We start from the raw sequence: 144,179 nt of genomic DNA, 5'->3' as shown, positions 1-144,179 counted from the left end.
TCCATGAACTTAAACTTACAACACTGCATGTAAACCGATTCTGAGAAATTGGCTCTTGGTCAAACTATTGATATTCCCCTATATAGAATGTTAATTCCTTGTCCTTTGTGTATAGCCAAGAAGTTACACATAGGACCATACTCCAAAGACTACAATACATTGTACATGTAGTACTGGCTACCAGCATTAAACCTGGCCTGTCTGCACCAGATAGGTCTACCCCATATTCTCTTTCCCCGCACGACCAGGCAGTACTTCCTTCCAGCATAGGAGATTAGTACCGAGAGTGATCCATGTGTGCCCTACCACAATCAACCCTGACCAGCCTTTTGGTTTGGGTTTTATCTCTTCCCAAAGTGGATATGAATTCCCTGTGAGAGCCATGCTGAAGGAACGCTGGCACCAAAAGAGGAAGTTTACATAGCTGGAGCTTGCGTTGGGTTTATACTTGAAACAAGGACCAGTAGAACTAAAGCTGAGATATTTTGATGCTTTTGTAAATCCTTTGTTACATAAAGTCTGAAATAGATCACTCAAACGGGTGTATTATAAAGTACATGTATGTCATCCTGGAAAGAGAATACAATGTACAGATAGTGTACATTAGGTACATACATGTACATGTAGGCCTACATTGTATTAATACATGTACGGTAGGCCTACAATACTAGACTCTTGAAAGAAAAGAAATAGATTAGACTTTGCTTCTTGAGCCAATCAACTACCGGTAAATAAATTGATATTAAATGATATCTAAATGTTGTCTTTTTTATTCATTAATAAAAGAATTATTCCTTATTTTCTTCCAAGATGAAATATGAAGAAATGAATGAAATTGAGTGGTGTAATCATGACATCAGATTTGAAATCATTGTAATTAAAAGTATGAAAGATATCTGTACCAAATCTTTGTTTCCCTTGAAAATGGTTTCTCATTGAAACATGTACTACTATGTAGGCACCTGTCTACAAAGACCACCTGCCAAATAAAGACCACTTTTCTAGTCTCCCGTTGGTGGTCTTTATGTAGGTGTAGTTGTAGTTTATGCTCTTGTATTGAAAACTATATATGCATCCGTGATCAAGAAGGCCAGCTTACCAATGACTATTTACATACTAAATGATTTTGTCTTTGTTTGGATTGACAAAAATATGTACTTGGCCTAAATTTATCCTTTTATCCTGTGTACAAATTCAGAGTTCTGTGGCTACATTTACAGTGTATGCATGGCTGTTATTTTTCTTCCAGATCTATATTTCATAGAACTGTGGTATCTAATCTATAGAGGAGTGGTACTCAATATATAGGCCTTCAATAGAATTGATGCGATCATGAATGAGTGCCCTTATAGTTGGGTGTGAGGGAGGAAGGGAGAGAGAAAGAGAGAGGGAGAGGTAAACATCGATTCTGTGTGTGGTCACGTTTTGTGTGGCCCAGCCCACAAACCTGCCTAGTCTGTTGTATGTCAGCCATCAATGGCTAGCTGTTGGTGGTAATGCACGCCACTCATCAATAATCTCATTCTGTCTATAGATACAATGTGGGAGGACAGACCTAAACTGCATTCACGTCACTGATGAATCCCAGTGTTGGTCTCTGCCACTCTTTGTGTATGCAAAGCCAGTGGGTCAAGCCAAGAAACCATACATGTATTTTCTTATGGTGGTGTGGTATGCTCAAGTAATAAAAGAATGTGATTCTCTCATGAATATGGCCGACCAATGCCAATAATAAGACCAATGCCATTAAAAAGGCGGATTCAGGCTTGCAGTCATGCAATGATGCAAGGAAGTTGATAGTTTGGTAGACTGGAATAGACTCCACAGTCTTTTGTGAATGATGTTTGGCAAATTTCAGAGTAAATAGTCTGCACCATTACATTTTCATATGTGGCTGCATTTCCCCTGTCATTGAATTCAAGTTTGTTTCTAATATGAATTAAATTCATCACACTCCAAATAGAGAATAGTTAGTATTTTCATTGGCATGCAAGAAAAACAGTTCAGCATAAAGGGACTTGTATCAAAATATGCTGTCATGCTTTATCAACTAAGCTAGTCTAACTCTAAGTAATAAAAAAAACCCCATGTTTACCGGTCGTGAATACTTGGAAAAGAAATTGAACATAGAAAGGATCAATAGTTTGATTGCTATGGTCAATGTACAATTTACATTTTACTATAATTGTAGGCCTTCATTGTCTCCTTGGGCAGTGAACCAATGCATATTCCTGTCTACTATCATTACCCTGAAATAATTCAAAATTATTTGAACTGCCCTTGCATGTATTATAGTGTACATGTACATGGTAGGCTTATAAATATGTTGGCAGGACTGCATACATGTACAGTACAGTAGCTATGTACTGTAGCCTATTTATAAGTAGAGCCTACATATACTACGCAGTTGCACCTACTTGCAGTGCAGCGTATCGACATAAACATGATGCCTTCATACTATAGTCGTTCCCCATATGGGGGGAAACTCTAGTTTATGGCTTCCATATCAAGTGTGTAGTCAGTGGGCCATATATCTCAGCTGCTGCTGCTGCATTTGCAATTTCCTACCCTGCATCCACCACGGCTCATCTGAGAGCGGCTGAAAATAGCATAATTGGACAGCTCCCCTCCGCTGGCCGGGAGAGAGAGGAGAGAAGTAGGCTTGGGTGCGAACTAAGACACATGTAGGCAGAGAGAGCACTACGTTAGATGAGGCTTATGGGATTAAAGACAAAGGGATGATCGCACATCCAAAGTGTGCATGCAGAGTTGGCTATCCTGCATGTATTTTCAGCAGGGAATATACATGTAGTACATGTAGAATTTGCATTTTATTATTTTAAAGTTGAAATATGCATTCAGTTGTGAATATTGTCAACACCTTTAATTTAGAATTGTTGAGTTTCCGATATATTTCTATTACTAAGAAACATATCACTCTACACAGTTAATGTTATATTGATTTAAGAATGAATTTATTTTCCTTCATTCTGATGATGTAGGCTGTATTCTATTCCATTCCTTTTTGATGAAATTCTCAGAAGTGAATTCTGTAATTTTCCATGAAATCTGGTAACAATTTGCCATGTAGTAACACTACTGCTTCCTCATATTTATAGTGGCACTGATAACACACCGTGAACTATCAAGGACCATCAGGCCTACCCAGTCCCAGTGTTTTCTTTCTTGGACTCTGCCAAGACAATCACAGGTGATAATCAAACAAAAGCATTCATCCCCATGTCCATCAACTAATGAGGATGTTGATAATGTTATTACTTCTACATTATCAGCAGAATAACACTTGGCTAGGTATTAAAGGCAGAGATCCCGAACAAAAGACCCGGCAAGATTTCTTCCTAGAAAACACAGCTTTTACCAGCTACCGCACTTCCTCTCACTCCCCCTTCCTATAGTAATACACTTCCATGCTTTAATCAACAAGCATTTCCTCTTTTAATTTGAAGCCTTGGACAAAATAATGGTCCAGATGAGCGTTGTTGATTACGACTTCCCCCTACCTACCAGTAAATGCTTCTGCTTACAGAGAAATCTTATGCTGGTCAGAGTGGATCATGTTTACAAGTAGTCTTTGAATCTCGGACTTCTTTGTTCTTTGTACATTCATACCCTCAAGTCCAGAGGTACAGTGTATATATATGCTTGTTCAAATTTTAAACTTGGGAATGAATAATGTACACTACTGCAAAATTGTACTGGTAACCGATGTAACCAGAAGACTTACAATATGCTGAACTTTTCACATTACAGCAATTCTATATTTGCGTATAGTGTTGTAATGAAATGGTTTATTCACTTGACTAAAACTCCAGCGGTTGAGGGTCCGAATCCTAGCCCGGCACTTACATCCTTTGGCAGGACATAAAACCCCATTTGCCACTCTCCACCCAGGTGCATATGGGTACATGGCAATTGCTGGTGAAGAAGATATATGATTACATTGTGTATTATTATTATACTGCATATTGTTTGGAATCATGTTATTCAGTAGTACCCACTTCTTTTCTTTGATTTACCTCTGTTCAAACCCATCTTGCTTGTGTCTTTGAACGAGACCATCAGGTTTCCCCCTTGCTCTCTACCTGACCCCCCTCTCCCCAGGAAATCATCAATCTAAGAAGCAGGTCGCAATCAGAGAGCCCCTGCCCTGATGGGCCAGGTCATTGTGTGATGAAAAATACCATGTGTTGAACTACTCTAACATGTGTTCAGCATTATATATGAGTGGGACTACACTCTGCAAAGCGGAGCAAATGCTTTGTGTAGTATAATAGTTTCGAACATTGCATACAGTGTAGTACTAAAGACGGTCTACATTTTAGCAGACTTCCTTCATGCATAAATTACTAGTTCTGTATGTAAATGTCAAGCACTTATTAGAATAATGGTGGTTAAAGTTCCCATCCCTCTCAAAATCCATGAATAGGTCAATAAAGCTAAATCATATTAAATATGAGGGAAATTATGAGCTCCTTTCTGAAAACATTTGTTCTCAAATGCTGCTTTGTAGAGTTGAGATTTGCCTGAATTTTAAACTTATGATTATTCAGTGCGTGCCATATGGATGATGGTGTGTGTATTCTGCTGGCATTGTTTACCAGCAGGCCAATCCTCTTGGTGAGCATGTGCGACACAACCTACCATCCCACACTGTGTGTGTGTGTGTGTGTGGGAGCAAGAGGAGACTGCCAACATCACAGGCAGCTAGGTCCCATGCATGCACAATAATGGGGCACATCTCCATCAATATTCAACATGTCTGTCCTCTTTCGGCTCATCGTCGAAAAAGTGCAAGTGCCTCTGCGTGGCAAGGACAAGAAGACTTTCTATTTCCTCAGGGCTTTCTAGACTCTAGCTATCTCAGCATGAAGGTTGATGGACTGGGTCACTTTCCCATAGCCCCTTTGCTCCCCCTACTAGCTTATGTTACTCCATCGAGAGGGAGGAGTGTCCCCGGATTGGAGGGGCAGAATCTGCTCCAGATTGAAGTTAATCTTATGTTCTGAGCCCCCTCCCTCTTGGTTTGAGTCAGGTCACCTGACTTTGCAAGCTTTGAACCTGGTTCCGATTAATATAGCCTGGCAGTTATTAGACTAATTTTGTTCCATTCAATAACATATTGTCTCAACAGCGTTTGTTCAGGGACTTGGGATACAACTAACAAGTCCCTGGTTTGTTGTTTAATAGAATTGAAGGCAAGTAGGTCTATATGTCTTTCTCTTGCATAGAACTAAAATGTCCTCATTTGTTAATTTTTACCTGTAGATATACTTCATGTACAATGTACAGTTGTTTGTATCTCGATAATGAAATTGTAAGTGACAGATCCACCACTGTTTTAACTAACCAGTGGAAATTGTCAATTTGAATTTCAGTACCCCTTTCCCATCATTTCTCCCACTACACTCAACTCACAAACACAAGACAAATGCCCCCATTTATTATAGTTTCTCCAGCCTACTGGCAATGAGACTCAATTTGCGACATTCTACCGTGTGTGCGTCATAAGGGGGTCCTGCCTCCCCTGCGCCGCACGGAGTCTCTCTGTAAGGTAATCTGTCTTGGTAAAATCTCCTTAGATCTGAAACTTGCCATTGAGGTAGAGTTTCTCAAATTACTGGAGAAGGCATGTGCCCAGTGGCATACACGCACAGGGCCTGCACGATAACCTTTTGCAAAAGTGCATTCACTGTCACGCCCACAAGGTAGATCCCTGCAAGGAGATGCGGTCTTTCTTTGGCTACCTTTCCGTTAACTCCTCCGATCCCTAAAAGGGATTATCAGGATGGGGCATCGGTCGGGCTGTATCGACTAGGGAGGGAGGGGGTTAATGCCATATGTGATGAGATTCACAAGCTTTCCTCTGCATGACTGTGCATGACTTGAAATTCATTCTCTCTGTGTATTTTAAAATTCATGTGCAGTTCCTTGGATTATTTCCGTTCATTCAATCAGCTGTTCTGAAACTTCTCTGGAATATTGATCTCTTTGCCCCAAGCTACCAATCCTACCATGTACCTGTACACCAATAATACATTTGAAATGGTATTTCAGTTACAGTTTTCACATATCATTTTCAAGTATCATTGCATCCATATTTCAGACCCTTCTAATGCTTTTTAAGCTGTACTTTATTCAGAACTGATTTTAGCCCGCAATTTATTACCAATATCTAATGAGAGATATGTTGTGCTGCTCATCGGTTGTATACATTTTGAGACTGGAATTGTCTTTTGGATGTTTAATTTGATATTGCATAATGTATGTACATTGCATATGATATCAAACGTAATTTGTTGATTTCTTTAGGATCCATGCATGGTCCTCCATCTAGAGAAGTGGCAAGCCTACCAGGTTACTTCCTTAAAGGGAAAACGACTCATTTGCTAACCCATGCAATGAATATAGGCCTAAGGCTTTATCAAATATATAACAATCTATTCATAATACAGTGATTGTACATGTACATTGTAAATGTATTTGTAAAATCAATGCAACTTCTCTCTCTCTCTCTTTATATATTTCTTAATGATGAGCTGTGATATACATGTACATGTAAAAGATTGGGTAAAAGAATTGGCCATAAACACTCAGGTTTAGTTCTTTCTTTGAAGGATGTCTACCTCCCTGAGTCTGATGTACCCAGCTGATGGGGTGAGGAAGCTCAGATACATCCAGTACAAATATAGGTCAACCCGATTTACCCAGCAGACAACGGTTTCCTAAATATCACACAAATTCTGACTCGTTTGCCCAAGCTTCATGTACTGTACATTACAGCTTGGTGTTGAAGTTTTATTAGAAGATTCTAGTCAGACGATTCCTTCCTATGTCTCAGATTCTATTAGATTAGGAAAATGCTGATGTCGTTGGAATCATCCAATTTATATGTTGGGATTTTTGAGGTTATGCTTCCTTTCATAGCATAGGTATTGGCTGTAAAATAAGAGGTCTATATTTGTATGTTTATTTGTATGGAGTAGATAGATCTTTTGTTTAAACTCTAGTGTAATTAAATTACAGGATTTTGCACCTTGTTATCTCAAACTGGAAACAGCCTTGATGATGACATCTGTTATTCTTAATGAACAGCTATATAGTGCACTGTCTATGGTCAATGCAGACAGAAACAGAGACACTGAAATATAGGCCTATACATGTGACATACATGTACAATGTTCATGTCCCTAATTATTGTGAATCGTATGCAATTCACATTCTAGACCAGATTTGAATAAGCATAGTATTTTAAACAGTACGCCGTGTGAAACTACAGTCGATGAGCACGTCCTCAATTGAAGCAAACCAGGACAGACACTCTCTCTGGGGTCAATTCATGTACCGGTATGCGTCGGGGTAACATGTGCACCCCTCTCCTACCCTTTGATTCCCCTGTGGGTATCTAAAGTGCCCCCCTTCACTGCAGAACGAGGTTGTGCCCAGTTCCGACTCGGTGATCGAATGTTGCTGCTTCAATACTGTACCTTACCTCTCTCAGTCCCAAAAGTGGAAGGTACATGTACATGTACATGTTAGTGTTACCATGCAGTGTACATGCATGTACACACAAGTGATGTGCTGACTATTTGTCCTTTAAAAAGGATATGTAGGCCTCCACTGTACATTCAGGCATACATTATGCCTATGGAGGACGAATGAAAGTTCAGGCATGCTAGCATCATGATTTTGTAGGGTTTCACATCATTGTTTTCGTATTTAGCAGTTTATTATCCTACTTTGAACTCTTTAAGAAAAAAATCTGTTGTATGGGTGGTCACACCTCTCAGGTTGTACACTGTATGTAGATCTACATTGTAGATGTGTTTCAACAACATGGATAGGGTTTGCACTCTAGGGGGTTGGTAGAGAGATTTTTTTTTGGGGGGGGGGAGGGGGGAGGGGGGGGGGGGGGAGGGGGGGGCACATTTGAGGAATGAAGGAAGCAAAGTCTCCTTCCAAATCTCTGATAGATTCCAGGACTTGTAGAAAGTAATGTTTTCTGTTGTATCATCTCAATGAACTTTGGTGCCATCTTATTCATCACCTAATTAATGACTTCATGATTTTGTCAAAGGAATCGCCCTCCTGCTCCTCCTGCACCTGATCAGTGGGCAGCAGCGGTGATCTTAAGATGCTAATGACTGACTGATTTGGGATGTGTGAAGTCTCGCCTATATGGCCAGAGCTGATTTGTCAACGTCATGAAACACAGATGATGTGATGGCAAGGTGACAAGTGCATCTTGTCAATGTCCCCAACAAAGATAACATTCCAATTTTCTGAAGAATGTTAGGAGTCAATATTAGGAGTCAATAATTTTTCATGCAATACTCAGAGATGCCAGTCTTCAGGCTTTTGTCTGATTTCAGGCCCTGACAATTTCCCGTTTCAGTCTCATCTTCTCAGTACAGGTACGTGCCTGTACAAGCGGTCAGTACTCTAGGCCACAAAACTACATGTAGTTGTCACTTATTATTGCTATTAAAAATTAGCCAAACAAATGTATTGATTTCATTAGTTATTGTTTCCTTTTCTTTGGTAGCAAGTCTTCATGCCAACTTTTCTTGAAGATAAATGTGGTTGAGACTTGGTCCAACTAGAAATCAATGTCTTTTTCTTGAGAGCTTTAAGAGCCAGGTTTTAGCATGGAGATACTATACTGATGGTAGTATCTACTATGGTTTGAGCCTTGAACCATACAAGGAAAGACGGCATGGGGGCAGACAGATAGAGCAAGAGAGGCACAGAGAGAGAGAGAGAGATAGAGAGTGAGAGAGAGAGAGAGAGAGGAACCTCGGAGTATGGCAAGAACATGAAGACATCACATCAACGAGAGGAAATTGTCTATGACACGCCTGGTGTTCCTCGGGTACAACATGAAACATGGATTTCATACCTTATGGGAGGGACCAAGGAGAGCAGAAAAAACTACCGCTACTGGCGCTAGTATCATAATTCATAAACCACGTTCTCTTCTTCCCCTTTATCTCTCTCTTCAGGCTCTAACCTTACATGTTTAAAAGTATTATATTCTGTGCAGTGTGCACTAAACAATTCATAATTTCATTGTGATTATATAGTCTGATTTTGTTTGATCAGGATTTAGCAGTCTACTCTTTCTAGGTGATATCTCACACTTTCCTTAGTTTTCCTGGTTTTGAATAAACGGCCCCTGTCCCCTCCCAAATACACACACACTCACACTCGCAGTATGAGACTCTCTGTACTGTAAATGTATTTATGTGGCTTTAACCTTTGAAGATAAATACAGCATGATAGTCCATTATAGCCTAGTCCATTATTTGTAGAAATGTATGCTTAGCTTTGGTTTTAGCTGAAGTGAATTCAGTGCTCTGAGTATGTTATTTTTTGTGGAAGGTCTAGAACGGACCTGGAAGGAAACTAAGATAGAGATCAACCAAGAGTTTATCATACATACATGTGACCATGCTCAAAGCTGGGTACAGTTTGCTAAGCCTACCACCCGTCAGACATCCGTGGTTCTCTCCAGTTCTTTCTCTTTGGTTTTAGTGGCTAAACAGCACTGTTGAAATTGATATCATGAATATATCAATCCGAAAGTGGACAGGTCGTATTGCATTGAGTTTCGATAAGTCTTGAACAATGGGTGAAATGATTTAGTCACTTTAGAATCATTCATTATGTGAAATTATAATCTCTCCACAAAAATGGAAAATTATAGCCATGGAATGACTTGTCTGGATCAGGTATCCAGAAATTGGTGAAGAGGGGGCGGGGGCTGATACCCCTCCAGAAGAGCTCTGGGGAAACATTCTGTTTCAACCCCCTGTAAATTGGACTCTCTGCAAGATTCTTATTCTGTCTTCTTATTTTGAAACAAGAGAATACGCTGGCTCCATTATATTCTTGATACGCCACTCTCATCCTGCCAGTTTTGTAGAGTGTTTTTTTAAGTGTAGAGGGGAAAAGGATAACTTATGAAATAGTAAATTTGTAGCAGAATTTTGTAACTGCACTGAATTGTCTTTTGAGCTTTCCTTTGGTGTACATTGTAAACTTTGTAGAACCCAGCGGACTCATTGAATTATCAATGAAGAGAGACATTTTAATGGGCAGTCCAGAATCAACCTTTAGAACTGTCAAACTGTGGTATTTTTAGACAGAATAGATCATGCTGAGAAGGTCTGAATCATTAGAGAAATACTTTACTTTTCATTTCCGTCTGTTTCACAGAGCAAAAGAAAGAAATAAAGGAAGATACTGAAACTGAAAGACATTCTGAGAAGATTTACTGTCTTAGAATGACTGGGAACTGACAATGGTCCCCCAGATCTATGCTGCCAGTAAAAATCCAAACTAAGCTCCTACCCATTCTCTACTGCACACTATACAGCTCTTTATTGAGCTATGGCTTTTTGTTAGTATGCCTGCATCTATCGAATCCTGTGGTTTTCTCGATCTTCTGTCAGGTTTGTTTCCATTTGTCCCCTACCACTGAACGTCTTAGAAACGACCGACCACTACCCACACCTGGGGGCTAAACCTATCAGTCCTCACCCCCTCAATCTCCCCACTCCCCGCTAAACCTGAATGGCCCCAGTCAAACAGGGGGCATTGTCGGCAGGCTGGCAAGGGGTTTACTCCGCATACACAGAAAGCTCCAGTGAGCAGTTGCCTATGGATGGAGTGCCACGCTGTTGTGCATCGATAATCAATCGGAATTAACAGTGTTTTTGTGTGGGGCCTCTCTCTACAGTGTCCCCCAACCTGACAGAAATCCTCTCTCCTGTCTTGAAAAAGCCTCACATGAATCAAGCATTCATTATCCCTACATTCTATTATAGGCTCTAACCAAGAGGATTTGGTTTTATATGAATAAAGAACTAGCCATTGGGTTCTATACAGATTTTCTGAGTTTTAACTGTTCCATCGAATCCAGACCACATTGTACAATTGTGGTCTAGTGCTAGAGGGTATATGGTTAGCGACTTGTTTATTGCAGCCAGTATCTGTATTGAAAATGGATGCCGATTCGAAAGCAGCTGGCATTCCGATACAGTAGACCTCTAGGCCTTCGTGATAATCTGGATATATCAATGGTTCACCCGTAATATTACAACAGGTTTTCAATTTCTAATCCGGTACATGTACACCATGTACTATTTTGTGAAATATTTGATATTCAGATGTGAAGAAAAGTTAATTAACTCCAGGTCTATCAAAAAAGAGACATGTTCAAGTGCTTCTACATGTACTGTACATGTACATGCTACATGTTTGGAGCTATACTTACTTAATAACAGAGAGGTAGTGCCTTTCTGGCATTGAAGTTTGAACATAGGATATGTAAATGAAGCCCCCCCCCCCCCCAACACTCTTTGAGATAGTCATAACATCAGCCAATTAATTTCCCAATTATTCTTGGGAACTGGCTACATGTAATTTGAATGAAAAGCATGAAAAGAGAAGCATTACCCTACATGAAAATGTCTTCAATTTTATGAATAAAGCATGTCAAATATCAACCTCTATGTATTCTGATATATATATGTTGCATAAGCGTGGACAAATGCACACTCTTGTCATATCACGTGATCTCATGTCCACCGCAGACAGCCAATCAGAAGTCAACATGCTGCTCTTGCTGATTGAGGGCCCTATACGTATGTACGTACCCCATGCATGTACCATCTGACTCTACTTCAATATTTCTCAACAAACAAACGGCAAGTGTGTCCTGGGATGGAGCAAGCTGTAGCATCATCGTCATTCCACCACATGGACCCTTTCATTCTCTATGTTTCCTTCTATTTTTTCTGTTTACACCCAGTCCAGAGACCCCAGACAATAGACATCATTGGTCCCTAATTTTTCATCAGGTTTCACATGTTTTTGTTTGATTGCTTATTTGAGCAAGTATATAGCCTACATGTAAGTCTTAATTAATTTTTCTTTGGAGCTGTTTGATTTAGAAACAGGACTTTCTCTCATATTGTTTAGAAAGCTGTAATGGAATATTTGTATATATTCTTCTGAGAGATCAATGAGCTTTTAGGCTTTGGAAAGCTCTGGGAAATATCAGAAAGGGCTTTGCCAAGCAATAAAATACATAAGTATTGCTCGTCATCGATCAGCAGATCTAAAAAGAGCTCCTAGCTATGAGCAAAAAAAAGGGAAACTTTTGACTGCTTTTTAAGCATCTAAAGAAAATGCTGCCCCTGTAGATGGATAGATTTGAATTGTACTCAATGTATAGAATTGACCTTGAAATTTGACTTGTAATATAAGTCCACGAAAGAGTCTCAAAATTGGCCAAGCAGTGGATTAGTCTTGAAAGCCCAGGCTTTTTATGGCATAATGCATCATCCTCGCCTGAGCATCTGTGACTCGAGGCATTGGAACGCATTATACGTGACCTGTAGCTGAACCCTAAATATGAAGCAAATTGCAACTTGCCACATGCTGATTGTGGCCTAGATTTATGAAGGCCGCTGTCCCAAATTAGGTCCACATGTACAAGCTTGTTAGACCAGGACTACATGTACATGCATATAGTCCTGCACTTGAATTAGACCTGTGAGGTCATCAACGCCAGTATATTATATGCATGTGATAAGTGAAGATAGCTCTGTTTCAGTTGCAAAAACTGCAGTAGGGTAACAGAGACATTGGGTGCTTTGGACTTTGGTTTCCCAATCAGCTTTTGGTGATCAGTGACAGTAGATTGCTCAGACTTCACATGAAAATGAAATAAAAATGTGTGGCCATTTTGTGACCTTTGTTAGATCTACGTCACAAATGCCTGACGAGAGTTTAGGTGGTCACTGGCACTCTTGCAACTTATAATATCAAGCTTTTCAATAGGAACAGTCTTTTCTGGAAGGCTGGAAAGCAGAAGTTTGTGCAGAATTTGCTGTACTTGAAAACTGATTCACCTCCAAGTTTTGTACAACTGGAGTGTACAGCATATACTGGTACATGTAACACAATTAAGGGCTATTCAGACTTGCGATGTATTGAGAGCTGATCCTTATTGCCCTTTAATCGTAATGAATAGACCACAAATTGAAAGAGTCTTTCCCACATTTGTACATTTACATTCATTCATGTACATCCTGTTTGCCAGGTGCACGTTCATCAAAACCGAGCCTTGCGGAGGGCTCGAGGTTAGGATATTATCTGTGGTATAAGTATAATACTATGATGATACACTGTACATGTAAGTGTGTCCTCTAAATTTTGCTTTATAAAATGGCTCTTTATTTCTGTAAAATATCCAATCTTTCTGCTGAAATACATGTACTGTGTATGCCTATAATTAGAGTCTGTAATTTCTTTCCTGAACTGTACTATTGTGAGTTTTGCAGTGATTTCCTCCATGCATAAACAGTGTGGTATAGGAACAAATGATTTTCAAAGAAGTCAACTAATCTGTTGATATTTTAACAATCAAAAGTACCTTGCCTGATGGTATTATATTTCATTTTCATTTATAGTCCATATATACATATTGATTTTGAATCGAGAATCATCTCTTTCATTGGATTCAAATGAAAGAAAGATGAAACATTAATGATCATATGACAGTTATATGTACATCCTGTGCCATACAGCTTGTTTAGATTAAATAAGTGGTGGATTATTTTAATATTGGCAGATATATATTTCTGGTCAGTTATCTAAATACAAACATATACATTTGTATTCAGTACATATAGCTGCATATAGACCATCATTGACATTGGCTAGCCTCGCGGTTGGCTCTCTGCCTAGAAATATCTATATTACTAATACCACTAATCGCCGCGGGGGGTCCAAACGGGTACAAAACGGTTCCTCAAAAACGTCTTTCCCCGACCCCGCCCGCCTCCGCCGTGGCGCGGGGAGGGCGGCACAATTCCACGAGGCCTGTCTCCCGCAACCCGCGTGCCACGTCGACCCCGCGATCGACGTCCACGCCGTTAAACGCGCTTTCGGGGTGCCGGGGAGGACGGGCGGGCGAGAGCACGGCGGGCGTCGCGGATTGCGAGGAGGCGACGAACCCGCGAGAGCGAGTCGGCAAGGCGTGCACCCGCCCTCTGTCTAATTATCAAAGAGAGACGAAGAGACACACGATGGACGAGAATCCACTCGCGTCAACGGGTGTAGCAAGTCTCATTGAAAAAGCTGCGGCGTATCCCGAGTAAGACCTCTTGCTATATAGGGTTCGCTTTGTAGCATGTAAGAGAAATACACATCAACAGACGACTCACCCGGGTGAGGGGATGTAGCCAATATGTATCCTCAACGGGTTGAGCTTACCCGTGCTATGCGTCTTTCTATAGGATATGCTTTGTAGACCAGGCGGACCTGCTTTGTGTACGAACGTACGTGTATAATGTTTGCGATGATTCTACGCTCACCGTCACACGCACAGCTCAGTCGGTTCGACTCTGATTCTATGATGATTGCCGTGATTTGTATATAGTTTACGTGAATAGAGGTATGCAAGCAGGGTTACTTTGGTATTAATCTGTCCATGTTTACTGAATTTTGAAAATCATTCTTCAAAGTAAAGTTTTCACAAGAAATTCATTGTATCGTAACTGACAGTTCAGTTGCAAGCTAGCTGCCGTGAGGCACGGGCAGTGCAGTGCGCCACTGCTGTCGAGCACTGTCGGAACTGTGACTGTGGGTGAGGTGATCTGAGCTGAGCTGAGCTATAGAGTAGACTCGACAACATTTTGAAATTGCTCTTATTGCCCCTATTGCCCCTATTTCAATATAGTTTCGTGACTATAGAGGTATGAAACCTGAGCTTAGATTGTGATTATTCTGTCCATGTATAGTTGTATGCTGAATTTCGATAATCATTTTTCAAAGTAAAGTTTCCACAGTGTATTGCCAACGCAGCTGAGCGCTGCTGTCGGAGCTGAGTGTGTGAGCATGGAGTAGCGGTGACCAGAGTAGCCAGGCCTGTCCGTGGTGTGAGGAGAGTCTAAACAACACTTTGAAATTGCTATTATTGCCCCGATTTCAATATAGTTTCGTGAATAGATGTATGAAACCTGGGCTTAGATTGTGATTATTCTGGCCATGTATAGTTGTATACTGAATTTCGATAATCATTTTTCAAAGTAAAGTTTTCACAAGCAAAGTAAAGTTTTCACAAGAAAATCAGACGGTCGTCATGGTCGTTTAAAACATGATAATACTTTTAGTATGATACAGTTCTTGCATCAAATCAATTTTTAAAGTATGGGGGGGGGGTCAGGTAACTCAAAGCGATTTGAGTGCAGGCGTGGTGTCCACGGGTACAAAGGGCTGAACCCCCGAAAGCTCGGGGGTTTTGGGCATTTAATTACGGTCAGATGAGCATATTTTTAATACCTTATTTGTGACACTGGCGTAGGGTCCATAGTAGAGTTGCGTACCAACTACGCTGAGCTGAGAGTACGCTGGCCTACGTTACCATACCATGAGGAACGCAAAAAAGTACGCAAGATGGACGCAAACAATTTAATATGTTTAACAAAATTCGCGTACTTTCGGCGTAGAAACTTGACGCAGAAAGTACGCCTTTTTTTACGTAACACTACGCTACTAAACTAAACAAACTGCATCTTTAAATGAATTAATGAAAAATTAGCCCAAGAAAAATGAGCCCCCGAAAGATAAAAAAGTAGCCCCCCCCCCCCCAAAATTTTCCCCAAATTTGATATAGATCGAGTCCCCCCAAAAAAAATCTTTCACTGGATTCTACGCTCACAGTCCCACTCACAGTCCCACACACAGTCCAGTCAATTTGTGCACAAACCGTCCGATTTTTCGCGTAAAATCTTTACTTTGAAAATAATTGTACACATTTTGTGAACAATGCCAACATAATCATAATCCAAGCCTCTGCATATGTAGTCTTTTCATGAAACTACATTGAAATCACAACATTAATAATGCAAATAAATCGTAATTATCGAGATCCTATCTGACATAGTTTGTTTTACGATGCGCCATTTATGGTCAAACAGCATATATTATAAAAATTCTCTATATAAAGATAATCTAAATTTTTTGTTGGATAGCACATAGGCCTCTATCTATCTATCTATTTGGCCCCCTCCCCTAGAATCCCGTGGATTTTCCACGGGTCCTGCTAGTATCACTACTAATATGACTACAACCTCGTTGCATTCTGCTCCAGAAATTCGGCATGTATAAACCTACACGTTTTCAAGCACGTTGATTGAATTATCAAAAATTGCCTATGAATTCGTAATGATGTGTGTCAGCGTCAGTTTTGTATTAATTCCTTCCCAACACATGACAAACTGTGTATTGAAAGGATTTGTGTCGATATATTTGTACCTCTGTGCTCTTTGCTGTACGTTGCTCACAGTCTGTGTTCTGTGTTGGAAGCGTAAGAAAGAGTTGGGACGATCAAAGCTCGCGCTCTGAGCTTTTGGGATCACCGTAATCCGACTTTTCCTGGATAAGTTGAGCCAGAGATTGAATCAAATTAGGCTAGGTTCGGATTAAAATGTGCATGCACAAACGTTTTATACAAGTGCATGCACAAACGTTTCATACAAGTACATGCAGTGTACATATATATATATATATATATATATATATATACGTGTCTGATATTTATATATATGTGTCGAAGTGTAGAAATGAAATGTTGGTCATCTTATGCTATTTTGTTGGAGAGCATTTTGGCCGTTGCTTTAATAAAGCAGGGTTATGGTTGGGTGTAGGTTTCATTGGAAATATAGTTTGAAACACACTCAAGAGATGATCATTTGCATGTGAAGTATAATGTAGGCCTTGATTTGTATGTTTAAAGCATAGAAATTAGAAGCCTCATTCTCTTGAATTTATGTCTTCTGACCATACATAATGTTTTGATAAGAGAGAGGCTAAATTTGACTTTTACAAATTCATGTGTCTTTAGACTTTAGCCTACACATGTTCATGTTTTACATGCATCATCCATTTTTTGTACAGGATGGGGGAAAGGATGATTATTTGAAAAAAATTCACACAATGTAAAAGCATACAAGCCCTGACTTTGTTTTGATTTGTGACTGTGTTATCATTAGACCATGTCTTGCAATGAGACATGTGTAAATAGAGTAGTCTGTAATCCAGACTCTGTATGTGTATTTCCTTCATGTTTTCTATTCCCAAGAGAAATTATACTCCAGCAGAGAGCTAACTATAAAGAAAGACACCATTCTTTCTTGTCATGTAAATTGTTGTGTAGTCTTGTTTACTCGAGACTGCATTTTGACGTAAAGTTGTTGGATAGATTTCCCTGGAGATGATTGAAAAGGGTTTGTTTTCCTGGACTAACATACTTCTAGGAAAGGCATGTCTGCAGTCTAGACTGATAGCAATGACCCCAACTGAGGTGACCTCCTTCTGGTGACCTTCTAGAGAGTGTGTGTTGTGCTCCACCCATCTCCCATGAGAATGATATCCCTTCTCATCTCTCATCTATGAGCCACCCAATACATTACATTACAAATGAATTTCCTTTGAATGATATATTTCATTCTTCTCACTTTAATTAATTATTTGCTCTCTATGATGCATGATCGCTTCAGATTATTATGTCTTCTCACATACATATAAGTGAAAAGCTCACACTCTGCCTACGATTAATATTTTGGATTGATTATTATGATTAGTAGTAAAAGCATTGGTTGTATAACAGTGAAAGTCATTGGTAATAATACTTTGTGTACTTGTACATCTTTTGTTGTTGGCATGACTCAAAGCACCTTGATTTCACACATACGGATACTGCGTAACAATGACAGGGTTAAATAATAATCAATTAACCATGTTCCTTTGTTAAGTTACTCTCAATCAGAGTTGAATCTTTGTTAGTGATTGCATGGTTGTCTAATTCCATTCCTGTAATGACTATAGACACTTTACATTTCTTTCTTGGTTTATATTTTTATAAGCAAAACAAAATTGTACAACTGAAATACGGCGTATAGCAACTGGAAACAATTGGCAAAAATGATAGGAATAGAATAGAGCTCAGTCAAACTGCAGAAGATAAGATTTTGAGCATAATATCCAAGTAAAAGGTTCAAATGTTGTTGTTCAAATGAGTCAGATAAATAAAATTAAAACCAATTCTCTGAAAGAAATGCAAGCTCAAAATATATGCATGTGAATTAAAGAAAAGACAGCACCCCAAAAGCCTGGTGAAAAGGCAAAGATATGTATATAAGTATGCTCTATGTACGCATTGCATATATTCTATTACAACACATCCGTCCTAATCTACAACACGAAGGCCCATTTCTATATGTGGAGGCAGGCAACCCTAGCTAGCTATACATATGGCATGCAAATGTATGAGCAATCAATCTTTCGCTATCTGACAAATTGATAGCTTGTATTCTGCCGGCTGCCATATGTAGAGAGTGATAACACGCAGGGGGAATTGTGTTTGTATAACCAGCCGAGGAGCAGCCCTCAGCAAGCCGGGGTCGGCCCTGCGAGGGAGGCAGGGATCGCTGTCGCCAGCCAGCCAGAACGCTGGCTGCACGTAGGCTCCGGCTCGCACTGCTTGTTTTGCATTATCTCTCCCTGACCCCATCCATACACAAACTCAATAAAACAGCCAGCATCTATTCTCTCCCTCTCTTTTCTTCCTTTCCGCTAAGCTCATATATTCTTGGTCTTGTATTGATGTGTTGTTTCTTTCGTGAATACTCATCAACTCAAGGCATTTTGTTTTTAATGACGTCCTCCATGTTATATACAGTAGATCTTCTTTGTACCTGTGCCTATAGCATACTTTTAACAAATTTGTTTAAGTGTGATTCAGTTCATTTGCTTGATTATTCTATCATCTAAAAATAGTTGTTACAGAACATCTGTATGATTATAACCTATTTGCCAATATCTTGCATTTCCTTTTCCGGCTGTCATTAAGCATTTCATTCCCCCTAAGTATTATCTCTCTCTCTCTCTTTCTCCCTCTCTCTCTTTCTCCCTCTACCTCTGCCTCCTTCTTTCTTTTTCGCCCTCCTCTCTTTCCATCTCTTTCATATCTCAAGGCTCCTCCCAGCATGCAATCTGTCATGCATATACACGTACCAAGCCTGCCTGCCCCGATCACAAACGTGCTGCTAGTTACACAGCCAGCATATTTCCCCCTGCCTTTTATCAGCATCAGAAATGAAAATAATGGTTAATCTTATAAATGGAGCCCCCAACTGAAACGATGTGTGTGCACACAGCCAGCCACTCTGTGCGGCTATGCAGGCATGGAGTGCTTGCTTGCTTGCTTTCAGCTTGATAATGCCTGCTAATAAAATTGGTTCCACCAGAATCAATAAGCACGGAGCCATAGTTTGCTTGTGCTCTGGAAGCAACATAATTTGTCCCCTCTATATTCTTCTCTCTAGCGTGCTGTGTGGTGGCTCTGTTTTTTATCTGCCTTGTGGTATGTGTATTTTCTCACCAAACACTGTGTAGCCTTCTGTGACAGGCTGTTTCCCAATCACTTTATTAGATAAAACCACAAAGACAGTTCATATTAGAGCTCGAAATTAATTTGGATAAACCATGTGTGTTCAATAACTTCTGATTATTAATATGTAGCAATCGAAATAGGAAAGTTTGTCATAACAGAAATTTAACCAAATATTTTTTTTGGCAATAAGTTCTGAGTTAATTTGTTAATTTAGTGTGTTGCTTTCTAATTGTTCTAGAATGTTTATTGTCATTATTACAATTTTGCCTTTATACTCGCTGGTTTCACTAGTTTACTGTGTTCAACCTATTTCATTAATGCGGCTGTGTGCTCTCTTTCTTCCATTGAAATGAAATTGCAAGACTGTAATTCATATTTTGTGATGATTTCACTTGATATTTGCACACACACTCTCTCTCTTTCTTTCTCTCTCTTTCTCTCTCTTTCTCTTTCTTTCTCTCTCTCTCTCTCTCTCTCTCTCTTTCTCTCTCTTTCTTTCTCTTTCTCTCTCATCGATTACAAATCATCCACTGGATGATTTGATAACCTCTGCATGCTCTTCGAATCATGTCAAATCATGAGAGAATGATGAGGGGTATGTTCCACACACAGGGTTTGAGTCTGACCATCCCTGCGTGAACAGTTCCTTTTCCAATGTCAGCCAGAGAGAGAGTTGGACGAGTGTGAATCATTATTCTCCCCGACCTTGGCGATTCATCTCTTCATAATTTGATTTCATCCTGACCCTCTCTCCGTCTTTGTGCCTTATCGGCTATCATCACACACCGCTGGTTCCTTGCCTTGCCGCTCCTCCAGAAATCGCCACGTTATTCCCTCATCTCCGCTCAACAAAGTCGGAGACAGCCTCTCGCTCGCCGGATTGGGTTTGGGAGACCTTCTGACCTTGGCAGAGGCACAATCTTCTGACTCCTGCTCACAATACACTTTTGTGGAGTACGTACGTACGGAGGAGGGCAGATAATCTAGTTAGAGTCGAGTATGACTTTCATCTTCAAAGATATGAGATCTTGATGTATTGTGACCATAGCAGAGATAGTGGGTTCAAGATGAGATTTTATAAGCATCTGCCCCTGCATGAATGGGGATTATGATTCACAGAACGCATTATAATGCGAGTGGCAAGAATCAAAGATGAATCAGATATTGGTATTCACGTATTTGTTGCTTTATGATTGATTGATAATCAAATCATGATCTGCATGTAACTTTAATGATATTATGTTTGACAATAAAAGATGTATTTTGTTTTCCAAGGTTTCACATGTACATGTGCATGTATGCAGGTTTTGTTGATCTTTTTAGGTAGAACATGATCCTTCTATACTTTTGGGTAACCACCATTTTCTAGTCTGTTAATTATAGATTTAATAGATTTCATGTAGTATTATGGAGATACATGTAGATTTAATTAATGCATTTTTTCATGACATTTAGCATGGAATTTTGTAATGGGAAAATATGAAATTCCTGTAAATGCAGGTATCCTGTAACGTCACATATCTATAACGTATCTTTGTATCGTCACAGGCCGATATTTTTATTGATAGGCCTACATTATTAAAAGGGGTGTGTGTGTCACCAGACAGCTGAATATGGGTTGCTGTTGGGCCAAGGCTGTCTATGATTATGTCATCTATTATTAGACAGGCTTGTCGATTGGTCAGTTTTATAGGTCACATGATCTTTGTTCTCATATTTGCTATAGTTTTGAATCACTTACAGGTGGTATGCTCTCGATTTTTCATGCTATTTCCCCCTGAGATTGAGATTAAACAGTGTATTTTTACGGTATTATATTGTGATAGAAATGGTTCTTCTTCGTGCTCATTGTATATAAGCTACTTTTTTAGCCTTTGGTGTGAAAATAGATGTAACGTTTAACGAAGTGGAACAATGATTTAATTTCATATTATAAATACTATCTGCTGCATGGACAGTCTTTGAACATGTAGATAACTAAATGTGTAGGCATACTTCAAGAATTTTAAACCAAACATTCTAAGGAGATGTCTTGAGGCAGTCTGGGAAAATATGATATTCCCTGAATGACTAACATGGAATGCAAGCAATGCTGCTACACCATGTACAAAGCTCCACTCTACAAGTTCTACAAATTCTCCTTGACTTGAATTTGAACCAAAATATTATTTTGGGTTTGGGGCTCTCAGTCAATGTTTTACTATGATTTATAGGAATTGCTGTGAACATTTTCAAGCATAGATTAATGTACAGGATGTGCCAGTTCCCACAAAGATCATGGACTTACTGCCCCTCTTTCAGACTTCTGTGTAGGTTAAACAATAGCAAGTAGCAAGTATCCATGATTCAAGAGAAGGGCTTTTCTTGATCCTGAATGGGCCTATCCCACACAAGGAAGGGCCATCCCAGTCTTATCAAACTGAAACTATTTCTCCAGTTTGAAAGATGCACCCTAAAGAAAATAAGCTGTCTTGTGTACAGAGAGCTGCCCAGCATACATGGAGAGGTTTATTTTCTTGGTCCATAACACAAAGAAAGGTTGTGGTCTAACTGTTTCTCAGGTCTTAGGGTTTATCTACCCCTATCTTTTGTTGACAGCTTAGGCTAGGGAACACTTAACTGTTCACCTTCCAAACAACCCTGTTGACAATGGGCCAACCAGATGACAATAAACGATTGTGTTTAACATGGAATGTGCCTATTATTATAGCTGTGGATACAATAAACTGAATGCCCTGCTTAGATTGAGTCACTGCTCATGAATATTCATGAGGGGGGTTACTGAAGCAAGGATGCTGGTCATTGATTAGTGGATTAATGACTTGTGCTGTATGGATGAGACAATCATCGTCATAAAGGCTCAGAGGTGAGATAGGCAGGTGGGCTTAGATCGATCTATTCTCTACCCCTGCCCCCTCCTTCTCTGTCTTCCTATCCCTTTCAACACTCACCTTTGCCCTCCATTCATTCCTTGTACACCTTGTTCTCGTGCCTCCCCTCACCCATTCACCCTTTACCCTGTTTCCCTGTCTTTCTTTTCAAATCAATATATATGCCTGTAAAGGTATAGTATCTCCTGTCCTCTTTCTGCACCACACAAGAATTACACAACACCTCCAAGTTTACAATTCTAGGTGTTCCTTCCTGTAGTGTAGAGAATACATGTATCAATAGTGCTCTTGACACTGCATGTATACACAATAGCCCCAAATTTCTGTTTTTTATATTAAAATTGGATGCCCATTATACTTTCCCAATACATTTCCTGTTGACTGATGAGGTACATGTAATCCTGATTTATTGGGTGTCATGGCGTGTTCATAAAAGACCTGTTGACCAAAGATGTTGAATAAATTTTTACATGAAAATAGGAAATATGATTGTACATGGCCTACTTTTCAATGTAAGCAATTGGTTTTCGGCTTATCGTCTTAAATTGATTGTTTAATAAAGGTTTTTATAATATTTTGTATTACATTTCATGTGTCATATTAAATAGTGCAGGAGTACTACATTAAAGGGCTGGAAGTTTCATCGCGTGTAGTTATCAAAAGATTTGTTCAGATAAGTGCTCTACCCTCCTTCAAAGCAGACCCTTATGGAAATTGGTGCAAGCTTGCCGCGAGCTTGCAGCAAGCTTGATCTGCGAGCTTGTTTCAAGCTCGCGTGCGAGCTTGTTTCAAGCTCGTTACTAGCTTGCAGGGTTCCAAAAATGCAAATGAGTTATATCTGTCAGCCAATCAAAACAGAGGAAATATATTTTCAGGTCTAACAATCTGCAAGCTTGCAAGCTTGCCTGCGAGCTTGTTGCAAGCTTGCTGCGAGCTTGCATGTAAGCTTGCAGCAAGCTTGTTGTGAGCTTGCAAGCTTGCAGATTGTTAGATCTGAAAATATATTTCCTCTGTTTTGATTGGCTGACAGATAAACTCATTTGCATTTTTGGAACCCTGCAAGCTAGTAACGAGCTTGAAACAAGCTCGCGGCAAGCTTGAAACAAGCTCACACAGCAAGCTTGCAGATATTGAATTATATTTGCAGGTCTAAAAATCTGCAAGCTTGCGCAAGCTCCCAAGCTTACCTGCGAGCTTGTTGCAAGCTTGCTGCGAGCTTGCATGTAAGCTTGCAGCAAGCTTGTTGCGAGCTTGCAAGCTTGCAGATTGTAAGATCTGAAAATATATTTCCTCTGTTTTGATTGGCTGACAGATAAACTCATTTGCATTTTTGGAACCCCGCAAGCTAGTTACGAGCTTGAAACAAGCTCGCGGCAAGCTTGAAACAAGCTCACACAGCAAGCTTGCAGATATTGAATTATATAAAAATCTGCAAGCTTGCGCAAGCTCCCAAGCTGCTAAAAAAAGAGAAGCGTGCAATCTTGCAGCGAGCTTGCATGCTTTTGCAAGCTTGCGTGGTAAAAAAATCCAAATGGTACCCTCAGCCAATTACAAAATATGCAAGCTTGATGTTAGCTCGTCGCAAGCTTGCCGCAAGCTTGCTACAAATTAAATGGAATAATAGTAACAGTAGAGTAAAGTACCCGGTTTTCGGCCACTTAAGACAAAATCCTATTTATTGGACTCTTTACTTCCTATTTATTATCATTTCTTGTTCAAATCATGAAGCAAATATTATTATTATTTAAACAAAAAAAGAATCCCCAAAAAAAATCACGAATTGCCATGACAATATTCATTTCAATTTTCACTGTTTTGGAGCCGGTTATCGGCCGAGCGTTTCAGTTTACGGCCGCATGTACAAAGTCAATAGGAAGCGCTCGCGCGCGCCGTGCGTTTCCGCGCTGATGTATAGCACAAGCGGGCGGAGCAGGTATCCCACGCCGGAGCTCCCGGGTGCTCGCCTGACCGAATACAGGCACAGCGGTGATCGGAAGTTGGAATCTGAATTAGACGGACATATCGTGTGTGCGTCGCGGTGTGCGGCTGCATTGATTTAATACATGCGATGAGATACTTTTGAGCTTGCGACCAGCACAAAATCGGGCTCTATATCTGAAAAATACTTGAAATAAAGCTCATTTTATGGTACCCATATTTCTTACATACACGCGTAAGAAACTCGATTTTTCAGATTTGGGTAGCGGGACCGCCGATTACATCGCTAAAATGTGATATTTTAGGATATATTTTTCATTGCAAATGTGGTTCTTCAGTGACACTGGCATGGTATGGTATGTGTGGGATATGTGTTATGCTATTATGCGATGTATTTTAAAGTGATTTTACCATGTATCCAACCAATTGGCCGAAAACCGGAGCTGACCGATTACCGGGTACTTTACTCTATGGACAATAACATTGACAGAGATCTACAAAAGATACATCATATATGTATCAACTGGTTTTAATGTTACCTGAGTTTTAAGTACATTTCAATGACATGTAGTGCTGCAGCTAGACTTCTGAATACTTGTACATGTAATAACGACTGTCTAAAAACATTGAAAAAATATAATTCACACTTATGATATCTCTATAAAAAAAAATTCCCTCTCAAAAATGAAAGAAAATGAAAGGTATTGCCATGGCAAGTCTGGCACAAATTGAATACATAGAAGTGGAGAAAATTTGTTCCCGAAAGACCTGTGGGTGCCATCTTTTTTTGGGAAAAAACACATAGATCTAGGTCTAGTCTAGTCTAGTCTACATAGTATAAAACCTATACCTTTTCACAATTGATGTAAAAACATACACGCACGCACGTCAACACAAACACACACACTCAGAGACACAAACGGGGTTGAACAAAATGCAGATAATGGATTTTGTTGAATCATTTTTTTCTCTCCCACTTTACCTTTGTTACCTGTTTACCGCACACACACACACACCCTCACACACACACATACCCTTAGAATCAGGGTAAAAACTAAAACACACACACATATACAAAGAGGTAGAGAGATTGACTGAGAAATTGCGTCCAGAGCCGTTTCAGATTATACTAGATCTAGAATTGGAAGTTATGGGCCTATATCTAGTCTAGACCTAGTCCTGGTCTAGACCTAGACCAGCTTAAACCAGAGACTATCGCCCACACTGACCCTGTCAAATTCAAAATTGCCCTGACGTCCCCACATCTACAAACTAATACACCCTACCCGTTAAGTTAAAACTCAGACGAGTATCTTGGAGGACCAACCGACCAAGTACCAAGTAGGCTACCTACTAGTACTACCTAGTCTAGCTAGTTTAACTAACATTTTTTTGGTGATGTGGGACTGAGTCTGAGTTTTACATTAGGTCTATTTAATGAAAAATTATCAAATTATTACAATTTTTCTGTTTTATTTTCATTTTAATATGCTTTCCAGAGATTTATATGTTAAATGTTGTTGTGAATTATTATAATGTAAGTGCAATATCTCACAAGTACTTACCATTTTGAAGTTGATTCACACTTGACCAGTTCACAAAATGTTCAACAAAACTTTGAACCAACCACAAAAAATGAACTATCTTGGAATGGCCAATAGAGGGCGCGTCACATTTTTCTGATTAGGATCTTGTTGGCACTGGGAGTGTTATCTTTGGAAGTCAATAACTTTTTAGTAAGAGAAGTAATGAATATAAAATTTTCACAGTGTGATAAATGAATATAAATGCATTTTTTACAGTAATTCTTTAGGATTTTCATTGTTTCCTCTTTTTTTACAGATACGAACAAAAAGTGATAAATTATGATTTTAGTGAAAAAAGTCAAAAAATTACATTTTAAACCCTAAAAAAAGGTTCAAAATATCATCAAATATTATAAATATTCATATCATGTGATAGATAATTTCATTACTTTCATTAGACACAATATTCATTAAAATTGAGGCTCTTTTTAACAAATGACATGTAAAAAACAACTGTTAGGCGAAATCAGGGTTAAATAAAGGTCATTGACCTCTGAAATCAGGCTCCACCACCCACAACACACAAGACATCACTTTTCAGACATGTCTTAGGATGTTTTATCCAAAAATTAAAACAAAACACTTAGTCTTTTTTGTCAATTAAAGAAATTCAAGCAGACTATTGGACTATTAGTTTTGCTTTTGTTTAAGAATATAGTTTTTGAATCAAATCGTTTTCCGGCTAGATTTTAGCAAGGTTTGATTAAACGCTCATTTAAATTATATATTTTGTTTCAACCATTTTTGTTGACTCTTGCCTGGTCTCTCGTAAATCACAGTAAAAAAGGAAATCATTTTTAGAGTGTTGGATGGTGTACCTTTTTGTACAGTGAAAAGTGAGTCATGATGCGATATTTAATGTTTGTTTTATGATCATCCATCTTTAATCCTTTTTCAAAGGTATAATGCGCTATAAGAACTGTACTATTATTATTATATGTGTATAAAGATCCCCTATTTTATACCTCATTAGCAAAGAATCAAAGGTTTTGAGATAATTATTGAACAATTTAATTGTGCATATAAACTTTTGTGCTGTATGTTTACAGTGACAATAATTTGGTCATAGATGGGGTTTGTCCATAGCAGTCTGACATAAGTTTGCGGCAAGCTTGGCAGGGCTTTAGATTGCACCCCAGCAAGCTCCGCAAGCTTGCTGCAAGCTTGCAGGGCATACACTGTCGGCCTGCAAGATTGCCAGGGCTTTAGATTGCGCTCCTGCAAGCTTGCAGGGATATCCTCTTTGTCTGCAAGCTTGCAAGAGCTTTAGTTTGCGCCCCTGCAATGTCCGCAAGCTTGCTGCAAGCTTGCAGGGCATACACTGTCGGCCTGTAAGATTGCAAGGGCTTTAGATTGCACCCCTGCAAGCTTGCAGGGATATCTTCTTGGCCTGCAAGCTTGCAGCAAGCTTGCATGAATATCTCTCTTTGCCTGCAAGCTTGCAGCAAGATTGCTGTAAGATTGCGCGCAAGTTTTGCAAGCTTAAATTTGTAATGCAATCTTATTAAGCTTGCCGCAAGCTTCTAACAAGCTTGTAACAAGCTTGCCGCAAGCTTAAGTTTCTGTAAGGGGAGAGAGCAGTGTATTTTCACCAAACCTAGCAGAATAAATGTCACGACTGTAGGTACTGCTTCCTGTAAGTTTAAAACTACAAGCTGGCCAGTGAAAAAAGTTCACGGGGGGGGGGGGGGGGGGGGGGGTGGGGCTCGGATGAATAAGCCCCCGAAATGCCCAAAAGAGCCCCTGAAAGTCATTAAAAGAGCCCAAAAAATTAAAGAGTGTTATTTTAAAGCAAGTAAGCTTGAAAATGGAGCCCCCAAAATTTTAAAAGTATTTTTTTTTCCCTGAAGCTGTCTGGTTCGCCATTATTTTTACCAAACCTGACTGGATAAATGCAAGGTACCTAATGACTACCTTTAAAACCACAGACTAGACTCTCTTCCTTGCCACCCAAACCAAGGGTAGCCATGTCTGAAGGTGACATCCTCGTTTGATGCAATGGAGAGTCCAAGGGGGGAAGAGAGTCCATGTTCAAATATTCTTCATATAGTCCCACATGTACATAATCATGTATATATATACTCTGCATGATCACAGTGTCACATTCATATGTACATGTTCAAGTACATAGTCCCTCATGTTCAAAATCAGGTAGTCTGCGATAGTGTCACATTGTAGATGACCATTTTACTCTCTCTCAAAGAATTGCACAATTTGTGTGATGTTATGAGCCTTCATGAAAACTGCTTGACAAATTTGATCTTTAGAATAAAAATATCAAACTTAACAAACAGATGCACATTGTAGGCCTATTAATTATGTAATTGTTATTTTGGATGGTTCTCAAATCAAGAAAATAACATAACTCACAACAAAGTATTTGCATAGTTTTGTCTTGCTGGGAGTTGAAACTAGATTGAGAGTGCATTTTCAGTGTTGTTGATTCCCACAAAGTATTCTTTTTATGATGTTCAACTAACCTCACTTATGGTTAAAAATCTTTTGAATTCAGTCATTATTCATGTTGTTGTCTTTTAATCCGCACAGACCAGCGCTTAGTATTCCACAGATTTCTGCATTTGCAATTTAAATAAACAACTCAACAAAGCCTTAAACCATTTTTCCACAACATCCATCCACTGTAATACTGTGGACTGTGGTACTTCACATATACAAATGTACATCTGTATAATATTTCTTGCTTATAATAGTCAATAAATCACCTATAGTTCATGGCAAAAGATTTCTAAGCTCTTTTGAAACGAAAAGTTTATCTTCCGCGGAATTCCTCACGGGTCATTTGTGGTGAAGCAGGATCAGTATTATTGTGGGTAATAAATGTGGTTTTATACTAATGAGATATTTTTCTCTCCCCCTGGTGTAGGCCACTGCGCCAGAGTCCCGTTTATCTACTTTTTTCACTGCAAATAAGCAATTTTAAGCATGAAAGGACATCCATTTTATTTCCATGAATAGATTAAGAAGCAGAGCATGAAGTGGTGCATACTGTAGTTATAATATGCGGAATGCCCACAAAATATATACTATGCAGTGACGTACATGCTCCGCTTTGGGGCTACTGAACTATAACCAAAACAACTATGGGTTGTAGTCTTGTTTGAGACTCTGCTCTCTCAGCAAAAACCCTTTTTATTGGCAATTGAAACTCCCTCCTGGAGGAAATTAGGCCAGGAGGTTTTTTTTTTATTTTGTCAGAAATGTTTTTAAAGAAAGAGCACTTTTGGGTCCGTAACCATAATAAAATGATGTTAAAAAATAGGGAGAAAAGAATGTGGAAGCATAAAAGAGACTAGTGATGTACATGCATACAGAATAGGGGAATTGAACTTCTTGACTCTGAGGGAGACGAATAGTCTCAAAATGGAGACTTTCATCGACATTTCAAGTGATCGATTACTCTATTTTATTTGCATTTCTTTTGGGAAAGTTATTGATAGCTCATGCAAGCTTATGCCATTATAAATGGTCATTTCTTTGCAACATAGTCTTTGAAGATATCAGACAGTTTTACTTACTCGCATAATCCACAATAATATAAACAAGTTCATGTGAGTAAACTAAAGAATCCAGCGAACATTGCTCCCCGATTTTTTTCTTCTTTTATACCATTGACAAGCGGCGAGTGATAAAGGATGTAATTGCTCCATCAGAGCGTGAAAACTGTTTGTTATTATCAATAGCTTCTTTGTGTTTGGTGACAAAAGAACTCGTCTACCATAGGGGTTATATACAATGCTCTAGTCCTCCCCTTTTGGGGTCAAATAGCGTGAATAACCATGTGGGTGACATGCCCATAGCTTTCTGGATACGTCATCCTATAGCAAAGGAGATTCCAAGCTATGTCAAAGCTGTTGTATTTGTTCTTGGAGAGCACTTTTCACTGAAAACTGACTAAAGAAATATTGAATGATTTCAGTCAAATACAGGCATGTGCATTCTAGCTCATTTGAAATTGTGCATTTATCTGTGATGATCTCTGTTGAGTTCTGTTTTCTACTGTTTATTGGGAGTGTATTGTCTGTTGGGGCAAAATTGATTATGGTGCTTGCCTGCTCCGCTCATAAAATCTTTCTGGAGCTGCATGTGATTCACAGTAGATTTACAGTATGTACACTGTGTAGTTTCCTCTCATGATTCCTATATGTTATTCAGGACAACATTCCAAGCATTTCTGTCTTCCTAATCCTCTAACGTTTTCACTCACAAAAGGTGTTTCTTTCTTAAAAATAGAGCTTGAATGGCTCTAGCGGTCTTAAGTTCCATTGCTCCAGGGAGGACTATAAGAATAATGTTGATGTGAGGTGTAGATGAAATCAAAGAGTATGCTTGAAACGTTTGTTTTGTTACTCATATCAAAAATCAAATTGTAACTTGTATTTCCTCCTACATTCTTTTTATGATAGGACATTTTCGTAATGTACATTGTTACCAAATTTAATGCATACATCTTTGTGAAGTACCTTAATTATTTCATTCACCTGTTATATGGCTGTATCTGATACTGATAGTCAGAAGGCAAATTGCATACATGTAGTAAGGACAAACATTATGCATTGCCCTACCTAACAATATATGCACTTTGAATTGTGGCTATTCAAAAAAAAATATGCTAAACAACTGAGTGAAATCATATGTATTATGGCACTTCAAAAAGATATATCCATCAAATTTGGTTACATTATGAAAATGGCAAACTATATCAAAGACAAAATTATGTCAAACGACAAAATATCTGTTACACAATGTTTTAATTGTTGTTTCGACCACAGGATATTTGTGCAATATAATTTAAGAAGGCACACATGAAAAGGAAAACATGGCCTTGCCCTTCAACATGAATATAAAGTCATGCACAACATTTAATCCATGCAATTATGATGCTGAATGATGGTAAATCCCACTGGTTAGTCCAGTTTCCCTCCAAAGGGATCGCTGGGGCTTGGGATTCTCTTTGTTTACATTCTCACTCACTAGAGGAATGCCCACTAGGGTCATGCAAAGGTCACCTATGTTTGTACAGACTGTGCTATTTATAGAGCAGGGATTTGCCAGATTGGGAGAGGGAGGAAGAGAGAGAGAGAGAGAGAGAGAGAGAGAGAGAGAGAGAGAGAGAGAGAGAGAGAGAAAGAGAGGGAGAGAAAGAGAGGAAGAGAAGGAGAGAGAGGCTGGGTGAGCCAGCCAGACCAGTGAGTTCATGTGATATCATGTGACATCATAATCATACATGTATTGTCTGTTTATAGAGTGAGTTTCGAGCCAAGGGTGTTCACTCTTCGTTCAGATAGCAATCTCTGGCACTGAGCAGAAGATATATTGATGTTTCTCTCACTCCTTTGCTGTGTGTTTCTGCCTTTTGTCTCTCCCCCTTTCTCTTTCTTTTCTTATTCTCTCTCTCTCTCTCTCTCTCTCTCTCTCTCTCTCTCTCTCTCTATTTTTTTCTCTCCCTCTCTATCTTTCTCTTTCTCCTTTTCTCTCTCTCCCCTCTCTTTCTCTCTCTCTCTCCTCTCTCTCTCCTCTCTTTCTCTCTCTCTCTCTCTCTTTTCTTTATTCTTCTCCCCCTTACCCTTTTTCAAGTTTATATATTTTGTTTATTTATTTAAATTTACTCTTTCTGTATCCATTTCTTTCTACATCTTACACTTTCTGACTTTTCTTTTCTTTTTTTCTATTTTCAGTGTTGACATATTGTCACCATTTCATTTTAAATACATTAAGTTTGTAACTGATCTTGTTAACACTTTAAAAAAAAAATTAAATGTAGGTTATTTTTTGTTTTCCATTTATTGTTTTCCATTTATTAATATTTGTTTATTTTATTTATTATATTTATTTGATTTGATTTGACAATAATAATATTATTATTATTATTTTATTTTTTTTAATTTTATTTTATTTTTTTTGGGGGATACAGGACTTTTTCTATATGAAGTCATAAATATAACCTTGTCACATCTACAGTGTAATTAGTTGAAAGCTCATAAACATAGAGGTCACAGAAATAATCAACAGGAAAAAAAATTTATTTATCAAATATGCTTGCTTCTTGGACATGCTACAAGCACAGAATCTATGCTTTAGCCTTGTAGGCATGCAGTGTATACTTGTGCATGTTGGCCTATACGTACATCACTATATGTTCATGTATTAGCTATTGAGCCAAGTCAATTTCAAGTAATTTGTTTTGCTTTTATGGACTTCCTCTCTCCAAATCTAAATTCACTCGCCACCTCGTGGGCTCACAGACTCCGTCGGTCCCGGAGAGCCGAGTTAATATTTCACCAAGATAAGGATCAATAATATTGAAGGGAAGGAAATTATAATTCAGAGTTTATTAATCAGAGACATCTATGCAAGTCAAGTACGTTCATAAGAGGGGCGAAGAAAAAGAAAAGAATGAGAGGGGAGAGAGGAAGGGAGAGGGATTGAAAGTAAAGTGTTTGGATAACGAGATAGAAAGATACTGTTTGGAGAAGGAAGGAGGAAGAGAGTGAAAGAAAGAAGGAAAGAATTAAGTTTATTGAAATTTCGATTGGCCTCTGCAATTGTAGAGATGAATCAGAAGTTGCGAATGAAACAATTTGTGTCTAATTGCAAAAAAACTTCACAAAGGTTATAAGGTTACAGTTTTTAAAGTAACACTACAGTACTATATATGAACAGTACATTTATAATACAAGACTTTATACACTTCATTGAAAAAAGGGCAGGAATATTTGTATGGAATCCATGGAATGTTTTATAGAGATGTCACCTGCTTTATAGAGCCACAATGTTAGTACATTATACATTTATGTACATGTAACTCTATATAAATTTGTTATAGTATTCGGCAATAATGGTCGTAAACTGAATGACTTGCCTAAATTAAACAACAACAACAACAACCCTTCTGGCTCTCTGCAGATAATACAATGCTGGATACAAGATATCCAATCTTTATTGGTAAATGCGAATGTGCAAATTCATTTAAAAAAAGAAATCATGTTATAAAGTCACTGTAACCTCCACAAGTGAAAAAGTACATAAGACATCTGTATACCCAGCAATGTCAAATGATAACTTGCGTTGTTGTGCTCAGTCCCATGTACAGAGTTTTCTGTAATGACAATTGCATTTAGTCAACTCCAAATGCAAGTGGAGATAGAAGTACATGTACTGAGGGTCAAGGCGAGTGTTGGTGTGGGGTAGATTGTCTAATTTAATCACTGTCCTCTTATATGGAGAGCTTGGTCCAACACAAATTGTTATGTGTCGACCATTTTAATTTGAAAAATTAATCGTGGTTGCCCCTGCTGACTGTTAGGCGGAAGGCCATCTATGTATGTTTAGTTAAATGTTTTTGAAGTAATATGATAAAGACCCGGCCTTCACACCAAAGTTACTCTGTACTCTCTAGTCATTACGATTACGCGGAGTGTTCCGTTGTTGCGCTTGTTGAGAGCCGAACTACCAATTCGAGATTTGCATAGACTTAGTGATCTCATATTTCAAACATTCATAACTTTCGTACTATTGGTCCGATTCATTTCAAACTTTTACTATTCTGTTTCTGTTATTTTTCTGCTTTCAAACAAATCAACTCATTACAAGGGTTGGATGGCCCTCAATCATATGGTTACTGCCTAGTAAGATTTTCTGCCCACTTTAAGACATGGACCCTAACGAGAGCGATCTAAACGGAATGTTTAGGAGCTTGCCAGTGGAAGGAATGGAACTAAAAATAGTCCTGGCGTCTTCCTCTTGGCCAGTGTGGAAGGGTCTTGGATTGATCCCACAGGTGTTGTAGAATGTGAAGGTGCCTTATCAGCCCAGGTCAGACATTCCAATGCTAGTCCTCATGGAGGCAGACCCCTTCACACCTTAAAGTTATTCTGCACCTATGGGTAGTGTACATGTTAGGGATGTGTGTGCAGATCATTGCAGTCGATAGATTCACAAGGGATTCAACACTGCAACATTACTGTACAATATAGTAAGGTGGTTACGATTGTCTATGCTATAGGCCTACAATAATACTATGTATATGTTTACTTACACCTTTCATGGTTTTATTGAATCTTAGGGTGAGATGGGCCAGTTTAGACCATCAATCACGTATTCCGAACCTCTCAAATCCAACTGAATAAGAAACGTGGAGCACAACTTTCATGAAAGTCACCTGAGAACAGAACAAGCTCTTTGAACCTAGCAGTTTTTTCATCGAGCTCGAGGGATGAGAATGACTGACTCTAGGGTCATATCAGGGTGAAGCTTTGGGGGTCCAAGAGACCTTTTGGGGGTTGTATCTTCCTCCGAGAGAGAGGAACATTTGCCTGAGTGAGTCATCTGTAGACCAGTGGCCTAAATCCAGGTACTCCGACCTGTCAGGAGGCTTCATAATCCTTGACAACTCTTACTCTGACTCATGATTTTCTTCGGGAGTTAGTCTTAACTTTTCCTCATAAACCAAACATAAATGTAGTATACACCTTCTTTGCAAATGGACAGTACTAAAGTAACAACCTTATAAAGTGCATTTCAAAGATATTCTTATGATAATTGGGATTTCTTTCTTTTGAATTGTGCAGGGAAATTATATTCAATTAAGTAATTTTTATTGAAAGTAAAGTCATGATTATCTTCAGGAGTTAGTCTAACTTGTACTCATAAACCAAACAAAATTGTAGTGTACACCTTCTTTGTAAATGGACAGTACTAAAATCCGACATTATAATGTGCATTTCAAAGATATTCTTATGATAATGTGAATTTATTTCTTTTGAAATGCGCAGGGAAATGATATTTCATGAAGTATTTTTCATTGAAAGTAAAGTCATGATTTCCTTCAGGATTTAGTATAACTCTTCCTCTTACACTAAACAAAAATGTAGTTTATTGTGTGTACACCTTCTTTGTAATAGAATTTTCGAAGTAACAACCTTATAGTGTGCATTACAAAGATGTTCTTGTGATATTGTGAATCTCTTCTTTTGAATTAAGCAGGGAAATTATATTCCGTAATTAAAATCTTTTCAATTGAATTCAATATTGAATATGAATATAATTATCATTGAAAATAAATAATTTGTGATAACTCTGTAGCTTTTAGTAGTCTTCTAAGTTGCTCCTGATTGAACGCTTACACCTAAGCAATATCAGATGTCCCCAAAAGATAATTGAAATATAATATGTACCGGTACTTGTTTTTAGTTGAATTCCTAAATTTGTTTTCGTTGAACTGAGATTTATTTTTAGTGGAAGTTATTCTTGTTACTTTGTCACATCTGAACTTGATTAAATCAAGTTCAGATGTGACACGGTAACAAGAATAACTTCCACTAAAAATAAATCTCAGTTCAATGCAAACAAAATTGAATATCGAATTATTATCATTTAATCCTCCTAGTACAGTTTCATAGAATTGCGAAGCAGAATTTTGCTGTCAGAACTGCATTTCAGTACGTTTAAGACATGTTGAACACAAATTCTATCATTTAGGGAAATTATTAAAATTGGTAGAGGAATCTAGCATACAGTAGTAGAACATATATTTTTAGGTTGACTGCCCCATTATGAAAGGGGAAAAGATGAAAATAGCCATTAATGATGCATTATTCCACTTGAATTTCTCCTTTTCTACGTTGAAATCCATGGTAGCTTTGAGCTCTGACAGCCCTACATTAGCGATGAGGCCTTGCTAGTCAATAGCATGCATTCAGATCAGTCTTGCAGATGGTTGGCTTTATGAATCCCGGCAGCCAATCTGGGAGATACCTTGAGAGCAGCGGCTCGGCCAAACTGATCAAAAGTCATTTCCCCGAGAGGAATCGAGAGCAGAAAGAGCTAGATAAAGGGAGAGAGAGAGAGAGAAACGCGTAGCTCTTGCGAAGAAGAAAAAAAGCCACAGACTGAGAAGAGAGAAGGAAAGAAAGAATATTATTTGCTGGGAGCTTTTTATCAGTTTCTGTTTGGCTGGGTCTTTTCAAGCGCCATCCTGCATTACCCACTGAGGTCATGCATTATAAGTATTTGCAGACATAACAATATTCCCCACTGTACCTCCACCACCGCGGAGCAAGTAGACCAGCGAGAGATCGCTCGCTGGATGAAAGGCCTCCCTTACTTCAACCCTGCTCTCTCTCTCTCTCTGACTCTCTCTCTCTCTCTCCCTCTGTCGCTGTCTCTCACAGTGCCACTTTATTGGTATGCCACGCTGGGAGCAATGCAATGCCTGATTGGACTAACGAACGAGTGAACGAGCGAGTGAACGAGTGTTCTGAAGTATTCAGCTTGGTGGAAGAGATCGTCTATTGTGCATACCAACTCCGCTTCTTCTTCCGCTTCCAAATGCTCTCTCTCTCTCTTCCATTCTGTCTCAATTTGCTCCTTTTATCTTCTGTCAGCCATTCGCATTTTGAGATAGAATTTGGTTTAATGCATACCTCTTGTGTTTTCATTCTTTCTTCTTCTCTCACCTAAGATCAGTTTTTTTCTTCTTTATTTTCACCTCATAATTCACCTTGACCTCTTTATTTTTCATAGTGAGACATCCTTTCCCTTCTCTCTCTCCTATCCTCATCTCCCTCTCTCTCTCTCTTTTCTCTCTCTCTCTCTCTTTTCTCTCTCTCTCTCTCTTCTCTCTCTCTATCTCTATCTCTCTCTCTAATTCTCTCTCAACTTCTCCCCTCCCCCAATCTCCTATGCCCTGTCCTTGTATGTACCACACATCCATCACTGCACATACTTACTCTACTCTCTTTCTCTCTCTGACTCTCAAACATGCTGTTCCGCCTGTTCTGTTTTTCATTTTGCCCTCGCACGCACGCACCAGTGAAGGAGTACAGAGCTCTAAAAGATTGAGAGCTTGCGTGACTGCCACAGCCCCTAAGCACACACACTTGTCCGTAAAATCTATCTCCCTGCATCTCTCTCTCTTTCTCCTTCTCTCTCCACTTGATGGATTTGCATTCATTTGTTTGGTGGAGGCCGTCAAACGAAGAGAAAGCGAAAGATGCGGTGGGTGTGTGTGGTTTGATGTATACCACTGGGTGATGCAGCCCAGTCGTAGTACTGGTAGGGAAACAAGCCAGCATCGTAGGCCTCATCCGGCCTCCCCTCCTGTGTGACTGAACAAGTAAAAAGCTCAACCTCCCCATCCCTGCCACTGCCAGCCACAGCCACAGGGTCCGTCAGATGTAATTCGGTGGGGCTCACCCCCAGGCTGTATAAATATTCCAATCCAAGGGCTGCTTGCTGGGCCAGAGTACGCGCTGCTCTGCCCACAATATATATGTGCATATGGAGAATCTTTCAGGCTTGAAAGGACCATAGGCAAAATGGCTGAAACCCAAGCGGAATGGAAGTGGTCAGGCATGCTAGCAGTGTTCCATATCATGGACAAAATCATTATAATTATTAACCTGAGATAGAGCGTGCAATTGGCTACTCAATGGTTGAAAATAAGAAATGAGAGAATACAGGGGAGATATGAAATGCATCTTTTATAACATACATGTAGTCTGTGGTATAGGAGATTTGCTTTTTTCTTCATAGTTTACACCTGTATGAAATAATTTATGTGCAATATTTTAGGAGGAAAGGTAAAAAAAAAAAAAAAAGGGAGTTTGCATTGCGAAATTGAATACCAAAGATGAAAGAAGACAAATTCAGATACATAAGTCCTCATTTCAAAACTTTCAATGAACATGTAATACTGGAATAGAAATTTTGTTTTAAAATCACCAATTTAGAGTAAAAAAAAGAAAAAATTATTTCATCACTGTGAACTATGGGGATTCCCAGTGCCCATATTTGAAAGGATGAATATCATCAGGATATTACCAGTTTTCCATGTCACATTATGGTGATGGTTGTGTCTGAGTAGCAATTGTTTGCAAACAAAGGCTTTAATTGATTCTGTAGTTTTGGTTTTGATTTTTAGACACGTTGATATTCTAATTGTGAAATCATGTTAGTTCATGTTCCATATTTCTGAAGTCAGTCATAATCTGTGAGGGAAATAACAAGTGCTTTGCACATTACAGTTTGTTTTGTTCAGAATTACCGTTCTGACCCACAAAGTGCATGTTGGCTTTAAAAGTACATACGTGTACATGTAATATCAATGAGGAACACCCCCACAGCTGTAGAAACCTGTAGCAACAGCACAAATACGCTTCAATAATTGTTATACAAAGCTTGCAATACATGTGTCATATAGATGTTTATTGTGTGGTCACTTATAAAAGTGCAAAATATATTATACTTTGTGACTCTTTCTGGCTGTATCCTGTTGTAACAATACATTGAATCAACCCCATTTAATTGATATCTTTTCAACTTGGATTATTGAGATAAAAAAAGCATTATACATACAAAATGAGTCAAGTTAAGAAATCTGAGTCCATTCATCTTTCCTTTGCACTCCCATAACACAGAAGATATATCATCATAACCTGAATAATACAATATAAAAGGAAGCTGACGGGATTATGTTTGGTAGATATACAAATTCTGTGTATAAGCTTGGGTATACAGTATGTAAGCGAAACCACATCGTAACAAAAGCCGTAAAGCCTTGGATTACTATGAAATCAATTACGGGAGATAAATGAGAGGGCTGGTATTGTGTTAGCGTGGGATTTTAGTGGCTCGTAACTTGGGGTGAACTTACTCATCGCAGTGCACATAGAACACTTGTGCATATACAGTTATGGTGTCTTAATGGGAATTTTATCATTGCGTCAGTTGCAGTCGAATGTATCCTTACAAAAACTGAAAAGATAATGTGTTTATTCATTAGACCACTATTGTTATTGGCTATTTATAATCATATGAGGAATGATGACACAACCATATTAATATGCCTCGTACATTGTTTTATACACACATGTGTAAAACCCGGAACAGATATTTTGTCTATTTATTGTCCCATTATTGTTTTCAGTATTGATATCTAGGGAAAGATGACTTGTGCCCCTTATATCCTTTATAGTGCTTGATAAACTCAAGTGTACTCTCCATGTGAATTTCTGATTTTAATATAATATTTTGATTTGATTTGATTTGATTTGGTTTATTGCAATAAAGGAACATGCAGTTGGGAAGCTGAAACAAAGTCAATGTACAACACAGTATGCGATCAAAATATGAATGACTATTGATACTAGATATTACTCTGTTCTAGTTCTGGTTAGCATTGAAATATGCATAGTCCCACAAGTGTCGATTTATGGAGGATTAGTCTTCATAAGTTCACATTCATCGTCTACTCACAAAGACGGTCAATTAATGGGTGTGTCTTATCTTCTGGTGATTAGTACAAGGCATTATAGGCAGCAGTCAAAGAAATTCTTTGTGACTATATGAATCAAGATTCTCTTTGATTCAATATTCATGTATTCATTGCAAAGATATTTCTAGAGGATAAATAGATTCAAAAAAAAATTTTTTGTCTGGAGATTTCAGCAAAATAAATTAGATTAGATTACAGAAATAGTAACAATTTTCCTGAACACCCAAAGAATGAAATGTCAACAGTGTTTTCTTTGATCTAAGTTGTTCCTGTTGTGTTCATTTTTACATATAATATATATACATGCTGTCATAAGTTTATAAACTTGTAAATTAAGTGATATACTTTTAGTAAGTGAACTGGTACAGCATATCTTTTTCATATTCCTCCATATTACTTGGAAGCTCTCCCTGAATTAATAGCGTGTAAAATTCCACTTGTGCAAACTATCTTTAAGCTTGTAATGGGATCTTTCGTACAAATGAGGAATAACAATGGACCTACCAACCAAAGAGGATACACCATCAGGTCTCTGTTCTAGTTATAACAAAGTTATTTTCCTTTCTCTGGAAAATAATATGTACTAAAAGCTTCAATTTGCCAAAACCAATATTTCTTGTTAGCTTGTGATGTGTTTACAACCTTAAGTACAGTGAAGTTGGTCTTTCTGGTTGTATTAACCAGCTTGGTGCCGTTAACGCTAAATATTACTTGCTTTCTACATACATATTCTATTTTTGTTGTGATGGTATCGACGGTTCAGTGAAAATTAGGTTGAAGCTTTATAGAGCAATACAAGTATAAGCGATAATAATAAAGAGTCTGAATGTACATTGATACCATGCACTGATTACTTTCTAATCAATGTAAGGAAATAATTCTATTTAACTGTCAACATATTAGCCTCAATATTGTTTAAAGTAGAGTTAGACTCTTTCCAAGGTTGTAAGGGATTGTCTGACTGGTTGTGAATGTGCGCTGTGTGTTTTTGTGTGGTTTAGAAGTAGATCTTTTTCAAGTTTGTCACTAGTCATGTGATGTGACGAACTTTAAGTATATGAATGTTTTCATGGATTGTTTTATGAGGTTTAAGTGTGCGATTACTAAGGTAAAATGATTCTAAAAAGGTCAATAAATTATACAGACTCTGAGAAAAACTATTTTCCAGACAAATCATGCTATATAGTTTTTTCTTCAAATTTTACATTGCTTTTTCAAATTGTTTATCATTTTACCCATTCCATATCATTGACATGGTATTACACGGTATTACATGTATGTATGCATATATTTGAGGGGTTCATAAGATTAAGACCATGACAGATTGATAATGATCTTTATCCATATCATTATGCCATTTATATATTTTTTGTAATCAAATAAAGTATTTTAAAGTTTTTAATATTGGTGTAGAGAGATTCGAGCCATATACTGCAAAAGCTATGTCATGTTCAAACATGTTTGTATTAGTAGTTCATGATGAAATTAATGCATTAAATATGACAATTTTTTTTTAACAATACAATGTATGTATGATTGCTAGAGAAAAGGTTAAAGATTCTTTCTTCATTTCTGTCTCCATCTTTCTGATCTTTCAGAGTTTCTTGCTGTATTTTTGCATCTACTATATGATTGAATAGCATATACTTGTATATCACCAGCTTATCCTTTTGTTTGTATTCCTATGTCCCCCGTGTGACCTCAAGAATTCTTCTTCCTGTAAAAATTATGAATATGTGGTTGTCATGGCAATATTCCCAATATGAGATCCTTGGTTATGCAAAGAGCTTGATTTGCATGAGGCCTATGGAGTATTGCCTTAAGTCCCCTCCTCAAATATTGTTTGAATACCATATGCGATGGAACAGACCCATTATTTGAATATTCGGATCGAGGATGTCCAGTCGTGGCTGCATGAATAAGTAGGAATGCAATTAGAAAGGACTTTGATAGGAAACTGACTCAGAAGTGCTGTGTTTGACGTCCTCTTAGCAAAGACTCCTTTCTTTGCCTGTCCATCTGAGAGTGTGGGCGAAAGGCTCTCCCCTCTCATGTCCGTCCTTCCCAGAAACCTGATCAGGCGACGGACCTAGAGGGTGTAGCCCGATCTAGACCTGCTTGTTGAAAAGCCCATCTCCGCTACATGCCCTTGCATGTTAGTTAGTTCCCTCTGCCGGCCATCAGCGAGGAGAGGAGTCCATCTCCACGGTATTGATTCGGGCGTCCGAGTACCTCGGAAAGCAGATCGGCAGGCCGCATGTGCAGGAGGGCACTTGAGAGACGCGAGCGGCCGCATTAACATCGGGGTCTGGGAGCAGCCTCGCTGGCCAATCTTCCCCCTGCCCCGGCAAGTGGCTCTCTCGTGCTGCACTTTCGATTTTCTCTCGAGGGCGATACTGCCTTGCATTTTAACGTCTCTGTATTGCTTTCATCCGAGTTCATGCTCTCGCCAGTACCGTCTCACAATCCGTCTCGTGTTCTACAGGAATCTGGTTGTGCAGCCTCAGAGTCTGCCATTTCTTTGTTGTTGACCTCTTTATAAACTATCGGTATGGGAGGAAATACAACTGTATCATACTTGCACTTCTCCCAATAGTCATGAATATTAGGAGTATAGTTTCACCAAATTAAACAAAACTGTGACATTGCCCTTTTCTGTGTCATTGTAAGGATTTGAAGAAAGTTTTAAATGCATTTAAAATTCGATCCACCCAGTAGCCTGATTAATTTATTTATATCTGCTGCAAGCACGGGTTCAAATAGGATCCAATAAAAATGTCCATCTGTCCATCTGGCCTCCATTTTATTGCATCGTTTCTCTTTTCATCCCCCTTTTGGTACTCCTTTCCACTGCATGATGGGATATTGCGTGAGATGGTGCGTAAATCTGTGTGACTGTAGGCATGTGGCGTGATAGAATTACTAAGCTGTCTTAAAACACGAGACCAGCTGAAAGCATACACTAGCAGGGTGAAACTCTTAAATGCGTTCTATTACTAATCTGGTTCGGAGGGCAAGATTAGCAATGAGTTTTCCCCCTCTGTTAATCTCTTCTCTTTCAAAACCTTGGGTTGCGAGTAAGCTTTCTCTAAAAGTAACATTGAAGAAAAGTGCAAGGCACTGACTTTCCTCCCAATCTTAACTGTAGATCTTTAGTCCTCTTAACCACTCTCAAATTCTCATTTCCCTTCTAAACTGTTTTTGCACGGCCTTATTCCTGCGTGAGAAATCTAATCTCTTGTAATATTTTCTGTACATGCAAGAAGATATTCTGTTCAGTTCGGTCATACTGGCTATCATATTTTTATTAATCACAATTTTGTGTTCACATAAGAGAAGCATATGATATAACAACTGTTTAGGATCATTACAACCAAAGCCTTTTAGTACGGGCAGTTGTCTGACATGATCCTTGAGAAGATTGCATCTGCCTTTGCCTTTTTTCTGGTGTGAATGTCATGTTTTTAAAAATTATCTTTGCTATGTGAATGGGCTGTTTCTTAAATCTATCTTTCTAGTATGAATGTCTTAATTTCTATCTTCCGAGTATAAATGTATATTCTAGTATGAATGGCTATTTACTATTAAATCATATTGCGACAATGCATTCATTCTTTCCATATTTCTAGTGTGCTATTTTCTGTGAATGTGATTTTCTCTTTATCCAAGTTTTGTTTCTAGTGTGACTGTTCTGTGTACAATCTTTTTAGTGTGAATGACACCTTCCATCATCTCGGTGTAAACCCTGAACCTTAGTCTACTGGGTGTAACCATGGATGGTGTAGCTTGTCAAAGGGCCCTGCCAGATTTCAGATCTCGCCTGCTTGGGTTTTCTCGGCATCACCTTGGCTACAGCTTGGCTTGAGCCCTGCACATATATGCAGGCCAGCCGGCCTAGGTTCTTGGCTTAGACTCTGGGCCAGCTAGGGGAACTTGAGACTGGGAAAGGGAAGCGGGGCGTGTCTTACGGTGTATCGCAGTACCTGTTGTGGATTAGGTGACATGCCAGAGCTTCAGAACATGTAGCTTAGGCGTGCTGATGATTCAAATACGTTGAGTAATATTTCATGTCAGTAATGGAACTTTTTTTAAAAAGGGCAGGTCGTTAAATTTTCACCAAGCGATCATGCACCACAGTGAATGAACTTGAGGGTAGGGTGGGGGTTACAAAGCCTGAGACTTGTTGTTAAAGTGGTTTTATAGTTGATCCAGTTTGGATTGAGTTTCTTATAGAAGCGATTAGTTGATCATGCTCTATTTGCACTATTCAAATCAATGTTAAGAACTGCAGTTGCTCTTCTTTGGCTTTCACGAACATGACATGATAATCTCTCTTCATTGGCTCATTCTGTCTGTTTAATGCAGGTTGTTTTGTGCAGTATGCTCTCAGATTACAAGTAATATTGTTTGTTCATTGGTACCCCCCCCCCCCCCCTCCATCCACTCCTTCACTTTGATCTTTGAATAGATTTGTCAACAGAAGAAAAGAATAATTACCGGTGTAATAAAACATATGCTTTGTATGTCGGATGATTATTCATGCTAAGTGATTTGATGAAAATTCAACGATCACAAATAACTCCATGGCCCCAAGCTACAGCTGTAGTAAATCAAGCTTTTCGCCGTCCCCCGGCTGAGTTATTGTCCGCAGGAGAATACTTATACCAAGAAAATATGAAAATAGTAAATCATTCCCCAGCCAAACGTATAATAAATGAAGTTGGCTACTCGTAGATTTATAAATCATGTAATGCAGATCAGCCTCGTACAGTCCCCTTGATTGTAAAGTAGTCCTAAATGACTTAATTAAAGTAATTTGTCATTGGAGTTTTGTTGAGATATACATTGTTGAGAGAGAGAGAGAGAGAGAGAGAGAGATAGAAAGAGAGAGAGAGAGAGAGAGGGAGAGGGGGAGGGAGAGAGCGAGAGAGAAGAGGATGGCATGAGAAGGGAATGAAGAGACAGAATAAAATGATAAAAATAGAATACAGGGTATTGGAAATATAAATCAAGTCTGTTATTCACAGTAATCAAAACCATTGCTCTTGTTTCAAATGCCTCTTTGAGCCACAATGAGATCAATATCACGTCTTTCTTTAAATTTGTCCATTCCTAAACAAAACATATAATCAAAGCAACAATTGCAGTTTATCTTCTAAATATTAGTTTTGCAAGAAGGCTGGTTACAGTAGATCTCCAAATTTATAGGTTTCCATGGTGACCATAATGAGGTTGCGAGGCGCTATATAAACTCACAGAGACCCTCAATTATTACCTTATGCCATATATTATGTGCCAGAGAGATCTTCAGGATCAAACGGACAATGCCATTGGGCATTTGCTTTATCAGTGTAAAAATGAATTATTGAATGGATGCCAGTATGGATTTGTTCCAGAATTTGTTTCAGTTGAATATTTTATACTAGGCCTATTTTTTATATCAAAAGATAATATATATAGACATATCTAATGTTTAATGATTTGTGTCATTTGGCATAAAATGTTGGTCAAATTCATAATTTTGGATGTTGCTTATTTTTCTTTCTTTCTTGGCTCTACTGGCATATATTTTTCATATGTAATCCATTAAGCATTGCAGGATATATGGTTTTGTGTTGTTTTTGCAGAGGAATTGTCTCCTTTTGCATGATACTTAACACCTCTAATTCAATAGAAATTGTGTTAGTGTATCCAAATCATGATCATGATTCTATCAATTCTGTTCTTATTTTTCCACCTCAGGCTTCCATCTGAGCGGTACGGTCAGTGAACCCAGCGGTCAACTCTACGAGCCAGAGCAAAAGCATCGGGTATCGATAAGCTTTGATCGCTGCAAGATCACGGCGGTAACGTGCACCTGCGGCAACCGCGACATCTTCTGGTGCCAACATGTGGTGGCGCTCTCACTTCACAGAATACGGCGGGCGCGGGAAGTCCAGCTGCGCTTGCCCATCTCCGAGACGTTACTTCAGATGGATCGGGAACAACTCCAGAAATTTGCTCAGTACCTCATTGCCGCACATCACACAAATGTCCTGCCAACGGCACAGAAACTCGCAGACGAGATCTTGCAGTCAAAGTCAGAAATCAACCAGCTTGCAGGTAACTTAAAAGCTTCTGTTTATACTGATATCATGGCATAGCTTCCATGGCAGAGTTAGGTGTCTTTGTCTGTGGTTGTATTTGGACTGGGAAGGTAAAGTAGGAAGTATCAGAAAGAGAAACAACTTGGTGTCTGGAAACTTCCTGACCAAGATCGCTTTCTACCCTCTATTTCCTCTCTTCAAATCAACAAACAACGTTCCTGTTTGGCTGAAAAAGAGACGACAGTTAAGTGGCTAAGTTTCATTTGCGACAACAGACAATTGGAGATTAGAGATAGACTCCGGCATATTCTCCCATTGAAACCAAAGACTCGGAAACATCTGATACTTTAAAATAATCAAACCAGTGCTCACGGATGTGAACCATATCACGAAGGCCTAGCATATAAGATTCATAGAAAAAGCTACATGCATTGTATATTTTCTTTCCCAATTTTTCCACAAGCTTATGAGGAACTAGTGTAAGTAGTCCATATACATGTATAACCCATATAAAGGTGGATACATCAGTATTACCACTCCCGTTTCCCTTACAAGACCTTGATCTACAAAGCACCCCTGTATGTTTTTGCGGTTAGAGCAGTGTGTTGTAACATCACCGGGATGCATCCAACAGGAGAAGGGGTAAAAGGGCCCACGGAAGATCCCCCAAATCTGCAGGAAATTGCTGGAAATGGCTCGATCAGCTGGCGTGCTCACAGAAGCTCTACTGTTCCGATGACAACGAGGAAGCTCGGTGTAAAAAAATTGACTTTCCCTGCTTTCTGGCGGGGCGGCTTTCAGTTTTCAGTTCCCATCTTCTCTGGGTGATACAGAAAACGACAAGGTCGATCTAAGCCACTGTTCAGAGAATCACAGGTGTAGCGTGTTGATACCTGAAAGGTTGCGTACAGTCAGGAGATTGATTTTGTCATACCCTGATCTAAACTCTTTTTCAGTCATGCCTCTCACCAGATCTAAATATATACGCATTTGGTGACATGTACTGGAACGCATTTGAACTAATGTAGGTCACCTACAGGGGGACTATTTATAGTTATTATTGACTATATGAGAATTGACAGAGTGCCAGGGAATTATTTAATTCCAGCGATTCTAAATATGGGCAGAATTAATGTTGGTTTGGTGGGATCATGTACTTAAATTTGTTTATTTCACTTTTGTAGCCTGAAATAAATTGTCAAATAAACTGTTAAATGGAATTGCCGATCTTTTAATGTAACCAGTACTCAGTGGAGGGGAATTTTTTTTCACATGTCCCTGTAGCTTGATAACAATATTTCTAAAAACCATTCATTCACATTTTAGTTTAGCCTGAAGTTCCCCATGCATTTTGCCATTGAAAGGAATTAAAAGGGGTAAATTGCGACCAATCCCATCTTTTCCTGGAATAAATCACTGTTTCTCGGAAGACCTCATCCCCTTCCTGTTCCTCATTGATTGACCCTTTACCGACACTCGATCTCCCCTTCCTTCCTGTCTCACTTTTACTGTGAGCAAATAAAAATATAGAAATGAAAGCTGAAATCCTGGATATTCTTCTGCCTAGGTCAATGGCCATATCATGGCATTTCAAACAAAAAACAACAGCTCCCTGTCTTGTGCCTTCTAATAAGATTTTTTTTTTTACAGGTATTTCTGAAGAAAAAAATCCTTCACCTATGCTGACCATTGTGCTGCTTATAGAACTAGAACTGGAACGGAAAAAACGTGGACAGAATGAGAATGTAGAAACGAGTGACCCAGTTCAGGCTCACTTTGTTTGGATGTTGGGTAGAGAAAGAGAGAGGGAGAGAGAGAGAGAGAGAGAGGGACAGAGAAAGCTGTTCCGTGTTGCATGTTCGTTCATTGATCTTGGGGAGGATGAATAGCGCGGAGGACTGAATAGAGCAAGGCTACCTTGGCTTTCTCCATGCACCTTCCTCTCATTTTCTTCATTGATCCTCTTCGACTTTGCCGCAATTCTCTCTTTTCACTCCTTATTTAGAGCAGGGTGGATACAACAATGAATATATGAGCGGTATGTTGATATACCCAGTTAAGGAATGCATGATTAAATTATCTTTTTTTTCCAACAATAAAAATTGAGTAAATACGTGCAATACCAATACCTGTATGGTATTATGCATTCTGTTGTTGAGTGCAAAAGTGAACTGGTATGCATGGATGCATATTATTTCCTTCCGAATACACATTGTCCCGAATTCACGAAGGAGGTTTAGATTCAACCCATGGTTTAAAAATTAGCGCATAATAAGCATACCTTCCCGTGTGCACGTCTAATATTGGACACCTGACTTGTGTCATGCTTATTTTAAACCATGGGTTATGTACATCTGAGGGTTTACACCATGGTTTAAATCTAAACCTCCATTGTGAAATCGGGCCATTGTGTGCTTCCTTGAAATTCAGTTATTAGTATGCATTTACTGTAAGAAAAGTTAGTAAATTTTACCCAATATTTTGTATAAGGAAGCATTCATATTTAAGGGGTACATTATTATTCAATATTTGATGAATTTACACACCTTTATGTACATTTTACCAAATATTATGTAAAATATTATCCAGTGCACATATATGCTCCCTTTTGGCCAGTAATGGGTGAAATTTTACCCCACTGTTTTTAGGGTCACCTATTCACTCCTCATGATGAACAGTCGACCCGTATGGAACGTTGAGCCTCAATATCTCTTCACATTCATAACCAGGTTCACCATTCCTTCTCAGGACTCCTCTCACAAAAGAAATCCTCTCATAATTTCTCTGCCTCTATTCATACCATACCAAGTTGTACACCGTTAGGACGAAACCAAAAGAATACCCTTTTCTCTCTTTTTCTTTTTTCAAACTCAACAGTCCTTTCCAGACTACTCACGTCATGAAACCGCAGAAATATGAATTCAGTGTGTCTAGTGTATGAGTTGCTTGATCTAGGTTTCAATTCCGATACAAACATTTCATGTAGCCCAATCGACAAGTCCTCAGTTTGTTTGTAATAAAATATGCTTTATGTACTGTCTCTAGTTTTAAGTGTTTTGACTTATTGGTATAAGAAGTGATCGAGTTACATTTACAGTTGTATAGTTGGTTTCAATTGTGAATTGTGATACAATTGCTATTCCCTTATCTGAAAGTCTAGTGTTTATTATCTATACAAAATGCATTATCTGTGAACAGTTTCAAGAGTTTCATTTATCATTTATCATTTCCCTATCAGAAAGTTGAATTTTCTATAACATTTGCCCAATCTAAGACTTGACATCAATGTTGCATCTTTGTGCTTGCCCCAGGTGCACCTGACCCGACAGCTGGAGCCAGTATAGATGACGATAGCTGCTGGCATCTCGACGAAGAGCAAGTCCAAGAGCAGGTCAAACTCTATCTTCAGCAGGGAAGCTACTATGACTCGGGGAAACAACTTAACTCATTATTTGCCAAGGTGAGAAATTTCAACAAGTTTAACGCCCAAATTCACTACTTATAGCTACTTGCGCCCTCTATGTAGCAAACAATGCCTAATCGGTGACCATTGGTCCCCCATGATCCCCTTTTAAACAAAATTTCTCATAGAGAAACTGCATGGAAGATATTCAGGATTTTTGGCCACTTTTTGTTTGGAATGATCTTCAAAGTTACTGGGGGTATAAGAAAACGATTCTTTTGTTGAAGATGTCATCTTTATCCTTGTCCTCATGGAGAGTCTTACAAGGAGGTTGTGGTAGATGAAGAAAGGGGTGTCGTACAATTTATGACTTTTCTATATTTAATCAAATTATCTGTAAAATAGTTCTTTATACTTTAACTGAGCACACTTGTTTATAAGGTGAAAGATATTGATGGTTTTATTGGTTGAGCTTCATTTGGGTTTCATTCAATCTTTTCCCGAATAGGTACGAGAAATGTTACGGGTTCGAGACTCCAACGGAGCACGTATGTTGACGTTAATCACAGAACAGTTCATGGTGGATCCTAGGTTACAACTATGGAGGCAACAAGGGACACCAATGACAGACAAACACAGACAACTCTGGGACCAACTAGGTAAGCTTTCCAGAGGTTTAATACCAAACATGTGCTCGAGTGACAACTGCTCTGGGCTTTATTTTGTCAAAGGTGTATGCTTAGGGTTAGGGTTAGGGTTAGTGTTGCAATTAGTGTGTAAGCATATTCTAATGTGATACTTGTACACAATTCCTTGAAGTCTTGAGCTGAGCCAGACTGGTCGTGTCAAGAGTAGCTAAGGTAAAGTGCATCCGGACTGCAGTCTCCATAAAGTCTCCTACAGTAGCTCGGCCTCTACGATGCGTTACAACTGACAACGGTTTGTGCCTGCGAACAAGTTTGCAATGGGGTTTTAGGTTAGGTTTTTTATTTTTTTATTTTTTTATTATTATTATTATTTTTTTTTTTTGGGGGGGGGGGGGTTAGGGTAAGGCATAGTGTTGGGTTCAGAGTTGAAGACTGAGGTTTTATTTCATGTAGGGAAGTGAATTTAGGGCAATCTTTGCTGGAGCATATTTTGAACACCTTTTAGATAGTGTCTGTTCAGAGGCGTGTTGACTCTTTGTAAAATGCACAATTGTGTGTGCTTGCTTCAACAAATCACCCTCTCGATTGAAACCCTAATATGTTAGTCGTGCGCCAAAGTTGTTTTATTTTTAGGTTTGTACTATCTCCAAGAATAGGCTGTATTTTGTTGTAAGCTTTCACAAAATATCACGATGACAATTCCCAGTTTTACTTAATATAGAAATATGCAGCATGAACAGAGCTGATATGAACGAGAGTATAGTTCTTCCTTCAAACCCAATATAGAGAACTCTTTAAGTAAGGATTGGAAGTTGTTGCTTTAGTCTTTAAAAATAGAATGATACTATACATGATGAATAGAGGAAGTCCTATGAGATTGGAGTCTGAAAAAGATGATCGCACCAGATCATCTAAGAGGCATTAATAAAGGGCCACATGCATGTCGACGTAACCAGACTGCATACTGCAAGTTGTAGAGACATAAAAATACCAACTCGGTCCAAGTCTTTGACCTGTCAATATCTGATGCTAATAGTGTTGGAATATGGACTTCCTTGGAGGATGAAAAGATTCAATTTCTGAATTCTTGGCTGCAACTTTTGAGCCAAATATGAGGGCCGGTAGTAGAGTCTATGAGGCATGACGGAGCAATTTGTTTGACGGGGATCATCAGCATTTCATTTCCATTGTTTCCATTCGCTTGTCAAATGACATCTTTCCATGCTAGTCTAAAAATCTTGAGCGCTACCCAATATGTTTTAGATTTACTAAACTCTTTTGAATAGCCTGATCTTCTTGTTCGAGAATGCCTGCAGTAAGATTATGCAACAGATGCGTATCGTCATTTTTTCTTCTAAACTGATATTTTTCCTGTAGTACTGTATATATTAAATAAAGAATAAAAAAGATGGCACAGTTCTTTCACTATGATTTTGTTAGGCTTCATCTAGGGTTACCCTTTAACTCTATATGAGTAGCCTTCTCCTATAGGTACACTAACAGGTACTAGCAAATAAACATGTTCATTGTGAAGTCTACAGTATATATACTGTTAGTTGTTCAGTAAGCATACTTTAGATTTGAAGTGTTCTCAAGATCCATGTTATTCTCTAAGGCACACTGAGAGAAATGGTTAGGAGTTAAGAGTGCATCAGGAAGGATATTTCATATTCAGTGCTTGACAAAGTTACAGACTAGTGCAGTTGCAGTGATATTGATTTGAAGTAATATTGTGAGGGCTGTAACTCCACAGGGTTTCCCAGTTGTGGACATCAGTATGTGACACATGGAACAGTGTCGCCTGTTACTTGGAAACAGGGGGAGACACGTTTGGCCTGAATTCCCACAATGACAAGGCATCGGGACTCTCTTGTCCGCTTCCGTAACCTCCCCCTTTTTCCTGACCGCCAATCTTACATATGATTCAGACGGACAGAGAGAGAGAAGGGGAATGACAAATCCAAAGTACGTTCACCCTGTTAAGACTTGCCACAAACCAGAGGAAAGAAAAAGAGAGTTGATTAAGACTTAATTAGCAGGGACTAATCAAAGGTGATGGCTCTAGGCCTAATCACCTTCTCATCGCGTAGGTAGGGTGCTCCGTTGGCGGACTCCTAGCTGGCATGTAGTGGGAGGGCGCCAGATTGCGATTCTTTTCCTGCTTCTTATCAGGCTAGAGGGGAAAGGAGAGAGAGAGAGAGAGAGAAAACCTGTGAATCACTATTTGAGGGAGTTTGGAATGGGAAGTAAGGGCGAAAGGAGTGTGAGATTGTAGAAATAAGTCCACAAGGTCTTGAATAGAGAGAATTAGAACCAAAGCATCCCTGATTCTAATTAGACTAGCCCCAGCCGCGGAAAGACACTATGGAAATACCCATGGTGCGTGCCCCATGGCAGATAGGAGGAGAGATGATAGGCTTTGCAGGGGGAGAATGGCGAGTAATCAGATTTTGGCACAAAGCTCCAAATCGTATTGTCTGAGTGTATGGGGAAAGGATGTGTGGCGATTAGGGGCTGTGCTCATATGGCTCTTTTGGCAAGGATATTTTTGGTCAGGATGGTTTGTATTTCTGTTAGGAGATGAAATCAGGCTGCGCCCATGGTTAGATAACACTCTTGTTTTATCACACTTTTCCTGTGAGCCCTCACACTTACTGAACTCTTGCTTTAGTCAAGATTTCCACAGGAGATGAATAGTAAGATAGAATTAGTTTCATGCTATTTTGAATCTTAATGTATCCTGATGATGTGTCCATCCCCAAAATATAGGTCATGTGTGTCCCAGAAACTAAGTTTTTTAAGGAAATTTTAAGTGATTGGATACAAGTTTATTTTGGTGTGATCCACACTTTCCGTATACTCAAGCATGTGTTATCTTGGGTGTAATATTCACAGGAATAATTAATATATTTATATTTTGAAAATTTGGTTAAAGTAATGATCGCAAATCACAAACAATGTATGTTTGGTTACATATTGGGATGATTTTTATTGTATTCAAATTGATTCAATTTGTGTATGGGTGATTCAGCTTTGTATTGAAACAAGGTCTTCTATGCAGAAATGAAATAGTTTGTGAGCAGGAATTGGCCTGAGTTTGATGTAGGAGAAAGGAAATGCCTGCGTGTGTTTAGGTTGTGACACATGAGCACACGTGGGTAGCTTGCTTGCCGGCTAGATCTCTCTCTCTCCCACAACGCGAGGCTGCAAACTAAGGAAGTTGGTCATTGCATGACGTGATAGCCAAGTGTATTTTTGTCTGGCTCGAATTTTTCTGGCCAGCATCCCTCCTCGTTGAAGCGCTATAACACAAGCCAGGCCAGAACACGGAGCCCTTAATCTCGACCTGCCATCGGATCTGCGGAGCCCTTGCGAGTCATCGCCGTACCTTAAGCCAATTTGCTCCCCACGATCCCTTCTTCGTTAGGAAGACCGTGAAGGAGAGTGAAAGAGACGAGCGCCGCGGGATCATGCAATCAAGCAGTGGTTTCCTGACTGGCCTCTGTCGTTTGTTGCATATGATGGGCAGTGGCTTACCCCTGCACAGCCCCTCTCCACAGCCCCTCTCCACAGCCCCTCTCCCTCTGCATAACCCACTCCCTTGCCTCTTTGCTCATCATTTCTTGATGGATAGTGAGTCTCCCATCCTATTGTGTTGACCTTTCTGTCTATTACGGAGCCTTTACAAATGGCAAGAAATGCCAGATTTCTTGTGCGCAGTTGACCTACGGGGAAATTGTATTAGAAGCAGAGTTCTCTACAGTCATGGCTCTGTAATACTGGACTTACAAGCCGATATCCCTCTCTATGAACTGTGCCAGAATAAGTACTGTATAGCCCCACACCCTTATATTCATGTGTGGCACAAAACTATACTTTGTATGTTTGTGTATGTTCATGAATACACTGACACATAATTGTGTACATGACATTAACACATTGACACTTTTATCCATGAAATAAATCTTTCCCTGTCTGGATAATTTATTAATAATGTGTGTCGATATTTCAGTGGCCTGGATATCAATTATAAACTAATCAAAGTGAAAAATACTTATCTTGTCCTACATTTCTTAAAGCTAAACATTGCATTATTCTTCCACCAGGTACAGGTGTCCAAAATACCGTACAAATCAAATAGAGTATAAAAAAATGTAAAATCTGTTTGCGTAATACGGTGAAGCTCTTTTCTTAGATGCCAGGAAATTACCTGTAACATACAGCAAACATGTACATTCAAAATAATGCAGTTTAAATATACCTTACCCATAGCTACACTCCATTATTACGGTACAAGTGTATACGTTATATATTTTATTAAAATTTTGGAGAAAGAAATCTCTGCTTCACCCCACAAAGAAATTAGTAAGATATTCCCCTAGCAGTTGTCTTTTCTTTTTATCACTGGCACGTGATTAATCTATTTCGCAAGAGCATAAATTACTGAAGAGGGAGGAGAGAGAGAGAGAGAGAGAGAGAGAGAGAGAGAGAGATAGTGGCCCTCTTCTCTTGTCTCTTCCTAGCAATGCTCGTCGTTACAGAAGAGGGATGAGTAAGAGAGGATTGTGGGAAGTCTCCTGCGTAATCCATGAGGAGGTGCTGCTTTATGGGGGAAGACAAGTGTCGGGTGAGGAAGCAGGCTCGAGTAGTACGCTCTTCAGCTACAACTCACATACAGACAGACAGCTAGCTACAGGCTTCAGGCCATTGCGCTAATGCATGTAGTCCCGCGCAAGCCTTTGCGTGTAATGCATTGAAATTATTATAGATGGGGGTCTCCTTGACATGACAGAAGAAACCTTCCGAAGGAACGTCTGTTCTGAGCTCTCGAGATCCTGGAGATTAGAGATCTATTGTTCTTCAAAATATTCTTAAAGTTGTTCAATGACATACAAGGGAATATTGATTTTCTGAGTATCATGAGAATCATCGCCTTGAAGAAATAGACGTGTAACTTCTGACTCTTTGTCGTTCAATAAGCTATAATGATGATTAGTTTTCAGTTTTGGGGGGATGTACATTAGAAGAATAATATGGAGGATTTTGCTTTGTTTGGTAGGGTGACTATGGGTATTTGCTTGAATAGTAACTAGTACACATTTAAATTGATTTTGATCAGTCCCAATGTGTATGTTCTTCATCAGTCAATCCAATGGAAAATCTGTCCAACAATTTATTGGCAAGAACTGATGCGCATGAAGAGCGGCAGAGCCCCTTACTGATGCCTCCTCCTCCTCTGCCAAGCAAGCCTGCTGTTTCTACTTCACTTGGGAGGGAAAGGGGAGAACTTCATCAAAACGAGAAACGTGTGTTTATTAGCAGAAGAATCAGCTGTCGTGGCGGCACAGTTGGAGTTGCTTGGCATGCATCAGCGTCGCCTGCCTGCAAGCCTGCAAGCCCTGGTGGCAAGGATCGAATCATGCTCGCTGCTTTTCATCCCCCCTTGCCGATTTCCTCTTGTGCATTCGGGCTTTGGTCGGTGGTACGCCCTCTTGTGAGCTCCTACTTCCATGCATTTCCGTGCCATCTTGGTGACAAGGGGACCCGGATGCAGGGGTACTGATCGAGGCAGGATTGAGACGTTCCATTATCAGAAGAATCAGAAAGATACAAGGAGGTGGCTTCTTCATAGAGCATCTACTTTTCATTTGATAATATGTGCTTTGACACCTCTATTAGACTCTACTTACATTGTCTGTGAGTCTTTGTATGTTACTCTAGAATTGATTTCTGGTAGCAAGTGAATGAAATATCTTTCACTCAAAACTGTCTAATAAAAACAATTATTGATAAAATTCTATCATTTACATTTTTAAAGGGCTCTGGAATTAATATCTTGTCTATCACAATGGAAGGAGATCAATATTTAATCTTTTAAATCACAGAATATGTTGATAAAATACTGGTAAGAGAAAATTTGGTTCATTTGAGTAGAGAGGCCTTTTTTTAAAGACGTACTGTATGTATGTTACCCAAATCTGCAAGAGTTATGTGATAAGATTAATAAAATTATCAAAATTCTTGTCCAATTATATTTTTTTTCTTTAGAAAGATTTAATTGAGCTCACACACTTCCTCACTGCCACCAACCCCACCCCAGTCATAAACCACACAACATGAATGGTTTGACACATGACTAAGGTATTCAACTCTAATCCACCCTCCTGAACACCCCTCCCTTCCCTCTTCCTTTCACACTTACCCCTGGCCCCATTCACACCAGGACCTCTTCCTTTTCCTTCAATCGATCAATTTATCTTAACTGTGAACAGGAACTATGATAACATTCCCATTTCACATTTAGACATCTTGAACGTATCCTAACTTGTCTTAGTGACCATCTACTGTATACATAACCACTTGTCTATCGTGGTCATCTATTTTAATATCTTCTTTAATGTTAAAATAGGTCATCTAGAAAGAAAGGTGGTCTTGATACTGCCTGTATACAGTGGTGACTGTAAATGTTTTCCCTATGTGCCCTGTATAGACATGTTTCACAAGGTGTTAATCCATTCATATTTATAAGTAATGGTATGCATTTGTTTGGCAAGTGCTGTCTATGTAGAACTTTCATTCTGAGGTGCACACAGAAAAATAGAGGTATTTAAACCAAGAGTCTAATGGGTGCTGTATTCTCTTGTCAAGCATTGATCACAAGATGAATGTTCAACTTAGACTTGAAACTTTCTAGTTGTATTGAAGTTCCAAAGCTCCAAAGGTATTTCCCCCACAAAACGGTAACCAAGGAATTCCCTGGTCTAACCTACTCTTATCAAAGTCCCCCTCATTACAAAGACTGTTCTTGTTTCCTTGAGTCTTGAGAGGTCTTTGTAGGTTAAAATGTTTTCGGAAGCATGTCAAGCATCAGAGCGGCATTGAATTTTCATGTTCCTTTCAGTGGTCTTTCTTGACAGTTTGAACTGTACATAGTAGCGCTAAAACGTAATGTGATTCGCTGAATGGATGATACTTCCTGTGAGTCTTCAAGTCTCTGTGAGTGGCCTTTCTAGACAGGCTGCATGAACTCTTCTTGGTAGCACATTAACCATTGTAACATGATTCACAAAGCGGATGATGGGTCCCTTGAACCCTTGATAGGATTGGAAGGACCCCTCCCATGTTAACATGCCCCTTGCACCTCTCACACGTTTTTTTCTTTGTGCGATAATTGCATTGCCTGTTGGAGGCAGCTGTGGCCCCAGTTGTTGCTCATTGGTTTAATGAACAAACGATCAACAGCGCCACTTGTCACTTCAAGCTGTCGACTGGAATCAGGGGTTGTGCCCCGATTAGGATGATACAGTTCCTTCCTGTCTTCCTTTTGCTTTCTTCTTTTTTGTTCTACTGAAGTACGAAACCCGCAACCTAAACAGATCACAGCTTCTCAGAAACTTGCTCCCTAAAGAGACAGAGACAGAGACAAAGATCATCATTCTCAGCCTCTGACTTGCCCAATTGTGCATTGAGACTGCAGAAGTTTATTTTAAATTGGTCTTGTTTGATCCATATGATCATGAAATGGGCACGTTATAAACTGTGTTGAAAGTTATGTGCACTGCATACAAATGTTTAAATAGGACTACACACACACACACACATATACACCTGTAAGTGGCATGGAAGTGTTGTACAAGTTTTCCAGCAATTTCCCGTCATACTGGTATTTTCAATTTGAGGGGTTTTGACTACATGTAGCAATACCTCTCAGGAGACACTTTCTTCTTTTGTAGTCAACAAACTGCCGCAAGAAGAACGGCAAAGCTCAGCATCATCTTCCATCTTTACCATAACTCAAACTTCTCTTTAACCTAATGTTGGTGATGTGCTCCAGATAGCATCACATGGCTTTGATTCGAGGCTGTCTGTCCATCAGTCAGCCATCCAAGCTGTAATTGCTTCAGCTATGTTTTATATTCAATCAAGGCACGAAAGGAGTGAGGACTTCATTACAATAGAGGTTACTTGTTCACTAAATCATGTACACATGCAGGCTATCTCAAGCAATTACGACGGATGGATTCACAATTTAGCGTTTATATTTCAACATTCTCTGCTATGACACAGTGTGCAGGGCCATACTTTGGATTTAATGTCATCCCTAAAGCTGCCAAACTTTACAAATGGAATATTTTTTCTGTCCATAGCCAAAAGAGTATTCAAAACTGTTATCATTGAACGCCCTTGTAGCTCCGAACAGACATTCTAGTAAGATTTAGAATTCTCAGTTAATCCCACTGTTTATATCTCATGCTCAATTCAACAAAAAAAAAAGCATTTTAAGTCAGATTGAACTTGAAAGTTCTTTTCCTATGTTTAGAGTCAACTGAGCTTTCACTATATGCTAAGGTATAGGATTTAACGCCATTCTGCTTCCAAACAGAAGATTTATAAGATTTTATTTTTTGCCAAAGATCAAGATTTAATTAACCTCATCCAATTCTCTCTTATGCAATTCAATTAACCCAATGTGATTAAACCTTTCCATGTGTCCAAACACTCCCTGATAACTGACGGCTAGGTTAACAATACCGGTCTGCTCATCGTCATGTATTAGAAACGACCCACCCCCAATTAACAGGATATGAGATTGAACAACCCTCTTGTTCTCTATGATGTCATAATCGATTAATAACATGAATGCCAGTCAACTATTGTTTCAGTCAGGATTTCTGGCAACATTAGTGACAAAGGATTTAAGATTTTTGCTTAATTAGATTAGGTAATACTATAATATCTGTTAATATATGTCACATATTGGCAAAAGTTTCTACTTCGAGGAATAGAGGCAGAACTCTAACTCTTACATTTTGGTCTTTTGCATTAAGCTAAAGGTTGTAGTTTTACAGTTAGACCGCTAAGGATCGATGGCTGTTATAGATAGGATCCCTGTGACAGGTTTGAATGGTTACAGTTACATTAAACCGAATGCTCAACTACTTTGAAGAATGAGCAGAATAAAGTAATACATCACCTGTTTGGAGCAAGAAGGGCTTTAATTCAGTTATTTTATTACACAGAGTTAACGCCCTTCTGGCTCTGAATTCACAGACGATATTTAAACATCAGATAATGGATAGCACATATCGGACACAAAAGGGTCCAGAATGGAGCAAGTGAACTCCAACACCTGTGTACATGCTAATGGCAAATGGTATTGACAACTAGCAACAATTAACGGATCAATATACAATTTGCATTTTTGGACATAGATTGATACTAAAATTGAGCCCTGCTGTATGTTGAGTTTTAGTGCTATACTGTTAATCATAATGTATTCATTCTTTATATAATTTACTCTTCTACCAAAGTAAATACAAATAGCCTTCTTCCTCAGTCCTTACTCACATTAATTTACTTTATATTTCATTGTATATATGTATCATCTTTATTCAGCGTAATAATCAAAGAAGTATAAACATTTGAACCCACGTCCATGACACAATGTAGTATACAATACACAACTGTGTCACTGGCAGAGTCTGGAATGAGTTTAGCTTCATTTGAACATATGGGCCTATAGTTGATCCTATTATTATTCATAAATTTTAACCCTCATATGTTTTACTCTGTAGAATATTAGGATCATCCTCTGTATTAAGTTGCCATATGTGTGTGTTATATGCATGAAGCTGATACATAATTAGTAACATCCTATGATTAATACATGGAGAATTTTAATGAAATCTGCAAATCTGTTCTTAATGACTTGAACAAATTATTACATCAATTACTCTGCCATTTGTGCCCTGGTATCGTGCTTGCGAATCACCCTGCGTTGCACCAAATTATGTGACATTTCCTCCAACCTACTGAGAATGTACATGACTTTCAGTCATTTCAGATTGGGTCTTTTCTAGCTTAGAGTCTCTCTCTCTTTTTCTCTCTCTTTCTCTCTCTCTCTTTCTCTATCTCTCTCTTTCTATCTCTCTTTCTCTCTCCCTTTCTCTTTCCCTCTCCTTTCCCTTTCTCTCTCCCATTCTCTCTCCCTTTCTCTCTCCCGTTCTCTCTCTCTCTCCCACTTTCTTGACCCGTTTATTCCTTCTCTCTCCCTCTCTTTCTTCTTCACCTGTTAACCCCCTTTCCCCCTCCCCATTTCACTGTAATTTTCAGTCACTTTTTGTTTCATTTTCTTTATGCTCTCTCTCTCTCTTCCCTTTTCTGTCCTCGTTATTATTTCTTGTCTCTTTCTGTATCTTCCATTCTTCCCTTTCACCCTCCACATATTCATCTTCTTTTCACTGTTCTTTCTCCTACTTTAAGTGTAAGTTGTGTCCCACCCCCTCCTTCCTCCATTTGTCTAAAGCAATAATCAAGTACCGAGTTTTCATGACACTTACAAGAGGAATGTGGAAGGATTCAATTAGTTTGAGTTTATATATCACAAAGTTGATCTATATTCTGGAGGAGGACACTCTGAGCTGAACAGTCAGGAGCATATATAATCAGCCTTTTTACAAAACCTTCTTGTACTCCAAAGAAGAAACCAACTATATTTATGTAAAATTGAGAACTATGTTGTGATTAATGTTATTTCCAATCAAAGTAGATATGACTAATGGTTGTAAAATATGCTCATCCATTTTTATAAAGACAGCTTTGTTATGATAATTATTGACCACAAATTTTCCCTAAGTACTACAGTATATAGGTTCTTGAAGATACTTAGTAATAACACCCTTCTAATTAATCATTTACAGGTATAAACTTAGTAGAAATTAGTAGAATAAACCTATTGAAAGTATTTTTTAACAGATAAAAGCCGCTGCTTGTCCTTCAAAAGTGAAATACAAGCACTTTAGGGGTACAAAGCTTATTTCGCCATTCTGACCAGCATATTTGATAAAAATAAGTGAATTTCATACCCTGATACTACCCCCACCTTGTCCTATCAGGAGCCATTGGGGTAACCTAATCCATTGACGACTATCGCTCGGTTCGGTCAGCGAGAATTGGTCACTCAGGAGAAGCTGAGTGTCCACATAGATTTTGACCGAATAGGAAGGGGAAAGAGAGTGAAAGATAGAGAGTGAGACTGAGAGAGAGACAGGGGTGGAGAGAGAGAGGGGGATACACAGACAAATAGGGAGAGAGAGGGTGAGAGAGGAAAAACATATGAGAGAGAGAAAGAGACAGAGAGGGAAAGAGAGAGAGAGACAGAGAGAGGGATACACAGTCAAATAGGAAGATAGGGATAGAGAGAAAGAGGGAGGGAGGGGAGAGAGAGAAAGGGGGAGGGGAGAGAGAGAAAGAGGGAGAGGAGAGAGAGAAAGAGTGAGGGAAAGAAAGAGGGAGAGGAGAGAGAGAGAGAGAGAGTTCAAGCGCGTAGCAGTACTTGAGCACTGTCCTTGCTTGCCTTATCTCCCCCAGCATGCGTGCGGCGGTTGATTAAGAGTGCGCGTTCTCAACCAAAGCGGACCATCACCAATAGGCTAGGATTACGCCAGCCTCCTTCATCATCGCAACGGTGCAGATAGCGTGAGAGAGGGAAAGGGGAGAAAGAAAAAAAGGAATAATTTTGTATACGCAGGTACCATTACCTCTGTGCTATTCCCATTGGGAAGACCGAATTTCATATCGATGTGGGTAGTATCATATTCTGATTACGACTATTTTTCTGCTCTCGTTATCTTGCACATCTAGTGAATGCAAACACGTAAATGGAGGTAACATGTACAGTAAGCAGAGACTCGCATGCATTATCTGCCAGAAGCATATGCAAAATGAATTGCATTTTCTCCTTCTGGATGGACATAAAAAGTAATTTTTTGGTCACCATTTTGTTTTCCTTTACTTAGAGATACCTTCGATGACATTTAACCAAAAAAATTTTATTTTGATTTGATCATCATTCTCAATGAAATGATAATATGTGGAAAGAAAATGTACTTTTTTCTCTTATCTTTACAACTATTAAATGATTGGACTTCCTGTGGTTATAATGATTATTAAAATGAACATAACATTCCAGGCACATGGAGATGATTAGTTATTGGAGTTGTCGTCAGAGGTATGTCGAAGTATAGGAAAACAAAATGGTGACCAAATATTACGTTTTATGTCCACCTAGAAGAAGAAAATTACAGATCCTCCAACCACTCCCCAAGACTTCAAATATCAATATTCTGAATTATCGCAAGCTTTTCCTTCTATAAACATTGCAAGTAAATCTCTTTCCAATTACTGCCAATATTCGGCTTGTCATTTATTCATGGGAAAAGATGAAGAAAATGGCGAATTTAAGGAGTGGGCCGTGTCATTTTCCTGACAGATATTTGCTGCGTGACTCAGTCTGTTCATGGTAGAGAGATTAAACGGTCAGTCAGCTACACAGGAGGTAAAAACCCAACCAAATTCAGCCCCGAAAATTGCAAATAATTTTAGAAACAGTTGTCTGAGCAGTAACTGAAGGAGCTGTCACATTTTGTGCAAATTTTTGGGCTGCCGCGGCAACCAGCACTCCAGAATGTCGTCGTTTATCATCTTCCACTCAAATACTCAATCCCCTCTTTCTCCCCTTCTCTTTCTCTCCTTCTCTTTCTCTCTTTCTCTTTCTTACCCTCCTTGTCTCCAAGTGTCTCTCTTTATCTTCGTCTTGCTCTCTCTTCCTCTTTTTCTCTCGTTGAACTCGATCTCTCTGTGTCTCTCCTCTCTTACTTTTTCACCCCTCTCTCTCCCTCTCTCTCTCTCTCTTTCTTTCTGTCTCTGTCCCTCTCTGTCTCTCTCTCTCTCTCTCTCTCTCTCTCTCCGTCTTCCTCTGTTTCTGTCTCTTCATTTATTTTCCTCTGTCTATATTCATTTCAATATGCTTGTCATTCCCCAGACAGAGCAGCATTGGATATGGAGGTCTTGTGATATCCACTTTCTCTCTGCTATTTTCTCACATAGAAACAGCAAGTCTACATAAATCTAACACCACAGGGATAAATGTAAAACAGACATTAATTTCTTGGTTGGGTAATAATGATTTGGACTTCATGCTCATTGCAATTGCAGACTCATTGTTATGCATTGAAAATGTGCCGAGAATGATTAGGGTGAAATTAGAAAGAATAATCATTGAGGTGTATTGTTTGAGAGGGAGGAGCTGGGGAGGAGAGGAGGGGGGAGCGGGGTGAGGAGACATGCTCTCTGTCTTCTCATTTACTGATGCCTTCCTTCAGACTGTCTTTGTTTGTACAGGGATGCTCTCCACCACTGCACACGATACGGGGTGGACAGGAATTTGCATTCATTATACCAAGAAGTCATTGGAAATGGTTGGAAAGCCTGGGAGACTAGACACAGGATCTAGCACCATTTTAAAGCCAGATTATATCTCGACGTCATTTGAATAATGCACCACTTGGTCGCTGCGTCACATCATTGGAATTTGAGCGGGTCCTCTCATTTATCCAAGACGACTGACTTGAAAGGTATCCCCTCCATCGGAAGGTTGTAGCCCTCCCCGCTGACAAGTGGAAACCTCAATATGCGCAGTCCATGTAAGCTACCCCATGCCCTGTTTGTGCATGCATTAGTAGCAAGGCCCTCCCAAAGTTATCATTTGAAACCAAACGCTGTGACCAAATACATCACTCCCAACCTCACCGGTTGTCACACGCGGGGGCATCGATAACGACTGCAGAGAGGGAAATCGCGTCTAACGATAATACGGCGTGCTGCGAAAATGTTGGCTCTGGCCCCCAAAACTCCTCCGGTTACTCGGCGACGTCCAACGCATTTGCAAATAAATGAAAGCGGCTGCGATGCGAGGGTACTTCATTATCGACGGGCAAAGCGTTGCAGCCCGCTTTAATCAGTATGCCTAATAACACTGCTTTGTCACATGGGCTCAAGGCACCCCAAGCATGGGATGACTCTTATCTATCTAGCCTTATCTCAAGAAGTCATACTCATTTTATTTTCATTTTTAATTATACTTGCAACACAGTCACATATTTTAATCATGTTTAAGCCGCATATCTACATGATCGGTAAATCTTATCTAGCTAGACTCATCTCAAAAAGATTAATTTATTGTTGTTTTAATATCCAAACACACACTCCATTGTGGTGTTCACAGATCTCTCTCTCTCTCTCTCTCTCTCTCTCTCTCTCTCTCTCTCTCTCTCTTTGTCTTCCTCGCTGTATGTATATGTCTCTCTCTCTCTCTCTCTGTCAGTCTGTTCCCATATCTCCCACCACTGTGAGGCTAATTCTTCAGCTTTTTTTGGTAATTTGTGCTTGCACAACCCCATAGAAGCATAATACAAGAGCAAATGTCAATTCATGGTACGCCAGTGAGCATTTCATCACAATTGCTTTGTATGCTCCATTACCGTATGTACAATTTCCCCCTAACAAAAGGAAGCATTGTTTATTGGCTCTCTGGCTGAATACGCAAATCAATATTGTATGAATGATTTCTTTAATGAACTGATTTAGGTGAAAACTATATTTTTCAGTGTAAACCTGCATGAATGTGTGATTTGTTTTGTTAGATTGTGTAGATTTCATATTTCAAAAATTACCTGTCATATTCCTTAATCAAAACCACTCTCTAAAGAAATCTCATAATTACTCATTAGAGCAAAAATGTAAAGCTTTTGTTCAATTTCTCCCACAACCGAAGAATCACTATAAACACGACGGACAAAGAAAGCGGACAAAATATACAGTTCCTGAGGTAGATAAAGGAACATCCCTTCACTGCTATTATGTAAAAATGTGTAGAACAGGTGTCACATGCATATTCACCTGTTCTACAGATTTTTACATAATAGCAGTGAAGGGATGTTCCTTTGTCTGCCTGAGGAACTGTATATTTTGTCCGCTTTCTTTGTCAGTCATATTCATAGTGAATACAAGCTTCTCTTTTCCTACACAATTATACATGATAATAATCAAATAGAATACTGTTGATGGACGTTATCAATAAAGCGGCTGGTGTGTGAAGTCTAGCATGCCCGCATGTATATATCTCCCTTGATTAGTGATGCGGGAGTTCTCATTTGAATAATGAAGGTACGCTGGACTGGTCAGGTTTAGCAGTTTGTAGTAAGAACTGACCTTCTCCCTGTGGCTCTATTTCCCTAGGCCTTCACTCCAAATTTACTTTATTGATCAAATACTGAATTTGATAATACACTCGCTCGTTCTACGGCTGATGGTACCGTGTATCAATTTAATAAATGGGAGTTACATCATTTTAACATCTCTAGTGTAGAAACTGATACAATGTGTATATTATTATGTGAGGCAACGTGATTTTATAATTTCAACTTTAAAATACAAAATTATTACTATACATCTAGGCCAACATATTCAAGTACTTAGCATCTGGACGATGAACTCTATCTTATCAGTGGGAAACTCAGTACTATTTACAAACAACTGTTTTTGCCTTGTAATACTATAGTTGTTCAGCAGATATTTTGAAGCCTATACAGTATAAGCAGGGCTCGATACTAGTAGTATAGTTTACATGTACCACTACAGGTCGTGTTGGATAGGCTGTTGTATACTTGTCCATTATAATTATGTAGCTTGCTATGTCAGGCAATCATTAAACAAGCTACCATAAGCACCAACATTCCCTCAAGATATAAGGTATAAATAAAGTCATCTTTTTAAAATTTCATAACTTATTTATTAGGCAAGTAGTACGAGCATCCACACATTTTATAAAGGTTCTTGAGTCCTTTTTGAGTGTGGTTGAAAGAGTTTGATGCAACCTGTCACGTTGCTTATGCCCTACCCTCTCCTCTCCCAGCCCAACTTTTACTTCTTCCTCTCACAGGTAGTGATCTCTTGCAGGAAACTACAGCCCGTCCCAACAAAAATAAGGTCAATACATATACATGTAGCATCAGAACTTTGGAATAAACTTCCACAAAATTAAAGAAATATTTAATTCCACACTGAAAACACAATTGTTCTTGAATGCGTAATCTAGGTTTTGTGACATTAAATTAGCGATGTTCTAACATGCATAGAGACCAATTGTGGATAATATTTGTCATAGTCCTTATTGACCAAATCTAATTTTACTTTGTTTACAAGCCCTTCTAGAACCTTGGATGAGACAAAATATCAATTTAAATTATGCTTATTATGACAATCTATATTCACAGTAGTTTGATACTTGGTAACATGTTGAACAAATACCATTAACTCGGCCAAACATTGAGAGGTTTGTAAAACATTCAGGTCAATGCCTTTTCACAAAGTTTGGAGATCCTGTTTGATTGAGTAGCCTGTACTTCTTAGCTGGTGTATGAACTTGGAATACCTCTAGCCCAGTTCCCTGCTTTCCTCGCCACGCAAATACAGAGTGACTTGAGAGAAAATAGATTATGAATCCTATCTGAAGTCACAGTTCAAGATTAGGATGAGGGAGTGTTTCCACTTCATATGGAGGATGTAACCGTTTGAAGACACATGACATGTTTTCATGTTTGGGTCGTGACTCTATCTGGAAAGGACTCTGCTTGTTTGAGATCATATTTGTTGGTTGTTAAAGCCCCACTGCACTACTTATAGCTACTAGCAAACAATGCCTAATCGGTGCCTGTTGGTCCCCCATGATCCTCTTTTTCTTATGTTAATTGAGAGCTGATTTGATGAGATAACCACCTGTCAGTGACCTTGCAGGAAGGTCTAATCTCTCCTGGCCAGACTAGTACAGACAGGCTTTAAAGAGAATATTCAACGTTGGGAAGTAGTATAATATTGATTGCATGATCATTTTCTTTGTTGACTTTTCTTCTGTGGAGTTCCGTAGGATAGAACTTTCCTTGCCTTTCCAAAATCCTCTTGAAATTTGTTAGTGTGCAAGTCTGTAAAGAAATAGTCCCAGCAACCTGTAACTTAGGATTCTAGTCCCATGTGTCCATATCCGTGTATAGTATTTTGTCATTTCCACATGACTTTTCTGGCTCAAATTAAGAGCAACAGAATTCATGCAAAATACATTCTCAAATAAAAATAAATCCTTGATAATTTCTGGAAAACAACAATATCACTGCACTACTGAAATAATGACATTATTCATACAGTGGAATTCATTAGAACATATTGTAATCATTTTTGTTTTCTTCTATTTTTTGGACCCTCCAACAGGCCATTTATTGAAAATCAATCTCAAGATAACATATTTGAACACATGTTCCAATGAATATCATATAATATTGTAATCATGATGTAGCTGATATATCAGTTGAAATATAATTTTTATATGTTAATCATATGATAGACTTGGGCAACATCATGACGTTTTACAACACTTGAGTTTCACATAGAACAAAAGAGTGTTGAAACGCATAGTTTCACATTGTAGGGAGAAAGGAAACAAGTGCTTCCTCCGATACACTGCCTGTGTATCTCAGTCCGTTGTGTCTAACATCCAACAGCAAGCAAGCATCTGTCCCATGAATTTAAGACCAAAACACCAAGAGGAAATTATCGGGTGGGTTGCAACTTTTTACGATCGCCATGTTTGGGGATTTCACCAAACACCGTGGAACATGAGAGGCGACAGATAAGTGAAGATGGCCGGCGCGATGTTTGTTAGAAAATGAAACCCATCTCTCGCTCAAGCAGGTGTACATTAATCAATCGCATGTAGCGAGGAGGAAGCCAGATAGCGCTGGATAGCTAGGGATGGTTTCTAGCGCGGTATCCATTTTCTTCTATTATCCTCACCACATCTTAGAAGATAATCTTATCAGATACAACCAGTGCACTTTCTCTTCCCCTTCCATTTGTTTGTTTTTCTTTCGTTTCCCTTGTTCTTTCTTTATATCCTGATGCGTTCCATGTTTAATATGTACATGTGTGGCGGTGCGAGACGGTGATATCAAATGAGAAAGATGTGCCAAATATCCTTGTTTTGTAACACTTTCTTAGCCCTCTGTAACCCATCTGTCAAAAATTCTGTTATTTGTTGCAATGAGATTTTAAAAAAAAAATTGTCTTTTATGAATTTTATGAACATTTGATTTGTGTAATACCCTAATAAGTGCAGTCCAGGCGTAGCTCAGTATTATAATTGATTGTATTATATATTATTCTCAAATTTGAACTTCATACATGTATGAGTCTCTCATTTATTGAGCACTAAATATCAACCTTCCATTCCATAAAAATGACTATAATTCTGGAACAAAAAATGATTTAATGTATTTAAAGAAATGAAAATATCTGTTTTTATCCAAGATACATTGAGAAAAGATACTGCAGAATAGGTGAAATGAAGAAATGATGTCATGTTATTCATAATGATGAAATATCGAAATATGATCTTGCAGATACATGAATGTAAATGATTTACATACGTAGATGAAAGTCTTGATTACCAGTTATCCAATAATGATATATATATCTGTAAAGCGCTTTGAGAGGGCCTTCGGTTCTGAAAAGCGCTATATAAAAACTAGCTATTATTATTAAAATTTCATTTTATTTTCTTATTTTCAGGTTTACTATGGATGGTGGTGGTGATGAATCCAGGTTACTCAAAGCGAGATAAAGAGCTCTGGAGAGTGCGGTTACGGCAATGGAGTTCCAATGACCTTTGCCCTCTAGAAGACGCAGACGCTCGCAGTAATATTCCCAACCCTGGACCAGGTGCAATAAACAATGTGGCAGGTAATTAGAAGAGATCTATCTATCTCTGTTACATGTGTGTCTGGTAGAAATGCATTTGCAGATAAACTGCTAATAGTTAGGCATAGTTACCGATAGGCATACATGTAGTTAGGCTTATACATTTTTGTACTAATACTCTGCAGGGCACCCCGCTAGTCACGACTATACTTCAGGTGTATCTATTTAAAAATCATAAACTAAACCAAATAAATTGTAAGGAATAGAACAGTCGTAAAAGCATTCAATATTACCAGTTATTTGTAGGTCTTTTATACATTTGAGTTGAACTATTGCTTGACCCTCAATTTTTGTTGGGCATGCAATTTTTTTCTTCATATTTAAGTTTAAATGAAGCTCCAATTGTAGTTATCATCAATTTTCTTATTTACAAATATTCAACTGAAACTGGGGATGTTTGGGACTTTTTATTCTAAGATGATATTTAACGTGCAGAATGGATTTGTATTATTATTGAGCTCAAAATGATGAATTGATACATTTTTCAGGTAAGATTTACTGTACATTATAATTATCTCTGGGTAGTAATATCAACAACAAAATCTTAGTTTTACAGGAGCTAAAGATTCATCTTTTAATTTTTTTCTCTCATATTCCCCCCAGGACCGTCCGCAAACGGCGACAGACCGAGGACGATCTTCACAAGGGCGATAGAGGCGTGCGACCTTCAGTGGTGTGACAACCACTTACAAAACGTCTTGAACAAAGACTACTTCATGTGTGTGCACCATATCAAAGATATGGATTATGGTCTGTTCAACCAGTCAGCCTTTCCACTCTGGTCAGGTAAGGAGCTTCTTGAATGTTTTTCAAATCTTTTTCTGTTTTCCTCGTCCGTTGCCATAGATAAGAGGTTATGTTCCGTTTTTGGTGCCCTCCTCTTGCGTTTTCTATAGTGTCACTTTCCCTTAGCTGTCTGTTGTACATCCTCCCGTATTCCCTCCCTACCTCCACTCTCTATCTCTTTCTCTTTATCTCTCTCTCCATCTCTCTCCCTCTCTTTCTATCTATATATCTCTCTCTCTCTCTCTCTCCCTCTGTCTCTATCTATATCTCTATCTCTCTCTCTCTCTCTCCTCCTCTTCTCTCTATCTCTCTCTACCTCTATCTCTATCTCTCTCTCCCTATCTTTATCTCTATCTCTCTCTCTCTCTCTACCCCTCTATGTCTATCTCTATCTATCTTTTTTTCTTCTTCAACCAGTCAGCCTTTCCACTATGGTCATGTAGTAATCTTGACAGTTTTGAGATATTTTCCTGTTTTTCTCATCGGTTTCCACAGCATGAAGTTGTTTTCTATTTTTGATGCGTTCCTTTTTCATTTTGTATGGCTTCACCATCCTCTCTGTCTTAAGTGTCTCTCTCTCTGTCTCTCTCAATCTCTCCCCATTTGTATCTTTCCCTTTCTCTCCTTATGTCTGTCTCTTCCCCTCTCACTCCTTCTTTCTCTCTCTCCTTCTTTCTCTCTCTCCTTCTTTCTCTCACTCCTTCTTTCTCTCTCTCTTACTCATGGTACATTGATTTTACCCATCCCATCTATTTCACCTTCATTCTCATCTATTGTAGGTTTTCTTTCTCATTAGTAATTCTTCTACCTTCAATGTACAACTCATCTATTTTCATCCTGCTTCTGCTTCTACTTATCTTTAACCTTTCTACACAATCGTACCTTTGATCATTATCTAAAATATCATTTTCCCTCCTCGTCTGTTTTAGTATATTTTTCTCACCATCTTGTATTTTAAGTTTCTCTCTTTTCATGTCTGCATTCCTCCGTCTGCCATTCTCCTCACACCCACTGTGTACCTCCCATTAAGCGAGGACCGGTATCCAATAATAGAGGGGGTCGGGCTATTACCCCGGTCCCACTGCATAATTCTAGCCCTAGGAGGGTATTACATTTAATGAGTAGGGTGGATGCACTTTTCCAAGGTGTGGAATGGAATACTCAATAGGGGCTACTACACCTAAGTTTGGTACCTGAGTGCGACTGCATGAAACACGTTCACCATTATGTGTTGCCCTTTCCTGGGAGTGTGGTATAAGAATCGAGCTCTTCAGTTTTGTTCTTTGCTGATGAGGAATCAAGCGTCATGCCCCTTTTCTCCCCCCCCCCCTCCATCATCTGCAAGTGTGTAAACATATATTCTACTTTTTGAGTCAACTCCTGGATTAATATTATATTTACCTCCCTCTCTCTCTCTCTCTCTCTCTCTCTCTCTTTCTCTCTATCTGTCCGTCCCTTCCTTCCTCTCTCTCCCCTTCTCTTTATGTTTATTCTGTACCTCATTTTGTTATTTATTCTCAACCTGCATCCTCAGTCATAACTATATTACCGTGATCTACCTAATTACACTAATACCTTCTAGCCCTTCCGTTTAGTTGTTTCCAAACCAGCTTATTATTCCCTCTGATCCATTATTTTGCTCTATTTCAAGATTTACTCCTTTAGTCTATGTCATCTCCATCCATCCATCCATTTATCATATATTCATCTCTCTATTTATCCATCCATCCTTCCATTCATCCATCTGTTTTATGATTCAACCATCCCTCCATCCCTTCAAGACTCCTTCAGTCTGTGTCATTTCCATCCTTCCATCCATTTATCATGTATTCACCTCTCCATCTATTCATCCATCTTTCCATTCCTCCATCAATCCATCTGTTTTATCCAACCATCCCTCCATCCCTTCATCCCTCCATCCCTCCATCCCTCCATCCCTCCATCCCTCCATCCCTCCATCCCTCCATCTCTATCTATCTCCCCGTCTCATCCGCCGTCTCCCTGCCAGTCAATAAGTGCATTAAGGGTGTCCTGTCGGCCAGCCAGGCCAGGCCGGCTGAGAGCTTGTCTGCTGATGATGCGCTCCCTGGTGATAGAGTGATGTTGTTGCCGTGAGCGATGCATCCAAGCACTCTACCACACAACCACTGGGGCCTGCCTAGTTCTCATTCACAAACCTCTTTACAACATGAACAGAAATCCAGCTATTTAGTCAAACTCCACAGTTTTCAGAGACAGACAACTTAAATCACTGCTTTATATATATTTTATACAAAATATTGTTGTACACATATTTTTTGAAGGTGCATGAATATTTTTTAAAAACATGTTTTTGCTCTTGTTCATTGAATTTCATTTGAATGTATTCCTTCTATAAAATGTACACTGAAAAAAAGCACATTGTGGTAGTTGACCTCATGATATTGGAACTGTAATATTATTTTCAACTTAATGCTCTTGAAAGCGCGATGAATTTAATATCTAACAATAACAGTACTGCGCTGAGTAAACACAAGGGAGACTGGATGTGAGACTAGCCCTGGGGTCGCTGCAGCCAATAGAAAAGCTGAGATAATGGTCCACATGATATTCATTCAACTTGAAAGCTAATTCATTAGCATTGCGTATCGAGAGATGGACAGAGATTAGGAGGAAGAGAAAGGGATAAAATGATGGAGAGTCAGCCACAGAGAGATAAAGGGGGAAAAGAATGGAGACAGAGATAGAGTGTAGAGGGATTTAAATTAGATATTTAGAATGATATGCAATAAAGATGAGAGTATCATATTGTGCAAGCATGAATATTCATTATCAGATCTTGAAATAGATGCAGAAGATGTAATTCAATCGTAACTGAATGTATGAAAATAAAGAGGGAGGGGGAGGGAGAGAGAAAGAGGGAAAGAGAGTGAGAGGGAGGGATAGGGGGGGGGGGGGGGGTTAAGAAGGCTGTTTGGAAAAGCAAGAAACAGGAAGAGAAGTGGGAAAATACTGTGAGGGTAGACATTAACAGAAAGAAAGAGAGAGAGAGAGAGGAGGGGAAAACACAGCGGGGTAAAGGGAGATGGAGAGAGAGAGAAAGAGACAGAGAGGCAAAGAGAGAGACAGAGAGAGAGAGAGACGGGGAGGGAGAGAGATAAAGCGTTGATGTGAGATGAAAGAAGCAACGCTAATTTTTCTTTTTGTGTGCTGGACATTGTTGGGCAGGCAGCGAATGATTGGAAAACAACTGTAGCGTAAAACCCAATGGTGATGGGCTTTATGCCCGTCTTTTTCAAAGTAATTACGGCTCATTGCCACGCTTTCAAAAGTGTTCTACTATGGATCACACTCTATATTAGAATTCAAAGTAGTCTTTAGATGCCATTATTTATTCACCATAATGAAATAATTAATATTATCAGAGAAAGAAACACTGTGGTAGAACAATTCTAGTCTTTTTTGGATACATTTTCCCTGTATTTTGCAGCTCTCTTTTCTTTTGTTCTTTCTAGATCAAAAGACACAAGTTTGACAGATTTGATTGAATGGCTTACTCTGCAGATTTGACCTAATGATTTTTATAAATCAATTTATGATTTATTTTTTCTCGCAGACTTCTGGGAATGATATTGAACAAATGAGAACCATAAATGATAAAAAGAAGGCTTAAAAGGAAAGCAGAAAACAATACTACCTTTAACGTTCTCACAACAAATAATTCCAACTTAAATCATTTTGAACAGGAATAAAGTTTTAATCACAACAATAGATTAAAAGTATACAACATATATTAACTACCAGAATATGCTAGCAAATTAATAATGTTAAAAATTACACCAGTTTCTTTTCATTCTTATGTAGTTATTACCCGTTTAAAAATTTCTATCTGTTGAACACAAAAATCCATACACATGCTTACATGCTAGAATTGAAAAGGTTGGGATATTATCATACAGTGACCATGAGTCGATTACTGCAGGCTGCATGCATGCATGCCTAGGCTGTAATCTTGCTACCAGGCTCTTTGCTATACGAGCTCCATTCTTCATCATGCTGTGCTTTGTCGCAATGAGAGGATCGTAAGGTATATCGAGTCTGGAGATAAATGATGGGATAAGAATAATATGTCTCATCCCTTCATAAAAGTAATAATGAATTAAGACCATTATAATTCACATTCATACTATTCCTAAAGCTACATGGATTGCTATTGTCCCCACGTTGTAAAGCAAAACACCCATTGTTGCGACTAATATGTAAAAAAGTTGGCCTGTAGCGCCAGTGATTAAAAATATGCATTTGAATATTTGTGTATTAGCATTTTAGTTTTTGGTCCGTTTTAATGCAGACATCCTTTCCTGTACCCTCATTTGACCAAATGTAATATAGTTTTTCTCTTTGCTCTTTCCTTCTTTATTCATATCTAATTTCACTTTTCAAATGTGATTTTGTTGAATGCTGTCTCTCTCTCTCTCTCTCTGTCTCTATCTTTCAGGCCTCTCTATTGCTATGACTTTCTGTTTCTCTACCTATCTGTCTCTTGGTCTCTGACCCTCTCTGTCTGTAGTTGTAAACTTTGTTTCTATCTTTCTCTCCATTTCTTTACATCTATCACTTTCTCTGTCCCATCCACCTCTCTTTCTCTTTCTTTCTATTCCTTTATTTTGATAGTCCTTCCGTTTCTGCCCTCTCTCCGTTCAAGTGTTCCACATTGTGTTATGATGGAAATGAAAGCATGCTGACCATGGAGGAGTAAATACATTATTTATTTCTTGTATTTCTTGTATGTTCTTTGAAAGGCGAATGAAACTGCTAGCCTACCTCGATCAAGTTCTTGATTTTTTTTAAGAAGCTAATTTGCATCCTGTTTGTGAGCATGTTTACATCTCGCATAGCTCAGTAGGGACTTGGACTTTCTTGGAGTAAATAGATCAAAGTTGGTCGGTCGGCCTACCCAAACCCCTTTCCTCTGCTTTCTCTGAAGAGCTCTGAAGAGAGTAGCTCACTGGTGTATACTTATTTTATTGGTGCTTCCTAACCTGCATTCAGACTGACAGAATTCAATGTATAGCTGACTTTTTAGCTGTACAAGGGTAAATTATAACAACGATTGAAAATCGTATAGCTAATCGCTAAGTACTGAATTTTTGCTTAGTCTGAACATGGTATAGTGAAGCGGCGTATAACAAAATGCATGTTATACAGTAGGTTTGCGGTTGCACCATGTGTGAGAGAGAGAGAGAGAGGTTTTAGGGGTCCTGAAAAGGACTCTGACTCGGTAATCTTTCTTGGAGGAGTGTAGTCCTGAAAAGGACTGTTTGTTATCTTTAATTTTAAATTCATGTTTAAGCATCACTTCAAACATAAAGAATGAATGAATAAAGAATCAGCGTCCCGCACTAATCTAAGCGTCTTATCTTACAAAAATTGTATAACTTGATGGGGCTTATCATGAGCGCCCACTGATGAATGTCACGTCGATTGACCTCTTTGAAATCATTTTCTGTATATGACGTTGTTGTTTTAGTTTTTAGACAAGTAGCATTCAAATAAGAATATTTATGCCAAATTCTATTTGCATTTTCCGCATCTTTTCAGACGAAGAAGAATACAAAATTTGCTAAAGAAAGAAGAAAAAAAAAGGACTTGGTTTATCTTATATTTATTTATATGTTTTCTCATCCAAAAATGCAATCTTTCTATTTGGCAAAATATGTCACCAAGTGTATATTGATTTAGTTCCATGACTGGTTTTATAGATGTGCATGAATCTTGAGCCTGGATCCAGACTGTGTAATAATGTTAGAAACATGGAGAGCCCTCCATAGCTGATGCTAGAATAAGCGAGAATGGGATATTTGATTAAGTGATAAATGTGAAGCGGGTCTTTATAAAGGTCAATCAGTAATCTCCTCTGCTCCCCAGTTCACACATTAATTCCAATTCACAGAGAAAAGAGTCTGAGTAGTGGAAAAGTAATTTAGTATAGATTTAAAAATCAGAATAAATACGTATGAAGCGATGACAAACTGGATGACCACATTGCTCGCGATATTTGTGGAAAAACTATCACATTCGGAGAAATCCTTGGGTCAAACGTTTTTAACGGTCTTCAGAAATTATAGTGAGGTGGAGAATGAAAGACGCGGTGGATGAACGAGAGAATTGTTTCTGGGGGTTAAGTTTGTTGGAAGTTTAAAGATAAAGTTGAGTTCTGGTCATGCGATTGCATTGTGAAAGAAACTGTGTGGAATCTATCAGAAAAAAGTTAATCATGTAACATATAGTATTGGTGTGTACTGCAAGGTTCTGGAATCATCAAAATGATCAGAAATTTGACCCAGTCTTGGTAAAGTATTAACAAGCACTGTACACAGAAAGATGTATATGGGACTACACAGACATGTGGCATACAAAATGGGCCTCATTATTAAGCTGGTACTTGTAATTTTAAGAGTATAAAGGCATATGAAGAGCCATGCTTTTCAGGGATCATTTTTTCTCTGATGTCTTTCCGCACTTTTCGCACATAACAACAATGCTCACAAATCATTTTTAACCTCTCCCCAGAACCCAACTTTCTCTTTAACTTTGTTGGAAGTTTGAGTTTGAGGGGCAGTTGAAGCAGGAAATCCACTTTTCTCTGATTTGTCTTGATTGTGATGGAGGAACGGAATGGAATGGATTTACAGCGTGTGCTGGGTTGAAAAGGTTAATGAATTCTTGGTGCTAGCAAACAGCGTCTATACTGTTTGTTTTGTGCTTGAGAGTTTGGGGAGATTTTGTTGTTTTTTTTTCTGTGAAAGAAAGGAAACAGACAAAGAGGTACCTGCAAATGTTTGAATCATGTTTTGATGTGCCAATTTAACACTTGCCCGTTTAGATTTGTTTGTATGAAAGTTTTACGTTTTTTTCTCTCTCAAAAATATAAGAAGATTTACCAAGAACTTGATACTGATAGAAAGAAATGTTTGTCAGCAGTAGGTTGAACTGAAAGGTACTTGAAAAGAAAAAGGAGAGAAAGATAGGGGCTAATAGAGAGAGAGAAAGATAGATAGATATATGTATAGAAAGAGAGAGAGAGTGATAGTGTATAGAAAGAGAGAGAATGAGAGTGTATTCAAAGTTTAGGTGATAAAATAAGCTATAAAAATGAATGTATCAAGTATTAACAGAAAATAATTTCTTGTCAAGAAAAGAAGAGAAAATGACATAAGCAAGATCAGTAATTAACATTTCAAATGTGCTGAGAGCTGGAGAAACAAACATATTTGGAACATTCCAAAGCATTCTCCTTTGTGCTGAAGTGGTCTAACTATTCACTGGCCTCCAAGCCCTACCACTCACTGCCGACTGAACCGAGCTCAGCTCTGCAGTCGTCAATATACAACCTCCGTTCTTTTCTGTCGGTGCGTTACTTTTTGACCTCTGTGGCCTTAGTGACACCGTTAGCAATCTGTGTGGCGTGTGCTGCCTTTGTCACCGTTCACAATGACTGCGTTTGATTGATAGCTAGACCAAGTTCTCTTATTTACTCGCTTTCCAAGGTTTCTCTCTCTCTCTCTCTCTCACACTTCTCTTAGTTTGGTCTTTTGAGTGCGGCGCGGCGCGATGGCGAGGAGTTGATCGTGGAGTGCTACTCTGAATGTTTTTCCACCTGTGTCACTGGATACATGTTGGGAATTTGGGATTTATGTGAAGAATGAGGAGTGAGGAAAACTGATCTTTTCCCCCCTTTTTACCGATGAATTCCTTTCTTAAGAAAACGACTGGATATGTGCTGCAGCCCAGTTACAAGTAGTTTTCGAGTATGGTACACTGTACATTGATATCGTACTGAATAATCACAGTGCTTTTTTATAGGTCAAAGGCACAGTGCCTCACTTAGCATGGTAGTGAGAGTTGAGAAAGATATTTGTTCAAATTTGGGTCAAGTACGGATAGCTGAATTTTCATAACAAAAGTATTCATCCATTTCAAAATATATTCACTGCTAAGCTTTCGATGGAACACACATATATATCTTTGAAAAAAATATTCTTATATTCTCATTACTCAAAAAAAAATAATTGATTCGGTCTCTATGCTTTTCTGTTCTCTTTCTACACTTCTATATAACTATTATGTGCACTACTTTACTTTTATGTTCTTTTAAATCGTCATGCCATCTCCCCCCCCCCCTCTCCCATTCTTCAGTCAGTCCTTATACCAATAATTTCTGTTGTATGTATGTTTAAACAATATATTTCTGTTCTGTGATTTTCTGAAAAAAATATTTATTTTGGAACTACATGTACATATACTTACATGCCTATATGAGTTCTTGAGTTTACCACTTTTTTTCTCAATTTGTCTTTATCGTGACAAATGTCATTTCAAATTAGTTTGTTGTTGTCATTTTCTTAGAAATTCATCTTCTCTATTTTTATAACTTTGTTTCTTTCAGAACATCTACCAACAGCTTGTGCGAGAGTAGATGCTCTGCGTTCCCATGGTTACCCCAAAGAAGCATTACGTCTAGCCGTCTCCATCGTTAGATACCTCAAAAAAGTACAGCAAGACCACCTCAAACAAGCTAAACACAGTAAGTACCGCATCACTGAAGACCCATCGCCCATATGAACCATCGCCCCTAAGACCCACCAAGATGGACACCTGATTTGACCATGATAATGACCATCATATTATTTTTGATGGATACAATTAAAAATTGATAATTTTGGTATTCATGAATTATAATTTTTTGTCTTTTATAATGCAGTTCACATGCTCTTTTGAATCGCAGCTATTACATTATACCAGGAAATCATAATATATATACATATTATATAATTACAATGCAGTCCACATGCTAATATTGGTTTAGTACAACAAGTTTGCACACAAAAAAAGCTCATAATCAAAGATACATAATTGGATTCATTCATACATAGCTATTATACCAGGGCAAATAATTCAAAAACAAATTAGAAAATAAAGAGAAGAAAAACCACTTGAAATATTTTCCATGTTCTCTGAATGCCTGGTATGAGCTCAGTTACAATTAGGCCTAGTTATAATAATGTGATAATATGACATTTGTTGATTGTGTTGTTTTTGTAGATTCTAACTTCATCTTTACTGTGTTATTACATGTATTTTCCTTTGGTGCTATGAGGCATACAGGAAGAATATAAATCTAGAAATGTCCTCACAAAAAATTGAAATAAACAAGCAAACAGGGCTAATGGTAAGTCCAACAAGTTATTAAAACCTGTCTGCCATAGTTTGGCCATGGGGATTAGACCTCCATGCAAGGTCACCGACAGGTGGTTATCTCATCAAATCAGCTCTCAATTAACATAAGAAAAAGGGGTTCATGGGGGACCAACAGGCACCGATTAGGCATTGTTTGCTACATAGAGGGCGCAAGTAGCTATAAATAGTGCAGTGGGGCTTTAATTGACCACCTTCACTCCACCTTCCTCCCTCCTTCCAGGTGCCCGTAAATCAAAACGGAAATGTTCCCAGAGCAGCATGACGGCCAGCGAGGTATTCTACGGTAGCGGCGGCGGCAGTAGCAACATTGCGAGGGACGCGAGCGAGGCGTGGATCGGCCATCCCCTGGACCCCATCGGATGCTTGCTAGACACCCTCCTAGAGGCATCCAGTGCTAACCCCGAGGGCTTGGATGGTGGCGACGGTGGGGGTAAGTGTTCTCCCGTCTCATTAGGCCCGTCCTGATCAGCTCGAGATTGCCAAATAGCCCGCTATTTCTGATTTGGGAAATAATCCTGAAGTTACAAATCGCGTCTTCATCAGCTCGAGACTTGGCCTCGAAACTTGAAACCCGAGCTCGAGAAATTAGCTCGAGATATTTTGCTCAGCGTTCGCGCTTAGTGCGAGTCTTCGGGCTGGTTAGGACGCAACGGACAAATAGCGGGATATTTGTCAATCTCGAGCTGATGAAGACAGGCCTATTAACAATTTTTAATGCTTGCCCTCTCTGCTGTAATTTGTCACTAACCAAAGTCCTATCTTCAACCCTAACCCCAAAACTAAACCTTGCACCAGCCCTATTGCTAAACCTAAACCTAAACCATATTACAAGTGTAACCATAAAGCCTATCTGCATAAGTTTGGCCATGAGGGATAAGACATCCCTGTGTGGTCACTGACAGTTGGTTATCTCATCAAATCAGCTGTCAATTAACATAAGAAAAAGGGGACCATGGGGGATCAACAGCCACCGCTTAGGCATTGGTGGCTATCTATAGAGGTTGCAAGTAGCTACAAGTAGTGCAGTCCTGCTTTAAATATATACTTTAAAAAAAAAAAAGAGGCCAGAGCAATAATTGCTGGCGCAAATTTCAGGTCACCTCTGGATACTAAAGACCATGCATTTTTGTGTTTTGTTCATAGTGGCCATATTTGCAGCAAGAACTTCCGTCAGATTCAAACTTCAGGATTGTGAGTTAAACTGATGTTAATCTGGACCATTTAAAATTTGGCTATTTAAGTTTCATTCCCACACAAGTGTATATCAATTCATATAAGTTAAGATGGAGCATGTGGTGTTTGCATGCTTAAGATACTTATAATTGGACGTTGTGCTATGAGACTGACAAATAAATAATCATTAACCAATTCGGTAATATGGTATCATTCTCCCCAACATTTTATATAGTGAAGCTCCAACTTTTTGCATTCAAACTATCAATTATTTGTAAAATGTAGAGTTTAATCAAAGTTTTGAAAAGTAGCCACCACCTAGAGAACAATGCCATGGACATTGAGCCATAGAGGCATACGATAGCAACGGTTCTCCTGCAAGAGAAAGACGTGTCAGAGTGTGATTTAGTTTGTAGTTCCAGAGATCTTTTCTCAATTTCCACGTAGGAAGCGTAGTAAGGAAGGCCACATGCCAGATAGGGGCTTGTTACTCCAAAGGAGAACGTTCAAAGGAAATAGACTTGGGCACAGATTGCTCATAAAATGGTCCCTCATACTCGATAGAACAGTCCTGAAGGGGTTGCAGGGGAAAAACGTCAGCAACGCTCAATCGCTCTTTGGAGTGTTGACTTCCACTGTTGGGTTGTTTAGTAGTGAGGATGACATAATTTCTAAATCGATTTCTTGGCGGAAATGCGGTGTGACGATCTTGACGATCTATCGGTTCTCTTTTAGGGAAAGATCTGTGTGAAATCGCATTCAGTCAGGCTTTAAATGGTGTTTGGTTTTCACATGGCAACATATGGCCATTTGCTTTTTAGTTTCAAAAGCTCACATGGCAATATAGAGCATATTTTCTATTCTTTTATAGTTCCAACAGCTACATGTATAGTGATACAAAAATCCCTTCATGTAGAGGGAAAACTGATGCCATTAATATTAAAGACAGAAAAATATATATATATATCAAAAGCACAGGAATTAAGGAATCACCAAGCTGTCGTAGGAAAGGGGTTGACCTGCATTTTCATGGCTTTTGTCTAGAGTTATCTCGGGCTTTACAGCCAAGAGGTTAAAACACCACACCTATCAGTGAAATTACAGCATTGTTAAAAGGGATAGAGTTATGGCTTCATGAGGCTTTTGTAGGAGGCTATACGTACACATTGTCAGCTTTGACGTTAGAACGTACTCTAGAAATGGTGTGAGGCTGTAAGCCCACGTAGGATTTGACAAGATTTTCATCAAGCCATGTATCACATGACAAAATCCACTCGTTAAAGAAGAATCCATAGGATTAGTGACGGAGAACCCTCCTCTCATTCAATCTCAGTCACTAATGCGTATGTGCACTTTGCTTTAATAGAAAAAGACGGTGGTTATGATACAAAGTATAATTTTACAGAGCATTTAACCACAGTAAATGTCCACCTTAGATGTAGAGCAAAATGTTGAGATGATGAAATGAGGTTGATGGATGTTACTTGCATTTTTTAAAGCCATGCCCACTCAGACAGAGTAAAGAAAGACACCACGTGGTGTCTGTTACATATGATATTGAACTACAAGAAGAATAATCAATTGCTCTGGTTTCCATCTGTTAAAGATTATGCATGTTCAAGAAGTACAGCATGTGTACATGTAGGTTTGTGGTCTTGCTTAAGTCATAGGTACTCATAAAAGTTCAGCCCTTTATCATTTATGTACTTTTTATGATGATAGGGGTAGGGAATAGGGAAGGGGACTTACACCTACGCTTCCATAAATCCATCGTGCACATTGCTTTGGCCTAGATTGGTGAAGAGTTCATTGTGCACAAGGCATTGGAGATAAGAGAGAAAGAGAGAGAGAGAGAGAGAGAGAGAGAGAGAGAGAGAGAGAGACAGAGGGAGAGAGTTCTCTGGCAGCACATAAAGCATTTTTCAGGGATAAGAGGTTTTGTACCGTATGTTAAAGAAATGTTAATTTACATGTTCACTGTAGTACGTAGTGGGGTTACAAAGCTAGGGTCGCATGATGACAATGTTGTTTCAAACAATGTGACTTTGTAGAAGTTGTTCAGATACATGTAACTGCATCAGGGAAATCCCTTATAACCATGCAAATTGTAGAATGTAGACCTCTTAGAATAAGATATATGTAAGCTATGATTTCAAGAGAAGCTGTTGTCATTATGAAAGTACAAGTACATTGCAATACATGTAATTCTAGGCTTCATTTAGAAATATTTTATTTGTCAATACTGTAAGGACAGGAAGTTGTAATAGCGGCAGTTATCTCTAACATGACATTAAATATTTGATGTACATATAGAGGAGTTTATAATATATCGTGTTCCTCCTTTTTATCTTCATCTGCTTCAGGCATGTCCAACTGCCCTTCCACCAGCGGGTCATCATCCAACCAATCCTCCTCCTCCTCAGCGAGCCACGCTAACAACAAATACCGTCACGTCAGGGTGACGGGGTCCAACGACCCTCTGGAGTCGTACCTCACCCTGGCCTACGAGGTCGCCGTCATCGGGCTGGGCCAGCAGAGGGTGATGCCGATGGGGCTGTATGCTCAGGACAAGGCTTGCAGGGCGGAGGAGGAACTCATCACAAGGCATAGTGAGATCCTGATGGACCATAATCTGGTCCAGGTCTTGCAGCAGCAGGCTAATACCCTGATGGAAGGTAAGGAGATTTGAGGGTTATAGATACCATAGGAAGAGAGGGGGGGGGGGGGGGGGGGGGGGGGGGGGGGGGTGAATCAAGATAAATGGACAGTTACAGGGGTAAAGATATTGATGGTAGAGGGGGTGAATCAAGATAAATGGACAGTTACAGAGGTAAAGGTACCAGTGATAGGGGGGTAAATCAAGATAAATACACAGTTACAGGGGAAAGATATCAGGGGTAGGGAGGTTAATCAAGATAATGGACAGTTCCAGGCCTGGGTAAAGATAGTATCAGTGGTTAGGGGGTAAATCAAGATAAATGGACAGTTACATGGGTAAAGATAATAGTGGGGGGATCAAGATAAATGGACAGTTACAGGGGTAAAGATACTGATGGTAAAGGGAGTATATCAAGGTAAATAGACAGTTACAGGGGTAAATCAAGATGAAAGGACAGTTACAGGGGTAATGATACCGGTGGTAGGGGTAAATCAAGATGAATGGAAGGTTACATGGGTAAAGATACCAGTGGTAGGGGGGTAAATCAAGATAAATGGACATTTACAGGGTAAAGATATCAGAGGTAGGGGGTGAATCAAGATAAATGGACAGTTACATGGGTAAAAATACCAGTGGTTGGGGGTAAATCAACATGAATGGACAGTTACAAGGGTAAAGATACCAGTGGTAGAGGGGAGTAAATCAAGAGAAACAACTAGATCCGTATAGATTACAATCTGGTCCAGATTCATGTAGAGATTTTGTTTCTTAGGAATACACTCTATTTCTGGCTTTCCCCAGCAGGTACTGCCAGTGGTCTAGGTAGCACAGTGAGACCAGAGAGTTTTCCCATGCACACCTTTGGTAGATACCTCTTCCAGACCCTGCTCCCGTACAATGAGGACCTGGCCTACAAGGTTGGACTACGTGCCATGAGGTAAGAACAAAATGTCCTCTTGAAAATGACAGAATTCAATGCAAATAAATGCAAGGGGTTGAAAAATGTAGCCAAAGTGGTTTAGGAGCCTTCAGAAAAGTTTGAAAACACATGGATCATTTGATTTGGTATGTAGTTCATTTGGATCACTAAAGTGCTAATGAAAAGCTATAAATGCATAATATTAGCCTTTCTGTACTGAAAGATAATATGATGCTCTCAAATTAACCATTGATAATGAAAATCTTCAGCAAACTGTTTGTCAAACAGTTTTTCATAATTGTTCATAATCCCCCCATGAAGCTTTTTAACCATCATAGATGAAGTTTTCCTTCTGTCTATCAATCAGTTTTAGAAATTCAACTACATAGTAATCGTAGTATAGTCATAGCTGATAGAGAGTGTTCACATGTGACTTTAACTTCTCAATTTGACAACAGATTGCCCATCTTAGAGGAAGGCACATCGGGCAGTGGAGGACTGACAGCCAGCAGTATGAACGCAGTTCTGATGGGTCGATATCCTCGCTGGTTTGTGCTCGGACACATAGAGTCCCAACAGTGCGAGCTGGCTAGCTGTATGATCACTGCTGCAAAGGGTACGATATTGTACCGGGTTAATTAAGGCTTGTTCAGATACTAGATACTAGCAATATGACGTAAGCAAGATACTAGTAATATGACGTGATACAATCACTGTAGTTCTTATTTATGATGACATAAAATGTAATACACTTCACATTTTTAAATCTTATAACACAGAGCTCAATGAATACTCACAAGTCCTTTGTTGAGCGCAGTTGAGATTCATTTAATACTTTTTAAAACAGTGGTGGTGTCTTTGCGGCGCTTTACTGCACCATGTCTGAACAAGCCTTTGAGGTTTATTGCTGAGGGAAAAGGTTGAAACCACCTTTAATTATAAATTAACCACAGTAGCAGAGGCTTGAATATCAATAGTGGATATGTTTCATTTCTATGAAGGAGGGTGGGTAATTTTAAACCATGTTTCCTGTAAGGAATGTAGATATAGATAGAAATGAGCAGAAGTAATGCAGATCCTATAAATGTACAGTGTGAAGAAAGATTTAGAAGGCAAACTTTCTAAATTGAAATCCAGTGATTAAACAATCTAGAACATTGTATTTTTAGCCACACTTAAAATTTGAACTGTGTCGTAGAATTCTCAAGCCAGGATGGATTAAAAACAATTTGCCTTCTTTTGTTCAGATGATCCTCGTCGACTGCGGAATGTTCTGGAGGCAGCCCAACGCCACATCCACAGTGCATCACAACTCTTCAAGCTTGCTCAGGATGCCTTCAAGGTAGCCACACCCGTCGATGGCCCCACCCACTACACCCTCCTCAAGGCGACCTTTGACCTTGGCCTGCACATCATGCGCATGACCCTCGCCAACATGAACTGGAGACGGAGGGACATGGTGCACTGGATGGTCCGCTGCGCCACGGAGATCGGCATGGGCGCACTCATCACCATCATGCAGTCGTGGTACACGCTCTTCTCACCGACGGAAGCAACGACGATGGTCGCGACCACGGTCATGTCGCCCACCACCGCCGTCAGGTTGAACCTGAACTTCAGAGAACAGGAGGAGCTAGCCCGGTGTGCTCGAAGCGTGGCTTTACAATGTGCTGCCAAGGATCCACCTTCCTGTGCACTATGTGCTTTAACTCTATGTGAGAAAGACACTGTGGCATTCAAGGCCGCCTATCAAATAGTCGTGGACGCGGCAGCAGGAGCCATGAACTCTCAGCAACTCTTTACGATAGCAAGGTACATGGAGCACCGGGGCTATGCCTCGCTGGCCTACGACCTGGCCGTCCTCGCCATGAGGAATCTTTCGTTGGGGTACAACCAGGACACGCATCCAGCAATAAACGACGTGTACTGGGCTTGTGCACTCAGCCACTCACTGGGCAAAGAGCAGCTGACTAATATGATCCCTCTAGTGGTCAAGAGCGTCCAGTGTGCCTCGGTCCTTGCTGATGTACTTCATAGGTAAGTAAAGAAACTTACTTCCTCTAAACATTGATTTAGTTATCTGCCAGTTATGTCGACATTACAGTTTTCTGGACATTGTAGCAAACTTTGTAGAAACAGATAACAGACAATATGTTGCTGATTGAAAAGAAAGGTTCCATCTTCATGGTAAAATTTTCTAAACTTCTTCTGTTCATGTGTTATAGACCTTGATATGTGTTGGAGTTTAGTGATGTCCATTGAGCTCATACAACCTCTAAACCAATGAAATGTTTCTGCTTTTGTTTCAGATGTACTCTAACAGCCCCTGGTGTTGGTTGCCCACCTGATGTCAAACGTCGCTGCATCAAACTCTTGCCATATGACAAAGATCCCATGCGTCAGCTCCTCGACGCGGCCATCGCTGCTTACATCAACACCGCCCATTCCCGCCTCACACACATCTCCCCGCGCCACTACGGCGACTTCATCGAGTTCCTCGGGAAGGCTCGGGAGACATTTTACCTCGCGCCCGATGGCCACATGCGCTTCACCAAGCTAATAGACGACCTTAAGATCATGTACCGCGGCAAAAAGAAACTAATGCATCTTGTTCGGGAGAGGTTCGGATGACGCTGGGCCTTAGAGGGCACTCTCTCAGCCCCAGAGCGGGGCACGACTATAGACAGAGGCGTAGAGGTGTATGTGCCAGTTGTGGGTATTCTGTGGTTGTGAATCAATTACTGCAGGGGCAATATGCAAATTCTTTTTTTCTTTTTTTTAATTCCTTGATATGGAAAAAGGATGTTACCGATTCTAGCCACACCGTTGTAGTATTGTGTATTATTGATTTGATTCCTGTCTCTGTTTCCATGTTATGTAACTCGTTAGTATGCCATGATATGAACTCTTAAAAGTGTTCCACAGTAAACAAACATTACAATTTGTAACTCATCCAAATTGAATCATGTGTTGAACATCAGTATTCGGATAAGTCATCCAGTTAAGTTGTTGTCCTCGTCGTTGTCAAGAAAGTAAAAAAATGCACGTTATATTACATGTGAGGTTTCCTGTCTCTAAGGCTATGGCTTGAAGTTCCCAAGAAATAATCTGAAAGACTTGAAGAGAAGAATTTTATAAACATTCAGGGTCATACATGTAGCTTGTAAGGGCTCACTGGAGTTAAGGATTTCTTTCTCGTGCTGCAATTTACATCTCATGCTCCATTGCGCAATTAGAAAGCAATGAAAATTTACTTTCTTGTTTGTAATGCAGGATTATTTCTTTGGTCTTCAAAACCGCTTATTCCTCCAAAATGCTTGATGAAAATAGAACATTTATTTCCAAAGCTAGCCACTTGTTGAAGTAAAGACAAGACCTCACCTTTGTGTGTGTGTCCAAGCCTACACATGTATGTTTGATGTGTTTCATTGAAGTAAACAGTAAATACCCTTTATGTAATTCATAATCTTTACATAAATTTCCACCCTTAAAAATTGTAAATGGATTTATAAATGCATGAACTTAATATGTTTATGAAGTTAACCAGATTTCATTCTATTCATTGCCATGAATGTAATATATTTATGATCAGTCCATACACGTCTGTTATAAGAATCATTGTAATATTGTCTTTGTAGCCCTGTACCATCTCAAAGACGTGTAAATGCATCCTTTTAGGAAAATTCATATTTTAATATTGCCAATAATGTCGATAATTCATTTCTTCATCTCTAGAAGCATTGCCAAAGGTAGGAAATTGTCAAAGAGACAACTCTTGCTCCAATTGTAGTGTTGTTAATTGCCAAAAGACCCCCAAAATGCATGATTCTTTTAACATGTGAGTAATTCCACTACTCAGTGTGTAGTGTTATGAAATGTATTTAAATAATTTATTACAACAAACAAAACTTTCAATAGCAGATATATTATAAGTGCTCATGTATAACATAGGAACTGTAAGGGGCATGGCTAATGCCAAATCTCCTTGTTAAGAATTATCACTATCCTTGTATCTGAGCTGGCTGTATTGCTATCCATAAAAACAACTCCAAATAAAGTAATGTCATAGGTTCATTATTCTGGATGTATTTAATTATAATCCTTCAATTGTTGCCAGTCAGCAATGCCCCAACATGCTTTCTTAATTCTGTGGTTATAATAAACATATCGCCATAAGAATAAGAAGGAGATATTTCAATTTCTAAGAGACTTTGTCTAATATCTTAGAAATGGAATTGTATTGAATATTTGGAATAAGGTGGCAAACTAGCAAGTTATTGAGTTAATGATTTATGTAGCTGGATGCCCCATATTCTTGATCTATTTATCCTTTCTTGATTGACTAAGTTAAGACAAGACGATTTTCTTTTTGAAGAATCTACCTCATTTACCTCATATCTTAACATGTACATTAGAACTCTTATTATTCATTACTTAATGGTTATTGCCAATATATTTAAATATTAAAAATCAAATAGGCATGATGCAGGGAAATTATTTTGATGTGTCATAATTCATAGTTGAGGATTGATTGAAAATAAATAGTCTTGGGAAATCGAGGGTAGAATTTAAGATGATTTCCTTCCATTTTTGCGTGTATCAGTACCTACATTGACTTACCTGCGCATTTTATAGATATCGTACAGAAATCTTTTGCAAAAAAAAATGCTTCCCAAAGAAAATGCATGTTTAATTTCTGTCTCTAGTTCACATGCTATGGCTAAATAGTTCAAAATTGCACCATTATTTCAGGAAATGGCTAGAAGTAAGACCATTTCTCATCATAAAAGTTTTAAATCTTGGTAAATAAAATACCCTATATAATTTAAGTCTGATTTCTTGAGCGTTCATTTTTCTTCATGCTGCAGACAAAAACAAAACAATGATAGCTGCGTTATTACGATGATTTCAAGCTTGTGTGGAAACCATAAGAAGTTGTAAAAAGTCGTTTGAATCATTATATATTTATTTATTGTGAGTGTTATCACAAAAGAAGACCTAGTCTTTGCATGAGCTCACTTGTTTGTGGTTTCTCGTTGTCACGGATACACACCTCACACGTTATACTTCTTGTTTACGCACATTTCAAAGTGAAAGATGTAAAGTGTTTCTTCTTTTTTTTATATATAGTTTCTGAAATCGTGGCATTACCTGAAATTGTGCATATTGTATATGTTGTAAAGCTGCTTCTTCCTTTTTTTTTTTAAAGAAAGAAGTGTGATAGTCTATCAAAGTGCACCTTTATCGGTCTATATTTAAAATTATTTCCTTTTTCTTTATCTTGTAGAAGATAATGTGCTGTGAATGAAGAAGGGCTGCTCTGGGTTTAAATTAAGACTGAGTTCTCGCAAATACTTCTCACCTAAAACTTCTAAACTGCCAAAACTCCACATTAATTTGCTAATTTTAGAAGGAAATTACCACTTTTTAAAAGTGTTTTTATCGTTTTCTAAATAAGAAAAATAAAATTAATCAACATATAAAAAACTAAAGCTTTGTCTTGATAATATTTAGGTGTTGCAAGATGGTATGGCAGTTATGTCTTTGCTTGTCACTGACTTTGAGTAAAGGTAACATAATAGAACCATTGACAATCATTGTTACTTGAACAAAAATGAAAGAAAGAGAGATTAATTAAAAAGAGAACTCAGATCTGATTTATGAACTGCAGGAAGAAAGGAGTCACTAACCCGTGTCTATGTACTATTGTATGATGGTGACAATGTATGTTGTTTGTTTATTATGTTTATCTGTAATGCTAGATTAGATAAAGGTTTTTTTTTTTCTTTTTCTTTTTTTTCTTTTGCCACCACAATTGGATATGAAGTGGAAGTGCCAATATATTTTGACAAAGATTTTGTTTTTCTAAGGGATTGAAGATGAAGAACAGGTGCTATTTTATGTCAAAACTTTTTTGAAGGGGAATCAAGTGCAAGGAATGTTTCTGTACAAAGACAAACAAATACATTTTATTGATGTTCCAAGGTTTTCTTTATGATAGTTGTCGAGTGTCATGTACAGTTGATATCGACTGTATGATTGTATCAAATATTTCTAAGTTTGTAGAGTCTACTAAATATGTTTCTTGTTTTCTTCTTTTTCTTCTTTTTTTCCACATGACCAAATTGTTTGCCGCAAGATACATATTATTTGTGTGATTTCTATTGTGTTTAGACGAGGTATTTACAGATATATCGAGTTCGAATGGGTTGAACCTGTTCAGAAAGAAAGAAATAATGGGTATTTAGCAAGATGCAGGGATGTCCTTCTATTAGATTACTAGCTGATTTGTTATAAAAGATTGTTAATTGCAGAGAAATGCAACAAACCATTTTTTTACCCATTACTTTCATTATAAAGCTTCATGGAGTACTACATAAGCCTTATTTCATGATTTAGATAGCAGGTCATTTCATCAAAGAGTTCCTGTTTTTGTTTGTTTTTTTTTTTTTTTACATGAACGCCGTTTGGTTTGCAGTTCCCAAATATGAGCCATTGTCAAATATTGTAATAGTGGTGATTAGCTATGCAGAAGTACTATCCCATTTGGGAATTTGTGTATTTCAGCCTCGATCATAGTAACATGAATGCTCGTAAACTAGACTGTGTTATATGTAGGTTACGGGTTGTGAAATGACTTGCTATTTAACGATGGCATGGATAACATTCAACAATTAAATACTTATAAGACATAATTTTCTTAAACACCACACCATGTTAGTGTCTGCAGATAGGCATTTCAACTGCAAAAAAAATAGTGAAATAACCAGAATGATTCTAAGATCTGCTCTGCTTCATGCCAGAAATGGATGTGCATGAGATCACTTGTCATGTTTACTGCTCTATACCTGCACAAACAAACATTACTTTGGTGTAAAAATGCAATTTTCTTTCTTTTTTAAACTTCTAAATCACATTTCTCTGTACTTGCTAAGATTACATTCATTTCTATGTAAAATATTACTGGAGATAACAAAATCCCTTTCTGTATATTTTGTACCTGTGATGTGACATTTACAAGATTTTCGTTTCTCCGTCAGGACTTTTCAGTCAGATTTTTGAAAAGATTCCTGGGAGGGTATTTGGAGAATGATGAAATTGAAGAGATTTGAAACTAATTAGAAGATTTAGTTGTGATAATGGTTGAAGTCTCTGAAGTAGAATTCATTTTTTATTTTATATTTCCGTGCACTGTTTCTCACTCCTAAATGTTGCAAGTTGTTTCTGTCATTTTTGTAGTATTGTGATGAAAAAATATGATCATGAAAAATTATAAAGCTCAGGGCATGCCTCAATTTCCAATTGTAGATTATTTCTTGGAAGGATGGAGAAAAGAAAAACATTCTTTGTGAATTTAATGGTTTTCTTGTGATAATTTATTATGCGTCTGGTGTAGAAAAAACGATCAGCTGTATGTGTAGTTAGGAGGATGTAGCGTCATTTGTCTGTTTTATCTTATAGTACCAGATGGAATTATAGTAGATAAAAGATAGATGTTATTAGTCAAAAACTCACTCATGATGATGATGATGTTGATGATGAAAAAAGAAAATGATTAAAATGTCATAAAAAATAGAAAAAAAGTGGATTGATGCAGTTGACAAATTTTCCAGTTTTATAATAAATTATTTGAACCAAGTATGAGGAAAGGACTGTATTGATCAGAAAAAAATACATACTTTGTCTTTGTCTTATTATTTCAAATTGTTAACATAAAAATTGATCTTTCTATCTCTCCTTCTACCTTGCCTCTATCATATTTGAAGATGAAAGACCCTTCCATGCATTATACCTTACCTGTTTTCCAAAATAATTTTTCTGGAGTACTCTACTTGTTTACCCCCCCCCCCCCCCCCCCCTCTCTTTTATTCAAAATAAGCCCTCATGTATGTATTCCTTTCAATAAAGCCGACAGTTTTCCTGAAAATGTATCGCCCTCCAATGCCACAAGTTGGATTCAGAATAACAAATTATGCAAAATGCTCAGTGAATATACAAAGAATTACTCTTCAAATTCAAGGTTAAAGAACAAAGAACAAAACATAATTACTTATGTAAACAAATGCTAGAGAGAATACAAATTTAATCTTTCCTTCTTCTAAATTGTTTCAATATTTCAAGGTCTTCAGGGCTTTGTTTTGAACATTCAGACCTCTAAAGATCGTGGAAGATTTGATTAGAAAATTACCATGATCAAGATCTAAGTTGAGTGGAAGATAATGTGGAGGTAATGATGAAACCTTTTACCGATAGACTACGTTTATTTCTGTTTAATCATTTCGCTCTCGAAGGAAAAGAGCAAAGGAATCCAAATATAAAATGAGAGTCAGTGGCACAGAAGAGAATAAGATGTATATGATGATGCAGACGATTGTGAAGATGATGGTTTATGATAAAGATTGTGATGATTATGGTGATTATGATGATGGTGGTAATGATGAAGATGTATGTGACCTGCAATGGCAAAATGGCAAAATGACATAGTAAAAATGAAAATTGAAATCTAGGTATCACTGGAAAAAGTAAGAAATTACCTTTATTATGATACCTCATTCAAAGGAATTGATTGAAATTTGACAAAGTTGATTATAATCATTGAAAGTCAATTTCAAGATATTAGAGTTAAAAGTAAAGTATTTGGTTCCATTTTCACACACATATTGACTTCATCCCTTCTTCAAAACAATTTGAAGTAGATGTACAGGTACTATCCGACCATTAAAAAATGTGGTGTTGGTCCCTGAAGTCGAACCTTTTTTTTCGGAGGCTCCTACAGCACAATAGAATTTGCCATAGTGGATCACATGTTATATTTTATTAGGACTTTAGAATTTATGAATTTAGGTCAATCGTAGGGAAAACATGGGAACATAAGACACTCTGTATTATTTGAAGAATTTTATTGGGTACAAAAACAACTTTCTCATGCAGTCTCATAATATACAATGTACAAACAGATGTGAGATACAGACTGATATAACAGCCAACAGTTTTTACATAATGGAAACATGAACGGAACAAAACATATAATACATCTAGGGGTGTTTCACAATGTCTAAGATCAACATAAGTTGGACTTGAACTATGGAAGGCCATTCATACCACTGGTTGATCTCACCATTGGTCTCTCAAGCGACGTCGCAAATCTACAGAATTCACATTTTTGTAATAGTTTATTATTCAAGGAAAAAACATCTAAAGATCATAATTTCTAAGGCTTTTTCCATCTAATTTTGCATCTGGTTCAAGAATTTTTAAGGGCATAAATCACCTGCCATAGTTCAATTCCAATTTAAGTCAATCTTAGTCTTTGTGAAACACCCCCCTGGTTTAAAAAAATAGTCAAAATGTTCATCCACAGAGCCGGTCAAATGAATGTGTTATACATGATCAAAATAAATTTTACGGGCACCCATCATCTAGTGGACAGATTTAGGACGAAATTGCAATCATGGTGAGGTGTAGAAATAAAGTGGCTATCAATTTAGAAAGAGTGGCACGACTAGTCCAATATTGCCTGTCTTCTCTACAACAACTTCCAAGTAGCAATTGGCTATTTTTCCAAAAATGCAATTCACTTCTAGTTTCATTGCATTTCAGCACTACTGATTTCCATTAAGAATTGCAATTTATGATAACTTTCAAAATGAAAGTGATAGTGCCATAATGAACACTTTGCTTTGCTTGTATTTTACTTTACATTATATTCAGAAAATTCATAAAAGCTGAGCTTTTCTTGTCTTTTAACTTCTGACTACGTGTATATCAGAAAACCTCAAACAGTAGACCACATATTCAAGTGCTTAGCTGTTACATACCATGTAGATCAACCCTATTGTAAAGTGTTAGCGTAATTTTGAATAGGCATACGAGTGTCCATACATATAATCAACATTATCAATACAACTTTCTAACAAAATCTCATTTTCAGAGGTGCTGGGCTTTTCATTGGAAGTATACAAAAAAATCCCCAAATCCTGATCTATTTGCTTTATACAATAAATTACAAATTGCATCTTTACATAATGAGTCTCAGTCTAACCCTAAGCCTTTCAAATCTTACAAAGTCTAGCTGCATAGAAATATTCACTTTCTTACTGTTTAAACCTAAATACATGCATAGATATGGAAAATCTTACTACACTGTTTACCTATATATTCTATATTAAACTCTGAGACGTATTTACATTTTATTTTATAGACATAATAGTTCATAAATACACCATAGAGGAAGACAATTTCATTGCCTCGTGATGTCAGGCACTATAGGATTCTACATGAGCTTAAGTCAGGGATAGTGCATGCCATTAAAGATAAAGATCAGTTATGGTCATGCGAGTGCAATCATTGCATTGTGAAAGAAACGTTGTGGAATCGATCAGAAAAGATTGATCATCTAGCATATAAGTATTGGTGTGTACTGCAAGGTTCTGGAATCATCAAAATGATAAGAAATTTGGCCCAGTCTTGGTAAAGTTACAAGCATTGTACACAGAAAGATGTATACGGGACTACGCGACACGTGCGCGATATCTATCAGGTCCAAATAGATATACTAATTTACCAAATATATCAATTAGTAGGCGGTTTCTCGACAAAATTTGTATCATCACGTATTAGTCAAAACATACTCTTTCACATGATTGGCTTTCATTTCATTTTTTGACAGGGGGGGATTTCCAAAACTGATCTTTACCTTTAATTCTTAGATTTAGACTGAAACATGCAAGTTTCAAACTTACATCAAGGGACATAAAAGATATGGACAATGCGGGCAAGGAACGAAGCAAGATAGATTCAAATGAAAAATCAAAGGAGAGAAATATAGACATATAACAACATCAGGAAACGTAGATGGTCTAGACCAGGCCTTCTCAACTTGCGGCGCGCGCGCCACTCGTGGCGCTTGCGGTCAGTCAGAGTGGCGCGCGGCTGTTCCCCCCCCCCCAAAAAAAAAAAAAAATTAAAACAAATGAATAAATATAAAAAAATAAAATTTAAGTAAGAAAAAATTAAAAATTATATTTTAAAATAAAAAACTCAGCAAAATCAAAAAGTCGCAGTCGAAGTTGAGCCCAAAATGTAAGCAAGCCATTTTGTTTGTTTGATTTTCACTTCATTTTGACATTTTCCGTGTTTATTGCACCAAAATAACTACATATAAATTAACTTCCAGTGTAGATTTTAGCCAGGAATTGTACTAATTATTTCACATCAATATGAAATTATGATTGATGTTTTATGGAAAAAAAAGGTGTTAAAAATGCCACATCTGGGCCTTAAAAAAGCCCTAAAATCCACTAGCTTCCAGGGGCTTCGCCCCCTGGACCCCACCCGGTATCGGCTTGGTCGCTACGCTCCCTCGCAACACAGTCACCAAACATACAGGTTGGCACTTAAACCTCAATAAAAAAACAAATTGGCGCTTCTAATAAATTAGTTGAGAAGGCCTGGTCTAGACATTGCAATAATTAATATCATATAACCTGACCACGAAGCCGTATAATCAAATTTATTAAATATTACACATTTTTACCGATTCTATTTTGTATGGAAGAGCAGTGGTGGTCGCATATCAGACGACATAACACATGGCTGACCATCAACGATGACGCACAGGTGAGGTAAATTAATGAACCGACGTGAGATGATAAGCCTTTCACTTGATTCAAAAGAAAGAGTTGAACGGCTTCATCATGTGCTGTGGCTTCATCTGTTCTCTAGTTTCTATAACCCTGAATAATAATCTAATTTGTACTGATTGATATATTGTAGTTTTTCTACAAATAATGAAGGCCAACACGATGTCAGTGCACTTGAATGTCCTAAATGTCATATATTCAGTCCAATCAAAGCTACCCTACATTTTATTAATTGTATCTAAATCTACATTTTATTAATTAGCATCGTTAAAAGAGCTTGCAGCAGAAACTTTTATTCTATCATAAAAGTAAAGAGTAAATAATGAAGGCCAACACGATGTCAGTGCACTTGAATGTCCTAAATGTCATATATTCAGTCCAATCAAAGCTACCCTTCATTTTATTAATTGTATCTAAATCTACTACATTTTATTAATTAGCATTGTTAAAAGAGCTTGCAGCAGAAAATTTTTATTCTATTGTAAAAGTAAAGAGTGAAATATTGAATTCAAAAGTGTACTTTTGTATGGATGCTCACAGAGATGCCGGTCATTATTTGGTACTGTACTCTACATAATTCGTTAACATTTATCAATATCAATCATTTAATCTGGGAGTTAGTATCCAGATGATTGTATCACGAGTTTGAGCAAATTTTGAATGTATATTAATGTAGTAATGGAGATTTAAAAAATAGAATTTGATGATTGTGACCAAACTCCTGATATTCATGTTTACATTGGACCTTGCTCGTCATTTAAATGATTGTCTACTTGCAATTAAAAGGAATGATATTTTAACATTTTATAAAAATAATTTATTGTTCCAATTCAATGGTTGAAAAGTTATGGGTACAGACATTCTTGAGTTGTTAACCTATATGAACAAGGTTCCTTGGTATTCAGAAAAAAAAGGGGGGGGGGGGGCTCCATTATGTCTCAACAGCAAAAAATTCATAGCACCTCTGTCTAATTATGAGTTGTAAAACTATAGAAAAAGAAAAAGAAATGAAATATCTTATCATTCTGCTGATAGGGAATATTTGTTCATGTATTTCAGACATAAATCTCTAGAAAGCTCAATTTTTCAACTACCCTCGGTATTACAAGACCCTGTCATGTGCGTTATATATCTTACTCTAAAAAAGCGTGTGCATGTGTTGGATAACTTAGTTGCTTGGCATGATATATTGTCTCCTCTGACTTCTCATAAGAGAGAGATGTGTATGATCTTACAATTTCCTGAACACTTTCAAAATATGCTTCGCGATTAAGAATCTTCATTTCATTTTATTTCATGCATTCTAATACATTAACAAGTTATTCAAATTCAAGCATTATCATGCAGTTTGTCAAAAAAATATTCAAGTACATCTAAATGTACTGTAATTTGAATTGATATCTATTACAGGAAAATATCTGAAAGGAGAATTAAGGAACAGATAACGTGATGATTTTATCGGATGGGTTTGAGTCTTGACAGAGATCTTTTGACGTTGAGCATCGGTTGTTTGATCTTGGGCTTGGCAGGGAAGAGTTCTGCCTCGCTTGCACTGGTTGGTAGACGACGTTGGTAGATGTCAGGGTAAGCCTTGTGGAACTAAACGGGTATAGATACAGAGAATTAGGATTTCTCCACTTGGATTGGTAAATTTGTACTCAACACTTATTTATGTAATTTCTACTTTGAGCTTCAATCGGGAAAGTTGTAAGTAAAGATGCCCAGATAAAAGAAACGAGACATCAGTGGTTTTTTTCGGTTTTTTTTCTTCTGTGAAGTGGAATGCTTTTTACAAGTTCTTTATGTTAATGCTGCATAAAAGTAGGTTCGGAATGTCACAGATGGTTTATCCCTTATTATCTAAATTTATAATACAATAGACTTTCAATGAGTACCAATCATGGTAGAATCGAATACCGGTATTATCATTATTACACTGTAAATGCATCTTCATTACACAATAAGCTTGACTGCATAATGAAATATATCTGGTGTGACCACACCTACAGAGCATTGATACAGAGAGTACAGACTGCACAGGCAGGATATATTGGGAGAAATACTTGATGACATAACTAAAATAACTTTCAAATACATTCAGCTTTCAGCCTATCACATCAATATGGTTTTCAGTTCCATCAGAGAATCATTTCCCTTTTTGTCGCTTACCAGTTTAAGTTTTTTCTTCTTGTCTTTAGCTGACATGTGTCTATCTGTGATGATGTTATCGAGTAGATCCTCAATGGCTTGCTGTGAGCTTGCAGTCTTTTGTTTCTCATACTCCTCCACCGACATCTGAGCACAGAATCCAGCTGGCTGGACGTTCTCCACGTCAGCCTCATACTTGATCTGTAACAAATGTTCAATATCAGTTTTAAAGCCCCACTGCACTACTTAGAGGTACTTCCTCCCTCTATATAGCAAACAATGCCTAATCGGTGCCTGTTGGTCCCCCATGATCCCCTTTTTCTTATGTTAATTGACAGCTGATTTGATGAGATAACCACCTGTCAGTGACCTTGCAGGGAGGTCTAATCCCCCCTGGCCGAACTAGTACAGACAGGCTTTAAAATGATGCATATGTGTCAATCAGGGTGGGGTGATTATGAATCGAGGGTGGGCAAAATATAAGGTAATACAACTGGTAAAATGTGGACAAATATTTAGGCCTTCACCCACCAACACACCTCCCTTTCCCCATTCACCTGAACTTCTTACAACTGAGGAACTAGATCTTATAATCCTATATGGAGATAAGAACACGATATGATTTTCACAAGTTTTTACAAGTTGATTAGAGCAACCCCTTTTGCACCATAGATCAGATTTTGTTACTGTCATTCAGTTCAAATTCATAAAAGATTTTTCAAAATTCAGATTGGATTGTTTACTATTTCCGATCATATTCACAGAAAGGATGCCAAGACATTTCATACCATCATTTCCATGGATCCGTGATGTGCATAGGATTTAAATCCACACCTTATTTTTCCCCTCAAAAACTTCAAGATGACTATAGATCTAAAAGATTTAAATTATCTCCTTTTCAAATATGAATCCTGAATAGGTTTTTGAGGATTTACCTGGCTTCTCTTGAGGTAGGTGAGTCTCTCCTCGATGTCTGCCCTGAGTTCTTGAGGGATGTTGAAGAGCGTGGTGTGGTTGTCCAGGAGATAGGCAACGATCTTCCTCGCAAGACACTCGTCCAGGTCAACCTCCTCGACGCAACGCAGGATAGAGCGAGAGAATGTCTCCAACAGCTATTGAAACGAAATGATACCATGATGTTATTACATAAATAATACGAGATTTATAATGTGCAGCTCTAAGAAAGCTTATTCATGAAACCACAGGTTTAGCCAAGCAGCCATAAGCATTCAAGAAATCAAAATTTACCACATAGCCATTAACTGCACCTGACCTGGGGTGGGAATAACAACGTTATTTTTTTAAAATAAAGTGTGTTTGTGTCTTCTTTCCTTTTTTTCATTTCATGAGTTATTCAAGCAAAAGATAATTATGAGGAGCTTTAACTGTCATCTCTTTTTTTATCTTAACAAGAGACAGAGGCATCCCAAATCAGACTTTTAAATAATGATCAACCATGATACTGAAATGAACTACTCGTTATGGGGTCAATGATCTACAAACTTGTACTTTTTCACAGCATCACTTTTCTGAATGCGGGAAATGAGCAAGAATAGGGAAAGGAGTGCTAAAGCCTATCCTTTATCAGTGAAAAGATGCTCTACTTACAAGTTGCCTAGTGGACATCTTGGTGCACAGCGACAGTTCTGGATTGTTCTCCATTTTGCTCATGAGTCTGAGTAAGAGGTGCAGCGCCCTCCGTTGGGCCGCAGGAAGCAGGAGAAGGCACAGTCTGAGGGCCTCCTGGCAGTATGACTTGTCTTCACCCAGGTACAAACCTACCATAGAGAGAAAAAACATACCAGTTAACGATTGTTCTATGGTTACAGAGACACTATACATGCAACTGCCAAACTCTTTATTGAACTATTTATTCACTTAAAAAAGAAGGTGGAGTTCTGGGAAAAGGTGAAAAATAATATGTGAGCATTATCATTATTATTATGCAAGTGTGGAAGAGCATCAGATAAAACATGTTCCCTGAAAAGCATGGCTCTTCAAATGCCTTCATATTCAAAATATGACCAAAAAAAGCTGAAACGGTCGGGCCGACCGTTTGTGCTTACTTAGTCCCATACATGCATTTCTGTGTGAAGTGCATGTAACTCTCAGCAGCATTGAGTCAAATAAATCATTTTGGTGATTCCAATACTAACAGCAAACACAAATTCTTAGGTGCATTATAAACAGCATTGAGACAGTTTCTTCCACAATTCAAGCTCACGACCAGAACTTAACTTTATCTTTAACTACCATTGATACCCAAAGAGAGGAAAAGAACTTCAAGAAAGTGAGGTCCCTGGCCGTATTACAGGGCAGAGTCTAATTCAGAGGCTGTATGTCAATAACAGGCATACAAGCATGCAGGTGAGAAAGGTGAGAATTATACCATAACTTAAACTGGAATTCAAAATAAATATGAAAATACAGACAAAATTGGATTGTTGTTAGGGTTGGCTTTTACGATGGCTATGATGTAGCAATAGGCTTATGAACACATCTTGAACAAGTGCAATGCTATAACATTAGCCCTTTGGATGCATCTAGAAGATCTTTCAATAATAGATTGTCATAATATTTCTGGTATCAAATAAAAAACACATTGAAAAGCCAGGCACAACATAGAATGGCAGTTTTCTCCTATGTGAATTATACAGTTAAGTTACACACAATCTGCATTTTTGTTAGTAAATAAAGGATAACAACCAGCTTGCACAGAGTATTGAAGTGTCAAGAAATACAAGATAGCAAATGCTAAATAACACGTTTATTGCTCCACAAGAAAAGCTTTAATGGTTAAATGTCGTTTAATTACTATTTTCATGGCATATTCTGAGCATAAACAGATACATTGTCCTATGTTAAGTGCTTTGAAATGAATGATACACTGTATATTGTGAGCCTTGAGCTGTATGCATGAAATAAACAAGAGATTAAATATTACTACAGCAAGGTGATTAGTTGAGGGTGAATACACACTTTAATACACAGCAAACATTAACCTGTTATTTTTAATCTTGCTAGAAGAAAAACTGCCTCTTGGAAAGAATTTTCGGTGAAAATCATGACGTCTGATTGAATATTGCAATATTGAGAGTAAAATAATAAAGAAAATACAACTTTCAGATACACTAAATGGTATGGTTGTGATGAATACAGGTAATAAGAAAGAGCAATTGTTAATATAACTTGTGCATGTATATGAACATTTTTGTTTTTACATTGACAAATTAGATGGAACTTCGACAGCGCAGTCTAAAATGATGCCTCCGCCATAGAGCAATTTGACAAACCAAAACGGAAGCAGCTGTTAAAATTCAAGTTTGATTGCAATCCAACTGTCGTCTTTAATAATGCATTCACAAGCTATTTTTAGGCATCCGTAATGAGCCCAATGACCGTTGACCTGATGACCCCAAAATCAAATCAATTCATTGGCTTTGCAAGATACATACATGACCCAAGTTTGGCAGGAATCCATCAATCGGTTCTAGAGATAACGCGATCACAAGCTATTTTGCATACATAATGAGCCCTGTGACCTTTGAACTTTGACCTCGTGACCCCAAAATCTAATCAGTTCATTGGCTTTGCAAGATACATGCATGATTCAAGTTTGGCGGTAATCCATCAATTAGTTCTTGAAATAACGCGATCACGAGAACGGGACGTACGGACGGACGAACAACCAGAAAACATAATGCCTCCGGCTACTTTGTAGCGGAGGCATAAAAAAATCATAACTTATGTGAAATCTGGTTTTATATATATAGAAACAACAACAAAATCTGTATATTTTACATTACTGAAATTGAGGTTAGTTCAGAAAGACGTGACACTGCTTTTTAGGTATTGTTATGAACATGCATGAATGAGCTGGGGAGAACAATATGAGTTAGTACATTGCAAACAGCATGATCTAGGCAATACAAAACAGAATGACTACAAAGTTGAGGTCGAATTTCTACACCTGAAATCAATACGGTGGCCTTCTAGTGCAGTTTAAAAACATTGATATTCTGTTTATGAACCATATAGAAACATGCATACTTACACGTACCTTCACAATAGTAGCTGTATGGATGCAGTATGAATGACGTATGGATGCTTGGTAGTATCGATAGTTACATTACCAACTTTTCCCCGCATGAATATATTTTTAAACAAAACCTTTTGCCAATTTGATGATTCTCATGATTCCAACCATTTATGGTTACATTGCACATCAAATTTCTGGATGTGTGTGTGTGTGTGTGTGTGTTGCATATCACATGCACATGAAAAGCATAGACACAACATTTGGAAATGAAAAGTTATGTATTCTTATTCATCCACTCAAGTGCAAACTTGGAAGCAAACCCAACAGCAAAAGTGCAATGACCCCGCTAATATCCCATGTGCAAACAAAATATTTTTGTGACGATTCCACAAGAGGGAGCTAGACTTACTTGAGATGCTTGCGATACTCTCATGTCGCTGGAGCCTATTATGGGATAGCGGTTCTAGGTTCTCATACGGGGTTGAAGTTGGGATGTCAGATGTACTCCTTCGATAGTTCATTGACCCCATGATAGCAGATGGCATGCCAGTGGGGGTGATTGAACTCTGGGTAGGCGGGGTCCTAGAACTCTGGGTAGGCGGGGTCGTCGAACTCTGATGAGTGGAAATCTCTGAGTAGGATAGAGTTGCTCTGAGTGGGGGAGGGTACGCGGGACTGATGCGGTGTGGATGATGTTGGAGGTCAGGGGTCGTGTTCTGTGTGCTGGATTGGAAGCCTAGGATGGTAACTGGCTCAATCGGGGAGGATGTGAAGACGGGGTACGAAGGAGGCGGGGCTAGACCGGGAGAGATGATTTGATGGTTGCCAGTCACATGATCTTTGCTTGTGCTCTTCCTTGGATAATTTACCCCGTCGTGGAGCCCAGCCTGAGAAGGAGATTTCTTCTTCACCAGTTTATTGAAGAGCTCGGTGGCGGATCCAAACCTCTTGGAGGCAAAGAGTCCTCCAGATTTGGGCCGGCTGGGGTTCCTACTCTTTCCAGCATCTTGGATGTTAATCATAGAGCTGCACTTCCTGGGTACGAGGTTGGGCGAGATGGACTCTGTCATCCCGTAGTGAGACTGGTCACTGACTGAACTGACCTCTGCAGCAAGGTGTCTACGGGGAGGAGCGGGAGCCATGTTGGCAAAGCCATAGTCATCCTCCTTGTTGCTGACCCTCTGGGGATTAGAACCTGCGGCCCTACCATGGTGAACATTGCGATTACCCTGCAACACATTGTTATTATTCCCAATAGCATCTACACTGCCAAACCGTTGGTTCAACCCAGACCTAGGCCCCTTGTTCTGCTTCGGGGGCAGATGCGGTGTCTCGTTCCGTAGCATCCCATCGACCAGCCCAAAGCTGGTGCTACGTCGGACAACCCGCCCTTTCCTCGCTTGCGGATTCTTCCTCTCCATGTTGGGTGTGTTGGTCGACGACTGCTGCCCTCCTGTGGTCATGTTCATCATGAGTGTCTCCATCGACTGAAATGAGGTGAGCCCTCCATGGACACCTGTATAGACAGTGACTACTTCCTGCCCAGGCATAATGCCACGATCCCTGCATTCCATACTGACTGTTGTGTTATTGATGATTGGGGTTCACCATGATAAGGGGGAGGGGTGATGAGGGAGGAAGAGATGGAAAAGAGAAGGGGGAAATGAATTAGTTTCTTCTTTTGTGGGATATGGATGAAGAAATTAGAAAGTATGAGGGTATATGAAAGTCATGCAAGCATAGAAATAGCAGCAAATAATAGTCCAACATCAAAAGTCCAATAATCTCATTTAATCAAAATAAAACTAAGGATCAAATCTACACCTTCTTGAAAAGGATTCCAAATTATAATATAAGAGATCATGCATCAATGTGTACCATGTTAATATATATGAATTATTTGATAATAAATCTTAGTTATTCATAGTTGCTCATTAAATAATTTGGTAGATTACAAATCAAATTTGCATATTACAGAATATAGCTGAAAATTCATAAACTAATTCATAAATATATAATATCTAAATCACATGCGTTATTATATATCAAAAGAACCAATACATCTTGCGGTAGGACTATTTTCCATTAGTTCGATATGAATAATTTCATCGAAAAAAATAAAACCAGTGCATAAATAAACTAAGCATTTACTTATCATAAAATAGTCGATTCAGTATGTTGGAATATTGGGAACTGTTATAGGGGGTTAGAATATGCATAAGTTTGTTACAGCCGTAAATAAAGCATTATATGTATATACTGTACTTTGTTAGCATAATTTTGCATAAATTGCTAATATGCCATTACTAAAATGTACCTTTAGTGGCTGTTTTTCTCTCCCAGAAGAAAGAGCCTACGGCTACAAGCAAGAAAGCAATAAGCATTATTGATTGGCTAGGGTTCTGTATGGGTATACGCTCGGGTGGGGGGGGGGGTGTGGGAGGTGGTGGAGGACTACATACATACAAAACTAGCATGCAAGACAATGAACAAAACAACATAAAGCAATACATAAGAACAACCAACTTCCCCCAGACAACTTCTGTATTTTAATAGCTCTTGAAATTAAGGACTACACATACTTGCACCTTAGGGCTGTTTCATAAAACTTTTTATCCATAAAAAATGCTAATTTGTATGGCAAATTTGCTCTCAGCCAATGCCACGATTTCAGTAGATTATAACAGTTATTGTAACTTGTTATTGATAACCATTTTTATTAAAATAGATGCAAATTTGCAAATTTACCTATATTGTATTATTCAGATTTCTTCGACTGATAAATGTTGGCTTGTCTTCTGGCCAAAATGTATCCTCAGAAAAATGACAACAAGTCAATTATGATGTCTAAAAAGAAATTATTTATGGGAAGGGTACCATCTTCAGGCAAGTGCTTATAAATCTAGATTCCCTCTCGAAAATAGAAGGGAAAAGAAGAGAGATATCATCAACAAGAACTGGATTGTTAGTAATCTTGATATTTCTACATGCTACTTTGGTTTCATTTGGGGATAATAATTAGCGCACTAAAAAAAAAAAAAAAAGGCATAAGATTGCTCAACTGATATTTCTTTTTTGGCCACACTACATCTACAAAGCACTGTTCAATGAACAAATTGAACATATCCTTCAAACTTCTACTTCTATAAGATCAGCTGCAATAAACTCCAAGGCAATATAATTCAGTTTCCTTTTTTTTTCCCCTTTTGTATAGAGCTTATAAATAACAAGACTTGGAGGCATTGGAGCTAAACCGCAATGCATTGCCCCATATATAGGATATGGTGTTGTGTTCGTACTGAGATTGAGACCTACCAAATGCTTCAACCACTAAGTCGTATCTGCTGTATGTGATGAGAGGCTCCCGGAGGCTCTGGAAGTAATTACTGATGGTCTTGAACACATCTCGCTCAAAACCGGGATAACTTGGAAGATCAGAATCTATTTTATTAGGCCCTGGTAAAATATGAAAAGAACAACAAATACGATGATCAGTCTTGTGTATTGTAACAGTTTGATATCATAAGTTGAGATAAAAAGTTTGGTAAAAGAAAAAACATTCACTAGAGCTCACTTCCTAAGCCATGGAAAAATAGTGTATATGTAACCATTGCATAAACATGATTCATAGATGATAAGGTCCCCAAATTATGGTACCTCATTTACATTTTTAATTGTCCAGTAGTATCAATAAGTATCAAAAATACAAAAATTAATAAGAAAAAAAAAAAAACGAAGAGAGAGAGAGAGAGAAAGAGAGAGAGAGGGTAGGAAAAAAAAGAGCAACAGAGATTAGATATTCCAGTGCAAATAGAGTAAAAGAATTGATGACAACGCTTCGCATATTTTCTTTTGCTGCATGTTCTGACAGAGCTCTGTTCAGTTCTCGGAAACTGCATCATCCAGGCAATTCGTACAGATACATCTCTATGACTTCCACTATTTCCTTCTATCTCTACTTATAACCTTGATACAACCCATATGACGCAACCCTTTGGTGAGTTCCATTCTACATCCATACTTACAATTTGCAAGGCATCGCATAGCAGATAGAACCCAATGTGGAAGATCATTCTCTTTGTTGAGAAGTTGGACCACTCCATTCTTGTTGATGTGGGTGCAGTTGTGAATGATATCAGAGGGAACGATGACCGATTCATCTAGTAAACCGTCTAGTGTTGACAACCAGAGTAATCTCTGCAACCTACAGTATTCAACGGTATTGACAGAATCATAGAGAGAACAAGTGAAGGTGAGATTATCACGGTATCAAGTTTATCTTTCATCATTTTATACTACGTGAATAACCAACCCAAAAAACGGTCTAAAAACCCTCCATCTGTTACGCGGAGGGCGATGAAAAAAGAAAAAGAAAGAAAAAAGAAACAGGTTTGTGTCACACTCTTCTTCAGTGGCCAGATGTGACTACTACTACTACTACTTCTAATATCGATAATAACGAGAACAACATAAACAACATCAAGAACATAATAATAACAAGAACAATAATAATAATAAAAATAACACTTTCAGTATCTTTCACTATGAACATGACGGACAATGAGAGCGGACAAATACAGTTCCTCAGGTAGACAAAGGAACATCCCTTCACTGCAATTAGGTAAAAAGGTGAATATGCATGTGACACCTGTTCTACACATTTTTACATAATAGCAGTGAAGGGATGTTCCTTTGTCTACCTGACGAACTGTATATTTTGTCCGCTTTCTTTGTCAGTCATATTCATAGTGTTTGCCATGTCAAGATACAATACACTTGTGACCTCTCCAATATTTACATTGTAAATGTACATGTAGGGAGACCCCCTCACACCTATATATATTATATTTTTATTTTTAGCCCTGATACAACACATTTACAATATAACACAAGAATTTCCTTAGCACCCATGTATTTGATATAAAAAGGAAATAGTAAAATAATTTAGTCATCAAGGAAAATACCCACCTATTCAATGTTGCACTTTTCCAAACCTCTTCTACTTGCTCCCGGGTCAAAGGTCTCGCAATCAATGTGCACCTTGGAACCTCCTTGACTTTGTTCACATTATCATCATGTACCTGGACATTCACATTAGTGTCTCTCAAGGCCAGAGGCCTGGTCGGATGTCCATCTGTCCAGCCTTGACCGTTCGGCCTGGCATTGTTTGGATCAATGTTTGTATCTCTCATGGCTAGCCGTCGGGTTACTGGTTGGGCGGAGGTGGTGGCGGCACCACCGTTGGTCCTTGGTGCCGTTTTCCTTGGCTTGGGGCTGGGGCTTAGGCTCTGGATACTGCTGCGGCTTGCGAGGGCTGAACGCAGCTTCTTCATGGGGGATACTGGCAAGAATCTAGAGGTACAAGTAGGCCAAATAAAGGATCAAATGAATGAAAGTGCAAATAAGTACACCGAAATCATAATGGCATGATAGAAATACAAAAGATATGTAAAACACAAGTACATCATCTGACTCTATGTGAATATTTCTAGTGTAAAAGTACAACAATGGGCAGTGAGGAATTAGCTTAGGAAAAGCTCAATCAAGGGAAACGCTCTTGGCGGTCTCGCATGCATAACGCAATTCTATATGATGAAAAATTAGGTTTGGGACATTATTTATGGGCAGGGTGGCCCATTAGCAGGCCCCCAAAAATGAAATCCTCTGGATATACATGTAATCAGCATTTTTAAGTGAATATTGACTATGAATCATCAGAATAATTATTTACTATAATTTGTACCAAAATTGATAACTTGAATGGAATATGAATAATTAAAAAAAAAATGATTTATTAATTCTCATATTAAGTTGTGAAAACATAATCCCAAGTCTACTGACCTAAAATGACCTTTGGCCTTGACTTTGTGACTTGGAATTTCTGTCATGTGATTTGTGATACTTGATAAACCTTGTGTACAAGTATCATGGAATTTGAACAAACACTTTTGAAATTAAGTTTGAAATTAAGAAAAAAAGTTTGCAGACCTAAAATCACATTTGACCTTGAATTTGTCACCTAAAAGACTTATCACATGATAGATGATACTTGATACCCCCTATGTTTGAGTTTATTGGAATAGAAATGTATACTTTCAAAATTATGATAAAAATTCAAAATCTTAACCTTTGGTTTTAAAAGTTTTGATGTTGATGCCACAACGTAGTCTAAGTTTGTTGACCTGAAATGACCTTTGACCTTGACTTTGTGCCCTGAAATTCTACTCACATGATTGGGGATACTTGATAACACTTTAGTCTAAGTTTCATTGAATAAGAACTTGAAGAAGTTTAATAATAACATACAAATTTCGTTGATATATTATATTTCATATTTCACTTCCGACAGGGTCACAAAAATCTACAAATTTCCCCTGATAACATTTTTAGTACATGTTTCACGATCAAACACATGCAACAAGTAGAATTATCATCAACAATAAAATAAGCTTGCAAACTTGTGTATTTTTTAAAAACCAAGTATGTAGAGTATGTGAGTATCACTCTACTACAAAGTTCAGAAACTATAACAGAGAAGTCGCGAGTCCTCTGGTACTTAAAATAAATCAGGGTTACCAGCATAACTGAATATTATACCACTTGAATTGTGCAATCAAGAATATAATGTGCAGTGGTAACAGTCATTTATTACAACAGGATGAGCATTCAAATAAAAAACCGTTACAAGGAAATGCACAAATTAGCTTTCACTTTCACCCTGCATAGCGGATAAATGTTCTGCTTGATAGTCTCTCACAAGACTAGAGGATGTGTACAGGCTATGCTTTCCTGGAAATGTCTCAACATTTTGCATCAGATCATGGAATTCAACCAATGATTAAGATGGAGAAAGAGTGCCAGTGAAACTGAAAGATGTGAACATGCTACTATAGTACTATTACGCAACTTTGCATTTTGAACAGTTCGTGTACATCTATGGAATTACTTTTTTTGCACATAAAAGCTCGATCATTTCATTTCAAATTGTTCTACCTCCTTTGTCACCATAATTACGAGTCCACTGTCTACAACTCTACATACTTTGCAAGCTGCATTATTATATTGAATAAAGGCACTGTGTAATGTCACAATAAGCAAACAAATACCGGTAAGGAAAAGGGTCAGAAAAAGATTATCTGGTAATCACATACATGCCAACATTTGAAAATCAGAAATCTGTACAAATTATGCTATTTAAAAAAAAAGAGGAACAATCCTAACTCTCCTATTCAATACTACAGACAAATTTGTACAGGAAGAGGAACACCTGCATTAAAATGATAATTATCTTCTCCCAAAAAGAGGAATGTTCCTCTTTAATCTGAACAGTTGGCATGTATGTAATCATAATTTCTATTTCTTCAAACTTCTGGGGAAGAATCTACTATGCTACAACAGAGCTCTAGATCAAAATAACTCTCACTATTAAAAACAGTCAGCTTAGCTGAGGATGGGCTGACAAAATCCTACAGTTGGGACTACTTGAGAAAGAAAGTGAATTTCTTGTGTACAACTATTGTGTCACAATACTTTCAGAGCACAATGGAGAGGAAAGGCCTGAGCGCACATCAATATAACCACTCGTCAAGTAGCTTAGGGTTTACCCCTGCAGGCATTTGAGGATTTGAAAGCAGCTTAAATGTGTGAGCCAAGAAATGCTCTTAGATACAGCCTTTATACAGGTAGCAACAGGTACATTCACGCCTTTCTCTAAAACGTTGAAATGTAATTAAACATGATGACCTCAAAAGTGTCAAGTGATGAAATGAGGAATCTTTACATTAAAAAATTGTCAACTTCAAGATGTTTATGAGGCAAATAGCCATCAGTCTGTGTTTATTTTCTTGAAACTGTAAAATGAGAAACTCATCAATGGCAGTTTTCAAATTTGAAGATTTCCAAAAATGTAGTATTGTGACTGGGGCAATTACTGCATTTAGCTTTAAAAATCTGGACTAGTTGTGAAAATATTACCACTAAATATTTGGCAAGGTCGAACAATTCCTGTTTTTAAAAGATTCAAACATTTTCTGGTTTTATAAATATATTTTGATTTGACTTACTTATAAAGGTGTCCATTGTCTTCAAATGAGGCCTTTTCTGTTCCGACTCCTTTCGATGCCTTCACCTCCTCAATAATTTTACTTTGCACAAACTTGTCCAAGAGGAGAATGACCTGTGTTCGCGTGACCCAGGGGCCAAAGTTCTCATTGTTACAGAGGTAGTCATGGAGCCAATCAGCAGCGTCGGAGGAGGTGAAGCAGTTGTCATAGTAACGCATCCGCCATCGATGTCTCTTGAGAGGGATGCCAGCTCGGAAGTCGCCGACGATGGAATTCCACTGCAAGATGGAAAGGAATGAAGAAAATGAAATTTTATTTCCTTATTATAGTACCACAAGACTCAAGATTTAAAAACCAAGTTCTTGTTGAAATTTCAGACAAAAAAATGAATAATTTGTGAAAACTCAAAAACTTTGAAAGGGTGCAAATTTCATGAACATCAGAAATTGCCAATGTATAGCGCTAGTCAGAAGATCTCCAAGAGTGCAAAATGGAATTATAATAAAGGTTGAGTGAGCTGAGCAGCCCACTATCGGCGTGCTGTGGTGCGTGAATTAATTAATTTTTATTTTGTCTTTCCATAAGAATTAATTTAAGACCACCTAGTCTAACTTTAGTTCTATAATCTATATTTGACCCTGTTGACACTTTTAAATTTTAAACATATTAATATAATAATAGAGCTAGCAGGATTTAATTATAATACTCACTGACACAGTCACACTTTCTCATCCAAATGAAAAAGGTGGTGTTTGATTTTGAAACTTTGTCTTTGAAAAACATGATGAGAAGCTGCTGAATTGCTGAAGAGTGAAGTTATAAACATAAATTATAATTAACTTATTAACTAAGACTGACTGTGCTGAGCTGACATTCCATTTTCAAGAAGAGAAGGAAAAAAATAGAAAAGAAATTGCATCAGCTATCATCACTCTCACTCAGTCTCACAGCTCAGACTCGGACGCACAGAATCATCGCACATTCATTACCAATGCCAATGCCATGGACCAATGATTCAGCCAGGCCCAGCCCATTCATTCTTTTTAAATAATATCAGGCAGTTGTTCATTCTTAAAACTGAATGTTACTCACCAATTTCGTTGCTCTAAAAGGGCCGATTGTTGCTTTTGGTTTCTCCATATTCTATAGCATCATTTCGGATCTCAGTTTTTACGAATATCACCTCATTATTCCTTATTTTCGCCAACTTTGATCACTTTTTCTCAGCCTGAGTCCGAGGCAGCGAGCTTCCGCTACGTACGGTATAACACGGGATGCGAACACCGTCTATGTACACTGTACGTATATTGTATCCTGTGCAAGTTGATTGATTGGATTTTGGACCTATTCAAAGTCTCCGCTCGTGTTTACCACACACTGATTGGCTGCATGTGGTTCCGAGTCGCCTAGAGTTTTTCGCCAGTCGTTTCGTGCTAGGGAAAACACAAATATCGTTGATCAGCGTTAGAGCAGGGTACCTCCCTGGTTAGAGTTATAGTTCAGTAATATAACTTAAGATAAGATAAGATAAGATTTTATTTATGGTGGCCCTGAAGGGACATCGCAAATAGATAAAACGCCAATTTTTCACGACGAAATTGACGATATCGTGAATTTTATCTCCAATTTTTCACGACGAAATTGATGATATCATGAATCTCGTGAATTTCGTCGTGAAAAATTGGCAATAAAATTCACAATATCCTCAATTTTATCGCCAATCTATTTGTAATGTCCCTTCAGGGCCACCATTTTTATTTGTCTTTCTTTCAAATGACATATAGAGCATAACATTGGATCATTACACATTTACAATGCTAAATAACAAATTATGGCAATGATAAAAAACAAAGATTTTATTCTTGTGCATTATCAATATCATTATAGGAGCTATCACCTCATTGTTATCATGAAAACAACAAAACTTCTTGTTTCTTCTCTATAAGTAATAACCATGCAGGTTAGCCCACCATGTATTTCGACAGTGGCGGATCACGGAGGGGGGGCCCCGACAAAAAAACAAAAAAAATGCCAATGGCTGACCTAAAAGTGTCCTCTTACCCCCCCCCCCCCCCCCCCCCCCCCCCCGCTTATTCAGTGGATGGCTGAGTCATTGCGATTTTTGGGGGACCCCCCCCCCTCCCCCCCCCCAAAAAAAATGTACTCCCCCCCCCCCCCCCCCCCCCCCCCCTTATTAAGCGGCTGGCTGAGTCGTTGCGATTTTTTTTGGGACTACACAAAATATATATATATATATGTTCTCTTTCCCACACGGTGCCCCCCCCCCCCCCCACAAGAGGGGGGGGGGGGGGGGGGTAAGAGCACCTTTATTTTTAAAGGGGGAAACAAAACAAAAGATATCACACAAAATATATTTGTTACTTTGATCCATTTATTGCTGTTCCATTCATCAATCATGACCTTCCAGTAGTATTCTAGTCAAAACATGTACATTACTTGATTTTATACAAACAGGAAAGAAAAACTTTCACATTTTCATTCTGTATCACACACCTTTTCCTAGTTCCTTCAACAAGTAATATTAGTATGATAGAAAGGGTGGGGTATAGCGTTTCAATGGTAATGCACAATAGCCAGAAGTGAATTTCCTTAAATCATACAGTCAACATTTTATCAATTTCAATTCATAGAAATTCAATCCATCTAATCTATTTTAAATCTGATTATTGACACATATTTTTGACAGGAATAATTGGTGGTTTAACTAAATTAGCCTAAAAATGGAGCCCTATTCATTCTGTACATTCTAAAGTCTGATTAAAATCTTGAACAGCCAAAATGAGGCATTCCTGTCCAGTTCTTCAAATCTTTTTCTTTCATATCAAATTAAATCAAAACAAAATAAATATATCAGGAGAAAAGAGGAAACAATCTTTCTGCAAAAAGTACAAAGTATTCTTCTTCAATCTTATATTTTTGCTTTGGTTTTGATAAAATGACACAAGAAACATAGCTGATAATAAAACAATACATCACAAACACTGGTGAGGACTGATGTTCATGTTTTTCAGATAACTGGACTAATTCTGTAAAGTCTGTTTATAACTGAATTCAAATCAAGATAATTCCAATTACAATACTCCACTAATATGTTCCAAACTATCACACAATATGTCAAAAATAATCAAACCAACCAACAGCTGAATTGAGTATCTCATACATTACATATACATGTATGTTGACTTTGCCTCTCTTACTCACAAATTAAGATGCATACATTTTGATGAATCACACGTATAAATCAATATTCTTTCAGCACTCAATATGATATTTAGTAGTTATTGTTTAGCCACAAGCTAATCAGCACGAAAGCAGTATGAAATAGAAAGTCATAATTCTTGTACCTACAGCTGTCTACATCGAAAGGCATTTTGTATAAAACTGGCAGATTTTAAGTCATAATCTCAAGTTCATGTCACTCCATCTAAATTCATATACCGGTACTCTACATGGTGAATCAATTCTAAATGCAAGCAGAGTGCATGAAATACACATGTACCGTATCATTTATTGTATACATGAAGTTATAGTGACAGGCATATGTTCCGAATATCCTACCGGTGTGTCCTGAAAAATAATACATTTGCACATGAGGTTTCATTAAAAATTGTGCATGAAAAACTTTACAAGTCCCATGCACATGCTTTGCCTTTTATTACAGCCTAAGTTGGAACACAAGGATGCAACTCTTACTTCTTTCTACGCTATTGGTTTGATGTAATTTACTTTATTCTATGCACTACCGGTAATACTTTCGAAAAATGAACAAAATATACAGAAACATGTACTGTAGTGCAGTAAAACTATCTACTATTCACTATAATGATGATTCTGAATTGTATTCACTTCTATCAACAATGCGTTGCCATCCAGTAGATGTTTATTTCCCAAATCATAGGAAGAGATATCACAGAGTACATAACAATTTCTTAGAAATGCTGAAAAATATAAATAGTAAGACTATTTGTGTCAGACAAACGAAACAGTGTAACACTGCCGATCACAATTACATCAACATAATCATTGGATGATACATATTCAGATACTTTTTTAACTTTCAATGTCATAATCAAAATATCAACGAAAGTGGAAAAATACAAGAAATACTTGGTCTACATTTTTCTTAAGATTGTAATATAAAAGTAAACATCTATTTGGTACGAATGTGCTCCCTTATCATAACTATCCCAACTTCTAATAAGCTAGTTTGAGATTGACCCACAAGTTCTGTAGTTCTAACTAAGGAACTCCAAATGGTGAAGACACAGCAAACATTTTAAAATAAAACGGAGGTGATTGAACAACTTCTCCAGATTTTATTTCCTACTAAAAGCATATTGGGTTAGGGTTGCAATAGACCGGTTTACTAACGTATTCAAATTTATGGATGTTTCTTTCCTGGGTACTTAGTGACGTGGTATTCCAGTAACCAGTTATTAATGGATGAACTACAACACTTGGAATCCAGTCTAGATACATTATTTGTTGCTATGTCTGGCAATTTCAAAAACTACAGAACAGAAAAAACAAACATTTTGAACCTACAATTTAAAGGTGGATTTAGAAACCATTCATTTTTACACAGCACTTTCTTATTCAGCAATATACTATTGACCTTGTTTGCCAAACAGAATTTTCAAATTGTTGGGATAATACGAGGTAGCAAATCTCTAACATCTTGACTTAAATTACATATTTAGAGTATAAAAGCACCTCATAATTTCACTTGTATTTAACCGTGACGTATACAAAATTAAATTACATTTTAAATATTACTAAGTCTTCGTTATGATAGTTTATATGTTTGCGACTTCAACATTTGGAGCCCTTTGACTAAACATTACATGAAATTGAACGTATGGGACAGGTATGCTACATCATAGCTCATCATGGGTATCAGTTTCTCCGGTGCTCAAATCATATTTGTATGTGCAGAGAGCTGGGGTGGTAAACTCAAACTGGTAGACACATCTATCAGGTTCTGAGGCCGACAGGACTCTGTTCTCAACGCCACATCTTAAATTCACCTGTTAGGAAGACAGAATGACAGAACAAGATGGAAAACTGGATTAAAAAGTGCCGTTTCATTTCCAATAGGCTTTGTGCCTTGGTTTGTTCATGAATCTACAGGAAAAATTGGAATATTGGAGATATTGTTCACAAAATCACCCTTAGACTTTTTCTAATGAAATTTGTGTACTTCCCTTTTTCTAGCCGATGTATATTTTGGTAAACCATCCCAAATCTTTGTCAGATTTCTTTGATTTGATGAAATAGTATTATATAGTCAGCTGTTAATTAGTCATAATTCTAAGCTGGTGAGATTAATCAATATCACTGATCACTCTCTAAATTTACCTCATATTTTCTTTGTCTGTGTGAACCCCAGTCATGTTTTTACACTATGCACTTCAATTAAAAAACTTTCTTGGTGAATAACAACACCTGTTATTGGGGTAGATACCTGAACGGTGTCAAATTCCCTATGAAAAACCACTAATGTGAGCCTTTATGTGGGCCCCTCAAGAAGTCAATATTTGTACAGCCAAACCCGTGTTAGTGTTCACCTCTCTATTGAGTACCGAAGCTGTGACATCATTAAAAAAAAAGTTACGATTGACTTTACAAATGATTTGAAAATGAAGAGCCTAATAGGATGCCCAATTTTTTTTCTGACATTTTAACAAAGTGTGAGTGTCTTTCCGTAATCTCAATTAAACTGAAGCCAAAAATACACTTTGCATTAAAATGTTTTGTTAATAATGATGAGGTTAATCTACATCATCATATTTCAACTTTAGCTTATGCAGTTAAAAGGATTTGAGAATCCCATTTAGTTCTCCATATTCAAATCATTCATAAAGTCATGCGTAACATTACAGCTTTATGGTGAGGTGAGGAAACATAATTATATGTACTACCTACCCTCGTGGATCTATCAGGACCATTCCAACACTTCTGACCTTTAGTATACATCATGAGAGAATACTTGTTATCTGGAGGACCTTCCCATTGGTGCCATGAGCTGGGAAAATAAAATAAAGCAAATACTAAATTAGATGGACCTTCGACTACATGCAGTCGAAATTGATGCCTCCGCCATAGAGCGATTATACAAACCAAAACAGAAGCAATTTTAAAAATTCAAATTTGATTGTAATCCATTAACTCTTATCGTGCCACAGGGCTAATCCCCACTGTGCCAGGTTGTTTTGGAGATAATCTGATTAACGCGATGGTTCTATGAATGGCGAGTGCAAAACACACAGCACAGCCCAATGAGCATGAACAATAACTGCTACTACGAAAGCGCCCTTGCACGCACATGGCACTAAATAGGTAGCGTGCATACAGCCTAATGGCAGGCTATGGGTTAACGGGTTCTCAGAATATTGTGATTACAAACTACTTTTCATAAACATGTATGACCCTTTGATTTTTGACCTCGTGACCCTAAAATCTAATCAGTTCATTGGCTCTGCAAGATACATACATGTCTTGAGTTTGATAGTAATCTATCCAACGGTTCTAGTGATAATACATTCACAAGCTATTTTTGCATACATAAAGAAATAAAACCATTTAATAGTTCACCAATAACATGCATATAAGGCTACTGAATGTTTCATATGTGGTGAAGAATGGATATCAACATGTATGATGCAGGGCAGAGTACATGAGGAAGTGTAAGTTGTATACTTAAAATATTTGCATAAAAAGATAAATATAGATAAACATGGATTGACATAGCCCACTTATTAAAAAGTAACATTTGAAGTGTTATGGTAAACTTACCCTAGAGAAGTTTCCGAACCTCCATTTTTAGATCTCTGGGAAGACTTTTCAAATGGGCACAACTTGTATGTGTATCTGTCAAAGTGAAGAGAAAAAAAAATCACACATGAAAATATGATTAACAAGATGAATGGGACTGCATCTCCAATATGCCTTCACCTACAAGTAAGTTCATTGATCAACGATCCTGTGACCTTTAACATCCGGACCCTGTCTTATAAAAAGTTGCAATTAATTGAAAATTTTAAGCAATTGATATCAATCGAAACTATGTACATACGAGATAGGTGACTGCAAACTTGTAATTGACTAGAAGACCTGCGATTGATTTGGATCAATCGCATTCCTTTAAAAGAAGGGGCACTGATCTCACGTATTTTAGTTCAGTTATTACTTTAATTTGAGGGGGACAGACAGATAGACAGACAGACTAAAAGAAAGACAATCAGACAGGGAACAAAAGAGAAAACATGAAAAGATCAATCGCAATTCTTTATAAGAAGGGGCACTGATCTCACGTACCCAAATTCTTTGTATTTTATCTTTTCATGCTCATACATTCTTAAACCTAGTTTGATTGAAATTAGTTCAATTTTAGTTGTTTGTTTGTTTGATTGATTTTATTTCTGCGTTCAAAAAGATACAAATTCAAAGTACAAAAATTTAAACAATAATTTCTTTTTGTACTTTGAATTTGAATTTGTATCATGTTTACAAAAGTAATTAAATAACAAATCATGTACAATTATATCATACAATAAACATGTACGAAGCATACAAAAACAGATAAGAAATATATAGTAAATATTTCAAAATAAATTAGAGAGGTAATTTAGAACGCAGGGGACCAGTTCAGTTATAACTTTAATTTGAGGGAGACAGACGGATAGACAGAAAGAGACAGACAGACATACAGACAGGGAACGGAAGAGAAAACACGAGAGGAACCCCATCCCCCCCCCCCCCCACCCCCAAATGACTGGCGTCTTATCTTACTCTCTATCAGTGTACTCATAACACTGTCCTTGTAGGGCTTGGAAGGCCTGGTCTGGTCCTAGATCTACTCTCAGCTGCTTCTCCAGGTCTCCAACGGTCCTATCAATGTTCTTCAGGGCCTTCTCAGCCTCTTCTAGTTCTTTCCTAGCCTGGTCGGCAGCTGGATTGAAAACAAGGTTTCAAGTTTCATGTTTATTTATTTCCTCTTCATCGAAGATAACATAAATGAACATAATGTACATGGTAATATTTATAAAAGATACAATTATACGTATGATAAATACATTGCAAAAAGCTAAATAAAGAGGGGGATTTACCAAAAAGCAAAGCTTGTATTACGTAGGTTTGTTTATAAATTAGGGTATCTGCATAAACATAAGATATTTACACAAGTATATGATTACATGAGGTATAATACATTGCATACATAGAGACATAATATAAATACATGAAGTATCAATTCCACACATATATCCTGTTTCTTATTCAACCTTGTTACTTCCACACATAGTATATTAATTTGTTCTGCCTGTGGTATCCAATTCACAAAATACAGCCAAATTAGAACAATGCCCTAGTTGTATATGATTGGTATAGTCAACTACATCATGCCTGTGAAAAGGTTAGGTAAATCTAATTTTCTTTTTGAGAAAAACTTATAAGTATATGACAATAGTCCACACACTTGTATACCAATACACATTTCTTATCTACTAATTTAATTTCTGGCTCTCCGTGTTTGAAAGGGTCAGCAGTTTATCAGGTTGGTTGGTCAAACAGTCCGCTCATTTATATGTATCTGCTGACTGCTAACCCACAGATTGTTACATGTACATTCAGTGTTCTTTATGGGAAAATTTGATTTTTAAGATAGAACTCTTAAATGGATTATTTCAATGAATAGAAGTAATTTTACACATGAGGCTACATGTATATTGTAATACTTATTCATGTAAATAAGGATATAAAACAGTACAAAAGACAACGAAAATACAACATACTAACATTTCCGGAGCCAATTAATAGATTTGTTAAATATTAACCTGTTGACAACTGGATTCTTGAATTCACATAGGCTTAATACAGGGGCCACGCAGTTCCAGTAGGCAATGGGGTAATAAGAAATGAATTTTCAAACTCACCTGCAATGAGAGCTTTAGTAGCGTCATCATAATCCGGCATCTCATCCTCCGAGGGCTTGGCATGATCCTTCATCTCTCGTTTCTTAGTCAATCTATCCAGTCTCTTCTGACGCAGCACTCCACGTGCCTCCTCTGGTAGGTCCTCATCAAACTCATCTTCCTCCTCCTCGTAGAAGTCTTCCTCATCTTCATCATCGTCTTCCGCCCATTCATCTTCGATGTCCTCATCAATGTCGTCATGGACTTCCTCAAAAGCATTTTTTTCGAAGGCAGCGGGTTCCTCTCCTAGAAATTTTTGAAATAATGATTAACACTGCCAGGGCCATAGGCAGCTATGCCTCCACAAAATTGACACCCAGTACATTTTCTTTCAATCTCAAAGGGCAATCCAACCCTTGTAATAAGCTCATTTCATTGAAAGCAGAAAAGTCTGAGAAATTGCAAAAGTTTGAAATAAATCGGAACAATGAATAAGAAAGGTACACATTTTTTAAACATGAGATCACTACAGCTATGTAAATCTCAAATTGGCTATTTTGTCAGCGAATGTGACGTACATGTTGTGACAGAAAACTTTGTGTATTGCAATCGGGATCAAGAAAAGGTTCTTTCTTCTCAATTTCAAAAAGGGTATACAAAATTCAGAAGCCTAGACACCATACAAAATTGGTATCGAAATGAATGATGAAAGGGCACTTTGGTTGAAAATTTGTATCACAAAATTACAATTTGATACATAAATGTATACTTTGACCAAGAAATCTATTATTTTTCCATTTCCTTCATATATGCTCATTTTATGGCTTCACATCTGCCATTATTTTTCAATTATAATGCCCAATTAATTTTGTTATTTCAATTACATTTCAATTTTCAAGTAATTTCTCTGATTGGTACGTTCTTGAAAATGTACTATGTAATCTAGATCATATTGATGACTGATGTCATCTTTTATCTCATACAAACATACAAAATTACTGGAATCCATACCGATTGTATGGCTTCTCAATTACATTTCAATTTTCAAGTAATTTCTCTGATTGGTACGTTCTTGAAAATGTTCTATGTAATCTAGATCATATTGATGATTAATGTCAAACAGTTTTGATTTCCTCATTCAATCAATACACTATTGAATTAATATACAAATTAAATTTTCGGTCTCCATGAACAAGTTTTCATTCTAAGAAAAAAGTTAGTAATGGAAATCAATTATGCTGATTACACGGCTTCTAACAAACATGATAATTATCCAGCAATTACAGCCATGACGATCGTGATATTAACAGCTTTGTATCTCAGAATGTCAGCCGTCTTTTATCTCATGCAAACATACAAAATTACTGGAATCCGTACCGATTGTATGGCTTCTTATATGTATGCTTAGTTTTGAATAGATAAAAATAAAACAATTGTGTTGTTTGAATAGCTATGAAACTATGAATATGACGTAGTTGGCAGTTTCTCGCCGTCTCAACAGGTTTTTTCTTCTTCTTATTTTTCTTTCATATCAATTTACGATGTATTTCAACCTTTAATGTTCCTCCTCCTTATTCACGGAACAACAGTCAAGTGAAGGGGGGGGGGGGTGACTTTTACTCTAGAGTTACATATTATAATAGAGGTAAGACAGTTTAAAAACAACAATAATAATAATGGTGGGTACTAGATCTTGATACAGCAAACCTGCGTTAGTGACCACCTGTCTACAAAGACCACATTTTTAGTTTCTCTTGAAAATGGTTTATCATTGAAACATGTACTACACGAACCTGTCTACAAAGACCATCCGTCTATAAAGACCACTTTTTCGCTATAGACAGGTTTGACTGTATTATAATACAAACATCAAAATACAGAAGTAATATAATAATGGTAACATCATACATCAAGGATGGGGGAGGGGGAACAAACAGCTTGAACTTAGTGACTAGAGCTATAAGACATTTCTCACCTTGTTGCTCCTGTCCTTCTTGTTGCTTCAGTGCTTCCTCTGCTGCTAACTAAAACAAACAAAAAACATACAAATATTTAGTAATTATGATTATCATCATTATTCATTTTGTATTTTCGTGAGACATACATTAAAATTATGCACTGCTTATTTAACATAATATGGTACATTGGATTGTGTCAGTGTATTTCAATCACAATCTTAACCTGGTATCAGTTGGTTCAAGCCTGAAGTGCATTTACTCCTTGTAAATTTATACGAGTTAATGTCCTTCAGGTTCCAAACAGGCAAATGATGTACTGCAGTCAGTGTTTTCTTTTTGGATGAATTAGCCACATTCATAACACTTTTATTTATTTAGTAAAAATCTCCCCTTTTGTTCATCTGTCATATGAGCTGTTTTCTCACCTCATGGGCAAACTTGAATTTCTCCTTGACATCATTCCAGATCTGCTCGACAAAGACAGCTTCTTCTACTATATTGGCTCCTCCTAGAACAGCCTGGGAGACAGGGAGAGAGGAGAGCAATCATAGTTCAGATAGGCAGCAAGGTTCAGATAAAGAGAGAGAGAGAGAGAGAGAGAGAGAGAGACAGAGAGACAGAAAGAGAAAGAGAGAGACAGAGAGAGAGAGAAAGAGATAGCGAGAGAAAGTCACAGGGGCAGGTAACAGACAAAGGGTAAAATTCTATTAGAGAGTAGGAGTATTACAATAAGGAAGAACAAAAAATGGAATGGAATCACAGACAGGGATGCCAGTTAGAATTGATGAGAGGGCCTGAAAATGAGCTAACGTGTACATTAAAAAGCCTAAACTATGGTCTGAAAATAACTTTCCAGGGTATTGCCTGAAAATTGGCATTCCTGCAGAGAGAGAGAGAGAGAGAGGGAGAGGTGTGCGACAGATACAGATTGACAGAAACAAATATATGGACAGAAAATGAAGACATGATGACCCGACCTTTATTTTTAGGGTTACGGTTGCGATTGGTTTAAAAGTAAGAACTGGGATAGGTAAAATCAATCAGAAAAGAAAAACTGATTTGTCTTTTCATTATTTTTAGTTGTTTTTTTCTTTTCTTTTTTCTTGTTTCTTATAAGAAATTTATGACAATGATGTTTGCATTTCCCTTCTCTATTTGAAAGTCCATAAATGGATAGCATAGAAATATTGTATATTATCAAATTCCTTATAGTTAACATGATAAAAGTGCATGTAGTTTCTTACCTTAGCTTCCTCTTCATTCAAATCTCCACTGCTATCTGTATCAAACTCCAACCGGTTTGCTAACTCATGGAACACAATTCTGCAGGAGCAAAGTTGCAAGCAAAATTTACATAAACATGCCAAAAATCAAGTACACTTGAAAGCACAACAATATGTATTTTAGTTACTAACCCTGTAACCGATCATCGGATCGGGAGCCGATCTTGAGCCGATCTTGAGCCGATCTTGAGCCGATCAATAAAAATGATTTTTTTTTTTTTTTTTTTTTAATGCAGACAATTTTCAAGTTTTTTGCTATTGAATGCCTTTAAAAATTGCATAGCTGGGATTATTTTGTCATTAGGAGTTGTTGTATACCATGTTTGTTGATATTTAACGCCTTTTCATGACATTGTAATTAATAATATTGGTCGAAGAATAGAGACAAAATATGCGGGCCGCCATCTTGGATTATAATTTAGGCATGCATGCATGCATGCATAACATTTTTGCCGATACCGATCACAGGTGCGAGGGTGTCGCTCCGATCTTCCGATCCGCTCAAAGCCCCAACTTACAGGGTTAGTAGTTACTGTACCTATTATTATTTCTTTATTGCAACCAAAACTTGAAGTTGGATTTCAAACACAAATATAAATACAAAGAGATAGATAACAATGGTAGAAATAATGTACTCAAAGTCAAAGAAACTGTCGAGTCTGATACTTAAATATATGGATAACAAGTCAAATTATTACACATTATAAAATTTGGAGTACTATCTCTGTTACCTCATCCGTCTTTGGTTGTTACGTAGCAATCATGCACTGTCAACTATTCTGTTTGAACACTGAGCAGAAAGATCCTTGAAAGTTCCTTGGATAATGAAATAAAATCTACTTGACTCTTTGTACAGCTGCATTACCAGCTGTACAAAGATTCAAGTGGAATCTATTTCATTATGTTTGTTAGGTGTTCAAGCCTCTCCATTACATCTATCTAGTTATTAATAGAACATGCTTAAACTACTTTTATCGGTCGACCCAATGAATGAATCAACCGTTTCTCATCTTTCAAATGACTCCTTTGAATGTGTGATCTGTGTCTTTATTTCTGCTCTACTCATTTCAATTATACCATGTTCCAATTACTCCCCCTAAACTGCCCCCTCCCCATCCCAAATATCCCATGGAGATCATTACGCAAGGTAAAGCTAACAGAACCAGGAGGGCGTTTCACAAAACCTTTTTCAATGACAAATGACAAAAATCAGTGACAAATCTGTTGATAACCAATCAGAAGCAAGGATTTCAGTAGCATATAACAAAAACTGTCATTCGTCACTGATGACAAGTTTTGTGAAATGCCCCCCAGGTCTTACCGTCCATCTGAATCAATATCCAGTTCCTTGAAAGCCTGCAGAGCTCTCTCCCTTTCCTCCGCTGCTTTCCTCGCGGCTACTTCGGCCTCCCAGGCTGCTTTGTGTTTATCTTTGGCCTCGGTCTCTGGACCTTCAACTTCATCGCGTACCTCTGCAAAAAGATGAACAGTTTGGAAAATGTCGATGAGAAATGATCCACGTTCACATTTTCTATAGGGATATTTGGAATGTAATAGTGATACAGTCAAACCTGCTTTAGTGACCACCTGTCTACAAAGACCACATTTTTTGTTTCCCTTGAAAAAGGTTTCTCATTGAAACAAGTACTAAAAGAACCTGTACTTAAAGACCACCTGCCTATACAGATCACTTTTCTTGTATCCCTTGGGTGGTCTTTAAAGACAGGTTTCACTGTTTAATTCAAGTCCATATTTTACAACTTTGTAAATTGCAGGCAATTATTTACAGGGGCTGCTGACAAAGCAGTTGAAAAATTGGATGCAGTTATTTGATAGGACGATCTTGAATATCAATAGAACTATTCAACACACGTTAGTCAACATGTTCATTACTCAATTTGCCAATTGTCATTTGATCACTACACATCCATTTAAGGGAGTGTAGACTGACAAGACTACGTGTCTTTCCTGTGGCCTGACTCGGGGCCAATCGGGTATAGTACGACTACGGACGACACGACCGCAGCAATAACGTGCGTGCAACATACGCGAAACCGAAGCGTGAGGAGAAGTTCGGTCTATTTCATGAACACTGACCATGTAGAGATTAAGCTGCTGACTACCGTTAATCAAGTCCATTCGTTTATGTGCAGTTGTCTAAAAGAAGACGTAGATGGCGTTAACCAGTATTTGCCAAGCTACACAGCCTTTATCTGCAGTCAAGACCTGTATTTCATTTCATGCATGGTAAAATTGCTGCATCATCAGGTATAAATGTTGACATTTGGACATGAAGATTACTATGCTTGGCAATACACATGTATGGGCAAAATAATGAGATCTATACTTCCTTTTTTAATCAACTTACTTTTCTTTTCATCAACCACTCTCTGAGCCTCTTCTTTCTCAGCCTGCAGTGTCTTCGATTCCCCCTGAAATGATAAAAGCAAGATGCAATTACATTAACGACTATAGACTATGGACTATTCATGGCCATGTCATTACAGTATCTCATGTGCACAAAACTGTTTCTCTGACTGTGGACTAAAGTTACTACGGTCAAACCAGCTTTAGTGACCACCTGTCTACAAAGACCACATTCCCCCCCCCCCCCTTGAAAATGTTTTTTCATTGAATTATGTAATGAAGGAGCCTGTCTACTAAGACCAATGTTTGTGTTTCCCTAGGGTGGTTGCTATAGACAGGTTGGAATGTACAATGTATAAGTAGTATATGTGTAATATTATCTACCCTCCTCTATAATAATTCTTCCCAAGCTTTGGCCAAGAGCTCAGCTAATCAACAATCATTCCAAGAATCTCTTCCAAATAATGAAGTCCTACACCTGGGTTGAGCGAAGGCAACTCTTGATAAGTGCCTTGTCTACGGCAGGGCTCCACACTAACTTTCCTAACGAAACCGGGCTGACCAGATTAAACGTATAAATACGAAGTTGCAAACCATCCAGAGACTCCTTATAAATTGTGTTACTGACTAATTAATTATATCATTATAAATTTTTATTCTCAGTTTTCTTTATAGATAACTGATTTTCTTCTAAAACTGAAGATATGGCGTATATATATTCAATACTGAATGGACGCCATTAAACCATTACCAACAACAACAACCAACTCTCCTCACAGGCGTCCAAATCGAACTATTTAGGTTTCAGTACCAGGAGGCTCCTTAAATTGCGAACTATGAGGGTCAGATTCAAATTTTTGAGCAAATTTGAACCAGACCGTTACTATTGAACCCTGACTAAGGTTTCTTGCATAACTTGAATTTTCATGTTTAGTACGCAATATGCCTAAAACTACATCTATAGGAGCATGAAAGAAAGGGACCATTTTTCGTAATCCAAAAACCTATTATACCCACTTCTCGTTCTGTTTTCTTTGCGAGCCCATCATTGATATATTGTTGTCTAATATCAAAGCCTTGGTTGAAGAGCACCATCTGTTGTTTGCGTTCCTCTAGGTCCTTCTTCCCGAGCTCCTTGCAGTTATTGACACACTTGCCTGCCCCGGGTCCCTCATACTCGTCTGAGGCGTCACAGCAATCTAAACATCCCAACGAGAGAGAGAGAGACAGAATGACGGAGGGAGATAGACAGAGAGACGGAGGGAGATAGACAGAGAGACAGATAGACAGAGAAAGAGACAGGGAACAAGACATACAGAGAGGGGGGGGGGGGGGGGGGAGAGAGAGAGAGAGAGCAAGACATACAGAGAGGGGGAGAGAGAGAGCAAGAAATACAGAGATAGAGAGAGAGAGGGGGAGGTGGTGGTGGTGGAGGAGAGATGAAGTTACTTAGTTCTTTCAGCAACTTGAAGAGTGAATTCAGGAATGAAGAAATACCTTCCAATTCTATGGCTGGCAAGTATCAAGCTCTTCAGACCATTAACATGCATGCAACCCCATTAATAAATTAACATATCAAACTCCTTACATCAGTGAACTACATGTAGGTAAAGCCAGGTCAACTCAGACTAAATAATGGATATGCTGAGAAACCCAAATCTAGATCTTAGAATCCATGCCATTATGGTCTGCACAATACTGCAAACTGATCATGTCAATGTTCAACCTTAAACTGTTCTTTGAGGAAGCGCGATGGCTCATCCGTAGAGCAGTGGTCTTATAACCAGGTTGTCCAAGGTTCAAAACCAGGCCTTTTGGTAAGGCCTCAATTCTCATTACCAAGTCCCTCAGAGAGGACTTAAAACCGTTGATCCCCTGAATGCTTTTTACAAGCCTAAACATGATTTCTTGGCAGTCGGGTAAACAAAATAATCATTAAACTAACATGGAATAATGGAATCTGGTTAGTTTCTTACCACAAATGCCATCATTTACTCTTGATGAGGGAATGTAGTATGGTCTGTAACCCCTGTTGTTACAATGGAATCTTCCATCAGGACAAGCTGATGTGCCTGTAGGATAGAAAGTAAATGTATGTAAATAGCAAGAACTGAAAAAAACTTGTAAAGAGGAAGATTGCAGAAGACTCTGGACTGCGTACTAAATCTCAAAAAGTATTTCAACATAACAAAGCACATTCAGAAGCAACCTAAAAGCCTGTAATTAGTTTCAAGAGCAACGTCTCCTTTCGCTTCTAGGTATTTTGAGCACAGTTTCAACCATCTTCTACGATCCATGTACATCTATCTCTACAGATCTGCTAAACACGATTCATACGATAACAATACCTGGTTCATCGGATGAGTCCGGACAGTCACAGTAATCATCATTGATCTGAGTTCTGTGTATCTTCATAGAGCCATCTATGCATGTAAACCATTCGCCTTGACTACCCTTGTTGTAAAAAGGTTCATCTGTGGAAAAATACAATGCAAAATTAGAATATATCACCCTCTACTTCAAGGAAAGCTCCTGGCCAATAAAGGTCTGAGGGGGTGGGGGGGGGGGGGGGGGGGGTTGCGTGTAGTTGACAAGTATAGAACTGTTGCAATTGCCTTTGGCTTTAAAAGGAAAAATATACATCAAAAAGCACTAATTGTCATGAAGATTTGTTCTTTATAATATTGTCCAACCTACATGTAAGTCTTCAAAGATTTATGAGATATTGCATGTAATTTCTTATAAATAGCTGGTTTAAATCAATTGTCCATGTACACAGCCTGTCCAGACACACAACGTCTTGGTAAAAATATTTTAAGTGTTTTTCTTTCATTTAAAAAAAATGAAATTACAATAATTGTTCTTCTGATGCATCTCAAATATCTTGTAAATATAAAATGTACCATCACAAAAGTTATATGTAGATAATTTAAAAATCCTTTGCTACAAATAATGATGCACCATCACATTTTGAGATGGTAACATCTCCCAAGCGTCTGCATTTGTGACTTGATTCTGGAGCAGTGAGATGCAGACTATCCAAGCAACCAAATTTTGTCATTGTTGGTTCATAACATTAAAGTAAATTGTAGGATTTAAAATCAACCTGCTATTTTCTTTCTTTAAACTCATATCCAACTTACAGAAAAGGGGGTCTTCTTTCATGATTAATCTTCCTCTCCAATATTCCCCCTCTCCCTCGGCCCTCCCCTAGGCCCTCTTCCTCTTCTCCTTCTTCCCCTCCTCCTTCCCCTTTTTCTTCATCTCATTATCAATTCTCTTGCTCTTTCTTTCTCTCATTTCTAATTTGAAAATTTAAGCTAAATTCCTAACTTTCCAGCAAGCAAAATTTAACATTTCAATTCTGTCACTTTTCATTTAAATTCTACTGAGATTTCATTTCTATTGATCAACTATATTACACACAACTTTAAAATGCTAATGAGTAATGACAATGTGTAATACACACAAACACGGGTGATCAATTTTGGCAAAAGTGACCGCCAACCACGCCACGCAATTGAGTGGTTGGACGTTGGCGGCCACGATAATACAACCTAAAAGATAACACGTACATGTAAATAAATGCACGGGACTATCCTTACAAAATTCGACCGAGAAAACATATAACAATAGGACAAACTTACTACTAAGAGATACCCCTCTCGGTCTCTCAACTTGTATTGTTGCATCACACATCCACAAGATGCCTAAAGAAATGGTTAATAACACGAACAACGCCGTGGAAACTGCGGATCTCACTTCCATTTTAGCTAACGAAAGACACCGGTTCGGATGCACAGATTTACACATGTACAAATGCTGGAAGTTGAAACTTGCATAGACTATGTACACGTCACGTACACGTACACGGGCCTAGCCTAGCGACTAGCGACTGCGCTTCGGTAGGTCCTATACAAAAAAAATCGTACTAGTATGTTTCATTTTGAAGAACTTCAGTCAGTTTTCGCTCATTAAATATTAACTCCATAATTTTATATCTCCTAGCATGATTTTATTTAGGCTTGCACTAACTACATCCAGCCTAGCACCCTCTTCATCCAGCCTAGCACCCCCTCCATTGCTTTAATTACTTAAATGTTACTTCATTTCCTAGCTATAGTTTGCCTAGTTTGCCATTAATGCTAGTTTCAAAGCTAATTTATGTATAATACACCAAGGCGTTACTCTCAAGTTGCCTATACCAGGCGCGGATCCAGGAATTTCTTGCCGGGGGGCACACGGGGGACACCGTGCGGGAAAGAGAACATACACATATTTTTTTCAGTCCCCCAAAAATCGCAACGACTCAGCCAGCCGCTGAATAAGCGGGGGGGGGGGGGGGGGGGGGGGGGGGGGGTAAGCAGACACTTTTAGGTTAGCCATTGGCATTTTTTGTTATATAAAGACAAATTATAATGGTTTTTTTTTGGCCGGGGGGGGGGGGCACGTCCCTGTTTTTCAGTTTATTTTGGGCGAATTTAGGGCTGATTTTAACATATATGTTTTTGGCCAGGGGGGGGGGGGGGCACGTGCCCCCTGTGCCCCCTGGATCCGCCACTGTATACCAACATGTAAGAAAATAATGCTCAATAATGTCAAAGTCTTCTTCGATATATTATCGTAAATATTGAGATTAGACTGAATGTATACACTGCCCTTAAAGGCCAAGTCAACTCCAAAAATAAGTTACTTTCAATAGAAGCAGAAAAATCATACAAACCAATCAAAACAAGTTTGAGCACAATCGGATATCTGATAAAAAAGTTATGCATTTTTGAAAAACTCTGTAAAACTATGGAACAATGAAATTCACTCATGAGTCTATGACGTCATGTCCTCACTATCCACTAATTGTTTTCTTTATATTGATAATATAAATTACCTATTTTCACCCTAAGAATCTTATTTTCTCAAAACCAGCATCCAAGTAATTGTTAGATTGATAATAATATGTTTTTGTGTGGATGCATTAATATAGAGTAATTTCTTTTCAGTTACATCATGAAGAATGTGACTTTTGATAATCTATTTAGATAAAAATCAATAATTATGATTATACAATATCAGAAAATACTAAAATAGTATCAATTCTTCAAAGTTCATAAAAGATTTTGTGCAATGTCACGCACGCAATATGATACAAATTATATAACCTGGGCAAAGGCATGGGAAAATCAAGTTTTCGGGGATAAAATGAGAAATTAATGGGATTAAACTCAAAGCAATATTGATAAAAAGTGAGGACATGACGTCACAAACTGATAACCAAATTGGCAATTTGTGTAGTGATTTCCATCGTTCTATAGTTTTACATACTTTTTCAAAAATTAATAACTTTCTTATTAGTTATCTGATTTTGCTCAAACTTATTTTTGATTGGTTTGTCTGATTTTTCTGCTTCTATTTAAAGTAAGTTATTTTTAGAGTGGACTTGTACTTTAATCAAATTACGTTAGTTTTAATCATCTCTGGCATGAAAACGCCATACCTTAAAGGTACTTTTTCTTTTCTGCTCTTCGTTATACAAACTAAAACAATGTAGAAAATTTTCTGAATATATACCTGATTTAAAATTGACTTACATGTTGAACTCAAGTAAACATGTATATGTCTGCATTGAAACCTCAGTCTTTATATCATTTTTATGAACTTTATACTCTCCTCAAATTTGTCTCAGTATGAAAAGGCCCAAAAGAATCATAAAAAAGAAAAAACACTTTTTATTATATTGTACACATATCAAACGTGTGACATACGTAACCTTGTAAATATGTAAAAGTATATATATATATATATATATATATATATATATATATATATAAATTTCAGGTAATTTCGTGAACGCAATGCCATGTTTACCTTGAAGTAACCTATATCTGTCTGTATTGATACACAAGCCTCCTTTTGAAATCGAATAGTTGTTTATAGTGATGGAGGTCTTGTTCGCATTTTGTATATTTAAATAAATGTTAACATGATATACAGATGTAAATGAAATAGACGATGTAAATCCTGCTACCCTATATCCCACCAACAATGTCAAAAGTATCTAAACAAATATTCATAAGCGCATGGAATGTAAATAGATTTGTTAAATGACTGAACGGAATAAGATAATGTAAGATCGGTAAATTTGTATTATTCAAATTTCTCGAAAGCAGAAGTGTTTTACTATGAGCGGCTAAATTTCTAGTGCTTCTAATACATCGACAGGGGCATCCAAATACTGATACCAAACATTTCAAAGAATTACTATCCATTCAATGTTCAAAATTTTCCAAAGCTTTGTATTACCTTTAATTAAGCAGAATTCACACCTTTTAATGTTTCAAAGTAGTCAAAAGTGCTTTTTCTATGCTATAATTTTGGGGGGCCTTTTCATACTGAGACAAATATTTGAGGAGAGTATAAAGTTCATGAAAATGATATAAAGACTGAGGTTTCAATGCAGACACACTGGCGTACTGGTGGGGGGGGGGGGAGGCTTGGGGGGGGCAAAAAAAAAATTGAACCATGAATTATTTTCAATTCCGTGATGTATAAATGTTCGTGTTTCACATTATTTTCAACAAAATGCACGTTTCTCCATATCTGTTGCAAACTGACACATTCCCAAATAGCAAGGAAGAACATATGTTTTTTTTTTATAGTAACTAAGGGGCCGTGGCCACTAACATTAACACTAGTAAAAAAATCCTTTCCAGAAGCAACTGTGACAAGCACTGCCAGGCATTCCATACTTACATCATGTAACACTGCACATGAACCGTTAAGGGGCCCAGTGGGGAAATTGAATTCAGACAAAAATAGAGAACGGTAGAACGAATCGTCTGCTCTCTCTTTTAATTTAATGAAACGGCAAAGCGGCGCGCTTCGGGAGGGGGGGGGGGCAACTGAAGTCAGACTAGGATTAAGAGTCGAGAACGGTACAACGAATCGTCTTCTTTCTCTAATAATTTAATAAGGTGTCAAAGCTTCCGCGCGATCGCGCGGGAGGGGGAAAACTGAATTCAGACAAGAACACGATACAACGAATCGTCTTTTTTCTATGGTGGCCCTGAAGGGACATCGCGAATAGACTAAATCGTGAAAAATATGCGATAAAATTCACGATATCGTCAATTTTATCGCATATTTTTCACGAAGAAATTCACGAAATTGACGATATCGTGAACTTTACCGTGAACTTTTCACGATGAAATTGACGATATCGTGAATTTTATCGTGAAAAGTTCGCGATATAAAGTTCACGATATCGTCAATTTTATCGTGTACTCTATCGTGTACTCTATCGTGTACTCTCCTGACGGGCGCTTCGTAAACAAAACCAGCCCTAGCTGGGGGAGACAGAGAGAAGGAAAAAAGGGAAAGGGAAAGAGAAGATAAAAGGAAAAAAAGAATAATAAGAAGAAAAGAGGGAAACGGGGGGGGGGGCGAAGGGCTCTTGCCTCCTCCTCACTCCCCCCCCCCCCCCCCTCCCCGCCAAAAAATAAATCAGAGAGAGAGAGAGAAGGGAAAGGGAAAGGGAAAGAGAAGATAAAAGGAAAGAAAGAAGAGGAAGAAGAAGAAAAGAGGAAAACGGGGGAAGGGCGAAGGACTCTTGCCCCCCTCCCCCCCCCCCCCGCCAAAAAATAAATCAGAGAGAGAGAGAGAGAAGGGAAAGGGAAAGGGAAAGAGAAGATAAAAGGAAAGAAAGAAGAGGAAGAAGAAGAAAAGAGGGAAACGGGGGCAAAGGGCTTTTGCCTCGTTCCCCCGCCCCCCGCCAAAAAATAAATAAGAGAGAGAGAGAGAGAGAAGGAAAGGAAAGAGAAGAAAGAAAGGGAAAAACGAAAAGAGGGAGAATAGGAAAGAAAGGAAAAGAAAGAAAAGAAAGGAGGCAAGAGCCCTTCGCCCCTGTTTCCCTCTTTTCTTATTCTTTTTCCTATTCTTTCTTTCCTTTTATATTTTCTTTCCCTCTCCCTTCTCTTTCCCTTCATGGCGGGAGGGGGGAGGGGGAGGTAAGAGCCTTTCGCCCTTCCCCCGTTTCCCTCTTTCCGTCTTCTTCTTCTTTCTTTCCTTTTATATTTTCTTTCCCTTTCCCTTTCCCTTCTCTCTATCTCTCTCTCTCTCTCTCTCTCCTATTTATTTGTTTGCGCGGGAGGGGGGGGGGGGGAGGAGGCAAGAGCCCCTCTTTTCTTCTTATTCTTCTTCCTTTCCTTTTTATTCTCTTTCCCTTTCCCTTCTCTCTCTCTTATTTATTTTTTGGGCGGGGGATGCAAGAGCCCTTCGCCCCCGTTTCCCTCTTTTCTTCTTCTTCTTCCTCTTCTTTCTTTCCTTTTATCTTCTCTTTCCCTTTCCCTTTCCCTTCTCTCTCTATATCTCTTATTTTTTTTTTTGGCGGGGGGTGGGGAGGGAGGAGGCAAGAGCCCTTCGCCCTTCCCCCGTTTCCCTCTTTCCTTCTCATTCCTCTTCTTTCTTTCCTTTTATATTTTCTTTCCCTTTCCCTTCTCTCTCTTATTTATTTTTGGCGGGGGGGGGGGGGGGGGGGGGGGGGCAAGAGCCCTTCGCCCTTCCCTGTTTCCCTCTTATTCCTCTTCTTTCTTTCCCTTTCCCTTCTCTCTCTCTCACTCTCTCTCTTATTTATTTTTTTGGCGGGGGGGGGGGGGGGAGGTAAGAGCCTTTCGCCCTTCCCCCGTTTCCCTCTTTCCGTCTTCCTCTTCTTTCTTTCCTTTTATCTTCTCTTTCCCTTTCCCTTTCCCTTCTCTCTCTATCTCTTATTTATTTTTTGGCGGGGGGGGGGGGGGGGAGTGAGGAGGAGGCAAGAGCCCTTCGCCCCCCCCCCCCCGTTTCCCTCTTTTCTTCTTATTATTCTTTTTTTCTTTTATCTTCTCTTTCCCTTTCCCTTTTTTCCTCCTCTCTGTCTCCCCCAGCTAGGGCTGGTTTTGTTTACGAAGCGCCCGTCAGGAGAGTACACGATAGAGTACACGATAGAGTACACGATAAAATTGACGATATCGTGAACTTTATATCGTGAACTTTTCACGATAAAATTCACGATATCGTCAATTTTCATCGTGAAAAGTTCACGATAAAGTTCACGATATCGTCAATTTCGTGAATTTCTTCGTGAAAAATATGCGATAAAATTGACGATATCGTGAATTTTATCGCATATTTTTCACGATTTAGTCTATTCGCGATGTCCCTTCAGGGCCACCATATTTTTCTCTAAGAATTTAATGAAACGTGAAAGCTTCCGCGCTTTGCGCGTGATGGGCGAGAAAATGAATTCAGACAAGGATTAAGAGTAATCATTTATTGAAACGTCAAAGTTTCCGCGCTTCGCGCGAGATAGGCGAAAAAGAATTCAGACAAGAATTAAGAGTAATAGTTTAAATGAAACGTCAAATCTTTCGTGCTTCGCGCTAGAGGGGGGGGGGGGGGGGGGGAACTGGATCCAGACAAGGATCAAGAGTCGGGACTGGTACAATAAATCGTCTTCTTTCTCTAATAATTATATGAAACGTCATAGCTTCCGCGCTTTACGCGGGAGGGGGCGAAACAAGAATTAAGAGTCGAGAACGGTACAACGGATCGTCTTCTTTCTCTAATAATTTAATGAAGTGTCAAAGCTTCCGCGCTTCGCACGGGAGGGGGGAAACTGAATTCTGACAAGAACACGATACAACGAATCGTCTTCTTTCTCTAATATTTTTTTTTAATAAAACGTGAAAGCTTCCGCGCTTCGCGAGGGATGGGCGAAAATGAATTCAGACAAGGATTAACCCGCTGCCTACTAAATTAACCAATTCCCATTGGCTTAACACAGGGACCACCCGGTTCCAGTAAGAAATGGGTTAAGAGTAATTATTTATTGAAACGTCAAAGATTCCGCGCTTCGCGCGAGATGGGCGAAAATGAATTCAGACAAGGATTAAGAGTAATAACATGAATCTTCAAAGCTTCCGTGCTTTGCGAGGAATGGGCGAAATGAATTCAGACAAGGATTAAGAGTAATAATTTATTAAAACGTCAAATCTTCCGCGCTTCGCGCGAGAGGGAGGGGGAAGGGGGGGGGTGGGGAACTGGATCCAGAAGAGGATTAAGAGTCGGGACCTGTACAATGAATCGTCTTCTTTCTCTAATAATTTAATGAAGTGTCAAAGTTTTGGCGCTTCGCGCGGAAGGGGGGAACTGAAAAATAACTTAATTCCTGTGCCGGATTTATAGGGTTAAATTTGTAGACATTTGGACATTGGCATTAATATATTTATCGGTAATCGTTGGCCTATCGTTTTGCAATTACCACTGATGAAGTACCGGACCACCGTCTTTGTGCATTGTACGGCATCAAAGCATATACAACGTCTCACGACTTGACAGAATCACTTTTCTCTAACTTTTAACCAATCAGAAGGCCTCGTTTTTTCCAAGATCCCTACTCTTCGAAGGGGTAGGAGAAAGCAATTTTACGTCATATTGCTCCAGGAAGTGCCTGAAAATGCGTCTAATATGGATCTAAAATTGCAAATGTTTCTTACTCTGGGAGGGGGCCAGAACCCCCTCCCAGTCCCATCACCGCTTGGTCGCTCCACTCCCTTGCCGCTAAAGCTTCGTTCTGTCACTTCATCGCTTTACATATATTAACCCCATGCCATTTTGTGCCCCTCCCCCCCCCCCCCCGGTAAGAAATTCCTGGATCCGCTACTGATGCCCATACCCCTTGAGCTTCGGGGGCTCCGCCCCTAGACCCATCTTTGCGAAACGTTCAGCGGGGCCTGCATGTTAGAGTGGGGGTGATGCGTTTTTTGTTGTTGTCAGCCCCCCAAACGTTTTTGTTCATTACGCCACTGTGCAGACATATACATGTTTACTTGAGTTCCACATGTAAGTCAATTATACAAAGACAAATAAACAAATTTGAGGAGAGTATGACGTTTATAAAAACGATATGAAGAGGTTTACTTGCAGACTTATATATATTTACTTGAGTTCAACATATCGATGAAAATGCAGGCATTTCTTTAAACAAACAGAAAATTGCCCTTTTTTCTTTTTTGAGGAATCCATTGACATTATGGGCCTTCTGGCTTTAAACAAAAATACACTAGCTGGGTATCGAACCCGATACCTTCCAATTACTAGGCGGTCGCCAATCCACGAGACCACTTTGCCTCACTGCGATTACCTGGTTCACTTTTAGTTGTTAACACTTTCAGCTAGCTGACGAAAGGCGCAGCTACCCCCCAAAGGCAGGCATGGATCCAGGGAGGCCGAGGGGGTCTCCCCCCCCCCCACCCGCAAAGAGAGAGAGAGAGAGAGAGAGAGAGAGAGAGAGAGAGAGAGAAGGAAAAGAAGGGAAAAGAAAAGAGGATCGAGAGAAAGGGAAAGAAAGAAGAGGAAGAAGAAAAGAAGGGGGGAGGTCGGGGGGCCGAAAGGGCCTTGCCTCCCAGCTCTAAACTTCCCCCAACCCCCATTAAAAAAAAAGAGAGAAGGCCCTTGCCTCCCCCCTCCCTACCCCCGCCCCCAAAAAGGGGGTAGGAAGGAAAAGGGAAAGAGGAGAGCTAAAAGGAAACAAAAAAGAGGAAGAAGAAAAGAAAAGGGTGAAAAGAAGGAGTAACAGTTGCGATTAATCCCGCCAACAACGTGTATATCGGGGGGGGGGGGCGAAGAGCCCTTGCCTCCCCCGGCAAACCTGAAACAGAGAGGAGGAAGTGAAGGAAAAGGAAAAGAGGAGAAAAAGGGAAAGAAAAAAAAAGAGAAAGAACATAGGTAGGGGAGATTAGTAGCGATTTTCCCGCCAACAAGGTGTAGAACGGGGGGGGGGGGGGGGGCGGCACTGGCGTACTGATGGGGGTGGGGGCTTGGGGGGGGGGGAACAGGTGCCCCCCAAATATAATTCAAACGTGGTTTATTTTTAATTCGATACCGGTGCTTTACAAATGTTGCTGAAATGACATAATTTGTTGAGATTTTTCCTTTAATCTTTAGTATATTATACTTTTTTATGCGTTTGTTGGAAAATGGCACATTCCTAAAGAAATAAAGAAAGAAAGAAAAAAAAGTAGTGACCTGCCTATGTCACAAAATAATGAGGTGTCAAAATTATGCTCATCTGACCGTAATTAAACTCATAAAACCCCATGAGCTTCCGGGGCTCCGCCTCCTCAACCCCACCAGGGGCCCTAAGGCGTCCTCCTGCTTGTCTGGCGGTTATAAAATGCCTAAACCCCTGAGCTTCTGGAGCTCTGCCCCCTGAACCCAACCAATGGCCCTGAGGCGGGACCCTTGATGCTCATCTGACCGTAATCTATTGCCTAAAACCCCGAGCCTCCGGGGGATTGCCGTCCTTCGTGTACTTCGTATAATAATTTACTTCGTTTACAAGTTCATTGTAAGCTCATTGTACCGATCAATTAAAAGAATAGCAAAATTGGTAGTTTGAGTAAAATAAAAATGGGTTAAAACCATTCTTTTTTTTGTTTAAGTAAAACAAAAAAGAAGAAAAAGTTGCACTAGCTGGGTATCGAACCCGATATCAGTCTGAGCATGAGCAGATAAAGGTCATTGCAGAACAAATTTTGAAATACACGGAGACGAAATACTGGATACGTGCTCATGGATGTTATGTAACATTATTCATTCATGCACATTTAGTACACTCCATGGTACACAGGTGAAAGTATTCTTTGAAAAGGGGGAACAAAGGCTATTTATAAAAGCACCTCCATCGCTATAGGAGTAATTATTTCAAAATGTTTAAAGTGGGACCTCTTCATGTTTTGAAGATCTGTGGATATTCGGGGTCATTGCAATAAGGTGCTAACCGTAAACTGGTCTATTACTAGGCGGTCGCCTATCCACAAGACCACTTTGCCTTTACACTTTACAAAATATGCTGATTTAATGATTGTTATGTTTAGAAACAGGTGCATTCAAACTAACATGCCATTGAAAGTAACATTCCGTTGAGCTAACTTAGAAATGCAGTGCAGCCAGGCGCGTACGCAGGGGGGGGGGGGGGGGGGGTTAGCCCCCTTGAGTTTTTCTTATGTGTATGTTTTGTGTATGATTTTTGTGAACCCCCCCCCCCCTTTTGATTTTTTTTTTTTGTAATAAAAAATAAATAAATAAAAAATAATAATTATGCCAATGGTTGACCTAAAAAAGGTGACCTTATCCCCCCCCCCTCCCAACGGAACAAAATGTCAATTTTTCAAATTTCGAGAACCCCCCCCCCCGCCCCCGATAATACTTAATATGTATATCTTTAAAATGCCCTAATAAAAGGTATGGGCTTGAAAATGTCTTCAAGTGGGAAAATAACAACTATTAGTTGTCAAATCGACTTAGGTGCTATAGAGCCAATAAGTAACAGTCTTCATTTTCAGACCATTGTACCGAATGGTCATACGTTTTATGCTGCGCAAAAATTCAATCAGTTTAATTTTGGCCATCACGAGAAGTGGGTTATTGATGTAGACACATGCTCATGTATCCTTTACAGCTCATTTTATGTGTTATTACCAAAGATAAAAAGAAGCCAGTCAGTCACTCAATAGTGTCTGACAGTTAAATACTAGCAAGTAAACGGGTTTCCTTGCATAGTTTGAATATTAGACACTGCTAACGTTTAAACTCACAGATAGGACATACATGACATATTCATAATTCCTGCAAAGTTCTACAGAATTTGAGGTTGGCTGCAAAAGGGACATAGTACCTTTAAAATATTACGAAAATATTTTGTATATGGGCTGCTATATACATATATGGAGTTGATAATTAATGTACATTTCTAAGGTCCAATTGAGAGGATGCTAGGCTGGATGGAGGGGTGATAGGCAAAAAGTGCAAGTTTAAATGAAATCATGATCCGAGCATAATTTCATTTAAACTTTCACTAACTGCATCCAGCCTAGCACATACCCCTCCATCCAGCCTAGCACCCCCTCCATTGAGCCTTAGAAATATTATCACCATCTATCTCCAAGCATGATTTCAGTTAAACTTGCATATTGAGTTAATATTTCTAAGGCTCAAAGGAGGGTGTAGCTGGATGTAGGTATAGTACAAGTTTAAATGAAATCATGCTAGGAGATATATGGGGTTAATAATTATTAAGCGAGAACACTGACTGAAGTTCTTCAAAATGAAACATACTAGGTATAACGAAAAAAACAAACTTTTTATAGGGGCTGCTACATAACTACCGTACCGCGGTCCATTGCATTGCACAGCGCTAGCTGAGGGTATAACATAGGGCGAAGGGATGACGTATCGTGACGTCATATAATCATGTTTATTCATGAGGCCGTTGTGACCGCGTAGAATGTAACCCGCACCGATCGTCCGACTATTAGAGATCGATCGAGAGCGGACGATCGGTGCGGATTTTATCCGCGCAGAATGTCCGTGTCGGACTTTCCGTGCGCGCCTCAAATGTCTGACGGACAATCTTTGCTGAAGAGGTCTCGCACCAATAGTCCTCCTGCCGCACCGAATGTCCGTACTCTAGTCCACACGTATACATAGTCAAAACAAACAGGGATGTACTCTCATATCCCTGATACAAGTATAATTATACTTAATGAATGAATCGACTAGATAACCCATATTCAGCTTAACCAGCTAGCTAGGGATGAAACTACAGGCAGTGGCGGATCTAGTAGGGGGATGGGGGGGGGGGGGGGGGGGGGGGGGGAGGGTGCAAATTATTAAAATTTCGAGGGCAAAAAAAAAAAAAGGTGCTCACTACCCACCCCCCCCCCCCCCCCAAGATCGCGGAAAAAAGGCCTTTGCCTCTGCCCCCCAGACCAACCACCCCCCCCCCCCCTTCTCGCCAAAAAAAAAAAAGAGAGAAAGGAAAGGGAAAGAGGAGAGCTAAAATGGAACACAAAAGAGGTAGAAAAAAGAAAAGGGTGAAAAGAAGCAGAGATCAGTTGCGATTAATCCCATCAACATCGTGTGGATCGGGGGAGGGGGCAAAAGGCCCCTGCCTCCCTCACCAAACTTAAATGAGAGAGGGTGTATGGTGGGGGGGGGGGGAGAAGAGGAAGGAAGAGAAAGGTAGGGGAGATCAGTTACAATTTTTCTTTAAAGCAAAAAAGCCAGATATTAAAAGTTAATCATTTTTTCCAATTTAGGTGTGACAAAATAATTATTGTTGGTGTTGTTGATTGTTGATGTATGGGAAAGGGTTCCAATGGGTTCCAATGCACAATATGTCAATGTATGTGAAATTATGCTAGCCAAATATTGGTACGTAATGGTGACACGGCAGTGGCGAAATGAGCAAAAACGTTTTGGGGGGGGGGGGGTAGAAAAAAAACCGCACCACCCACTTTTTATGCAGGCCTCGCTGAACGTTTCTCTAAGTAGGTTGGGGGAGTGGTATTTACGATAGGCAGAGCGTAGCGTTTATTGGCGTAGGGTCTAGGGCCTTTAACCCTCTGAACTACAACTTGTTAGCGGCAAAACTGATATCCCGCTTCTTTTCTTTTCTTCTTCCGTTTTACCTCCCTTATCTCTTCTTTTCCTTTTTCTTTTCCCTTTCATCATTCTCTCTTATTTTGTAATGGGGGGGGGGGGTGACAGCTGGGATCCAAGACCCTTTCGGCCCTTGATCTGCTTCTTACCCCCTTTTTTCCTTCTTTTCCTCTTCCTCTTCTTTCTTTCCATTTCTCTCCTCTTTCCTTTCCCTTCTTTTCCTTCTCTCTCTCTTTTTTTTTTTGCGGGGGGGGGGGGGGGGGCAAGGCCCTCCCGGCGCCCTGGATCCGCGTCTGCCTTTAGGGGGTATAGCTGCGCCTGCCGCCAGCTAGCTGAAAGTGTCAACAACTAAAAGCACAGTGTTAAATACTAAAAGTGAACCAGGTAATCGTGTAGTGAGGCAAAGTGGTCTCGTGGATAAGCAACCGCCTAGTAAGTGGAAGGTATCGGGTTCGATCCCCAGCTAGTGTATTTTGTTTTAAAGCCCAAAAGCCAGAATATAAAAAGTTAATCATTTTTCCAATTTTGGTGTGATAAAATAATTATTGTTGGTGTTGTTGATTGTTGATGTATGGGAAAGGATTCCAATGCACAATATGTCAATGGATTCCTCAAAAAAACTTGAAAAAGGGCCTATGGTGAAGGGGGGAGCAGCTGAGGTGTAGGAAAAGCTGTTAGGGAGCCCCTTGGGGGGTCTTTTTTTTTTTTGGGGGGGGGGTCTTTTTTTTTCTTTTTTTTTTCTTGGAGGTCGTCAGCTAGCCGGCGGTCGTCAGCTAGCCGGCGGTCGTCAGCTAGCCGGCGGTCGTCAGCGTAGCCGGTGGTCGGTAGCGTTAGCCCCAAAGCCATGTCCAATTTTTAAACTTGAAAAAGGGCCTATGGTGAGGGGGAGCGGGAGCAGCGAGTGTAGGAAAAAACTGTAATGGAGCCCCTTTGGGGGGGGGGGGTCTTTTTTTGGGGGGGGGGAGTTTTTTTTTGGGGGGGGAATCTTTTTTTTGGGGGGGAGTCTTTTTTTTGGGGTGGGGGGGGGGTCTTTTTTTGGGGGGGGTCTTTTTTTTTTGGGGGGGGGTCTTTTTTTAGCTGGCGGTCGTCAGCTGTCGTCAGCTAGCTGGCGGTCGTCAGCGTAGCCGGTGGCCGGTAGCGTTAGCCCCAAAGCCATGTCCAATTTTTAAACTACATTCAAGAGTCCCTTATTGCCAGGTTAAACAAGTTTTTTACATTTTCAGTACTACTTACATCCATTTATTCAATCTGTACACTCCCATGCTATCCTTTCCAGTCTGTAAACAACTTTACAACATGAATTCAATGATGGGCAAGGTTTTACTCCTCATATGAAAGCGCCCAAACTTCGCGAGGTGAAACAAAGGGTCTTTCAATTCAAGTCATTCAAGCCCCATATGGGCTAACAACTGGCCTGCATACCCGAGCAGAATCATTTTTGTGCTCGACAAAGACACACAGCCTTGGGTAAAGAGGGTCCATTATTATTATTTTTTTTAGTTATATTTTTTTTCATTGACAGTATACTATTAAATATCAGGAATATTGGATGCTCTGTTTCAAATACAGTCCACATTGCCGAGCAATGAATTATCTCATGCTTCTTGTCCTTAAACCATATCTAAGGTTTTTAAAACGGTATCATTTTAATTTCCATTCCCAGCACTTATTTTGAACTGTCCCGAAATCGCTTTCCTTTTTTTAAATGAGACTACAGCCCCATTCTATCCTTTTTCTATTGGGATATTTAAAGTGCGTGTCCTCCATGCAGACATGGAGAAAGACTTTCTCAGTACCTTTATGGACAATACATCAACATAATGCGGTCATGGTGCAATGTCATGAATGCTATTATACCTCTTATGTAATCCTCGCAATGACAAAAATATTCCGTCAATGAAGGGAGGGTCGGGTTTTTTTCTTCAATTCATTAATTGATGCTGCAGGTGCAAGCTATTGAAACACAGAATCGAATAGCCAAGCTTCCTATTCATTTGTGCCCTGTTACAGAATTCGTAGCATACCTAAATTGAATAGATCGTGTTCTGTTCATTATGCTATGTCAGGGCAGTGGCCTATTGTCATATCACTTGAAGTTTAAGTCAGCAGATTGCAAAATAAATGAAAATAACATAAAACCTCACTATTATATCAGAAATATCAGTAACTGAAAGAAAAAATTTACGGGCAATCTTGACAACATCGGACTGCAAAAATATGAATAATTATGCATCCCGAAATCGTTAAATCAGTAAATCAACATATTAAAGTCGTTAACATGCAGAAAGTGCTATAAGACCAAGAAGTGAGCCACTTAGTAGCAGTGAGGCAAAGTGTCTTGCGGATAAGACTGATCGCTTCACAACGCAATGTATGTATGTACTCGGGTTCGACTCCCAGCTTCTTCTTTATACCTCATGTATTTTTTAATTTTTTTTTCTTTACCCCATGATATTGACGTGTCCATCTCCTTTTTTTAAAGGGGACACCCCCCACCTCCTCAACAAAGGAGAAAAAACATTTGATACTCTTTCTTTAACAAGCGACTCTCTGAATTAGTTAGAATACGTTTTTTGCTACATCTACAAAAATAAGTATCAATATGAAAAAATACATGAAGATTACCAGTGTGACACATTAGTCTAGTGGATAGGCAAACGCCTGGCAACTGGAAGGTATCGGGTTCGACTCCCAGCTAGTGCTTTTTTTTTATTTTTTTTTATAAATCTTTGAAAAAGAAAAACTGATGTTAGAACCCATTTTCATCTCACTCATAGTTTGGTGTGATAAAATAATTATTGTTGGTGTTGTTGATGTATGGGAAAGGGTTCCAAACCACAATATGTCAATGGATTCCTCAAAAAAAACTTGAAAAAGGGCCTATGGTGAGGGGGAGCAGCTGAGTGTAGGAAAAAACTGTAATGGAGCCCCTTTGGGGGGGGGGGTCTTTTTTTTGGGGGGAGTCTTTTTTGGGGGGGAATTTTTTTTTTTGGGGGAGTCTTTTTTTTTTGGGGGGGGTCTTTTTTGGGGGGGGTCTTTTTTTTTTGGGGGGGGGGTCTTTTTTAGCTGCGGTCGTCAGCTAGCTGGCGGTCGTCAGCGTAGCCGGTGGCGGTAGCGTTAGCCCCAAAGCCATGTCCAATTTTTAAACTACATTCAAGAGTCCCTTATTGCCAGGTTAAACAAGTTTTTACATTTTCAGTACTACTTACATCCATTTATTCAATCTGTACACTCCCATGCTATCCTTTTCCAGTCTGTAAACAACTTTACAACATGAATTCAATGATGGGCAAGGTTTACTCCTCATATGAAAGCGCCCAAACTTCGCGAGGTGAAACAAAGGGTCTTTCAATTCAAGTCTATTCAAGCCCCATATGGGCTAACAACTGGCCTGCATACCCGAGCAGAATCATTTGTGCTCGACAAAGACACACAGCCTTGGGTAAAGAGGTCCATTATTATTATTTTTTTTAGTTATATTTTTTTTCATTGACAGTATACTATTAAATATCAGGAATTTGGATGCTCTGTTTCAAATACAGTCCACATTGCCGAGCAATGAATTATCTCATGCTTCTTGTCCTTAAACCCATATCTAACTGGTTTTTAAAACGGTATCATTTTAATTTCCATTTCCCAGCATTATTTTGAACCGTCTTGAACTGAAGTTGTTTTCCTTTCTTATATTTCGATACCATTACGTCATCTTTCATACGCCTTCCCGGCATGCACCTCGAGCATTGTATACGTTTCTGTAGATCAATGTAATGTGCATAGATAGCAATGTACCATACTTGGAACACAAGCCACCTTCAATCTCATATAGTGTAGTTGACGCAAATTAGGCTCCGTCTCATTTCATCTCTCTCGGAGCTTCTGATACCGATCATGTCGAATTATGATGTTTGGTTATTTTGGCACATCTGCTCCTACTTCTATAATATCAAGTTTTCGTTATATACAAGGCTTATGTTTAGGAATGTCACTAGACGTGAAAAACTAAATGGAAGAGAGAGAGAGAGAGGGGAGGGGGCGAGTTAGAGCGCGAGAGAATTATCACAATCTTTATTCCTAGATCGTGTAAGGGATTCCTGACTACTTGCCATATTTTGTAATGTTACTAATTTTACATAAAGTTTTCACAATCTTTACTCTTTACCAATATATCAGATATAATGTATTATAAAGTACCGAAATGTCATGTCATACTGGCCAAGTTATCAAGGTTGCTGGTTCAAAACAATCTTGTTCTAAACAATCGTGTGATGATCACACAAGCCCCATACCTAGTATGTTTCATTTTGAAGAACTTCAGTTAGTGTTCTCGCTCATTAATTATTAACTCCATAATATTTCCTAGCATGATTCATTAAAATTGCCTAGCACCCCTCCATTGAGCCTTAGAGTTATTAGCTCCATCTATCCCTAGCATGATTTCATTTAAATTGCACTAACTACATCCAGCCTAGCACCCTCTCCATCTCGCCTAGCACCCCCTCCATTGGCCTTAGAAATATTAACTCCATTTCTAGCTAGTTTGCCATTAATGCTAGTTTTCAAAACTAATTTATGTATAATACACCTACGTGTTACTTTCAAGTTGCCTTTGATACCAGGTAAGGAAGTAATGTTCGATAATGTCAAAGTCTTCTGCAATATTTTATCGTAAGTATTGAGATAAGACTGAGTATATGCAGTGCGTCCCATAAAAAAAGAAACTGAGAATTATCAATGTTTTATCATAACTTAATCACAATTATAAACAAAGAAAATGCAATATTTTTCATAAATTCATTGCATTCACCCCGGTCCCCAACAGGAAAAATTCCTCTGTAGGGCTCTGCATTATGGTTCATGGAATGCCCACATAGAGGATACTTTTATGTTGGGGGTCGGGGCAAAATGCAATGAATTATTGATAATTAAATGCCTGAAACCCCTTAGCTTACTGGGAATCTGCCCTTGACCAGTGGCGGATCCAGGGGAGCCCGGGGAAAAAAATCATAGAATTAATGATAGATATGATTCTATTGATATATTATAGAGGTAGAAAATCTAATGATAAGCTTGCTCTAAATAATAAAATAAATGTTTTTTTTACTCTCTAAATTTGAAAGTCTTATTTTTAAATCTTAAAGTCTTACTTTTAAATCTAACATAGACTGATATTAGTGACGAACCCTTTGGGATTTAAAATAAGTCTAAGCTAAGACTTAAAATTTTAAGTCCCTGAAAAGGTTTAAAATTTAAGTCAATTGGATTTATATTTCAAGTCTTTTAATATTTATTTTAAACCTTTCTTGGATTCATTTCAAAAATAAATCTAAGCTAAGACTTAAAATTTAAGTCCCTGAAAGATTTAAAGTTTAAGTCAATTGTATTTATATTTCAAGTCTTTTAGATTTACTGGTCTAGCTAAGCCATTAGAACCATTTGGTAAAACTTCCAACCAATTGAACGGCAACAACACTTCAATACTGGTACGTCTGTATTATCAATGTAAAGGCATCGGTAATAAG

General features: G+C 38.4%; 3 protein-coding genes across 5 annotated transcripts; 1 reads left to right on the top strand and 2 right to left on the bottom strand.

Annotated features, from left to right (window-relative positions):
• Nucleotides 1-44,903: 44,903 nt before the first annotated feature.
• On the top strand, nucleotides 44,904-90,430 carry LOC584142 (zinc finger SWIM domain-containing protein 5). 3 transcript variants are annotated; one of them, XM_011664847.2, is made up of 13 exons: nucleotides 44,904-45,297; nucleotides 48,593-48,741; nucleotides 49,193-49,343; nucleotides 67,791-67,961; nucleotides 68,583-68,765; nucleotides 77,194-77,331; nucleotides 78,226-78,435; nucleotides 79,149-79,196; nucleotides 81,542-81,853; nucleotides 82,642-82,774; nucleotides 83,215-83,372; nucleotides 84,004-84,793; nucleotides 85,066-90,430. In XM_011664847.2, exons 1-13 carry the CDS (start codon nucleotides 45,168-45,170, stop codon nucleotides 85,385-85,387), a joined length of 2,895 nt encoding a protein of 964 aa, XP_011663149.1. In that variant the 5' UTR covers nucleotides 44,904-45,167; the 3' UTR covers nucleotides 85,388-90,430. The 3 variants fall into 3 exon arrangements, with proteins under 3 accessions (XP_011663149.1, XP_011663148.1, XP_789113.4); XM_011664846.2 differs by having other exon boundaries at nucleotides 82,639-82,774; XM_784020.5 differs by lacking the exon at nucleotides 79,149-79,196 and having other exon boundaries at nucleotides 44,905-45,297; nucleotides 82,639-82,774.
• A 4,240-nt stretch (nucleotides 90,431-94,670) lies between these two features.
• LOC753963 (DEP domain-containing protein 1B) lies at nucleotides 94,671-109,964 on the bottom strand. Its single transcript, XM_030995564.1, has 10 exons — nucleotides 109,741-109,964; nucleotides 108,649-108,926; nucleotides 105,554-105,937; nucleotides 104,611-104,789; nucleotides 103,901-104,041; nucleotides 100,995-102,164; nucleotides 98,155-98,324; nucleotides 97,482-97,658; nucleotides 96,568-96,747; nucleotides 94,671-95,997 (listed from the first exon to the last, which is right to left on the bottom strand). Exons 1-10 carry the CDS (start codon nucleotides 109,786-109,788, stop codon nucleotides 95,854-95,856), a joined length of 2,871 nt encoding a protein of 956 aa, XP_030851424.1. The 5' UTR covers nucleotides 109,789-109,964; the 3' UTR covers nucleotides 94,671-95,853.
• Nucleotides 109,965-111,020: 1,056 nt separating this feature from the next.
• LOC584203 (glucosidase 2 subunit beta) lies at nucleotides 111,021-127,030 on the bottom strand. The gene is made up of 14 exons (XM_030995563.1): nucleotides 126,837-127,030; nucleotides 125,538-125,663; nucleotides 125,166-125,261; nucleotides 124,207-124,388; nucleotides 123,191-123,254; nucleotides 122,144-122,294; nucleotides 120,784-120,862; nucleotides 119,965-120,057; nucleotides 119,557-119,605; nucleotides 117,603-117,887; nucleotides 116,461-116,620; nucleotides 115,465-115,539; nucleotides 114,595-114,694; nucleotides 111,021-113,696 (listed from the first exon to the last, which is right to left on the bottom strand). Exons 1-14 carry the CDS (start codon nucleotides 127,000-127,002, stop codon nucleotides 113,547-113,549), a joined length of 1,776 nt encoding a protein of 591 aa, XP_030851423.1. The 5' UTR covers nucleotides 127,003-127,030; the 3' UTR covers nucleotides 111,021-113,546.
• Nucleotides 127,031-144,179: the final 17,149 nt, after the last annotated feature.

Source organism: Strongylocentrotus purpuratus, unplaced genomic scaffold (genome assembly GCF_000002235.5).
Source record: "Strongylocentrotus purpuratus isolate Spur 01 unplaced genomic scaffold, Spur_5.0 spur5_scaffold_3, whole genome shotgun sequence".
Lineage (NCBI taxonomy): Eukaryota > Metazoa > Echinodermata > Echinoidea > Camarodonta > Strongylocentrotidae > Strongylocentrotus > Strongylocentrotus purpuratus.
Note: the sequence above shows the minus strand (reverse complement) of the source record. Positions and strands in the feature narration are given on the sequence as shown.

Bases quoted from the DNA above. Each gene is read 5' to 3' on its own strand.
- LOC584142 (XM_011664846.2), top strand. From the start codon at position 45,168: ATGGATCGGGAACAACTCCAGAAATTTGCTCAGTACCTCATTGCCGCA. The intron at 79,197-81,541 runs GTGAGTTAAACT...CATCTGCTTCAG, and splicing joins CAGATTCAAACTTCAGGATT to GCATGTCCAACTGCCCTTCC. The intron at 83,373-84,003 runs GTACGATATTGT...TCTTTTGTTCAG, and splicing joins TATGATCACTGCTGCAAAGG to ATGATCCTCGTCGACTGCGG.
- LOC753963 (XM_030995564.1), bottom strand. From the start codon at position 109,788: ATGGAGAAACCAAAAGCAACAATCGGCCCTTTTAGAGCAACGAAATTG. The intron at 102,165-103,900 runs GTAGGTCTCAAT...ATAACACAACAG, and splicing joins CTTAGTGGTTGAAGCATTTG to TCAGTATGGAATGCAGGGAT. The intron at 95,998-96,567 runs GTAAGCGACAAA...ATACCCGTTTAG, and splicing joins AGAAGAAAAAACTTAAACTG to TTCCACAAGGCTTACCCTGA.
- LOC584203 (XM_030995563.1), bottom strand. From the start codon at position 127,002: ATGTGTAAATCTGTGCATCCGAACCGGTGTCTTTCGTTAGCTAAAATG. The intron at 124,389-125,165 runs GTAAGAAACTAA...TGGGATGTTTAG, and splicing joins AGTAAATGATGGCATTTGTG to ATTGCTGTGACGCCTCAGAC. The intron at 114,695-115,464 runs GTAAGTTTACCA...TTATTTTCCCAG, and splicing joins GGTTCGGAAACTTCTCTAGG to CTCATGGCACCAATGGGAAG.